Raw genomic sequence first — 144,179 nt, 5'->3', positions numbered from 1 at the left:
ATAGGTATATGTTGATGGACCTATCGTCACTCGGGCTACGCATGCGCAGGGATAAAGTACTCCTCTTGCAAATTCGCGTGGTCTTTGAATCTTGCTTCAACCTAAAATCTTCGTGTCACCGAAGCGTGGCTCACATTTTCAGGCCCTACAGTGCACAGGCGAATGTGCCCCAGCACTTGTCTTTGAATGTTATGCACGAACCCTCAAACGGTCATTGGTGCACTTTCAGTTTGCCCAACGTAATAGTTTCCACACGTTAGCGGTAGTTCACACGCGACCCCCGTGACGCATTCGATATACGTTCTGGCGTGCTTCGTACCAAATCCTCGCTCGTTTTTTCTTTCACTAGCCATTCGAGGACACATTTGACCGAGTTTCTTGGGAGCTGAAAACACGAGAGGCACTTCATGCCTGTTCGCGACCCTCTTGAGGTTATGCGACATTTTGTATACGTAAAGTACGACTTCAGGACTCATGTCGCTCTGTGCCGACTGCGTCACGTTCCGGGTTGTGCGGTTTTTTACTTTCTGTAGCATGGCTCCCGCCACATTCACGAAGACCGTGTCAGGGAATCCCGCTCATCCACGCCCTGTAAGGCCTCCAAATGTGAGCCACGCTTCGGTGACGAGATTCTAGGTAGAAACAAGAATCAAAGAGCACGCGAACTGCGAGAAGCGTACTTTATCAGGAAGAGGGAGCCCCAACACGTCGACTACACGTCGATTGCATTGTGTGATGCCCGAGATACTTCTTTTATATATATAAATTTATGTAAACTGGTTGAATGGCGTGTATCCTGGCGCATGCATAGCCAAGGGGACGATAAGTTTATCAACATATATATATGTATCTGTACTTCTATCGCTGTTTTAGAGCGCAGCTCTTAGGCGCTCGTTTGCGGCTTAAGCGGCGTCGGCGTAACCGCGCGGTACATTATGGGTAAATTTCTCCGCTAAATCTAGCGGAAAAATCTCCCCGCTAAATCTAGCGGAAAATTTCCCCTGCTAAATCTAGCGGAAAAATTTCCCCGCTAAATTTAGCGGAAAAATTTCCACGCTAAATCTAGCGGAAAATTCTAGAGAAAAATTTCCCCGCGAAATCCAGCGGGAAATTTTCCTCACTACATCTAGCGGAAACATTTCCCCGCTAAATCTAGCGGAAAAATTAATCTAGCGGAAAATGTTTTCTGGTGGGCCACCTGACCTGGGGATCACGTGACCCTCGCCGAGGTCATGTGACCCCCCCCCCCCCCCCCCCGAGAACATGAGACCCTTAGTACCCTTCCCTCCTCCTCCTCAAGAGCTGCGCTCTAATTCGGCCTTACAGGGAGTTGTAAACGGCTTTCATTTCTTTTTTAAATACTGTTGTGAGTAGCGCCGTTAATGACTTCTTATTTGCGTTCATCTTTTTAGGGCTTTCAACTGTGGTTGAAAACAGTCATGCGCAACTAGCCCAACACGTACTTTTACAATAAATCCTTCGTTTTTAGTCCCCTTAAATGTGCATACAACCCATGATGCAGGCGGGACATAATAATTGGTACGTCATAAAAAGCATAAGCTCAGTCAGGCAGTTTGTCAGTTACACAGTTGATCTGCCGATTAGTCGATCTAGTCAATCAATCGATCGATAAACGGTTCTCGTTTTCCTCCAGGCAACAAGTTCAGCTGCGACTGCCGCCTCGTGTGGATGCTGCACCTGGAGAACGCCACCAGGAACGACAAGCTCCGGCGCGAGCTGAGGCACGTCAAGTGCGACTTCCAAGCCAGCGGCAACCTGAGCAGCAGCAAGGTGTCCCGACTCAGCGCCAGCCAGCTGGGCTGCCCCGCCCACTACGCCAGGCCAGAGTTCCGCAGCGCCGCCGCCATCGCCCACTCCACCACCCGAAAGGCTTCGGCCCGGCCGCCGCCGCCAGCCACCGGGAAAGGAGACAAGGAAGCCGCGGACGAGTCCGGTAACAGGATTAACGACGGGGCCTCTCCAGATCCCGATATCGATCCCGACGAGAAGAACAAAGCCGGCAACGACGATGATGCGCAGCTGACGAAGAACGACATCGAGGTCGTCTTGAATCAGCGAAAGGGCGCGGATGTGCTGGCGTCATCGTCCAGGGGACAGCAGCAGCAGCACAGGGGCAACGGAGCTGCTTCCGGACGACCGACGGACGCCGGATGGTGCCTGATCAGCCTCCTCTGGTCCTGTATGGCGGCGGCCGCCATGTCGACGTGTAGGTGATCGCGCAGTGCGACGACTGCAGGCGGGGACAGGGTGGTACTGGTCGGTTCTTGCGGTCGGTCCTGGTGCGAAGGACAATGCCACGAGGACTGGTCGTCGGTCTGTGATCATGAACCGCTGAGGCGTGTCGCTCGATTGTGTACTTTATGTTTTTTTCTTTTTTTTTGCAGAAAAATTAAGTGTGCGTCGTGCTTTTATTGTTGAGTGTCGAAAACCCCGATAAATTCCAGGGTTGAGGTGACTTTGTTTCGTTATTAGCTGTTAACCTAGTTCATGTGACGTGATATGGGCAGAGCAAAAGCCTCGTTTTCTTATGTCCGAGTGAAGTTGAGGCGTGCGCCCTTTTCACTGTTCATTCGCTTTTGTTTGATATGACTGTGTCTGTCTTAACTCTACGACTTGAACTTACTACGCTCTCAAAAGCACCATATTGCCTTCTAAGATGCACGGCAGGGACAACAATCATTGACCTTTCTTTAAGCGTATAGCCAATGAGAAGGGTTAATTGTCTAGCACCCAATGGCTGGTGCAGTGTCAGTAGTAAAAATAGGCGTCAGGCCCTTTCGCCACTGAGACTTACCAAGAATCTCAGCATGATACCGATATCCTTCTAATTTGCTATACGAACTAAAGAAATAACAATGATCGATTTTGGGAGTGCAAAGTAGGCCAGTACAGATGCAGAGTATAGGCTGAGAGTATAATTTTAATGACTGCCAAAACTTGTGTTCGTCCTTTTTATGAAGTGTACAAGCAAGGGTATTCTTGAGTGGGTGAGTTTGTTTTGGTTCTAAAGAAACCAAGTTCTCCGAGTGATCGTTATTTGTTTTCTGTTTCAATGCCCACGAGCTAAGGATACCTCAGTTTAGGTTCATTTAAAACATTACATATTTCAGTTGGGCAAGCGAGTTTCCGGAATGAAGTGGAATTATTACTTATTTACTTTGAAAAGCTCTGAATGAGAGATGAGTTAAGATATGTACCGTATTTACTCGCATATTGGTCGATACGTCGTATAGGTCGACCCCCTAACTTCGGGACCCCCGAAAAAAAAAAAAAAGTTGAAAAATATAATACCGGGATTCGCGTATTGGTCGACCCCCCAGTTTTGATGAGGCGATTTTTGAAAAACAGGTCGACCTATACGCGAGTAAATACGGTAGTCTATTTTAAGCGCATGATTCACCTAGGTTCGGTGTGCTATGTACATGTCGCGGTCATCAATGATAGCGGAATACTGAGAAGGTCCCGTGGAATTTAGAACAAAGTTAAGGTAAAGACTGTACAATCTTTTGTTTGTCGCACCTTACCTGGGTTTCTGAACTGAAATCCTGCAACCCTGGGAGTTGGTGAAGTTTCAACATGAGCTCTATCTCTCTTGGACAAGATATTGTGGGGAGGGGGGATGAAAAAACCCAGCAAAATTGAATTGGGTATGTTTATTATGGTGTACGTAATCAACCTAATTAAAAAACACGTGCAAAGGAAAAAAAATTTAAAGTCTAGATGGAAAAAGAATGTCATACAACAAAATTTACAACGAAAAAAAATAAAAACACATTTAGAGCTATATTTACGGCGCAAAATGAATTTATAGTTCGCGCCCACGGGGGAGCACGCGGAAACGAGGCCGTTGTGGTCACGCGAATGGCCACTATGGTCACGTGGTGCTTGCACTTTTTCGGGAGTTTCATAAAGGCTCTAAAAGTTACTTAAAAATCTTCGTTTTAAGTCCAAAAAAAAATGCTAATAAGCAACTTCTAGAGACCAAAGGAAGCCCCTGAAAGAGCGCAAAAACCACGTGATAGACTTCTGCGCCGGTCAGATATTGACGGCAGTGGCGCACAGGAGTGTTCCCTTCCGGCAGCGGCGGCGTGGCGCTCCACGCTTTGCTTGCAGTGGCGGCGGTGCGGCGAGGCGGCGCACAGATCTATAGCACGGGACCAGTGGCGGCTCCGGCATGTGCCAACTACAAATGCGCTTCGCGTCGTAAATATAGCTCTTAAAATAATATTTGTCTGTTGTAAATTCATATTATGGCTGCATTAAAAAAAAAATGTTTTTTTTTCCTTTGCATGTTACCTTTAAACAACCCATACCAAATTAACGTCTCAACATCGGCAAAAGAAAAAAAAACTTAGAGGGACGTTTAAGGTTTAAGGGACTGTGCAGCGCTATTGTGTAGGAAAGTTTCTCAGTTTACACGTGCTTACTGGCACTAGTAGGGCTCAAGAACACTCGAACGCAGCGCCACTGACCAAGAAGCCTCGTTGCGGTGGAATTCCAAGGATAAAAGTGAACCTTTTCCTTCAGGCTCTCTTTCGCAAAACTTTATGACGGAGTTGTGGGGATAATGCCAACAATGCGATCCCCAGGAGTGCGTCATCGAGCTTTGCGATTCCCGCTGCGAAGATCTTTAAATGCTTCTCACACAGTGGAAACAAAGACTGCATAGGCCTTTGATTTTGGCCCGGGACAGTCAATGCCTCGACACGCATTCGTGCAGCTGCTCGTGCCGAATCGCTGGAATTCCGGGGATAGCCGAACCTTAAGGGGTATTCACACGAGGGAGAAATCCCGGGGATTTCTCCCCGGCACGCGAATCCCACGACGAAAACGTTAGGCTTTGCTCTGTGCAAAAGCCTCGCGTTTTCATCTTGTGATGCGCGCGTGCCGGGGAGAAATCCCCGGGATTTCTCCCTCGTGTGAATACCTCTTTAGCAATGCATGAAACTCAGCGCGCGCCCTGTGCACTGCCAGCCCCGACGCGTGGCTATGTTAAAAAACATTGTCGGCATATCCATCTTTCCATAAAAGCGTTTGAGGGTACGTTTATTGCTGTGTTTGCGTTTTATGCGGACACACTTTCTCTCTGGCCGCAATAGACCATTTGATGTATATTACCCAAGCATCAAGGAGAATGCAGGGAATGGTGTTCCACGCGGCAAAGGCGCACGCATTCCCCGTATGTAATATTCGAAGTAAATAACCAAAAAAAAGCGTTGATGAACGCGCGTGCAAAATACACCTTGTTTTAGGTTTTTGCTTTAGAAAAGTTACTACTGCTGAGGCCAGCACGTGCGGCGCGTGAAACACCAATCCCTGCATTATCCTTGATGCTTGGGTAATATAGCAATAGGTCTACAGCGCGCGAGCGCTGGCTGGACTGACGTATACTTTGTTTCAGCTTAGCTTCAGACGCAGCTGATGCTGCAAGCGCGAGCTCCGGGCTTTCAGCTTCCCTATGAAGCACGCGCGCTTGCGGAGTGCAAGCATTGTTCAGGGCCACATGCTCGCGCTTGTAGCTTCGGCCTCGCTGCCACTTAAAGGGGCGGTGCAACGATATTCAATTGGAATGTTTTTCACTTTACACGAGCTTACTGGCACTAGTGGGACTGAACGATACTCGCACGCAACGCCACTGGCCAAGAAACTCCTTTTGTTGCGGTGTAATTTAGAGGACAAACCCGAGTGTTTTCATTAATTCTCTCCTTCGCAAAACCTGATGATGTAGCTGGGCGGTAGCAGTACCGTCCAGTGACGATATTTGAATGCGGCTCATAGATTGGACCCGAGCACGGCGTGGGCACTCGATTTGGTCTCGTGATAATCGATAGCTCGAGAAGCATTCGTATAGTGTCCTGTGTCCAATCGCTGCAATGACGACAACAGTCGAACCATAACAATGTCTGGAACTCAGCGCGTCCCCTGTGCCTTGCCAACCCCAGCGCATGGCTATGATCAACATTGGCGGCATATAATCGGTTCCAGATCACGTGGCCGCTTGTTCTGGCTGCGAGTTGAGGGGGTGAACTCTGCTCGTTTTTCTTTATTTTTTTGTGCGACTTCGATTGCGTGTGGTGAAAAACGAACGGGTATTTCACTGATCATTAACGCCAGGGATCCGTTCTAAGCGGTATTTGCGCGAAGTACAAAAATCATTGCATCGGCCCTTTAAAGTGAAACGGACGGTAATGGCGGCGAGATGTTTTGGTGGCGCTTTCCTACGGTTACCTCTCGTGACGTCATTACTTTGTGAACAACAAGTTTGATGTTGTTTGTAAAGAGCGTGGTGGAAGCTTGAAGTCATAGCACTTTCAAACCAAGACTGCAAACACAGTCAAAATGGAAGTTCTTACATTACTCTTATTTCCATCGATGGGAGATCCATTGCTGACGTCATAGTCAGCGTTCGGCCAATCGTGGAAGGCCGACCACAGCGACGCTTTCGGTCGCTCACGTCGCCAATAGCTAGCACCTGTGAACTGTGATTTTTGTAAACAGTGGAAACGTCTATAATCGGCTCCAGGTCTCGTGGGCGCTTTTTCTGCGTGCGAGTTGAGAAGGTAAACGGTGTTCGCGTTTCTCGGATTTTTTCTGCGACTTCCATTTACTAGAGTAAACAAAACGAAAACCAAAAACAACGTGTGTTTCATAGGTCATAAATGTAAAGGAATAAATCTAAGCTGTATTTATTCAATGTAGGAAAACTGCTGCATCGCCCCTTTAAGAGTGGAAGGCAATAGCGTGATTGGGCCCCGTTCGCCAAGCCTTTTCACCCGCGCTCGTTCCCAAGCCGCAGAGGCGTGCTTGCGCGGTCCAGTTGGTAGCGCCACATGTCACGTGATGTCACACGTGAGTGTTGTGGGTTGTTCGAAATTCCCGCGCGAGGTCATGTGTCGTGACGTCACATATGGCTGCGACGTCATGACCCAATCGACACGCTAAATATAGTGAAAAACATTTCCTCCAAATTTAAAGAAAAAATTTCCCGCCTTTCCCGCCAAACTTAGCGAGACATTTAGCCCTCGTGGCATCACCAGGTGCATGCCGGGATTTTTCGGTCCCACCGACGATGGCGCCGACGCGTGATTTTCTGGGACACGAGCTCCTGAGCACTATCGCGTTAAAGTAAGAAAAAAAAAATGTTGCTACAGCGAGGATAGGCACCAAACTTATAAGAGAGAATTAGCTTTTACAATTTAGAAGGGCTACCTTCGATCTTGTACTAAGGCATAGACATTTCCCGCATGTATTTTGACGTTTTGTTTATAGCTAATTACTGGAGATTAAATACGAGCCATAGAATAAAATACCTAAAACAACGAAAAAACAGATTTTGTCTGCGCGCTGTTACAACTCTGGTGCCATTGAAATAAATTCCTGAGTGTGCTAAATATGTAAGTACGTTTCAATCCCCGAAGCCGGCATAATCTCCAAAGTTCCATCATTCCATTAATCTAAGCATCCACATCTTCGCCAGTGCGTGATTCTATCAGCTGTTTTGTAGTTACACTTTAAAGACTGACGAAAATAGGCTTTTTAAAGGATGCATCGCTTTGATATGGTCTACATAAGAAAACGAAGACGCCGCTAGGTTATGATGATCTTAAAAAATTGCCAACCAAAAGTGCAATAGAGGTCTGACTTGTAGCCATTAAAACCAAGAAAAAATAAACACGGTTGTTGTTAAAACCAATAAGAACTTAAAAATAGTAATCACAGTGCCGCCGACGTTGCACAAAGATGCGTTGCGAAAAAAATACTGCTTTCCTTACCACACGAAAGCGTTGCTTTAATATAGGGGGTAAATACTACCACTTAACGAAAACTTCTCTTGGAACTTGAAAGAAGCAACACGTCGAGGAAAGTGAGGGAGAGGAGGAGACGAAAGCGCGCAGTGACGTCAGAACGGCGAGCTCTGATTGGACCGATTAGTGGGTAGACCTAAAGCTAAGCTGCCTTTGTCTCCATTGCAGTCTCGCCGAACCCGTTAGAACGCCGAACGCGGGCGTCCGGTGTTTGGCTCCATCATTCGAGCACGTTCGACGAGTGCAGTGGAGACAAAGGCAGCTTAGCTTTAGGTTTACCCACTAATCAGACCAATCAGAACTCGGCGTTCTGACGCCGCCGCGCGCTCTTGACTCCTTCTTCCTCTGTTTCTTGGCGCATAGGCTTCCGCTCTTTAAGGGAAGAATGTAAACCTTTTTTCGATGTTCGATGCAAACAAGCGCTCCTTGCTTCTCTTTTCTAGCAAAAGGAGAAATATGAAAAAGCCGGTTTTCTTTATTTCTTACACTCGGCATACAAAAGATGCCTGATTGACGTCCACATCTGAAAATCTTAGAGCTGAGATCGAGCCGAAAAATCCGGTAGGTAAGCATGGGAACAACGCAACTTGAATCGAAAGCTACCCTCGTGAGAAATGGGGAAAGAGGTAGGAGAAAGTCGGGCGAGTTGGTTAATCATCTTATAGAATAAAGCAGCGCAAAAACGAGACCAAAAAAAAAAAAAAACGAAAAACAATGTAGGCAGGGCTGTGTCTGTTCCTAATAAAAAAAACAATACACGCAGCGCTGTTTTGCCTAAAAAGAAAGCGGTAGCTTGACGGTTGTTGATTGAAAGGGTCCATACTATATACACAAGAAAGGGAAAGTTGTGCACTTTGAATGCCAGTAGAACGCGCTAAAAGAGGAGTATTATTAAGGAGCCCGAAAATTCACATTAGGAGACCTGCGCCCGTTCGGACAAGTTCGAAAACCCGAGCCCAAATCAGCCGAGTTCAGTCAATAGCACCTGGGAGACAAGGCTTGCGCATGACGTCATCGTTAGTGGATCCCGCCGCGAGCGGCAAACACGCCGAACCTGGACGAGAGACGCCACAAAGTGTCGGACGCGTCCCTCTTGGCGTCACCGCCTGCTAGCGTTGCACACGTTATGAGACGCTGCACCACGCGCTCGCAGCGATGCTGACGCACTAGTAGTGACGTTTTAGGGGGAGCAAAGGTGTCAGCCTTGTCTCCTATATCCGTTTCCACCTCAAGAAAAAAGCAAGTTTTGCGCATTGTTGATACGCAGCGCGAACTACTTCTTACGATATTTGGTTGTCGGAGGAAAAACCGATGCTTTTGGCATTTGGAACGACGTCTCAATAAGACAACATATATCTATTCTCAAATGTTACCGCATATATCTTAATTGTCTGCATAAAGGGGGAAATCAGTAATGCTCTGCCAGAAGCCCGACTCTTTGTTTACTACGGTCCTTGAGGTGGAAACGGGTATAGGTTGTATTGATTCAGTTCTAATGAGAATGAAGGTGAGTCCTATACTAACTTGGGCCGGGCCGATTTACTGCGAATTCCATCGTGCTCGAGTCCGTCTGGGATCCCGACGACCGGATGTTGCTAAATGTAAGAATTGATGGGAGTGTTACTTCGGGTTAACTATCTATAGCATCTTTAAACATATAAAAACTTTGCAGAAAAGCATGAACTTTTGACGCGTATTCATTCGGCGACTAACGTGCCGCGGATCATTACGTTTCATACAAAACTGGCTCTAACAACGTGCTTGTGTCATACGCCCCAATAAAACACCCTTGCGTATCCAGTTCTTCAGTACACGAGGGCAGCCAGTTTCTAGCTTAGCTAAGATGATAAGGCTAGACCTAGAAATGCGATGACCGCACCGCACAGACATTGATCATCGAAGTGCACTGCCCGTCTTCCTTGCGCAAGTCGAAGCTTTTACGCCTAGTCGTATGTTACGCGATATTATTCTTTCAAGAACTCTGTCTCGGTTTGCATTGCTTCTTTAGCAAAAATAAAACTAGAAATTAAAAGTCGTGTCAAAGTTATCGAACACGGCAGGGTCGTGCCTCAAAAGTCCAGTGCAGTTAACTTTTAGGTAAAACTCGACAACAGCCTTTCAGTGGAATTTAGGATCGATTGCAATACTCCATCTTCATCTCTAAGATCAGCCCAGGCAAAAGAAGGGCAATCGTAATTAGAGAATATTGAAGCTACGAGGGTATGCGCCCAATTTATACGCGCGGTATCGAAGTACATTTGCTGTCATGTAAACTGAAATCAAACTTTGTCGTAATTTTTTGTACGTTTAAATGACTTACGGCACTTTTTCTAAACAGCAATCCCGTGGAGCATATTTACGATTTTAATTTCTGCGCTTCAAACCTCCGCGAGAGCCGTAAACACTACACCCTTATAAGTTCCTGCAAGTGTACTGCACTGCGGTGCAACCGAGACACCAATCATTGGGTTTATTTTTACCGGTTCAGTCAATGAAGAGCGAGATGTTTAATATGCTCCAATTGTAAAGTAATTGCAATAAAAAGGTTATCTTCTCTTTTACATTTAGACGGTTTGACCATTAAAACGCACATTACGCTCGCAGCTCCATTGGGTGAAATGATTAAAACATGACCAGTAATCAGGGATTGGCAGTATTTGAAATACAAGTATTTGAAATACGTATTTCAAATACTTTGTGTATTTTGCATTTGTATTTAATTACAAATTGGGTAATGTATTTGACGTGTGTATTTGAATACTAAAACGTGGGTATTTCAAATACAATTGTAATTAAATACAATTTCGTGGGCGAAAATACATCCCTCAAATTTATTGTCACTGTCCACAGCAGGAAGAAAACTACTTTCTTTACCGAGTGCTGTGTCTCTCAATCAAGCACAAGCGTTTAGTGACTTTGTGATTACGGTGCTAGTCCAGGGCAAGAATAGTGACGAAATCGACGTTCACAGGCAGACTGGCTTAATAAGTGCCTGTGACAACTTGTGATGCTTTCCGGCCTGCTTTACATCCATATTTTTGCCTGGAATATTCTAAATGCGCAGATCGTCCAGATTTTCGTAACTGGTGCGAGTTGCAACAATAAACTATTCTCTAGCTAGTGCTGCGTGTCTTGGTCGTCTCGGTTCTTTGTTGGTCTATACCCAAATGTAATCGACAAGAAAGCTGCTTGAAGCTTTGCACTTTTTTCACCTATTACGTCCAAGCTGATTACATTTTTTTGTGTTTATATTTCTATTACGTTACTAGAGCCCCACACACTAACTCCCGAGTGTGCGATGCAAAATTAAAATGAGATACCCAGAAACCCGTTGCAGGTACCCTGAAGTCGCTGACGCAAATTTTGAGGAATGTATTTGGAAAAGTATTTGGAGGAGACCAAATACATTTGGTTGTATTTGTATCTTGTAATTAAATGCTTTTTTGGAAATGTAATTAGATTTGTAATGAAATACATTTTTGACTAAGTATTTTGTATTTGTATTTCAATACATATTGCCTGTATTTTGCCCATCCCTGCCAGTAATGAATGTTCCAAGTGCACCTCCAGACAGTATACACCCATGGGAACTTTTGAAAGCGTAGCTACTGAATTGATGTAAAACATAATGGTGTAATTCTTCCTGATTTTTTTTTTCTGGAGATATTGTGACATCGAGTTGAGACTCAACGAAAATATTTCAAACGAACATTGCACTTCTCCCTCTAATCACTCGCCGAAAGAAAACGTACTACGGCATCCAGATTTTGGATGGCACACCGCTCCAAGGATCCAAACAAGGTTGTCGCGAAAGAAAACACTCGGAAAGAACGCACTCCCGCAGCACTTGGCACTCTTAGTCAGTGTTGTACACGTTACTAAAAAAAAGTAATCGATTACAATTACTATTATTTTTGGCTAAAAAGTATTCGATTAGATTACTTGATTACTGGGCAGCAAAAGTAATTGGACATTACTTTAAGAAGTAACCGTTACTTTTTTATTACTTTTATGTGTGTAGACCTACATATTTAGCGCTCATAACAATGAACGACTTCCAACCTATATTTTACATTTTCACAAGTATTGAAAAATGAAAACACGGGGTCCCCTTCGCAGTCATTGTACGTTATTGGGATCTCTGGTTCCAAATAAAAGGTATTTGTTTTCTTGCATTATACATTTTCTTGTATTGGCAACCAAGAGGCCCATACTCTCTTTTGCACACACACGCGCTTCTCCAGATATTATTCACATGTGGATGAACTCGCATGTTACACATAAGAGCAGCAGCTGCAAGATTTGAAACGGATCATGCGTAGTATCCATTAGCGGAAGAGATCTCCCCTACCACTTCTCAACTCGAAACCTTGCTTGCCACAAAGACCACGTAGGGGAAATACGTGATCTTAACGTGCATTTGAACTGGCTTTGTTATATTTTGCATCCGCTTTAGATATCCTTGGGTTCTGGTTCTCCTACGGGCTGCGAGTACGTACCATCAGCAGGATTGTTTTTTTTTTTTTCGGACTGTGTGTGCGCGAAGGGCCTGGTTTGAACGAAGGACTTACAAAGCTACATTCTGCTCCCTCAAACTTCACCCTGAATGGCCTTTGTCACGCACTGGTGCTTTCCTGGGGCTTCCCACTCCCAGTCCCAGCTCGAAAAAAAAAACGGACATTCCACAGAAACTTTACATACAAAGGGGTTTACCTCGTTTTCTACACCTCTGCAAAAAATCTTTTTTCTTTCCGTTCGAAAAATAAAGTAAATTTTATTTTTGTCATTTCAGAAAAAAAGGTAAAAATATAGTAAAAACTAGTAACGGTTAGAAGTAATTGTTATTACTTCAAAAAGTAATCAGATTATTCTTGTGGTTACTGCCTAATAAAAATAATCAACTGATTACAAAATTACCCCAAAAAGTAATCGATTGCATGTAATTTGATTACTTGTAATGCGTACGGTACAAGACTGCTCCTATGCCTGTCTAAACTCTGACTACAATTCTAATCGCGTTTAATATCCTGTCCCAGTTGTACAGGTGGGCTTACAACTCCCGAAGATGACGGCGCTTAGAGGCGGTTTATTTTTCCCAGTGCAATTTATCACCATTGCTTTGAGTTTATTTGTGTTCTGTCACCGACCGCTGGAAAAGTGCTGTCCTTCCAGAAAATGGTTCTTTGGACTGTCTTCAGCAGTGTTTTAATCAACACTTTGTTTTGTGAGGGTCATTACTTGAACTCTTACTGAAGACTTTTCAGAGGACTGTATTGTTTGGGCATGCCTTATTGCTCGAGTTGCATTCCTGGCTTAATTAAACCAGAGGAACGGGCTCGCGCCGCTCTGTGTCAATTCTTGTAATTTTCACGAACACATTTCGTGCAAAGGTAGGCGGCTTTCAGACATCCTTTTTTGCACTGTCACACTACTGATTGGTACCAGCGCGGCAATCGAAATAATAAATATTCAAATCTAGGCCCTACTAGCTGAGTGCATCCCCACTTCAAAACCTTTTCAACCAGTCTATTGTTTAAGAACGACTTCTAAATTACGCAAACACAACAATACACAGTTCGAGGCTGAACCAAAGCCCATTCAGCTCTGAGAAGCGCCAGCTCGTAGGGAAAGTCGGAAGAGACTTCACCTTGGGTTGTGTTCCGGGCATCCGCCAGATAGCGAAACCAAAACTTCTCGCCGCGAATGGGCTGTTCCGGAAATGAGCGAAACTGATCAGCTAATCTAGAAACGTTGAGCCGCAAGCGCCTCCTTCTCGCAACGCCGTACCGCGGTGAAATGGGGGGTTTCGAAGCCGGGTAACGGTGCTGTCGGCATAACGCATGCGCAGACGCTTCACGCTAATCTTGTTTTTGTGCACGCGCAGTCCCCACCTGGCTGCGGGCAAACGCAGATTTCGTGTCTGCTTGTACTGTGTAATCCCAACTAAGCGCTCCTGGCTCCCACTACTGGAGGCTTTTGAAGAACCGTTTTTGCACATCCGATAACGGTGCGAGGGGCCCTCCGGTTCCAACTGCGCATGCGCTACCACAGAAAAGCCGCATATGCGTACTTCGTACCGGAGGGCTCATCGTACCGTATCGGATGTGCCAAATCGGTTCCCCAAAACTCTCTACTAACTAGATATAGGTAATGCGTTACTTGTAACGACATCAAGTACAAGTCCGGTCTCGTCATCCAAACCCTCAGTCGTTTTTGCATGTATATTTCCTCACGGCGCGCTCGAAACACCCACCATTGGCCATCGTTTAACCATTTCAGCCAGTGAGGTGGGCAATAGGTATCGTGATCCAGTGGCTATGCGGTTTCAGTGGCAAAAGGAGTGGACGCCACGTTGCCACTGCTACTGCACGACGATTAAACGCGCATACCGTTCGCTAGTCTCATCAGTTTAACTGGCTAAACAAAGACCCGTGATTGATGTTTTGTGCTCACCACGGGGAACTAAACATGCGGGAATGTCGCTGACTGTAAACTCTCAATATATTCTGCATGCCTATTCGCATGCGATGCAGACGGGTCATCAATCAGTGACCTTATTTTACCCAATGTAACCAGTGGAATCGGTTAGACGTTTCAGCGGCCAAAACGCTTCGAGCCCTTTTGGCTGCTGATGATCATCGATTTTTACAAAATTTTTATAATGCAATAAATATCCATCCCTGAGTATGGATACAAAATATTTCATCAAAATGATCATTATCTTTGGAGAAAACAAATTGCGAAGCTCAGGCGTACACCTCGGAATCTCTGACTGCCACTCTACTGGCAACAATGAGCCGGGGCGCTCGTGACGTCAGCTACAGTATCCGAGAGCAGACGACGATCCCTTCCACGATCCCTTCCACCGGTGCACCGCGATTCGTACGCAGCGTCCACTCTTGCCGAGCTGTGCGCTCCGAGATGCGGCCAGATACGCGCGCCGAAATGGTCGAATTTCCGACCGGACGCGACCATCGTGTCTGCAAACACTGTGCGCCCGATCCATCATCGCGCTCGTCTGGAAGGCAGCGCCGGTCCTTACCAAGAGTATGAAAGGGGCGTGTACAGGTTCCGGCCTTTCAGTTAGGTCTCGTGTCTCGCCTAGTTGACCTTTCGACCGTAAGAAAAAAAAAAAAAAGGAAGTAAACTTGTTGACTTTTTTATGATAAAAGCGAAGTTGAAGTCCGTCGATTCTCCTCTAAGTACTTTAAAAAGGCACGCTTCGACGTCTACGCCGAGGACCGGACGCATCTCATGCATTTTTAATTAAAATTGCTCTCCCTCCCCCTACCCTTTTTCCCCAACGTATGGCCATTTGCAGCGGCAAAAATACGTACGAGGGTTTCCAATATTTACGGTTGGTATTTTATTCAAGCAGAAAAAAAGAAAGAAAGAGGAAAAGTGAAAACGGAAAATTAAAAATCCTTTTTCAGTCAACATGCTCATCAAGTTGTTCTAGCGTTGTCATTAATATTGAGTGGGTGCTTGGTATACTATTTTTATCTAGTTTCTCAATTATTTCATGAAAGAGTAATGAGAAAAAGAAAACGTTCTAAATATAGACTACCACTGTCTTTTTGTAGTATTTGATTCAAAAATAAAGTAACATTAAATTAATTCCCCCGGAAATACCCTTCGACGAATTCTCAATTAAGCAAATGCCGGAAGAAAACAAGGGGGCAGGACCTTTTTCGGGTTGTTTTGTTTACTTCATACCGCAAATCGGGAAGGTGCGCACTATGTACAATAAAGTCGCATGGAGTTCATCAAGTACAGTCAGACAATGCATTACGGCTGCACCAATTGAGCGAAACCGTTGCTATCAGAAAACTGACGACACACGAAAAGAAAATCCTTTCCGCTCAAGGACAGTTGCTCCAATTTTCAGCGGAACTCCTAGTCCCAGAAAATTTGTCCGTCCGGCCGTCGTTGCATTTCACGTAAAATGGAGATTGACGACACGTAACCTATACAGCAATTCACTCTACACACTAAATTTGGCGGGGTAATAAACGTGATATGGCATAAAAATCATTTCAGTTTCCCCACTAAATTTAGAAGGAAAAGTGCGCAAAACGACAGTTAATATATTGTAAACGCGTTTAAACGATGCCTCCCTGAAGGGGCCATGAACCGATTTTGAGACTTCTTCCTCCTTAGCTTTCCTCCTCAACTCAAAAGCGAAATAGGAAATCGCGCGGTCATGAAGTGCTTGGGCAACGGTACGATGAGTGCAAGCTTCCCCCGTGCTTTTTAAGCACACCATGGACTTAATCGTTCGCAAGTGATGGGAAGTGCCGTCACGGCACTCAGTGGCCACAACCGCGACTCCAAATGTTCGTCGACGGATTGATTGTTAACGAGCGCATTCCCCCGAGTTAAGCAGTGTTCGCGTGCAATGCGTGAGCTGGGTTGGGCTGACATGCTTTGGGTGCCGCGGATATACCACGGTGAAAAGGCGGAAAGCTTTCGCAAGAAAGGAGGTACGAAATAGTGCTTTGTATTTTTTAACTTTCGTGCCGAAAATCAGCCTTCTTACCCTCTGCTCTCTTCTTTTTGACCCACTAAAATAAACGATATGCGATTAGTAACATTCCACTCTAAAATTATTTAGCTTAGCTCATAATTCATTTCATGAACGATTTAAGTACCGCCTTGTATGCATTTAACGACTTTGGAGATAAAACTAGAATACGAGGCTTTTTAATCCTACGCTATATTTTTTAAACAATACAAAAAACGGGAACGGAGAGAAGGAAACGATCAACACAGAAAAAGCGCTGACTCGCAACTGGGAGCTGATTACTTGAAATATATAAAAATAAAAGAAGAAGCTATAGAAACACATTCTTATATAATGTCACAGACGTCCCGCTTATGCGTAGCTCGTCCAGACTGATAATCCATGTACGGCTCCAAAAACCTCCCTCAAAACTCTGTCTGGACGAGCTATGTATAAGCAAGACGTCGATTACATGTAGAAGTTTTGCGTTCCAAGATGCACTGATGTGGCTGGGTGATGTAGGGACGCATGTCTTATACTGTGTTTTTATAGCTCTTGCCTTATTTTTATCTGTTTCAAATTCCGAGTCAGCGCTAGTCCTGTGTTGATCGTTCGCTCCCCGTTCGTGCTTTTTGCGTTGGGGGATCGTTGGCCGAGTGGGCTAGCGCGCACCAGCTCGGAGCACGTGGAGCGAAAGCTCGCGCTACAGAACCCAGGGATCCTGGGCTCATTCCCCACCGCTGCCCGTTTCGATCTGGATGAGCATCGTACCGGCGTGCGGTCGTGTATCACTACTGCGTGAAGCACGTTAAAGACCCCAGGCTAGCGGTTGTACTGCACTGGCTAAATTGCTCATCTACAGCTGGGAGACTCGTCGCCCCTGTGAGGCAGACCAAGTTCCAGGCTGTATAAACATAAGCACAACCTGAATTTTGCTTTTTGCGCTGTTTAATCCAGATCATGTATAATAAATCCAATCTAGCCCGGGTCTCGACCTCATTAAAATTTATTCCCACGAGTCGCTTTGTATGCGACTTAAACGTTCCTTAAATCTCGTCTGAAACACATTTTAAACGCAACGTTTCATTCTAGATTTACTGAGATACGTCAAAAGACCGCTGCGCCGACTCCGCGTTACATTAAATCAATCCCATTGCAACAGCTACACACAGCACTGTCGCCAAGTTCAGTAGTGCTTCGCTGTCGGAGTCGGGAAGAAAACCGCGCCAACTACGATGCCCAAAGAATTAAAAGAAAAAAGAAAGGCGCATCCAGGCAGCACTTATTTTTTGCGCAATTTTGACGACAGTAACCTGTTTCGGGAATGGTTGACAGGCAGAGTGCAAGTGCATTCCATACCGTAATATATATAGTTAGACGACGAAGCACACAAAGATAAACAAACGCCTGGCGCGCAGAGACATCTGCAAAAAGTGAGCAGTGCTGTGCTACTCCACAGTTCAGAGACAAGAGATATAAACTATTCCCTCTGAATATTTTTAATACATATTAAGCGAGGGCAACATTCTGTCACTCTCTACGTGTTTCTGCGACAAATGTCGCAGTTGTCGCGACAAAAGGCGGATTAAAAAAGAAGACTGCCATATAGGGTGATTGGGTGAACATTTCATACGTACGTGCAGGGTGCAGGATCGGTTTGCTTGTTGTGTTGCTGTTATTTGTGTGTTGTTCTGTTTGTATATGTCACTTCATTGTATCCTATATTCCCGCTTCTTTTTGTATTTAGAACTCGAATGGCGAGGTAAATACCCGCGACGCAGTTCTCTGGTATTTATCGCTGTAATACTTTTCTTGTAATCTGGAAAAGACTGCAACTGTTTTTTTCAACTTCCAGAACAAAAACCCGTTTTTTTTTAATAAAAACTCTGCTTCACATTTGCAAGAACAGAAACTGTTTTTCTACTACGCTAGTCAACAGAAAGTTGGTCATTTCACAGAAAAGACAAGGACCGAAGATATTTAACAAGAAAAATTACGGGATCACAAAGACAGACGAAATCAGATAATTTGTGGCTAGAGCGCTGCCAAGCGTTTTCTGTTTTTGTTTAGAGAGTTATTTTTTACATTGCGACATTTTTAACACTTCGTTGTGGGGGGTATGTGATCGGTTCACATATATGCAGGTAGCCAGAATAACAAACATAATGTAACACGGTTCCTACATTACGACCAAGATCTTGTGTCACATTAACCTACGCTCCCGTTCGCCTACTATACGTGGAAGGCAGCGAGCAAGCCCGTACCGATTTCTTTCTCTCGCGTGTTGCCATACGGATCTTCGGGTTCTTCAAAGGGACACCATAGTCTTATGAAGAATTCCTGCAATAACTAGACGGAAATCTAATTAGAAGAGGGTTTTGGGATGTAAGTAAATAACCAAAAATTAAAACAGATCGAGAGTCGAGGAAAATTGATATCTTCTTTCATCTCATAAGCAGTGTTGAATCAAGGTTTGTGCTGTGTTGAAGGACGTGAAAGGGTGCATGGAGTGCGTGTTTGTGCGTTTTACTGGTACTGCTTCATCGTCTGAAATGGTTTTGAAGTGGTGTTCGTGGACTACTTGAAACGGGAAGCGAGATGCGGCTCTGTTTTGTCACTTGTTGGTAGTGTTGTCTCCGCCAGCAAAAATATGTACAAAATAGCATTACACGTAGTTTGTTAAAGATCATCACTGAGCTTCATTGGAGAGTTTTAGTAGACCGTTCCCCTAACTCCGATATCGACACCCAATATTCTGCCGACGCCTTTGAGCATGCATTGTATGCGTTGACAAGCAAAACGTATTCACACACCAGACAATATGAGACAATATGCAAATATGTCAATGTGACAATGTTAAAAAAAAATAGATAGTTATATTTGTTTTGGAGGATGACAGCGCGTGCGTAAGGTGAAGTAACAAGGTTGTATTACTCTCTGCGTCTTGCTATTTACATATAAATACTAGAGCGTACCGCAACTTGGCCTTCCAGCAAGCATTGCGACTACCGCCTTGGCGACCTGCAATATATGAAAATGGCGTTTTCCATATTGTTTGTTTCAGTAGCCGATTATTGTCGACAGGCTGTTTGCATGACAATAAATTGCCCTCCGTCAATTCACTTGGCGGCTGCATTTTTGTGTGTTTTTCTCATAGAAGTATGAGATAAAATATCAAGATACCAATAATACTCTGGGAACAATTCTGAAACAAGCCCCTGTTTTGGGCCGCGAAGTATCAAAATTGGGCCTAACTTAAGATGTTTCACGAGCGAGAAATATGGCGGTAAAAATGTTTACTTCTTGGACAGTTTTTTTTATGACATCCGCATCCTATCCAAGCACTTAACAGACAGTTCAGTATTCCTTTAGAGGGTCGGGCAACCCGAAAATTTGTTTTGTTACTTATTCGGGCAAAGTGTTTGAATATGAGATGAACACGCCGCCTATGTTACCTTTTATTATTCTTGCTTGTATGTAATGGTAACGTAATTTAAACTAACAGCAGAGGACCAGGGGCACCAAAACATGGGATAGTCTCAAGCGTCGGTACACTTAAAAAAGCCTGGTCGTAAAAGAGCTTTTGGGGGTTCTCGGCTTGTTCAAATTTTGCAACCTAAAAAAGTTATATTAAGCACCCCCTAAAAAGCGTCTTCGTGAAAAGCCTATAGGGGTTCTTTTGAGCTGCTTTTTGGATGCTAAGGTTAATTGTGAAAAACCATTAAACAGTTATTTTAGACGTTTCAAATAAAACAGTTTAAGGACAACAATTCACGAGTTCTTTAAGTATTTTTTTTTAAACAGGTCTTCATGAAGTGTCTTCGAAAAGTTCATATCAGCTCGTTTTTGGATGAATCAATTCACCAATAGAGAGCGCTTACAGGTTCTTTTTTTTTAAAAAGAAACTTTCCATCATAAAGAACCATTGAGCAGTTCTTTTCAGCTCTTTTTCTAATAAGTCAGGTCTTTGTGAGGCAGTTTTTTGTGAGGCCCACTTGAAGAGATTTGAAAAAGGAAACGACGGATAAAAAAGGGGGCTGTACAGAACACGTCTAAGTTAGAGGTGTGTTGTGGGTTACCCCTTCTTTATGTTGTGTCATATCTCAAATCTCTTGCAAAGATGACTAAAAAAATAACTTTTTAGAAAAAAAGCTTCAAAATACCTCTTTCAGAAAGTGCCATCCATGATGATATTTCTATATTATTTAATGCTTCAAAAAGCCAATAAAAAAACCTTAACATATTTAATATCCCAGATACGGCCGAAAACAGGTTTAGAACAATACGGCTTCTCTTCTGGTGCTCTATTTCTTATAAAAACCTGCTGGCTTCGATGCTGCTTCTGGAGCACATTTATGATCGCTGCTTATATCATGATTAATTATAGCAGTACGGGGCAAGATATATAAGGAAAACAACAGGTGCCCTAGAATCTCTAACTTGTCATTGGCCAGAGGTGAAATCAATAGAGAAGAAACAGTTGCTGAGAAGCATAGGGACGTTTATTAGATATTATTAGAATAAAACTGAGAGCAGAATAAAAATGTCTATCTGCCTAAAATATAAACAGTATGGATTTCTGAAATTACCTACTTCAAAGGCTCGAATGAAATATTTTCCAAAGTAAATTTAGCTGAATAATTCTTTTAATTCTACAATTACAAATAATTCGTAATTTTAGAAACCCTCATTCATTGAATCACTTTTTTAATTCTTTAGTGAGATCAACACTCGAAGTTGCTTCTGTCGTATGGAATTCAATATTTAAGACAGAGGCTAGGAGCATAGAAAATGTTCAGAAAAGAGTTGTCCGGATCGTTTATGACAGATACTTTGAGCGGCGCTTTTATTATACGTATGAATATATAATGAAAATGTTTTCACTTTCACTACTGTCTAAAAGGAGGACTGTTCGGGATTTAATTTTTATGCACAAGGTTGCAAATGGCGTAGGGTATTCGCCGCAACTCCTTGCGAAAGTGAACTTTCATATTTCATTCCGAGTAACCAGACACCTTGTTTGTTTTGAAGTTCGCTCGCCATGTAATACCTCACCTATCTCTCGGATTAAGTCATTATATAAGACCGTCGCTCCACCCCACCTTGACATAACTGCATCAATTTCTATGTAAGTGTGTTTAGAGCATGTGTATTTGCTTGCTAATTGCGTTTGTTTGTGTTGCTGCACCAATGAGAAGACCAATGTGATTGTTTTTGGGCACCCAAAAATAAAAATTATTGTTATTATTATTAATATTAATATTATTTCAGAACTGCCCCACTATTTTCGCTGGGTTAGTTTTAAACTTTTCATTATATCACAGATTCAGGTTGCAAAAAGTCCATTTGCTCTTTTAGATAAAATAATGATGGAGCGTTCTTCATTTCACCCCCCCTCACCACCTTATTTCGAAGTGTTTTGCTCAAGTTTCTGCGAATGTCTAAGCAGTGACCTGCCTTTTTCCATACTGTTAATGGGGTGTGTCACAGCAAATCCTACAACGAGAGTAACTAGGACTACAGTGAGTCTGCTACAATGCTTGCACTAAGCTAGGAAGAAAGGTGTACCAATATAAGAAAAAGACTAAACGTCTTCTTAACCTTAGCGTCCAGTTCAGTCGACCATGCAGGAAGGACTAGCGTGCTTGCAAGACACACAGAGCTTCATCTAGTTGTACACAATTTTGTGTTACGGAAAAAAAAAAAGTTACTATAGCCTCCATTTGCAATATAAATGGAAGGATCCCCAATACTGCTGCTTATTGCATTTTTGTCAGAATGTTGTCTCACTAGGCTTTTACAAACTTTGTTCGTGCTACATTTCACTGAGGTTAATGTAGCAGTTCACTCATTCCACAGGGCCTTTGTAAACAGCGGAAAAAATTCTAGAAGCCTAATCTTGGTTGCCATAAATACCTTGCAACTTCCATGGACCTAGTTGGAGCTTCTTTCACAGACATAAACCAAACTTGATGAGCCATACAATCTCAAACATTCTTGAATTTAACAAATGGAATTCCATTTTAAAATTGGGTCAATTGCACTACCCGTCGTCCTTCGGCTATTCAATTAGCTTCTGCAGCTTGACTCACAATTTTATAATAGGCAGCAATTCCTCAACTATTCTATCTGCCAAATTTAGAATTCGCTCCTACAACCTTTTTTCTATCAAAAAACGCAAAACATTGTATATATAACGTATACCCCATAACAAAAATATGTAAATTGTGAGGAGTGTGAAAATGACAGATCAGTGGCATGCACCATCATCGCAGGTCCGGCTACATCAATGACCTGACCGCCAGTAAACCATTTTCCGTTATTTCGTCATTATAACAAACAGATCCACACATCAATAGACAAAATATTGATATACAAGAGAAGCTTGTAATAATCATATTACCAACAAGCTCTGGAATTCCCGGATAAATTCCCAGAAGCAGCAGCAGTGTCCAAAATGTATCGGGGCCTTCGTCAATCGGGATCCACAGTCCCGAATCTTCTGGTCACTGCTCCATTGCTTCTGGGGATCGGGCATTCCACAGTTTCTTGGTATTATTCATACATAATTGAAAGTCAGGAAAACATTGTGTTACTGATGTTATACTGACACTGAAACAATGATCAATCTAAACAATGACCTTTGCTTCGATATAATCACAGGGACTGCATTTCTGTTCTATAAGTAACACTTCTTATAATAATAATAATAATAATAATAATATTTTATTTCCATCACACTCGATGGTGGCGACCAAGGAAAAAAGCTGCATACACAGCTTGACGAGCCCTTGACCGCCTACAGTGCACGGCGACGGAGCACAACAGGGAAAAAAAAAACATACATACACACAGAGGTTGCAACACGCAAAAATTCACCATGGCAGATAAAGCAATATAATCAAATACGAGAACAGTGTTTTAACTAGGTATCATGACCACCCATAATATATAATGAACGGATTTCCCCTATTGACATTTTATTCCAGTCCAAGTTTTTCGATTCGTAAAGATTTAATAAATTAGGAATATTGTGCCTCAGCATTTGAGTGCCATAATTTGTTCTTGGCGTGACCACCCCCCAACATTCAGCGCCACGAGTAGGATAAGTAATAATATTTTTTGAGAGGCGGCCAAGGGTTACTAGAAAGTTTGTGTTCCTAATTAGCTCTATCTTAAGGCTTGTACTGAGCCTGTAAGCATACAAAGTGTGTACATTGATAATGCGGAACTTTTTGAATAGGTCGGATGTATGCGATTGAAATGGGACATCGGCTATGGCTCTTATTGCTTTTTTTGTAACAAATGTATCCTTTCAAGACTCGTTGAAATGGTGGTACCCCAAACTAAATTACAATAATTTAAGTGCGAGTAGAACAAGGAATTATAAACTAGTAACTTGACGTGTATCGGTAAGGTATAACGATGGCGCTTTAACATGCCGACAGTTCTAGACAGTTTTGTAATAAGGTAGTTAACATGTTCATCCCACGACATATTATCCGAAAAAATTGCGCCTAGAATTTTGAAGGAATTTACAATCTCAATCTTGGTTGAGTCTAAACTAAGATCTCTCGTAGTGTTGATTATTTTATTTTTAGGGCGAAAAAGCACTGCTTTTGATTTTTCTGTGTTTATTTGAAGTGAATTATATGTACTCCACAAATTCAACCCCGAGAGCATTCGGTTCGCCTTATCAAATAATAAGTCGGTATTTTCTGCAGAGAAAAATATACTTGTGTCGTCAGCATAATTTACAAATTTCGCTTCTGAATCTATATTGATTATGTCATTTATGTATATATTAAAGAGAAAGGGACCCAATATACTACCTTGTGGTACACCAGAGTGAATAGGCTTGGTAACAGAGGAGATTCCATTGATAGAGACGTATTGCGATCGATGCTCCAGATATGACTTTATTAGCTGCAAGGCATGCCCTCGGAAACCGTAAGTGTCTAATTTTGCTAGAAGTATTGTATGATTAAGGCAGTCAAACGCCTTTGAGAAGTCGACAAACACACCGAGAACCAGTCTTTTTTTTTTTTCGAAGTTTTGGAGAACAAATTCTTTTATAGATAATAAGGCAGCCTCGGTAGACCTATTTTTCATAAATCCAAACTGTGAGGTATTTATTAAGTTATGTTTGTTTGAAAACGTCATTATTCAAGTATAAATGATTTTTTCGAGAGCTTTAGAGAAAACTGGGAGTATTGAAACAGGCCGAGAATTCCCCATTTCGTTTACGCTTCCTTTTTTATGCAATACTAACACCTTAGCTATCTGCATTTTCTTCCGAAATACGCTCGTGGATAAAGAGAGGTTAAAAACATGAGATAACGCCGGCGCTATCAAGTGAACAACGTACTTGACGGGTCTTATCTGAATGCCATCCACGTCACAGCTTCCACTATTGTTTAGTTGTAAAATTATGGAAATTACTTCTGGTTCGACCACCGGCTCTAAAAATATGGAGTCATTGTTTCTTTTGTCGCTAAAAGCAGAAGAATATAGAGTGTCATCATTACTTGCAATATTGATAAAATGCTCGTTAAAGGCATTTGCTAAAGAACATCCGGTAAGTTCAGTACCGTTGAAGAAAATGTTGTCGATAGAGTTTGAGGGTCGTTTACGATTGAGAAGAGAATTTAACTCTTTCCACATGGCGTCCGTACGTCCTTGTGCTGCTTTAAACACATCGAAATAATAGCGCTCTCTGGCGCGCCTTAATTCCTTGGTTAAATCATTGCGGTACTTCTTAAATTGCTTCAGATCATTCTGGTTTCTAGATTTGGCGAACCGACCATACAGAACATTTTTTGTACGAATCTTACCTAGCAAGTCTCGTGTTATCCAAGGCTTCCTTATCTGTTTTGATATTATATAAGACCCCATAAACTGATATTTTCACACTAAAAGTAGTATTGAGCCACACTTATATATTTTTACGGACGGAGAGGCAAAACTTATTGATAATCCGGCATATGTGTATTGTGGCCACGATATATGCACAAATGGGAGCCAATTTGACCGTTAACCCCATCCTCCTCCTCCCCTCCCAATATCACCCCCGCAGCAAATTTGCACAGTGAAGGTTTCATACTTGAAAGGGGGAAACACAGGTATAGGTCGCACTGTTGTATAAAACGTACTGAGGGAAATTTCGGGAAAAAAAGCATGACTTATAGACGACTGCAAGCATGGCCACTGGCGGCCGCCATGTCTCGCTCGTGCTGGCAAGCCCGTGAAACTTCAAGCTTGGCCAAGCTATTCTAACGCGCAAGCTGCACGTTCTTGCACTTATGGGGCACCAGTTGGGGCGTCATGTATGTAATTGTCTATACACTGGAAAATATGGTGCTTAATAGAGAATCATAGGAATCAAAATAATTGTTTGTCTAAAAAATACACAACTGATCTAAATTGTACGTTAATAACAGATCACTGGAGATCAGGGTTGTGACGCTACCTGAATTATTTACAAACGTAACTAAAGCCTATGTTGCTGCGAGCTATCTTCAGGTGCTTTTTGAGATAACTATGAGGTGGAAACGGAAACACTGCACTAGCGGTGGCTCATGCTGGGATCACACAGAATCAGGACAAGTCTCCTCAAATGCCGAAAATTCCGGTTGTAGTCTCACGTGATGAAACACATGTACATTTCCGCGTTGCACAAGAACATTCTGCTAAAATGTACTTACACATAGAGGGTAGGATAGCGCCAGTGCATAAAAATCAAAACTGCTTTGCTTGCCCATTTGCGATCAGGGCAGCCGCGGCCACTGATACCCTGAGCCGCCGATATGTGCACTCCGTTTGGCAGCTGAAACCAACTTGACGCAACCAAAACAAGAAGAGCGACAGGAGGGGCGTTTTTTTACCTTCAAGCTTCGAATCTTTGGAAGAAATCTTCAAAGTTATTTTTCGTCAGTCAATCTGACACGTTTCGAGCATCAAGCGATCGGGCTCCAACGGTTTCAATGATCGAACCGCTTCCCTTTTTTTCCACTTTGAACGTAATTTCTACCAAATATTTCTGCGTTTCCAACTTCAACCCCTTCAAATGCTTCAGCTGGTTCAACTTGAAAGCGTTTCTCGATGACGTCATTCTTTTCTTTTTAGAAGTATTTGATTCTTTAGCCGTAGTTGGTTATAGTTTACAAATAAAAATTAATAACAAAAAAGAAGGCGTAACCATGTTTCTGACAACGATTCCTGGGCGAGTGTTGGGTCGAGTCAAGTCGAGAAACCGGAGTGTGAGTGTTGTCCGCTGTCACGTGGTCACATCTGGCCAACGTCTCCCTGTTTCTCCTCTCGCTTCTCTCTCGGTGATTCGGTTGCTCCGAGCAACCAACCGCGAAGGTTATGAAGAACCTTCTCTAACGAAAAATTTATTCATCGCCGAGTCGCCTTTCTAACGTTCTTAACCGTTCTTAACGAGCTGAAAGAGTTCTCGGGGCGTCGAAGAACCTTTCAAGAACGCATTTATTTTAGAATAAAGTTTTCTTGACAATCCTTGCAACGGCTACACTTTTAAGTTACAACCTTTTGTATTTAGGTGACCATATAAATGTGTTGTTGGTTCAGTTGTTTTGTTCATAGGTACGCCTTGGTTTGATATTTCTACGTCGTAATTCTCTAAAAATCTAGGCAAAATCTCTTATTTCTGCTTTTTTCATCGGTGTGGGCAAAAATGTGTGCAACACGTTACTAGTAACGAGTTACTTCTACCTACTTACTTTTTTGGTGAGGGGTAATGTATTTAGTTACTTTTTAGAAAAGGAAAGAGTAACGTACTTAGTTACTTTTAATGTCAAGTAACGAGTAACGGTATTTCTTTACTTTTTAGGAGTAATGTGTACAACAACATTTAAACAGCCACGTTTTAATTCTAACCTCAGTATGCGTCTATTGCAACAAAGGCAGATGGACAAGCTTAGAAACGGCTAAACATTATGACAGTATAGCAACGTTTATTGCTGAACACGCCTGTGGAACTCTACAGCTGGGAATGTCCTTCACCCAGCGAACACAGTGAGATACGTTGGTTGAACCTTTCTAAAATCGCGTACAGACCGAATGTAAACCCGGAGGTTGCCAACACGGGAACGCACAGATACATTGTCATCTTGAAGCTCCAGAAGCAGAGAGAACAAAAAAGAGAGGGAAGTCCCAGATTCACCAGCTCTTGCTGAAGCACACCACTGCCGTTCCTTCAAACGTGTCAGTAGAACGACTCTTCAGCGTCGCCGGAAATGTATTCTCAAGGATGCCGGGAAATATAACCGATGAAAACTTTGAAAGGCAGCAACTGCTGAAGTGCAACAACTACTGAAAAGAAAACAATAAATTATGAAACAAAAGCAGTTGTGTATATGGCTGTCAAAGTAGTGAGGAAAGTAAATCATTATTTTTCTTCTAACGTAACGCGTCATTCGTAAGAATAGGTAACGAGTAACATATTTAGTTTCTTTGAGCTAGTAACGAGTAACATTATTTGGTTACTTTTTTTTTTTTGGGGGGGGGGGGGGGGGGGCGGGTGACGTGTACATATCTGGGTGTGGAATGTAGGAAACGTTGAACTGGATTCTTCCTCCTTTGTTAACATACGATCGTACAAATTCACAATTAGGTATGGAAAAATCTTGGCTTCTGTTTCAATTCCCTGGCGGACGAACCAAAACACACACCAATCTAAAAAAGAAAAAAAAACGATGTGATAAAATCATCAAAGGGAGCTCATTGCTTAAAAAGTAAAGGTCTACTATGGCAGTAAAAACGAAACTTAAAAAAGTAAAAAGAAAAAGTATCTGCATTTACACAAAAACGTAAAAAAAAACGGTGAAAAAAGGTGAAAACTAATTTATGGCAATGAAAACTCACCAAAAGCGGCTCTGATTAAGTTTGAATAATTGGGCCCGTAATTATCCTTCTCACTCGCCGTTGGCCGGGTGTTCGTAAAAGTGAAAGAGAAAGAAACGAAGCGAAGAAGAAGAAAGCGAGGCGAAATTCATTACGACCGCTACTGCCCAGTGGCCGGCACGCCGAACTGGCGACAGTTGTGAATACTAGCGACGCGTCGCTTGTGCAACACATTTGTTTCCCCACTCGCGCCAAGTAAGTAGAAGAAAGACAGTGGGCAGATGACAACCGTCCACCGTGGCCTAATGGCGCGGCGAGGCTTGTGTTTTTCGGACGAGCGGACGCGGGGTAAGCTAACACGGTAGAACGCAGCTACCAATTAGCGCCCGCGCGAATGCCCCCGCCGCGTCCCACGCACACGCACGAACAAATAAAACAAAACGACACCAGGAGGAGCGCGTGCACTATGCGAATCACCGAAACCCGCGATTACGTGTTCCACAGCACCAGAGCGCTTCGTTTGGCTCGCTGTCCTTTTGATGGTTGTTGGCAACGGAGCTGTTTTGTTTTTATCTGCTATTCTTCGATACATTAAACGACGACGGAACCGCCAACCACGACTACAACGGAAGGAAACGATCGGCGCAGCCGTGCTACTACCAATCCCCTTTGTTGTAGCAAGTAGTCTTTATCACGGTGCGAAAGTCCCCCTTATAAATAAATAAATATATCAGACAGTTTATAGACATCTTATAGACATTTAACGACACTTTCAGCTTGCTATTCAGTCTTGTCGTATCCAGTTTTTAATAGATTTTGTACAGACTTCATTTAAACTGAAGTCTACAAAGAGAATATGATAGAAATGCTAAGGTTTTCTATCGCCTGGTCTCAATAAAGTTTCTGTCACTCTATGCCTATAGAATTACTATACACCGGACTAGATAGAATAATATTGTGCAGTGCGGAGAAGCCACTTCGCACGCAGTTGGAACATCCTTGCGGAGGCTTTTTTCCGACTGTTGAAAATAATTATAGCTTCCTGCAATGTTTTATAGTTGGAGCTACAGTTCACCAAAGCTTAAAAAGAACATTTCGTATAAATCATTAGGAAAAAAAAGGATTACACTGGTCTTCGTTTTGAATATTGGGGAGGCCCTCATTTAAATAATGGCTTTTGAAGCGTAGGAAATATGAGGCGGTGGAGCAGTGAAAATACTGGATGCTAGTGTTATCAGTGCTCCGTGGCGCCTGTATTTGTAGTGTCTGTGTACGGACAAGCAACAAGTCGGACGTGCAGTCGATGGATGTCTAAAAAAAGATGGATAGAAATTACTACTTGTTTTTCGCTAGAAAAACTGGTCAATTATCATAGAAATGACATACAAAGTTGTTAGAATTCCTGTTTTCTATGCAATGTCTATCCAATCTCTCTACACCAGGTTCTATTGAAAGTCCAGACAAAAAGCGACTAAAAAGCTATAAACAGTGGATAGAAAAGTGGATACAATTTTTTTACAATATCTATAGCCTCTACACATTATTCTCTACAAAAATCTTCTAGAGAGTGAATAAATATTTTTGTGAGGGCCGCCACTGGCGCCACCGGTGGCCACTGCTTGACATCAGACATCACGCAAGTCAATGGAAGGAACACAGACAGGTAAGGGTATTGAGTATAGTGCAGAATGCTGGACAGCGAATATTTTGTTATGTATCGGCTATTATACCTGATTTATAATACCTTTTCTATTATACCTGGTATTGTACCTGTTATATTAGACCTGTTAATTGAGGAACTTTATAGAAACATTAATAAAATTAATGTGCCAGAGACATGAAGGCGGTACCGGCTTAACCTTCACTTGAGTTTCAAACAAAGCCTTGCAAGAAATCCGTTGGCATAGAGAGTATCGGAGCTTGACTGTGTTTTCACAACGCAGCTCAAGCACCTGGAGCGAAAGGCCGTGCTGCAGAACCAGCGATGCTAGGTTCAATATACACCCCTGCCTACTCTGATCCGGATAAGAATCGCACCGGTGTGCTTTCGAGCATCACAACTGTGCGATTCTTGTTAAATACGTTAAGACAGTAACCGTACTGCACTGGGTAAATATTTCACTCCTTGCGCGCGCGTCCTTCAACGCATTATTTTAGTTATTTATTTCGAATGTTTTATATGGGGAAGACAAGAGCGCGTGGTCCGTAGAATTAAATTTCCAGCATTCTCCTTGATGCTTGGGTCTAAGCGGAGACACAAGACGCCGATCGGGGGCACTTCACGCTGTCTAAATGGCTTTACTCGGCACAAGCGATTGAAACGATACGAATGTTCCCAGTTGCATTTTGCGCCGTATGGTGAGATAACCATGACTTTTCGGTTGTAGAAATTACTCTATCTGAAGTTAAAAGGAATTAATGCAGGCAAAACTACCAAACCTTGTGATCGCATTGTGATCACCTGTCACTAATCTGCAAAACCAGACTAGCTTGCCTTCATACACAATGTCTTCAATTCAAACAAGCGGTGCAATATGTAGGGCTGGGCGTCGATTAAAACTTTTACCCAGGTTCTGCGCTTTAATCGATTAATTAATCGATTCACCGGTCTCTTGCATTTTCATGTATAATACGTAAAAACTTGTCTTGAATCTTTTTTGAACATGTCACAAGCGGCGCAATATACAATTCTGTTTAGAATAAACGCCGAGAGGTAGTTTAGAACTGTTAAAAAGCCCCCACACTCACAGAATATTACTTCAGCTGCATGAGGCAAAGAGGTTCGTTGATATTCTCCTGCAAAAGCGACTTCCCTTTATTGTTCACAATTGTCTCTGCTCCGCTAAACGGACACTCGAACGGCGTTGAAGTGGAGGACAGACGTGTAACCTTCGGGAATTGTCTGGAGTTACCAATCTAGCCCCTGAAATTTACGTTTGGTGAAATTTTTACTCAAAGTGTGCCTTTTATACAGGTGTACACGACCACCTCTGCGTGGTGAAAGCGATGATTTTCTTTTTACTTTCTTAGAGTTCGTCAAAATTCTGTCAATTAGGCGGTTAAAAAATTAATCGCGATTAAAGCATCAATCAATTAATCGGTAGTTTAATCGATCAATTGCAGAGCCCTAGTAATAACGGATTTGAAAGAGTGGCGGAAATCGACAAAAACGCTTTTGAAATTTGACGTCTGCTGAGTTCAGCTGACTTCAAAACGCCAAACGGTTCCCCGTTGACTCTCGGCAACTCTCGTTGAACCCTACTAAGCTTTTTGCCCAAAAGAGTCGCAAACTCGAAGATAAATTAAAAAAATATATTTTTTTCTTAAAAAAAAATCTTGTTGCCTTGTCGGTTTACATTTTTTAGCACAAAGTGTTGGACAGCATTCCCAAATAAGGCTATAAATGATTTATTCTCGAGGACAACTAACAGATGTAAAGCAAACTGCAGTTTTCCACTTACTTATTGAGCCTCATGCATTTAATTGCTCGCGTCAAGCGATGGCTGCAGGTGGCGCCGCTCGATCGCTGTAAGACTTCAATATTTCGAGACAAGCAAAAGACATGATTAGTGGTTACCGCATTTATAGAGAAAGAGAGCGAGAGCGGATAACTGGAGATTTAGATATGGTATCAGGAAGCTCCGGTGATATTGGTGTGCCCTACCGTGCTCTGTTCTCGCATATTTGGACGACATAAAAGCATTTCCTACGACTTCAGATAAAGATTAAGGTAGCTGACAACGATGATTTGAAGCACCAAGATGGCTGAAATGTTGTAAAGCCCCATTCACACAGGAGCGTTTGCTTACATCTTCTTGCGTTACATTACAAATCAGCAGGACATCCGTGATTTATAATCCGCGTGGGAATATACTCCTTCAATTGGTTTCCACGCTTTATACAAGGCACGTACTTCCCGATGACTCTCGCCGTAAGCCAACAAGCTTCCGAAACACGACGCATCCTGTAAACAAATAGTACTGTGTGAAAGGGCCTTTACTCCGAGGTCTAGCTTATTTCTTCGCTCTAGTCGTGGCAAGTGGTTTCTACGTATTACCGCATGGGCTACATTAGTTTTTTTTTAAAAGAAGAAGCCAAAACCACATTGAAGAAGAAGAAAGAAGCGAGGCTTGTAACTTCCAGCGTACTCCGAACACTGTAAGTTGTTCCAAGGATCATTGTTCCCTGAGCTCCAAGTAAGCAATTACCCGCCAGCCGCGACGAGAGCTACGGTCGTTTGAGTGATGGTCTCGCACGAGTTGCTAGGTGTGTGCACAACCGTGCGCGGCAACGCCCTCCCCGAGGAACGCGTTTCGTTCCCGTCGGCGAGACATGTGCTCGCCTCACGGTCGTTACACACAAAGCTTCCGCCGCCCACATGTTTCACCTCATCTTTACTGCCCGTTCCTCGTTCGGACGACAAGGAAACGCAACAGAGAAAGAATGGCTGCCTCCAAGTGCCAAGATTCGTTCGTGCGGTGTGGAAACTCCGACTTATGACAGAGAGGCTCCCGTCTTTCACGTCGCCGCCGCGATATATCATCTTTTCCGACAGTCGTATAAGGCCCCTTCTCAGTTTCTGCGGTGAGGTTTTCTGCGCGAGGGCAATGGAAAGAAATAGGGTAGGACATTACTGGCGGGGATTAGCCCAGCGGTGTGATTTGAGGACAATTGGTACTAATCAGAAACATGGCTACAAAAAGACATTCCCGCCGGCTTGATTGATAATTTATGTTTGTTTCTTCGGCCGTTTTTTTTAATCGCTACCGAGTCAATAGAAATATTCTATGGTTACTTTTTGCTGGCTGACGTTTTCAGAAGATGGTATGGTCTGGATAGCGCATAGTTCTTCCTCAAAACTGCCTTACACAGAAGATGTTTTAGAGGAAACTTCCTACGGAAGTGAACTTACGATTTAAGAAGCTCCTCCACGTCGACAGCAACACAATGCACCGCAAAATACCGATCATTCGTCTTACTTTATCCTTGTAGCGAACGAAAAGAACAAGCGGTTTTCCTTTCCGCTGGCAACACGGTGTCCATATATCAAAAGGATGCCAACCCCTTCTATTACTGCGACAATATGGTCACCCAAGCATAATATAAATCGCACTAAGTGGTTTTTCAGATGGCCAATTATTAGTGTTCGTCTTATCGCGATGCAGTGAAGCGTGTTCTTCTCAACCCTACTAATTACTAGAATGGCGTAAAGCTCCCTCTGCCTTTTACAGCCCAACAAATATTACCTCGGTTTGCACGCACTCGTGTCAAGGGCCGTGTGACTCCTTTTCCTCATATAACTCTGAAAGCAGATCTGCGAGATCGATGGCAAGAGACGGAGAGCGAGAAAAAAGGAAAGACGGTTACAATCCCCTGTAACGCCGAATTAGAGTGCAGCTCTTGAGGAACACGAGGGAAAGACACGAAGAGGAAGGTATGCCCCTCCTCCTCATTCGTACCCTCCCCTCCTCCTCTCCTGCTCGCCTGCCATTTAGCGGAAACTTTTTCCCACTAAATTTAGCGGGGAAATTTTCCCTCTAAATTTAGCGGGGAATGTTTGCCACTAAAATTAGCGGGGAAATTTTTCCGCTAAACTTAGCGGGAAAATGTTTGCGCTAAATTTGGCAGAGAAATTTTTTCGTTATATTTTGCGGAGAAAATTTTCAGCTGAAGTTTAGCGGGGAATTTTTCCGCTAAATGTAGCGGGGAAGTTTTCCCGCTAGATTTAGCGGGAAAATTTTCCGCTAAGTTTAGCGGGGCAATTTTTCCGCCAAATTTACCGGGGAAATTTACCCATAACGCAACGAGCGGTGACGTCATCCATGACGTCACTGGTGACCTTCGTGACGTCACACGTGACGTCATGTGTGACGTCATCATGGGAAACGTCCCATAATGCACCGCGCGGTTACGCCGACAGCGACTGCGACGGCGACGCCGACGCCGCTCAAGCCGGAAACGGGCGCCTATACTTCGTTTTACCTTAGGTCCGGGCGCGGCCGATGTTATGAAGGGAAGAGCCAATCAAACGGCGCAAAAAATGCAACGTCATCGCGTGCTCTTTTCGCTTGATAGGACAAGCCGGCGGACGAGCGCGCACAGAGAGATGGCGAACAACAGCTGGTCTTCTTAGGTGCAGAGAGCAGGCAATGATGTGTGCCTTTTTCGCTGTTTGATTGGCCGTTCGGATGATAGCATCGGGAGCGCTCGGACCTAAGGTGAAACGAAGTATAAGAGCTGCGCTGTAAAACGTGTGGGTCGCCTGACAATTCCCGATCAGGCCGAGTTCTACTCGCTCCGAGGAAGTGTCACAAGGAGCGCTATGATAGACAAACACTTTATCGATACTTAAGTTGTGCTGCGGGGGCCAAGGCTGCCTTGTGGTCCGGGTCTTCCCTGGGCTCGTTCCGCACCGCCTCTTTCGTTCGTCACGGCCCCTCGAACTCTGTCCACGCGCACCTACCACGAGCGTCCCTTTCTCTTCTTCCTCGCCGCTCACGGGGCCGTCCATCCACGTTCAGCGTGGCTCGTTGTCTCCCACACTCCCCTCCCCTCAAGCCTCAAACTCCGGGGGGGGGGGGGGGGGGGGGGGGGGGGGTCCGGAGCATCCGGAGTCCCTGGACCGAGTCACTGGACTCCAAATCGCCCATCTCCGCCTTGCTGGTGGCGGTGGACGTGCATCCGGTGATTGGTGAACTCCTGGTGGGGGGACTTGATGAGCTCTCGCTCCCGCAACAGGTCCGGGGTCAGGACTGCTGGATGGCCAGGTAGGTGGTCTCGGCAAAGTTGCCCAGCGTTCCCGTCGAGACGCGGGCCGAGGTGTAGCAGACCTCGATGCCCGCCATGTGCAGCAGCTTCTTGGGCACTGGGGCGGACACGATGCTTGTGCCGCGGGGCGCCGGATTAGCCGCATCAGCACGCACCTTGCAGGGTACGGTGTGGCGCTTTCCACTCTTGTTTCCCCAATAGCCGTTACGGACGGGGATGACGCACAGCTAGGCCAGGATGATGGCTTGAAGGATGGCCGTGGCCACCTCTTTGGAGCACTTGGTAGGACTGGCACCTCTTCGGAGCTCTTGGAGCACTGGCCGTTGAAGTCCCCAATGGCCACAAAGGCCTTGAAGCGGGTGCGCTGGCCGGCACGCGTCTGCTTCTGCATCGGCATACTCTTCAGCACCTCGTCCTTCAGCGTGTCCCTGGGACTCTCCGGTCCTCCGCGTCTCCGCCGTCCTGCCTTCGTTGACGTGGTCGACGTCGGGATTGCTCACCCCGTCTCTGCCAACCAGGTTGACCACCCTGACGGTTGGTTCGTCTTGCTCCTTGCTAATCGGGTTGACCACCCTGTTGGTTGGTCTGGCCGTTCCCCCTCCAACCGGGTTGACTACCCTGTCGGCTTGTCTGGCCATTCTCTTGCCGAACGGGTTGGCCACCCGATGCGTTGGGCTGACTGGTCTTCTGCCGGAAGGGTTGATTACCCTGGGAGTTAGCCCGGCTGACTCCGCCGGTATCACGGGAGGTGGAAGGTCGCCCTCCTGGATGGCGCCGCCCATTCTGGTTCCTCCGGGGGGGCATTTCTGGACAGAACAACATCTTGCAAAGATTAGATCAAGTTCTAGGCCGCAGATTATAGCGCCGCGCAGAGCACCTATCGGATCTCTCACCGACGGGTTCGCGCATTGTTCGGCTATCGCGCTTAGGCCGCGTTGCCGGTCGCGCGCGAGAGTCACGCGGAACGGAGGATTCCTCGTTTTGTTCTCGTTCATCGTCATCCCGATCACGAAGATGGTACTTTTTCAGGTCTGTGATGTGGACCGGGCAAGACTCCTCGCTCGCATTTTCCTGAGCGAGCCTGTAGGTAAGACGTGACAGTCGTGCCTTTACCACGTAGGGCCCTTCCCACTTCGGAGCAGGTGAGGCTGCGAATCCGCTCGCTGCATTGTTCAAAGGATGGGTTCTCCTGAGAACCAAGTCCCCCACCTTGTACTCCAGGTGACGATGAGTCTTATCGTACTGGGCCGCCTGTTCGATCCTTGCTGCAACGAGGTTCTCTCTGGCGTCGTACAACGCATTCGAAAGGCGAACTTTCAACTCCGCCGCGTATTTAGAGAGTGGGCGTTCTGTCGAACCTTGGTTATTTCGTAACCCGTTCTCCAGCGGAGACGATAGCTCCTTACCCAAGTTCAGAAGCGCAGGCGTTAACCCAGTCGATCTGTTCACGGTCGTCCGGTTTGCAAAACCCATCTCGAGAATGTGTTCGTCCCAGTCCCTGTGTTTCTCCGTTAGTGTGATCAGCATGCTCTTCAAGTTTCGGTTCACTCTCTCAGTGGTATTAGCCTGAGGATGGTATGGTGTCGTCCTTTTGTGCTTTATGTTTAGCGCCAAGCAGAAGTCAGTGAACACACTGCTTGCGACATCATCGACCCCCGTGTCTCATCAGCATTATCGCTGATGAGACACGTGGGTGTACCGAAGCGCATGAAAGTTTCCAACAACTTCTCCCAGATGCGCTCCGAGACCAGCTTCCTCAGCGGGTGTAACTCCACCCATTTTGAGAAATGATCGGTTATTACCAATAAATACTGGTTCCCACGGGAACTTTTTGGAAGTGGGCCGATGATGTCGCAAGCAACCATCTCCCACGGGTAGTGACTCACTACAGGCTGCATCAGGCCTGGGGGCTTTCCCCCTCGCGGCTTCGCTTTCTGGCAGGCTGGGCAGCTACGGGCGTATCGGAGTGTGTCCTGTCTCATGCCCGGCCAGGTCGCGACGCGACATAACTTTTGAAAAGTCTTGCTGCCGCTGCCATGACCAGCCAAAGCCAAGTCGTGGAAGTATCCGATAAACCGCCTCCGTAGCCTCCTAGGAATCACCACCCTGAACGGAGAGTCGTTCCCCTCCTCGTCGTCGATTGTTGGAACGTAGCGGAGCAATAAGCCGTCTTGACCCAGCAGGTATGAATCAATATGTTTGTTAAATTGACCGCCAGCGTTCCCGGTGTTGCTTGCCATTTCCGCAATTTTCCCCAACACCCGCTGACAAAAACCATCTGCCTTTTGGGCCTCGACAAGCTCTTCCTTGCTCACCACTTCACCCCAAGCCACGATCCTCTGTTCCCTCGTGCGGCCTCCTAACACTGCGACGAGCTCCTGTTGCATCGATCCCTTCCCGCTGTCTCGCTTATGAGCGGCTGCGCGGGAAGCTTGTCTCTCGCAATCCCCTGGTTGCGTCTCCTCCTTCCAACCACTATCATGGGGCGCCCGAGAAAGTGCGTCTGCAACCTTCTTGGTGGAGCCCTTTCGGTACTCGACAGTATAGGTGTTTTGCTGCAAAGTGAGTGCCCACCGAGCTAACCTCCCCGCCGGCTCTTTCAACCTTTGAATCCAGGTGAGAGCAGCGTGGTCTGTCTGAATGGCGAAGGTGGTCCCGTCTAAATACAGGTCGAATTTCTTTAGAGCAAACATGACGGCCAGGCCCTCCTTCTCCGTCACGCTGTAATTGCGTTCTGGCGGTGTAAGGGTTCGGCTCGCGAATGCCACCGGGCGCAGCTGTCCGTCATGTTCTTGCAATAACACCGCACCGACGCCGTAGTCGCTCGCGTCTGTCTGTAGCACGAACGGACGGTTAAGGTCTGGCAGGCACAGGCTGGCCGTGGCTGCTATCGCCTTCGTGAGGGAAGAGAAAGCTACCTCTTGTTCTCGGCCCCAGGCCCATCTCGAGCCTTTGTGGAGCAGCAGGTTCAGTGGCCGTGTGAGTCCAGCGCACCCTGGAATGAACTGCCGATAAAAACCGACCATTCCAAGGAACCTTTGAAGGCTCTTCGCGTCGCGCGGCGGTGGGTAATCAAGAATGGCCCTCAACTTATCCTCGTTCGGCCTCAAGGTACCATCATCTACGACGAAACCCAAAAGGTTGACCCTTGACGCCGCGAGCTGGACCTTCTTTGGATTAATCGTTAACCCCGCTTTCCTCATTCTGCTTAAGATAATCTCAAGGTGTGCTAGGTGCTCCTCGAATGACTTTGAAAATACGACTACATCATCCATGTATGCCATGGCAAAGTTGAACTTCGCGTCCCCCAGCACGATGTCCATAAGCCGTTGGAAACTCGATGACGAGTTAGACAATCCGAACGGAAGGCGGATAAACTCAAACAGACCCCTGTGACAGGTGAACGCCGTCTTCTGGAGAAAGGCCCAAGAGAAGGTGAGAACATCAGAGCCTTGCTGTCGTTGTGGAAGAGCCTCACACCTTCCCAGTGACTGCGGGTTTTGGAAAAATACACGTTTTCGCTGTTGCAAGGTTGGACATGTTTTACAGCACTGTACTTCACGTAAGACAACAGCGGCTGCAGAGGCCAACGACTTTTCTGAAAGAGGGACTGATGAGGACAGCGGTATCGATATCTTTTTTCCGCGACCGCATGAAGAGGACACGATCAACTTGATTGTGCCACTCCAGCGGCTGTTCACGGGGGGGGGGGGGGGGGGGGCGTTGTTGACCTGCTCATGGAACTGGACACCGGCTCCCCGGTCTGTGTCATTCCAAAAACAGTATACGAAGAGAACAAAGCAAGCTGGCCTTGTTGGGAACCCCCCGCGTTAAGTTTGTCATGCCACCTCGGCAAAGTTTCCATCATGGGGAAGTTGAGTTTGAAGGTCCGTTACGAAGGACGTCAAGTGGACACCTAGCTAAAAGTTTTGGGATGCAACGGACCAAGACTAGTTGGCCGCGACGTTATTTGAGGGTTCCGCCTTCTTCCAGCTCAACTGTTGTTTTCGGAGTGCGAAAAAAACGTCAAGACTTGAACGAGGTCTTGTCAGAATACCAAGAACTCTTTCAACCAGGTTTGGGTCTAATCAAAGGACCGGATATGCCCTTGCACGCGAACCCTGGAGCGACACCTAAATTCTGAAGAACCAGGCCTATACCGTATGGTATAGGCCTCGCCTTCAGGCCTTCAGCAGTGAGGTTCCCAATTTCGCCTTCATGGAATAAACACGATGTTGAAGAACTGCGCGTTGTTGTGTGTCCCACCACTCTCACCACGGCCAGGGAGTCGTGCGTCTCTACCAAGGCACGGCCGTTCTTCCTCTTCGGGATCTTGATCCTCACGACGTTGCCGTACAAGCGGAGCAATCTGAAGAGCTTCTCGACGTACATCTCCTCAGATTTGAGGACGTACACGATCAGCAGAGATTCCTGGTGCGGGCCCGCCGCCTGCGCAACAAATAGGCACACGCGGGGCCGTAACTTGCACCGCCGTGTTCCAGTGAACCTCCGTGGTGGGCCTGGGGTCTGTTGGGGGGCGCCCGGTAGCAATCATAGTAGCTGTTGCCGGGGCTGTTGAAGTGATTGTCTCAGGGTCCGCCGTAGTCGTAGCATGTGCGTTCGACGACGTAGCGCGAGCCGGCAGCGGGTCTTCGGCCGTCCCGTAAGCTGCCGTAGCTCTCAAAACCATGGCTCATCAAAGAGGGCAGGAAACCTCCAGCGGCTGCGGTGGTGGTAGCGGTGAATATTGATGAGCCGAAAAGAACCAAAATAACAAAAGCTATGAGTAGCATTCTGAAGGGGCTTCTACGAGAAAGCGTCAGTAACGTTAGGCGCGGCAAAAGACTTGTTGAATTGGCGAGAATATATATACTATCAATGTTTACCGCCAAGAACCACGCGAAAATTTAGTGGGTACCACACGTTTGTCGGCACCTTGTACAGGGGTTGCGATGGTGTCCGAACATCGAGATAAAAATAGTCGGTTGACCTTGTGGGCGGTTCTTTAACGCATTTTCCTCGGGTGGTCACGGCACACGCTCTAGCTTAACGGTTTAATAACCCAATATAATATTTACGAGGCAAGCCTCGCGTCAATGTCCGGGCAGTCGGCGGGCAGCGCGCGAACGTCGTCATGGGTTGGCTTCCCGATGGTCTGGAGGCGCGCAAACGTCTTACATGGGAAGCTGTGGTTCCGGGCAAGTGGCCGCGTTGGTTTCGACGGGCACTGTCATCCAGGGGCTCCGGGAAGGTCACCAGCTTGTGGCGGCAATCAAAGCCCCGCGGCCCAGAAGCCGGGCAGCCGTTCTCGTTCGTCCCCAGCAGCCGAGAGCCCTAACTGTCGTCTCTTCGTCCCATTTGTAGCCTCGTCATCCTCAGGCAACGCCGCTGTGGGCACAAGATTGTCCACCTCGGCCTTGCCCCTTCGATGTTATCGCCACATGGGATCAGCAAAGCACAATGCGGTGGGAAGGACCGCGATGGGTTCTCACAACCTCAAAGCATCTAGCATTGAGGTCTACCTACTATTTTTTTAATCAAAGCCAAAAAGAGCTCACCGTCGTTCTGACGTCACCGCAACTCCTGCGCAAAAAGCAGAAGACTTGCTCTCCACATGGGGATGCGGAAAAGCACTAGTTCTTGCCAAAGCCTTTTGTAACGCGCATCTTTTAAGTCTCCGTCTTCGTCACCAACATCACGAGGAGGCCTCTCAGAATTAAGTCTCACAAGGAGTCCTATCATAATTAGTGTCAGGGGAGCGTTTTAATTTATTCGGGGTCCCGAGGTCAAGCAGCACTTCGACTCTTTACTCAACCGAACTCGAGCATCGATTCAACGAGTTCGCTGGATCGATTTCGTCGTACTTCGTGCATATCCGCTGCATGATCGAGCTCTCTCACGACGCCTCCCTCTGCCCGAATTCCGGCCGACAGATCTCGCTGCCTGCTTCCCATCTAGCGGGGCAAAGCCGCACCTGCTCCCTTCGGTAAGGTGGGAGCCCTCGGAATATGCAATTTCGATCTGCCCTTTCAGCCGCGCAGTTTCCCCACCGCCGACGCCGCCGGCGGTGCTTAAAGGGCCCATGAAACAATTTTTGGCTTGGGATAAATCATTTTATATTGGGATTTTACTAATAGCACATCAATCAGTGGGCCAAAAGAAAAAGGTAGAAAGTCAAAAGCCTGACTTTCAGTGCGAAAATTTGAAAACACAGCGGACTATTTCGTACCTCCTCCCCTTCGTAACCTCTCCGCCTTTTCACTGCGATACATCCGCGGTCCCAAAAGCGCGTCGTCAGGTCCAAACTGACGTCACACGAAGCCGGACCTCATTTAATCCCTTCACCCCTAAGCTGACATTGTGGTGGAAGCTACGCGCTTGCCGGACCTATCAGCCGCCTCCGTTTCATCAATTTACCTCATTCTCTGCAGCCACATTTGCCACGCTCACGTGGCAAAAGTGTGGCTAGCGTCAAGGAGCACGTAGCTTCCACAGCACTGTCAGCTTAGGGGTGAACGGGGTAGGGAAAGAAACTTTTGTCCGAGTTTTGAGCGACGGGCTAATCTTCTAGGGGGACAATGGCTCTCTCCGGGTACACAAACCAGGTTCCGAGCGAGAGGGGCCTCCCTTCTTTTCGTCTTCTTGAACTGTTTGGTGGAATGCGCGATTTATGAGTTGAGGAGGAAAGCGAAACAGGAAAAAGTTGGAAAAGCGTTTCATGACCCTTAAGGAGTCCACCACCTCCAGAGCGGTAATAACAGAGGTGCTCCGAATTATTCACGCCCGGCATTCATTATCCGGGGAGCGAAATCAATCTTTTCTTCCGCCCGCGAGTCCGGGATTCTTACGCGGGCCACTTAGGCGAAATCGATCTGTCCGTCCAGAACTTAAGAGAGGTATGTGTCCCCCCGCTTGGCGTAGAGAAAACGTTCTCGAGCAATTACGATGCACGGATCCAGTAAAAGGAATGACCTGCGTCGTGCGGAGGGCTACCGACGTAATAAAAGTAAATAAAAAAAAAAACGGGGTTAGGGCAACAAGACAAAAATTGCACGTTCTTTAGAAATACAATTTTTTTTTTTTTTGGCTTTGGGCAATATTGTTTGATTCTTCGAGAAGCACAATAAGAAAGTTCACACCTTAGTTTGGCGACAAGACACTCTTAAAAATTTTCCTTCTCCTACTTTCGCTCAGAGCACTGGAGGAGCCATCACGGCGATTTGATAGGAGTACACCTTGTCACACCATGAGGCCGAAATTAAAGCAGAAACCCGAATTTGGCGTTGTGTCGCTGAGCGTGATTTATCAAGTGATTAGGGCACGCTCAATTTTACTTTATTTAATTTAATCTAGTTTTAAATGGAGCGATATGTTAGGGTCCCTCCGCGGATCGCGAATATAAGGTCTCCGGGTGCTTTGCGGAAGAGTAGGCGCACCAACACTTCAGAGAGTTCAAGAATAGCGTAAAGATCATTGCGTTAACACTGCGTGCGATGCACGCAAGCCCTCAGCGGAATGCTGGGGAGCAGGTCAATACAGCGCTGTTAGTACAGCGAAGCGCAAACGCATACTCAAACAATTGCAGCGCCATCTAGGTGTGGGCATGCAAGCTGCTCCAAACAATCTACGGTATCACGTCAAGCTAATCTGAGTCTCGCGCTGTCCCGGGAACGACGAGAGCTACGAGAAGGGAACGCAGAACGCGGCTGCGTACGCACGCAAAAATAGATAGCGAATGTACGAACGTAAAGCTCGCGGTGTTGCGTGCGTATAAGCATGCTCAGTTTGGAACACGATATGCTAACGCAAACGCATAGTTATTGCATTTCTCCGACTCGCAATACTAAATCTCTCTTCTTTTATAGTGTCGGTGCGTAGATACTCCGGCATGTATGATGTTTCGCGATGTACTCGGCACCCGGATTATTTTTCTTTCGGCTAGTCTAGGGAATGAGAAGGACGATCGGCATCATGCTCTGATGGTCGAATTGCCTCAGTGGCAAAATAGAAGTGTGAATAAAAGAAAAAAAAAAAGAAGAAAGACGTGACAGAAGAATGAGACGAAAACGGAAATAAAACACGACGGCTTGGGCGGACGCACTTTACCGGAATGGTAAAAGGATATTACTCTAAAAAAAAAGAAAAAGAAATCTAGTCAAAAAATAACTTTTAGATGTTCTTTGGCTTGTCCATATTTTGTACCCTAAAGAGTTTTTCTTAATCAACTCGTAAAATGGTTCTTTTTGAAAAACTTATAGGGGGCTCTTTTTAGGTCCTTTTAGACGCGAAAGAGTTCTTCATTGCCCAATTGCACTTCTAGTCCGCCAGGGGGCGATAGTGCTTGACGCGAAACTGCCCTTTACGAGCTTAGAGAGGTCTTGGGGCGTCGAAGAACCTTTCAAAAATGGATTTTTTTATGAACTGCAGGTGATTGGTTAGAAAACGACGAAGTCCATGTATTCGGCGGCGAAAGGGAGGGCGATGGGGAATGGACAGCATGGGGATTGGAAGTCGACAATTAGGGCCGTGCCAGCAAGTGCAAAATACAGACGAAAAAAAAAAAAAAGCTCCTCCGTTACAAAATTCGGGAAGGAGAGTATTTAGGGTGAAATAAAAAATTGTCTATAAAAACAAAGAGGAAAGCAACTAGAGATATGATGCCCAAGGGCGGCAAATCAAAATAAAACACCAAAACGTAGAACGCGTCTTTAAGAGTGAAATATTAGTGGCATTAACCGGTAGAGGTAGGGATTAGTATCCGAACGAGAGTTTAGCGTTGAGGCTATAAGGGGATTCTGTTCGGAGATTGAAAATACGATGTTTTTTTTCTCTTTCGCACGGGGAAGGACGGGGGACGGGAACGCTGACCAGATAAAACGACACTACTCGCTCTCCTCACTGGCTGAACTCATCGAGAGAACAAGAATTATTCGTGCTCCGAGTCAGTCGCGGGGCAGCACACACGGAAGGTGATGTTCGTTTGCAGGGCTGTCATAGATAACTTGTGTTGCATAGAGTAAGGCAACGCGTTTCTACGATTCCCCTCCGCTCAGACCCCGGTGACTGATTTCCTCTCGTGGGAGGCGTACACGCCTCGACATCGTTACAGTACATATAGCCAAAAAGAAACGCAACAATTCTGAGCTCTGACATAGTAGTGGACGGTGGGCCTTGGGGGGATAATTGGACGAAGCGGCGAAAACCCATATCCTACGAATGATGGAGTGTTCCTTCCCTATAAACAAGCACAGTGCTGCTTGATATCAAGACCGAACGAGTGACTGACACGTCGACGCAGTGCCGGCTAAATAATTGGAATCGAGGTGCCCGTGCTTTCCCTCTCTCCAACTTTTGGTTAGGGAATGTTCATCTTACAACAAAAACACGCATGACTTATTCTATAGCTATGATTGTGCACTAATGAAATCGGTGGCTGCGTTTTAGACGGTGTTTGTGGTAGTCCGTTTATTTGCACTTGATCCCGGTCTCGCGTTCGTTATTAGGGACTTACTTCACCTGCTTTGTGTTTTTTCACCTTCGTGGTTTATTGGTTTATCTTTCTGAAGAAATGACAGAGAGGATAGCCTGAACGCTTGTACTAACCAGCGACTTCATGCTGGGTTAAAGAAAACAGTGAAAAGACAGGTTCAGCATTGAGAGAGCAACAACATGATTACGATGAGATAGACTCAACTGCCACCTGAAGAAACGCAATTTGCGATTCTTGCCTCGTGATTTGTCTTGCGGCGTCTTTATCGAGTAATGTCAAAACATAATTGGCTCTCAGTGAATATACAAGGTGTTTCACGAAACGCGGGGCCAAATCGGTCCTGCGAAAAGTACGCATCATACATAAAAAAAAAGTGTCGATGTCGTATTGGTTTTTGTTAAAGGGCGCATTTAGGAAACTTCATAGCGCTCGGTATAATTCAGTTCTTAATTACTTTCCAGTAGTTAACCTTTTCCTTAGTAAATTGTAAGTCGTGGTCTCAGTGGCAAATGGGTTGATGTTTTTTTTTTTTCGCCACTGAGCCGGCATGACCACTCAGGCAACGATACTGTTGTCCCTTCTAATTGGCTCAGCTGAACCCTGTCCTTGTACCTTGTGGACAGTTATGTTCAACATCTTATCATATCAGTTAGTCCATCTCATCACCCATGTACTGATGAAACGAAGCCCGATCACTGACTTCTATATCACGTCGGGGGGCAGTGTGCGTGCGAGAACTTCGGCGAATCTGTTGTAACGGCGAACTAAAGCAGCTCCACAAATGCAGAACCAACGCAGCTTTGCAATGAGGAGTATCACGGTAGCGTCGACCGACGGGACGGTCAGCGCCGTGTAATGGAGCACCAAGGCGCTATCGCGAGAGTGAGGGGGTGTGCACGAAGCTGCGCTCACTCTCGCTGATAACGTCTTAGCGCTCCATGACATGCAGACATGTACCCTTTACTTAGAAAATGTAATGAATTACAACTACAAATTACTTCGAAATAAATGTAATGAATTGCCGTGACTAATTCCTCGCGTAAAAAGGTAGTGTATTACTTTACTCGTTTCCTTACAAGTAGGTTCACGTCACTTTGCTCGGATAATTCTCATGGAATAAAGAAACAAAAAAAATGTTTCCATACGTGTAAATCGCAATACGACTTTCAGTATCCTATACAGTGCCACTTTATTGTGGCCGTTCTTAGTAAAAAAAATAAAGGCGATATATTTTATCCAGTTCGACAGCGAAAATATTAAAAATGCAATATAGAAGCTCTACCTCCACTCGGCGAACTTTTCCTTCCGTTGTGCCTTGGTAGTGCTCACGAGACCTCGAAATATCATCAGAGGCAGAAAGCTGATAGTGGATGTTTCGACAGAGCCTTAAAGGAGCTGCGCAACGATATTCAATTGGAATGTTTTTCTCTCTACACGAGCTTACTGGCACAGCTGGGACTCAAGGATACTCACACGCAACGCCATTGGCCAAGAAACTCCTTTGTTGCGGTGTAATTTCAAGGACAAAAGCGATTATTTTCATTCAATCTCTCCTTTGCAAAATTTGATGACGTAACAAGGGGATCGCAGTACACCCAAGCGACGATATTTGAATGCGGTTCATAGATTTGAAGGTAAACATCTTCGACAGACGTCTGTCGAAGGTGGACCCGAGCATTGCGTGGGCACTCGACTTGGGCTCGTGACAATTGCTAGCTCGAGAAGCATTCGGGTTGTGACCCGTGTCCAATCGCTGCAACGACGACAACAGCCGAGCCATAACAATGTCTGGAACTCAGCGCGTGTCCTGCGCCTTGCCAACCCCAGCGCGTGGCTATGATCAACCCTGGCGGCATATAATCGGCTCCAGATCACGTGGCCGCTTGTTCTGGCTGCGAGTTGAGGGGGTGAACGCTGCTCGTTTTTCTTAAATTTTTTTTCTGGGACTTCTATTGCGTGGGGTGAAAAACGAACGCGTGTTTCATAGGTCATTAACGTTAGGGATCCGTTTTAAGCGGTATTTGTGCACAGTACAAAAATTGTTGCATCGCTCCTTTAACTGCGCTGGAGCTCGGGTACATAAAATAATTTTAGATGCCGTACCCTCGTGCCCATGACGTTTCCCCGAACCGGCGGCAATTAAGTCGTCTAACGACGTTTTATTGACAGATCGTTTCGAGCAAGAGATGTCCGCGCGTAGTGCGAAAACACTATGCACAGTCGATAAAAAAAGAGAAAAAAAAAGTACTGCTAGCTTTTTAGGGCTCATGCACTTACCAGCTGCAAACACACAATGCGTACAAAAAAAAAAAAACATAATAAAAAGCCCGCTGCATAGAGGCTGCACAGAAACGAGTTATAACAATAAAAAAAATCAAAACCAACAACAACAAAAAACGAGAAAGTGAGGACGCTAACATGGATTTGAGCGGTGGTGAAGGTGGCTCGTTTTCCGGGAAAACGGTTCCCGAAATGGGAACCGTTTCGGGAACAGTTACCTCAACCCCCGGGGGGGGGGGGGGGGGGGGGGGTTGAGGTAACTGTTCTTAACTCAAAGATTCGGCGTTCTTCTGTGCAAATATTTTGTGCTTGACAAAAAGGCGGCGTTTATTGAGGTATCCTAGAGAAAAGCAGGATACCAGCGTAACCTTAATTCATTTAACATTGGCGCGGCCTTCATACCGTATTTTATTGTCCTCTGATTATACATGTTTGAAAGCTGGAATGTTACGCGGACTACTTACAGGTGCGGACAACATTGAGAGTTTCTTTGTAGACGCTTTGCAGCAGCTGTGCATGGACCCCGCCATAACTGAGCTTTAGTTTTTGTTTCCTCTTATTTCGTTTATTTCACTTCATCATTACCATAGCAGGCCAGGTTATTGCCATATTAGATTCAACTGTGTCCTTTTCTAGAGCATCGGCCTTTGCAGAGGATCGTCAACTACCGTTTCAGTTGCTCGGCATCTCGGTAAGACAAGAGAAGGTCAGCAATGGCGGCTGTAATTTGGCGCGTGTGTAAAGCGTCTATACGATCGTTCATTATGACGAAACCTGTGAATGAAAGAGTATGTTGATGATGATTCATGTACGATACAAGCTTCTTTGTGAGCTAATAAAGTTTGTCAAGGTATGCTGTGCATCATATTTTCTTTTCGACCAAGGGCCTGGTACAGACTACGAACCGGGTGCGGACTGTAGTCCTTAAAATGCGGTACTTGGAATCGCCCCTCTGTCTCCAAGAGGCGAAATCGAGACAAGGGGTGCAGGTCCCGAAGAAAGAAGTTGCCTCGCGGATAGTTCAGTGCGATTTGCGTTCCAGGTCAGCAGAAAACAAAACAGTAGTCCAGCAAGGGCAGGCTCAGTTCGAGGTTTTCGGGATTCCCAGATTTTGATTAAACCGGCTTTGAGGTTATTTTTTTGTGTTTATTGGTATTTATCAAAAACACGGGACTTTACCCATACGCCCTAGTTTATACGGGGTGTTTCTTTTGAAGCTTAATAGATATGTTCAGAAAAACGCCTCGAAAACCACCCTAATGCGGTTGGTGCGGGTGAGTCATACGGCCAGAGGGACATAGTACAGGGGACTGATCGTAATGACCAGTCGGCTACTTAACTAAAATATGTTAGTGCAGAAGTACGGTTTGAGCGGGGTGGGTCGCAAAATTTCGGAAGCGCATTGCATTAATAGCTTGGGAAACCGCTGCATTTCCTCAAACAGAAACCTCATTTTTAGATCGGACTATGGGGCAAAGACAGCTTAGATGATGTTGTGTCGTGTGCGACACGCTCTGGTATTGCGTGACGTTCAGCACGTTCTCTACTTCCTTTTGTGCATAAATTCAGTTACGAGTCAGCCCTTATGTTTCGTGCATGTTCCTTTTCTCTGTCCTCGTCTTCTTGTGCACTGTTGTGTTCACTAAGATAAAATATGTTAATTAAGGTTTTAAATATTGAACACGCCCGCGCGGTTTTTTAGTCTCCTACCATCCGCGTTAGTGGTTTTTGATGGCACTCAGCAAGTTTATAAATGGAGCCACTAATTAAAAATGTATATTAAAAGAAGCGGGTAATTATTCTACTTATTGTGACGATTAGAACCTCATATTATGTCCCCCTGGCCGTATAACCTACCATGCACGAACCGTATAAACGTATCTTCCACGTTTTTTTCGTTTTTTTTTCGAAATTTGTTAAGTTTAAAGAGAAACACCCCCAATAATATTGTTGCAGACAGCTTATAAAACGCAGGAGCTATGCATGAGCATGGTATTTCCGCTCCGCAGCCAATGTAGCGGCTAATCGCGCTTGAATACCCAGCGGTACTTCCTTGCCGGCCGCTGATAAGAGAACACATTGATCGGTGCGGTTTGTGGCCGAGGTCTCTGCAGAGTGGCCCACATTCAAGAGATTGAATTGGTAGGAGCGCTGGCGCTTCAAGAACGAGCTCTTTCTTTCAACTACGCCTTTCCACGATCCTCTTTTAAAGCAATCCGAAGGAAATGTGATAATTCAGTAAAAACGTTCCGCATAATTTTGAATACATTATAGCACCAAACCATCCGGGTAAGGCCGAGGCGGCAGAAAATATTTTGATCTCTGTAGTCCTTGGAGACTAATGAATGAATGTTACCTGTTAATCTTAAAATCTCGACACCGGAGCGAAGGAAGTGTACCATTATGAGTTTTAAGTTATAGTACACCCTTCTCTTCGGTAATCGTGGTCTCTTTAAGATATATCGAGTTTCCGACTAAGCAATTCGATTCCTTTCAATCTTGTTTTCGTGAAAAAATGAAGATTACAATCAATTTTAGTTTTGTGGGGGTTCGTAGTAATTCAGAGGTTTATTTGTTTTCAGTAAACGATAATTAAAGAAGTGGGATGTTTAATTTTTAATTTAGACAAAAATGTATACTGTCCCGGAACTGCTTGATTCCGTGAAATAAATCAGTTCTTGAGCGTAAAATGTAGTACAGGGGAGATGATCACTGGCAGCATATAAGTGCCAGCGAAGACAGCGAAATCACGCCGGCGCAAGCTACCCAAATGACGTTTCATTATATTGTCACGGGTGGTGACCAAAAAGACAGGAAATAAACAGGAAGAAATAAACGTTTAATGTGGCGAACTTGTGCCAAAAATGAAAGAGTACAAAGATAATAACAGAGCGTCGCGGGCGTCGAAGTCGACGCAGAAGCACAGTCGAACGCTGGGGCGAAACTGACTGCAGATCGCCACGCGGAGCCGCTTTTGTACACGCGTTGGCCTCTGGAGCATTCGCGTAGAAGGTTCGACGCGTAGAACATTCTAACCTTGAATCAGCTAGACGGTTCTCGAATTCACCAGAACATCACATTACAGTGTAAACAAAAATGCGTAGCCGCGGCCAGGAATCGAACCCTGGCCCTTCGCGTAGGAAGCAAGCGCGATAACCGTTAGGCTACGGCCGCGCTGCCTACTTGGCGCGCGGCAATATTCTTCCAAAAGAAAAAAGAACGGGATGGGAATTTTTTTTTTTAAGTTAGCGGAAGTTCAGGTGAAAAAAGTGAAAGCCGTTTACAACTCCCTGTAACGCCGAATTAGAGCGCAGCTCTTGAGGAGGAGGAGGGAAGGTTACTGAGGGGCGTGGGGTCACGGGACGTCGAGGGGGGGGGGGGGGGGTTGGACGAGGGGACGAGGGGCGGGGGGTCACGGGACGTCGGGGAGGGGGGGTCCCGTCAGGGGGGGATCACGTGACCCCCCCCCCCCTCCCCGAGGTCACCGAAGGTACCCGAGGCCCTCCCGAAGGAACTCGAGGTCTTCCCGAGGTCCTCCCGTGGTCCTTCCGAAGGAACGCGAGGTCCTCCCGAGGACCTTCCGAGGTCCTTGGGGGGGGGGGGGGGGGGAAGTCTCGCGGTTACGCGGACGCCGCTCAAGCCGGAAACGGGCGCCTAAGAGCTGCGCTCTAGAACACCAGCTGACGTGTCCCGTTTTAATATTGTTAAAAATTTTCCCTATCCTAAACCTGATATTGTAATCAATCTTAAAAACGACGATGACTCATTGGTTCCTAATGACGAATGTGCAGAAAAATTCAATGATGTCTTTTGTTCAGTGTTTACACAAGAGTGCAATGATATGTTTTCTATGGCTCCTCCTGCCTTTCCTACATCCATGGTTGGGATCACGTTTGAACCGGCTGGCGTTGTGAAAATCATCAACACCATTAAGATTCCTTCATCAGCGGATATTGACGAAATAAATGTAAAAGTGTTGAAGAATACTAAAGATATATCTAGCGTAATATTGGCAAAGCTTTTTTCACAGTCACTTTCTACTGGTTCCCTGCCATGCGACCGGAAGGTGGGGAAGATCGTCCCAATCTACAAAAACGGAAACAAGTGCTCCCCTTATAACTACCGTCCCATCTCCCTAACAAGCGTGTCGTGTAAACTAATGGAACATATCATCTACTCCATTATCATTCATTACTTGTTAGAGAGCAACTATATCCATTCCTCCCAACACGGCTTCCGAAAAAGCTTCTCCTGTGAAACTCAACTCGCGTCTTTCGTCCATGACCTGCATGTTAACCTCGACTCTAACATTCAAACTGGCGCCATCTTTCTAGACTTCGCTAAAGCCTTCGATAAGGTGCCTCACAGACGTCTGATATACAAGCTTACTCAACTTAACTTAGATCCCGCGATTTTGAACTGGATCATTAGCTTTCTTACGCATAGACATCAATTTGTTACTGTTAACCAGTCATCATCCTCTATTGCCGAAGTCACCTCAGGTGTTCCCCAGGGATCGGTCCTTGGACCACTTCTATTTCTAATACACATTCACGTCACATATTTGCCTCTTCGCTGACGATTGCGTCATCTACCACCAAGTAACTAACCCTTCGGACCACCAACTCATTCAAGATGACCTCATACGCATTCAAGCATGGTGCGAAGAATGGCAGATGTCTCTTAACGTTCAGAAATACCAGCTCGTGTCATTTGCACGTCGTGTAAACCCCTCCGCGTGTTTTCCTACTCACTTAATAACGTACCTCTGCAGAAAAGCCTTTCTTATAAGTATCTCAGAGTCCACCTCTCATTTGATCTCTCCTGGGCTACTCATATCAGTCACGTTCTCTCCACTGCTAATCGATCTATAGGCTTCTTAAAACGTAAGCTTAAGCTAGCCTGTCCTCATCTAAAGCTGCTTGCTTACTCATCCCTTGTCCGTCCTAAACTGGCGTACGGATCTGCCATCTGAGACCCGCATCAGGCCTATCTCATCAATAACCTCGAATCACTCCAGAATCGTGCAGTACGTTTTATCTACTCAGATTACTCTTCCTTTTTCTCGCGTAACTAATCTTAATATCCGTGCAAACCTTCCTGTCCTTTCTGTCCGTCGTAAACTTGCTAGGCTATCTCTTTTCCACAAATTTTACTACAGCCAGTGCCTCCGGTCATCATACATCATATCTTCAGAACACCGGCTTCGTCGTACGGGACATAAACTCGGCGTAAGACGCCCCAAAGCAAGAACCGTCACCTTCTAGAATTCATATTTTCACGCACTGCCACTGATTGGAACGATCTTCCCGAGAACGTTGTCATAACTCACGACCCGACAGAATTTTAAAAAAACGCTTGCTAGAGTCCCCACTTTCGGTTTGTACGAACCATCTATATCTCTATAGTTTGCCTATTACCTTTGAGTGGTTTTGCTCTTTGTATGCGAGTTGTTTTTGGCGTGTTTTCTACCCCTTGGTTTTACGCTGTGTACCCACCCCTTATGTAATACCCCCAAGGGGTTCTTAAGGTATCTAAATAAATAAATAAATAAATAAATATAGCGTAATATGAATCAGAAAGATTAAGATAACTGGTAACCATGATTTTAAGCCACAATATGGCCAAGTATCGTTACTCTGAAGCGTAGCTTATATAGTGTCACTAGGTACTACAAAAAAGCGAGTTTAGAGCGGGTTATTAACGCTGTGTCGTAGGGAGAACACGACGAAGTGCGAGTAAGTGGACGCCGGCTGTCTTGCTTGTCTTCATTTAATTCGATTTCATGGGCCCCCGTTCGTCCCGGGTACCATTGTAGTCGCAACTAGTTGTTTAATAAACGAAGCAAGATGAGCTCCAGCGGGAGCAGATTTGACGGCACTTGGTGTCCAGGTTTCTGAACGGGCAGCAGAAAGCTCCCAGGACTAGATGGCTAGGTTGGAAATTTACGTGTTCATTTCATAAGGTCACAGAAGTGTCGTTTCGCCGTCTGATTATTGGAGGCAATATACAGTTTACTAAATCCCCAAGCACCCCAGCCCGCACTGGAGGAATCATGGGAACGCTGTTCCTTAAGTTCCCCAGTGATCGGTGATTTCGACGAATGCGATGCTCACTCACGTTTGATTGTAATCTGGAGCTATCCTGAACATGCGTCGTGCAGATTGCACAGACCTGTCATATCATTTGGAAAATTTGTCGTCAATGTCAGCGTTTTTCACACTGGGCATGCAATTCACCTTTCAGCCTGGCTGAGTAGCCGGAATTTCTTACAATATTACCATTCTCGTGATTTTTGTTCTATCAGGAATTGCTAAAAAAATTGAGAATTCACAACAAGAAAAACCAGGATTTAGATCGTAGTCAGTGGGGTTGTTTATACAATTTTTAACGTATTAGGATGATATAAGCGTTCTTGAAGCCGTACGAGAATGATAATAAAGTAAGAGGTTTCTGCATTCGTAACGAGGTTGAAGGGTGAATCGCATGCACAGTATAAACAATGCTGGCATTGACGGGAAATTTTAAAAGTTATATGAGGGGTCCCTGCTATCTAGATGACGCTTATTCAGAGCAGCCCCAGATTACACTCAAAAGTGTGTAAGCATCGAATTGGCCAAAATTGCTGATCACTAGGAAACTGTAGGAACACCGTTCCCAAGATTCCTCGAGTGCGAGCCGGGGCGCTTGGGGGATTTAACAAGTGATGTATTGCTTCCGCCAATCTGACGCCAATACGTCACTCCTGCGACATTTTAAAATGCACATGTTAATGTCCAACCTAGGTGCGCAGGATTATCCTTCTTTGACTACCGTCAGATATGCTCGTTATTAATTCCCGTTTTCTGCATGCTCATATTACCAGACGTCCGTACAAGGCTACTGACTTGAAGGAAGCTTTATTTTCATTCACAGAGCGCAAGGACCTCCTTGGCTTGGGCCCGTACCGAATGCACCAGGTCTAGATGGCAGTGTTGAGGAGTTGCCACTCCGGAGTTGGAATGATTCCGGAATCATTCCGAATTTTCTCGACCCCGGAATGCAATGGGAATGGAATGGCGGCAACGTTGAGGGGAATGGAATGGGAATGGAAGTTGATGCCTTTTGCCCGGAATGGAATGGGAATGGAATGAGCCAAGTTCTTTATATTTATTTATTTATTTATTAATTCACGTTCAGCTATACCAGGGGTGGCCAGGCTGACCCGGCCTAAGAGCCGCACACCAAACCACGAAACTTCTAAGAGCCGGGGGGGGGGGGGGGGGGGCAATTTTAAATTTTGTTTAGAGTCTGATTGTACGTATGAGTGCACAAGACTGTACGGCAGTACAGCCTTGCGCACTCATAAGTAATGAAGTAATACGTAATAAAGTAGCCAAACCGCGAGCCGTACTTTATTCTGCCTGAAATCCCGTCTTTTTTTCCTCGGGAAACGCATAAACGGGGCAGGGGGCAGAGGGGAGGGGGGGGGGGGGGGGGGGGGGGTCCGCTTACGAGGGATCCGCGAGCCGCACTTGGACCAGCGAAGAGCCGCATGCGGCTCGGGAGCCGCGGTTTGGCCACCCCTGAGCTATACCAAGCCAGTCAGCGAGTCAGTTGTTCAGAAATAAAATGAGCGGGAAACTGCGAACCCGCGTAAGGCCGTAACAGACTTATACGCAAAAAAATGCAATAAAAAAAAAAGTCAAAACAAAGAACAAAGGAGGGAAGGGGGGGTGGGGCGGTGGTGGCGCCTTTCATCAGTGAAGTTCAACACAAATCCGAATGCGTCTGCGCCTGTAATATTGCACGGTTTAAGGGTACGTCATCAGCCGACGTGAACGTGACCCGCAGCTCTGGTGATCCGATGCCCAGGAAGGAGGGCCAGGCCGCCAGACGTGGCCTCGCTGTGCGGACCCAGACTTCGTACACCTGCGACTCGTCTCGAGCGCGCTATTTCTCGGAGAGCGCGCACCTGTGCCGGCCATATCAGGTCGCAATCCACGAGGTCTCTGTTTGAATGATGCTAGGCGAAACTTAAGGACTGCCATTTATGCGTTGGAGGCGGAGGGACGGCAGGCAGGACCGTCACAACAGGGATGCTACCGTATCGGTTTTTCAACCCTAACAGAAGATAAGACATGTGCTTCAGGATGATTCAGGTGGTCTACTTTTCTTGAAGATTCAAAATGCAACTGCCTGCATGGTCTTCGACGAGGTCATCTACAACGAAAGCACGTACTGTCCTTTTATACAGCAGCGTGGGCTAAAGTTTCATGTTCAAGGCAACACCTCCAGATACAAGAATACTAGCAATACTAGTTCATCCCACCGTGACGTCAAGTTATCAGTGCTGACAGGGGCGCCCTTATTGGACAGGGAAGTTGTGATGTTTTGATGAAATTTATTGAGAGGTCCAAATCGTTTTGCATCACTGGCCAAACAGACAGGATGGCAGGAAAGGGAGGCTGTGAATCCTTGATGGAACTTTTGTTGAACCCATTGAAGACTCTTCGTCTGGAACCACTACCTTTAAGGCGAAGGCCCAAGCCTGCGGGAAAGTAATTTTTGGACAACAAAAAACTTCCACTTCAAGCCTAAAGCCTCATCTCAGTTGGCGTCTAAAAGAAACTTGAAAAATCTATTGCATTATCAGTATTTATATTTCTGCTCTCCCTAAAATGTATTCTTGTGTCTGTATTTCCAAAGACTTCTTGCCTCTTTTTAAAATGTATTTCTGATACGTATCGCGATGCATTTTTTACAGATATATTTGAGACTTTGAGCAACTATTTTTTTCTATCCCAGTGTTTGTATCTTGAAATACAGTTTTGTATTTCAACACAATGCAGCTGTTAAGTGCCTTTTTACGTTTAGGAATCAGAGGAATGGAATGGAACGATTCAGCCATTCCAGGAGTGGGAATGGGCCCAGTGTCCCCATTCATTGGAGTTGAAAGGAATTGAATTATCGAAAACTCTAATTCCCCGGAATAGAATTGGAATGGAATGGGGGTGCCCATTCTGCAACACTGCTAGATGGCCAACTTCGCCAATGGAGCAGAAAATGCAAGATCAAGACATGCGAGCAGCTTCAGATGAAGCAAAAGGGATGCATCATCATCGATTCATGCTAATAAGAAAACAGGATGAAGCTTTTATGGCGGCCATTACCTTTGCCAGACAGTGAGATCAAGAAGGTCCTTGAGCTGTTTGGCACTGCCAAGGACATCCATATAGAAAGATGGAGATTTTCGTATCTTGATGGAACGGAAAAAGTGACAAGAGTGGTGATGGTAGTTCTGAAGGAACATCTTAATGTAGACAAGGTACCACGTATGCTGACCATTTACGGGGTGAACACGCTAGTGGTTATCCCTGGACGACCTCCTCTCTGCTTACGGTGTAAAGCCATTGGTTCCATTCGCGGACAGTGCATCACCACACGATGCACCAAGTGCTGGCGTTATGGGCATACGAGTGAAGAATGCGTTGTCACGCATGAGTCTAAACTGTAAGAAAGCGCTCCGGCCAAGGCTGACAAACATGAGCATATCATGGACGTGGAAGATATGTACAAGGATTAAAGCAGCACTCTAGACTCCTCTGGCGTTGTAACAACAGAGTTCAAGTTCATTTTTATGCTTCTGAACATCAAAACGTTGAGCTGGTTTTGGAAGAGTACGAAAACGCAAACTCAAAGCAGGACCTTCCTGCAAGCTCATAAGCTGCTGTTGAGGCCGACAAAAGCGAGGACTCAAGAAAGCTGCCTAAATAAACGAGTCTACGGAGAGGGAGGTGAAGGATTGAAGGGCATGCAAAAAATTGATCATTGAACAATTGAACACTAGACGTTTGAAAAGCCTGGAAGTTGGAGAGATGACTTCCTGGTAACAGAGGAGACACATGCAAGCATTTTCTTTTAAGAACAACAAGGTCAGCCTAAATTGAAGGTTTGGGGGAAACGAATTGTAACATGATTGGATACCAACGCCGAACACGACTAGAGTGATCGAGCACTACTTAGATTGACCCATTCGATATTTCCACTTGCAGTGTCCACGAGTTCAATTCATCAATTATTTAAGTATCAATATTTCGTTTTCTAGAGAACAATAACTGCGATATAGTTACGTTACAGGAAACAAAAGTTTGAAAAAAAAAACTCCTAGTTTTCTGTTAACCTTGCACAGAGCTACTCAAATGACGTATTTCACATTCCAGCTATTAACTACTCTACTGAATGCGCTATTATGTATGAAAAATATGTTCATCATCGAATGTGCAGTTTATTCGAAGGCACTAATGCTGCTAGACTTTTGGCCGCTAACCTGCTCATTCATACCTACCGTGGAACATTAATTGCTTTTTATGCTTACAACAAAGTAGTCCAAAGAGTAAACTCGTTCAATCAAGTACGTATCCATGCTGACACTAGGTTCAATGTAATTGTTCTAGGAAAGTTTAACTGTGCATTGCAAATCGAACAAAACGCCGTCAAAAAAAAAAATTGAGGATTGCAGCACAGATGTCCTGCGAGCTATTTTTCAGGATTGTGATTAGTTTGACTCATCGTAAACGGAATGCGCTCAAATACACAAACTTTTAAAAGTCGTCCCATGCACGGCTAGACCGTATATGTAATACGCTCAAATACGCAAACTTTTAAGGGTCGTCCCATGCACGGCTAGATTGTATCTATACTTTGGAGTCAGAAATGCCATGGGCGATATTAAATAGGTACCTGCTTTCTTTTTTCCTGACCACTGTATGGTTAGGGTTAACGTAGGTTATAAAACAATGTCCTGTACAACATGCCAAAATCATGATGAGTCTGTAAGGTAAATGACAGGCTTCTCGACAACGATGACTTAAACAAAACGTGGCTAAATTGCTAAAGAGCTTGGTCAGGCGAAAGATGGACGGTGCCAGAAATGGGAAATATTCAAGCTTTAAGTAAGTGAGATAGCTATCAAAATATAATCAATTGTAAAATATAAGAAAAAAAAAGGACGGCGCTTAAACAAAAACATTTTGTATCTTTGCCGTATCGAGTGCCATCAACCTGGACGATACAAAACTGATATTAAAAACCCGAAAAAACAACTTGAAGATCCTGACGAGACGTTACAAAGGAGCTGCTGTTAGAACACCAACATTAGAAATAATTAAAGCGGAATAAGCTACAGAACGATACCTATACGCTGAAAAAAGTACGCAGAAAGAAGTTAGTGGCGTTGCTAAGACGAAGCGGGAGAGCATTAACTGATAAACAGGATATCCAAGCCGCCTTTGTATCTCATTATGAAGACGTCTTTTCGCAAAGACCAACATCTTCACATCCAATAACGAACGAAATAATAACTGGAGTACCAACCCTTCGAACGAGACGTCGAAATGGCTAAGTAAGCGATAACCTCAATGCTTAAGAGATTAAAACAAATATTCTTGAAATGAAGACCCGAATGACGGACGGGCTGCCAGCCAGTTTCTACTAAAAGTGGAAAAAAGGATTTGTGCCAATTTTTCTTGACGTCTTCAACAAGTTGTACGAATTTTTTTTTGCCCACATTGTTCCAGAACGTTAACACAGTGCTGATCCCGAGATCAAAAGACCCAAGGAAACGTGCAGCACGTTGAATGATATAGATCGATATGTCTCCTGAATTACGACTATAAAATCTTCGCCCGAATACTTGCGACCGAATTCGAAGTGTTATATCCAAGTTTGTGGGTGACCATCAAACTTGCTCTATAAAAGTTAGAAACATTCCAACAACCTGCACATTGTGCGCTCAGTATTAGAGATATGCCCACAAACTAATGAAGCAGCTGCTATATTACATATTGATCTTGCAACGGCCTTCAACCAAGTGGAGACTTATTTTCTTTTCTCTATTTTGAAGCATGTAGAAATTGATAAAAAAATTTAGAAAGGCGTTCGACCTCGTGACAGCAAGATTTCGACAAAATTAATAATTAACGAATTCCTTACAATGCCCATGGAAATACAGCGCTCCGTACGTCAGGGATGTTCGCACTCACCGCTACTTTCGACTTATACTTGGAACCCCTTTGTATATACATCATTAACATCAGCACTGTGCAAAGTTTTCGTCTCTATGGCCCTCAAGCCAAAATCCTCTCTTATGCTGAAGACCAGGCACTTGGTGTTTTCGAATGAGCCAAGCATGAAAAAAGCGATGACGTGTATTTCAGGCTTCTGTGCTACTTCTGGAGCCGCTGTTTACAAGGAAAAAAGCTGTGGCTCGTGGTGGTCGGTGGACAGCACCGACTAGATTTGTGGACATTGCATTGGATACCGCAGCTTTTGGGTGTGCCTTTGAACGCAATGGACAACCCCAAGCAAATGTGGAACAATTTTGGCGCGAGTGTTAAAGCGGCTGCTCGTATGTGAATTATCACGTACTTTTCTATTTTTGGCCGAAGTGGAATATGTAACATTCTTTTCCTGTCGAAACTGACATAACTCCTTCAGGACCTGTATTGTTCAAAGAAGACGGTGAATATATGCAATTAATTTTCGTCATATTTATTTAGAGTTTTTCGTATGAACCAATGAGAAGATGAAATTTATTTCTTTTAATTGAAGATGGCGGTCTTTTTTAGGTTTAGGTCACATTTTCGTGAGGCAGTTAATTGCCAGGTGGAAGTTCTTTAGATTACCGCAACATCCGTCCTTCGAATCAAGGAAAAATATATTTTCGGCAAAATATATAAAATTAGATGTTTATACAAATTACGTACTTGAAATAAAAACACTGCGAGATTTGTTTAAGAGAGTAGCAGACACCCTTGATTTTTTGAGGGTTATAGTTAATCAAACCTTTTTAGAATTATGCTCGAAAAAGACTTTAGTCGAGCAGTTCCTCGTTGTTGATCATCTGCACGCGTTCTCGCGCAAACAAAACCATATAGATGAAGCCACGCGCTCGCGCCCGTAGCTTTGACAACGTTGCACGCTACGTATGAAACAGAATATAGGTAATTCAGCAAGAGGTCTACTAAGCTTGTTGTTCTGACGACGGCGCACCCTCTCGTTTCCCACCCTCCCTCAGTTTTTCGGAGCAAAGCTGAACTAACTCAATCGCCTGCAAACGCGTCCAACGTTAAATTTTCTTCAAATTCCGGATATTTTTTTTTTTTTTTTTTTACAGGAAAATATTTATGCTTTGAAAGTTGATACGGCAGAACTGACCTGCTCAGTGCCCATTCGGTGAAAGTTTAAGCTTTCTTTGTGCAGGCGCCAGTTCTTCCCGCTCCTCTTGCCACCCTACATCATCAAGATGTGCTTGCCACCCCACATAAACAAAGCGCGCCGCAAGTTCCACGTCGTTACTCTGACCGCTTGAGGCAACGGGGGACGGGATTCCCGACGAATCATTGAGCACGGGTTGCCCGCCGTACCGGATCACGACTGCGGCCACATGGGAATGGCGAGCGTATACATGTGCGCGCCGTCGCTGCCGCTTCATCGCACCGCGCGTTGCTCGGCAGTCCGGCGGTGGCCTCCTGACGCTGCTCGGCCGTTCCATTTCTTCCCAGGGAATTGTTTTCCCGATGCTGCGGGGTTTTCGGAAACAACTCGGCCGTTTCTACAGAATGCGGGCTCTGGCGCAACGATAAAGGGTGGGCCGCGACGGCATACGAACTGCGCGGACGGAATCGCCGGGCGAGTAGGAGGAGAAGGAAAGGAATGAAGGAGGAAGAGGGCGTGAGATTAACTCGGCCAGAGGCTGAAGTGTTCGAACCCGTGTTTCGAGTGCTCATGATTGCGAGGCAGGGAGAAAGAGGGAGCAATGGCAATTTTGGAGAGCGCCTGGTAGAAAGAGACACGGTGCATTTTTGAAAAAAAACTCAATATGAACTGTTACTACGTCGATCAGATGGATGTGATTCGCAACTTTCACGACCTATAGGGGGAGCGCTGTCACCTATTAAAATGGCTGCCATCTGGATAATCGTCGTAGAACGGCGGTACGAGGCGGAGTCTGCGACGCGTAAATAATTCTAGTTTTGCGTTACACGAGCAGTATTAGAGCCTTACTTCATTTATTCACGCCAGGAACGTTTAGGCAAGCATCTTCATTGGGAAGCCGATCATCCAGGAGCTAGGGAGCGCGATTCTCACAGCGTGGTACCACCATCACTGAAAGTTGCGAATAGCAATACCCGATAACGATAGAAATCATGACCAAAGGCCTCAGCGGATTATTGTGTATTAATATGGGAGTCATCGGGACGATCTTGCAAAACTTCCTTATATGGTTATTGTTATCGGTGTTACAGGAATGAGCTACTAAACCTCCCTAACAATATACTCTGTTTCAGCTTAGCTTTGCCGACGGCGAAAGCTACGGTCAGCAAGCCAATCAGGGCATCGGATCGGAGCGAGGCACGTGACCTCGAAACGTAGGAGTATAGACGCGTATACAGTGATAAACTATCGCGTGTTCTTTTTGTCGCCATAATTGGCACTCGGGAGCCGTAGCTTACTGCCTTTACCACATTTTTCTGAAACTGAGAATATCACGACGAGCGGAAAGTGGAATCTCGCACATCATATTAAGGCCGTCGAAGGCATACGGTTGTATCTGCTTGGTTTGTGTATTTGTTGAACGCCAAAGAGCTTCGTTTGGGGAATTTAAACGCAAGCACTCGAATTCCGGCATCAAAATCTTCCACAGCTCGGACCATTCTTTCGAAAGGCAATGAGTATGCACCGCATCAGTTTGAGCTAAAAACGCCGGTGATTGGTCGTGCTTAAACCAGTTTAGCTCAGTGAAAACGATGATTGGTATCGTGACCGAATGGCTTCGTGGTGTCAAAGGCGGACGAGGCAGACGCCGCCGTTTTAGTCCCTGAAACCGCATGATTATTGGAGCGCGAAACTGGTGCTTTCATTTGCTGCACTGATAAAAAGAAAACCAGTGACTAGTGTCTCAAGTGCGCCGTCGACACACTACCGAGAGCGCTCCTGCGATCCTTGTTACTGACATACACTCGCTAAAGTTCCCCCTTAATATCGGAAGCGCTCTCGCGGTATCAGGGAAGAAGAAGAAGTGTTCAGAGCAAGAAGCTCGATTTTTCGCTCCTTCTAGAACCAAACGCTTTAGGCCAGTTAATTCAATTTTTCATCTCGAACGGAAACCATTTACCATCAACAATTCTGCTCGGCGACAGCCCGCCGACCGCAAATGGAGGGCCAACCTCTTCTGTGAGTAGCAGAAAGCGTTTGACATCTAATCTGTCTGACAAGATGGACGCCATAATCGACCACATAAATTCCAATGGCCAACAGGAGGATGGACGCCCGCTGCTTCACCCTCCTCAATTGGTTCTTCAAGAAATAAGTGGAACAGTATCAGACGAGAACATCCCATCCAAACGAATCCGTACCGCTGATGTCGAGAGGGACCAAGGCGAGGATAACACCTCATTATATTCATTGCGGGACATAACCGATGAGACCGACAATGACGAACCGTACACAGTCGTGACATACCGAAAAAACCGGGCAACAGGAATTCCCGTAGGCTTCAAGCCGACAACACCAAACCCAAACGTGCTTGCCAACGAGATCATAGCGGTCACACAAGAAAAGATTGTCTCGCACAAAATCAACAAAGAAGGTAATCTCTCCGTAAATGTTTCATCCATGGACTCGGCAAACAAGCTTCTCGCAGTCACCTCTCTCGGAGAGATTCAGGTAACTGCTCATATTCCAGAGGCATATTCCAGGAACTATGGAAAAGTAAAACATGTGCCACTTGAATACAGCAACGATGAGCTTTTGGATTATTTAAAAGACTCTGGAGTCACGTCTGTTCAACCACAAGTGGCCTACCGACGCCAGGACGACGGAGTTGTGGAACAACACCCTTCAACTACAGTCGTACTCACATTTCGGACGGACGGAGCCATGCCTCAGCGCATCTACCTCGGATTCACAAGCCATCCCGTTGAAGAATACTTTGGACAGGCAGTTCAGTGCTTCAACTGCTAAACATATGGACATCTCGCCAGGAACTGTAGAGGAGAGCGTCGTTGCAAGGTGTGTGCAGGACCACACAGCCAGAAGGAGTGTAGCTCCAGAAAAGAACCAAAATGTGCCAACTGCAGCGGCAACCATACATCCACATATTCCGGATGTCCGCGAAAAAAGGCCGCCACTGCTGCAAAACAACGTTCTATCATCAACGGAAGGCAAACAAGGCGCCGAGCTCCGTCACCAAATCCACAAGTTGTTCGCCGCCAAGCACGAGCAGGGCATCCCAACGGAGGAGCACCTACAAAGAAAACTTGCTGTGAGATCCTGAAGCGTCCTCGCAAGGTTCAAAAAGCTTAAAGAAATACACAAGATGACGACTTTCTTCCCTTGGAGGAGCGTCCAGGGCGGTCGACAATGCCAACACCCATACCAGCACCTCGTCGATCTCGGAAAACTCAAGCGCCTCCCGCTAGAACACCAGCAACATTCCCAGTGTAAAACCAGTCACAGCATCCACGAAAACAAAAAGATCTTGCGCAGGTACTCCTACCCATGTTATTTGTGGCGTTAAAGGCTATCATAGAAGAATACCCTGGGGCAAACAACATTCCAGAAGTAGAGGCTCTGCTTACTGTGGAGCGATTGATAATTCCCATTAGCGATCACCGCTATCACAAATAGCGTACGTCAGTAATATGGATGAACATTACAAGAAAGCCTCTATCATACAATGGAACGCAAGAGGTTTGCGATTACGACTTTCTGATTTCAGACAACACGTTTATAAATATAGCTTCCCCATCATTGTAATCTGTGAATCAAACTTACCTAAAGACATTCAATTATCCCGATACGAAAAATTCACATGCACTAATAGTGCAAGTCGTGTGACGATGTTCATTCGAAGAGATCTTACATATACCGCACACGTCGTTTCAACCCACCCGACCAACGAATATGTTAGCGCGACGATTTCAAATGGGAAAATGAAGTTCACAATAATCGCAGCATATATACCACCAAAGTCCTTATTTGACAGGCAGCATTTGGAGTCTATCCTAAATACAATGCCACCACCATTTATTCTAACAGGTGATTTTAATGCGCATCATCCAATATGGGGGAGCATTCGGACAAACCTGCGTGGAAGGCACTTGGCAGAATTAGCCGACGATTACCACTTATCTACCATTAATGACGGAACCCCGACGTTATTCTACGGAACGGAAGGCAGCAGCTGCCTCGACTTAACATTTGTATCGGCAGCAGTAACATCGCAAACAACATGGTTTGCAGACATTGAAACTCGTGGTAGTGACCACGTACCCACATACACAATAATTAATGGGTTCACCAATGTCCGAAAAACAAACTTCCTACGACGAACCAACTGGCATATGTTCGAAGAAGCAATGACGAACGAATGCAAAAATGTGACTGAACTATCTCACTTTGAAAAGGTCATTGTATCCTGTGCAGAAAAAGCAACACGTGATTTTAACGTCCTGTCCACGCAAAAAACAATTGACGCAGAATACGAGCGCCTCCGCGCTATACGTCGGAGGGCAGAACGACGATCCAGGAAAACTAAAGACATCAAAGATCTCCGCGAATTGCGCAGAGTGCAAAAGAAAATCTGTCGTCATTTTAAGAAGCTAGCTCGACATTGCTGGAGGACGCTCTGGGAAAATATAGATCCCAGAAAGCCATTATGTAAAATATGGAAGACCTCACGAGGTCTCAAATCTTCTCATTCGCAACTGCACCCATTTCGCTCTCTGGCGCTTTCAAGAAATTGTTGAGAGAAAGAGGTGGCAAGCCAGTACTGCATTTTGTTGACAACATACACAACCCTTTCGAGCCAATCTCCATCTCGCATCACAGTCGAACCAGTACTTCGTGAAGAAGCTATGAATGACCTTTTCACAATGAGCGAACTCGATGCTGCACTGTCTTCAGTGAAACCTCACACCTCTCCGGGACCTGACGGCATACAGCACGGTTATTTGATACATATGGGGAAGGACGCGCGAAAGCTTCTTTTGAATATATTCAACTGTTCATGGATTAATGAAAATGTTCCTCGCTCGTGGAAAGAGGTAAGGATTGTGCCACTTCTCAAACCGGGCAAATCGCCACTTCAATTAACTTCGTATCGTCCTGTCGCGCTCGCGAGTTGCATTGGAAAAATGATGGAAACAAATGAATTTCCGCCATCTCGATTGGTATCTTGAACAGCAAGCGATATATCCAGAAATCATGCAGGGCTTCCGTCGAGGAAGGAGCTCCATCGATGGAGTCCTTGACCTTGTAACTTACATACAACAGGAGCGAGCACATCGTAAATTCACAATAGCGGCTTTCTTAGATATCAAAGGAGCATTCGATAATGTCACTCGCGAAGCAATATTTCAGGCTCTCAGCGAAATGGGGATTGGGGGACACTTATATAGGTGGATAAGAAGCTACCTCACAGGAAGATCAATTTGTATGTCTACAAAAGAAGGAAATACGCCTTCATATCCGGTGACCCGTGGTGTCCCTCAGGGGGCGTCCTCAGTCCTATATTATTTAACATCGCTCTCATTCGTCTCGCCAAAATACTGCCCCCAACCATCCAGGCATCTTTCTACGCCGATGATATCTGTATATGGGCTTCTGGATCTACACGAGTTCAAGCAAAGGCAAGGGTTCAGTCTGCACTAACAAAAATGACAACTTATCTTAATACCCGTGGACTCAAAATTTCCATTGACAATTCAGCAGCTATTGCTTTCACCCGCCGAAGAATGGACAAATACCCACTTAAGATAGGCAAACGAACAATACCGTACGTTAAATGCCACAGATTTCTTGGAGTAACCATCGATAGGGGTCTGACCTGGTCACCTCATATTTTGGACTTGCGCAAAAAGCTTGCCAGTTTTAGTGTTCTTGCCCGCTTCATCGGTGGAACCACGTGGGGCGCGACAGTAAGATCCCTATTGCAGATTTACGTGGCTTTATTTGTCGGCTTACTTCGATATAGCGCTCCCATTTTACATGGCACGTGTCAAACCAACATCAAAGCTCTCAGAGCAGTTCAAGCACGTGGCCTCCGTGGCTGTTTGGGCCTACCAGCTTGTGCCTCGACTCTGGGCAGTTGCCGAGGCACGCGCCACACCTGTAGAGGTACTAATGATGCAGGAAACATTGAGAGTTCATCTGAGACATACTACTAATCATAGTCATCACTTACTGACTGATCTTACTTTTAAGCGACCTCACTCAGAATATTCGATGGCACTATCAAAAATGGAGCAATACATCCCTGATGATATAAACTCGTTTAATCTTCCAACTATACCTCCATGGAGACTCCCTCTCCCCGTTGTGGAACTTGGCATTCAAGGCATCAAGAAGAAATCAAATACACCATTGCTAGTGCTTAAACAACTCACTTTATCCACCATTGCCTGTTTACACGCGTCAAAAACTCACATATATACGGACGGATCATGTGTCAAAAATAGTTCTACCGCAAGCATTGTGATTCCATCGTATGCCACAACAAGAAAATTCAAGCTTAGCCACAAGACATCTTCAACAGCGGCTGAACTTGTAGGCCTTCATCAAGCCCTTCGATTTATATTGACAAAGCCACCTCAGGCATGGACGGTGTTTACAGATTCTAAGCCTGCACTCCAAAGCATCTGCACATATCTGCGACGAAGTAAAAATGGACAAATTAATTTCAAACTTTTATGCCATCTTCAGAACTGCATTGATAGGAGACACTCTGTCGAGTTCCAGTGGATTCCTGGACACTGCAAGATACCTGGAAATGAAGCTGCGGATGGTGCTGCGACTTCCGCCCATACCTTATTCCCCAACGTCGAAATACCCTACTCCAGAAGCGACGTCACTTCATTGATAAATCTCCACGCCCGAAATGCAACACAAAGTCTCTGGAAGATCTCTGCACACCATTACCCTCCTCTATATCTACTGGATCTTGACCTAACATACCGTGTGTCACGTAATTTACCCAAGCGAACGGAAGCTGTTATACACCGATTACGTCTGGGCGTTTCCTACACACAGGAATTTCTGCACCGAATCGGAAAAACACACACTCCGAACTGTCCAGGATGTGATTGTGTGGAAACTATATCTCATTTATTATGTGAATGTGCACTTTACGATGCAGAAAGAGAACACCTGAAGAGGATTCTTTCACATCTAGACGACCGGCCATTTACTACGTCCAAAATACTAGGGACCTGGGACTCACCACTTAAAGAGGAGAAGGCCGCAAACGCCCTTCTGCGATTTTTATCAGCAACTCGCCTCGAGTTCTGTTTGTAAAAACTTATCTAGTGTTCATTATTTGTTGTCGTATAGAGGGCTATCCATTTTATAATTCCTGCAAGTGTACACGTGAGCAACTGGACTTCGCGCTGGCGCGTACAAAAACTCGAGTGTTTTGGGTGAACATTGGTGACAATCCAGCACGCACTTTCAGTCTCTTAGTTTTAGTGTCATATTGGAAACTGCGGCATTTTCTTAATTATTGATTCTGCCCTCACAGTGTTAACGTGAGTGCTAGTGTGTTACCTTTATCCTCCTCTACTTTTCCTTTCCTCCTTCTTTTATCCCCTCATCCCCTTCCCCAACTCAGAGTAGCCAACCGAGGCAGGCCGCCTTGGTTAACCTCTCTGTTTTCTCCTCCTGCCCTTACCTTCTCGCGATATCAGGGGAAGATACAAAAATAAACATGGGGCAATAAATGGTTGCGCTAGCCTTCCCATATCGGCTTAAATCAAGTGGCGAATACCAATCACTCCTAACGACCTTTCCCTTCGCAGCAACAGAAGAACCGAGCGTAGCGACGATTAGCGGGACAGTGTTTACCTGTCCGAGGAACCACCGAATCAACCAACCGCGCAAGTACGGTTCCTCAGCAAGACTGCTCAGAACAGTTTCCAGTCCGCCGCCGCTCGGCTCTCGTACATTGTCGATACGTGCCGCAACTCTCGACTCCCGCTCCCTGTGCACAGTCGACACTCGGAGACAAGCTCGGGAGCCGGGCACACTCTAAGAAGAAGGAACCGCAACCCCTGTCTAGAAAAGTCCTATAAATTAACACATGGAATGCAGTATTCAAGAAGCGATCGTTTCCATTTCCTTAGAAGACATCAAACAGTCGCTTCGGGAAGTGAATAACATATTGTTAATTTATTGACATCACCCTCCCTCTACGTTTATCATGCAATACGCAGAGTATCGGTATATAATAACAGTACCAAGAGACATAGGACACATTGGTTAACTGGTGCGCGCAGAAAGTCGTCAGCTGACGCAGATGTAGAGTGTTGAGATACGAACCGAGACGTTATAGGTTCGTTTCTCGTAGGGGGACAAGAGTATATTGGTTAAAGTTGGAGGAAGTGTTTGTGTGTGTTGGTTTCCGCTTTGATGGTAAGGAGGGGGGTTTTGCTGTCATGCCTTACCATGGAGTATGCTCGGATGTATTGAGAGATGGACGGACGAAAGCAAAAAAAACTTTGGGAGGTGAGGGGTTTATAAAACACTCTGTGCTTAAAACAAAATTCAGCGTGTTTATTTTTTCCTAGTACACTTCTGGGTTCAGTCCGCCCCCTGCCCGTTTCAATCTGGATGAGCATCGTACCGGCGTGAGATCATGTATCACTACTGCGTGGTGCACGTTAGGGACCCCAGGCTAGCGGTTGTACTGCACAGGCTGAATTGCTCATCTAGTTTTTGAACGGGTTATGTATTCCCGGATTCTTTTTTATTTTCGGCATAAGTTTGTAGAGTGTCAGCACGGTTTTTTGAAGGGACGTTCGGTTGAAACAAATCTTTGCTCTTTTTTAAATTACTCTTCCCCTGTTGTTACAAACAGAGGACAAGTTGATTGTACCTTTTTTGACATGTCTAAAGCCTTCGATAAAGTAAACCATGACTTGTTGTTACACGAATTATCGTCATATGGTTGTTGTTCAGAGCTATGTAACTGGTTCCGTAGTTATTTATCATCTCGACGGAACACAGTTCGTGTAGATAACAGTCATTCCGACCACTTCTTTTCCACATCTGGTGTCCCGCAAGGCTCCATCCTTGGCCCGTTGTTGTTTTTCATATTCATCAACGACTTGCCGTAATATGTTGATAACGCTCAAATTTTGTTGTTTGCCGGTGACATCAAGCTTTTTATGAATATTCTCTCTTCTATCGACTGCAACGCTCTACAGCATGATGTTTCACAGATTGCTATTTGGTGTACAGCGAATAACTTATCTCTGAATCCTTTGAAAACAAAATTCGTATCTTTCTCAAGGCGTCACACCATATTAGACTGCGATTATGTTTTAGAGGGGATGCCTACCAAACGTCTTTCTGTTATAAAAGACCTTGGCGTATACCTTGATAATGTTCTAACGTTTACTGCCAATTTCTCACTTGTAGTTGGCAGTGCAACAAGAATGCTTGGTGTTATATCTCGTAATACGAAGCACTTTAATAACCCGGCTTCATTGGTTCGGTTATTTTGTGCCCTAGTCAGGTCTAGACTTGAATTTGCTTCAGTAGCTTGGAATGCGTTAAATAAAACTCAGGCATTGAACATTGAAAATGTACAGAAGAGGTTAATACGCATTGTGTATGATCGATACTCTCATCGTCGCTTCGATTTTGATTATGAATTTCTTCTTAAAAAACTTTCGTTGACAAACTTGTCCGATAGAAGAGCGGAAAGTGACTTAGTCTGTTTTCATAAGTTAGTAAACGGTGTATATGATTGTGGGCTCGCTTTTAAGTGATGTTAATTTACATGTTCCCTCCCGGCCCACTAGAAATCATTGTACTTTTTACATGAATACTGTCTGTGATCTCTCGCCTTTATCACGCTGCCAACTGCTTTTTAACCGCATCAACAATGCTGAAGTGGATATATTTAGCGACTCTCGGGTGTTCGCGATGAAAATGAAAGTGCTTGTTGCCAATTTGTAACGTTCGTGTATTTTTGCCATATCTCTCTTATTTTAATTCCTCATTTATTATGTGTACCAAAGAAAAGACCTGTTGGTTGTTTTGGGGCACTTGAAAATAAATATTTATTATTATTATTATTATAGAGCGAGTGAGTCGTCGCAACTTTGAAACGGCTGACCACCAACAGGCTGTATATATATCCACACAACCCCCATTATTATTTCTAGTGCACCGAAAACTGCACTCCGCGGTGGAACAATAAACATGCCACTTACCTTAATTATTGGTATTTTGCACATATCGTGTTTCCGAGTAAAAATTTTTTATGCCGTACACAGTATTTGCTGCACGCGTCGTGCCGATTATTGTGATTGCCATGCGGCGCGCTGTGGGAGAAAATGGGCGCAGAGACAGCTGTATCTGTTTAGAATCCGTTGCTCGAATTACTTATCTACAAGTGCAGAATCTCAAGAGCTCCGACATGCGTGTACTTCCCGCAGTGCATTCGGAGCATCACTTTAAACCGTTCAGTCATTAACGACTAGAGGTATCTCAGTGGAAAAATGGCGTTCACTTTTTTTTTTTGCCACTGTCTTAATATAGACCGACCTCACTAGCCAGTTTCAATATTGCGCTTATCCTGCATTCCACAGGAGGAACTGTAATATTTCTGCATGTGGAATAACCACTGATGTCTATTGTAGTAGGCTGGATCGCGGATCGAGGCTTGTTTCGCTGGGGTCGAGTGGCACCACCGGCGGCCATTGCTCGACACCAGCAAATGCATTGAACCGCACAAAAAAAAGAACATATCCCTGGTCCAATTAAATGCGCCACGCGTATATTGTCAGAACTAGGCCGAAGGTTTGGCGCGAGTCGCGATATCAGATGTGCGCACCATCTATGAAAATGGCGGTTGCTAATATCAGAACTATCTCGAGCTCATGGTAAAAAGAGAATGCGTGAAAAATTAGAAAACACATACAGATCCGAAGTGGGCCAGGGCTGCCCGATAGATAGCCGCCAGAGTATTATCTCAAGAATTCGCAAGCGGTTTCAACGCAGTTGGTCACACCTAAACACAAAAGCCTGAACCTTTATAGAACCTTTAGAAAATCGCCATCTGCGCGCAGCAATCTTTGTCTGCTAGGCTATGGAAGGCCTTCTGAGCCGGCGCTGTTGCTCTGTTGTGCAAAATATCTGACGCTGAGCATGCGGCCACCGCTCAGTGACTCAGCATTTTCCACCCTGAGTGATGACTCATGAGCTCCGGAAATATATATACGCTAGACGTGCTCAAGAGATCACAATACGTCCCGCCGCGTGCTCTGGCAGAAAGCAGACTCGCAGTCATTTCCCTTTTTCCGTTTTCCAGAGATAAATTTATCATGAAGACAGTGCGCGATAAGACATACACGATACTAAAATAAAGTAACTAAATACTCGGACTCGTTACTCACTCAATAAAAGAGCAAGTGCGTTACTCCTTTCTTCAATTTAAAAGGAACGCGTTAAATAAGCCTGAAATGAGCGCGTTATTTTGTCCTTATGCTGAATGTGTAGTTATAGCGCGTCAACTGCTTCCAATATTTGCCGTCGTCACACGAATCCTCGCTTTTTAACCCGTTCATTATGGCATAACTATGGCTAATATAAGATGTCTCGTGCATATTTGGAACGGTCTATCTAGTGCTTTCTCGTCGTTCATATTAAAGGCGCGAGCCGGACTGAGAACTAGGTTGGGTGTTGTACACCTCCAGAAGTAACAAAACGCCGTTACCCGTTACTTGATAAAAAAAGTGACGAAAATGCTCGTTCCTCGTCTTAACGTGTAACTAGGGTTTACTTCGTTACCGAAAAAATTACGCAAGCTTGAACGTGTTGACAGAGTGAGCGATCACGTAACGTGTTCAGCACAGGCTACCACGCCGAAGAACCCTCTGAAAAAAAATAACGTCATGTGACTTGAGGTCACATGACGTGGACACGTCAATTTTCCCGCTAAATGCATGTAGCAGGAAAATTGACGTCTTAGGACTTCAGTTCACATGATGTGGTCACGCGACATCACCTACCCGCTAAATTTAACGGGTATCACGTAATTTCAGGCCACGTGACGTCGTGTGACACGCCCAGAATGTCGCTCCTTCGCGACACTAGTTTATGACGCTCATTCTCGTGGAAAATGATCCAAAAACACATTCTGCGTTAAAAGTAACTAGGTACAAGTAAGCCGTTAGGTACAAGTCTTTGCGCGATGCTGGAGCGTGGTCGACGAACTGCTCCTGCCGCTCCGTTGGCGAGTCGCTGAGATCGGGACACCTCGGAGCGCGCCGGCGGAACCTGAGCAATCGGCGCCGCGGCAGAGCGGACGGCAACCACTCGGAGGGTCCGCGAGGGGGTGCCCCGCTGCGCCGCGCTTCCGCGGAAGCCAGGTCCGGGCTCAGTCGCTCTTCGAACCGCGGCGGGGAAAGGTCGGTCTCCGCCGCCGCCCCGCACAGGAGGATACGCTTTCGCCGCGTGTCGGGATGACGCCTCCTTGTGCCGCCAGATCGATTGATCACAGAAAGCGTCGTCGAGGGTAAGTCCTGCAACCGAGCATTTCATTAGGTGGCTGGCACTCGACCCAGAGAGCAAACAGACACAAGAAAAGTGTCGCGCGCTTACCTTTCTGCGTAGCTCTGAAGTCTAAATCTGCCCTCAGTCTGCTAGAACCGCGTACAAAAGTCAGTCTGTAGTCACTGTCTGAGGCATTCCTTGTATGACTTTCCATTGGTCGTTCAAAAGCTCTCTGTAGGCTCTTCCTCGAACAGCGTGTGTTCTGCATCATGTACGAGCACTGGGATAGCGACTCGAAACTTCCAGCGCGTCTACTTTCCCACAAGGCACTAGGGAGAGCGAGTCGCTGTAATACATGGACGGAATTGGCAGAGTGGTGATGCTAAAAATATGTTTAGACCTAAAAAACAACAAAAATGGCCTGCTTGGTGATGTTTGGCTCGATTACGTCTTGTCCATGCAGGGTCGCAGTTCAATCTGTCTTTCTGGGAGTCAGCCACGTCATTCGCCGCGCTCCCTCTGCAGATTGCAGGCCCTCCCAAATGCTTTGCGGGGAAGTACACGTGCCAGATGAGATGATTCTTGTGTCCGCTTTACACTCTAAAGAAAGTCTGTGCGTCTACTTTCACGCACACCACTCGGAGAGCCAATCAGCGCAACCTACGGAGGCAGCTCAGCGAATGACGATGCCGAAACATATGTTTAGACAAACAAAAACGCAGTCTGAGTTGCGACATTAAGCAATGCAAAACGTCACGCTTGCATTGCTTAGTGTCACAATTCAGTCTTCGTTTTTTTGTCTAAGCATATGTTTGGGCATCGTCATTCGCTGAGCTGCCTCCGTAAGTTGCGCTGATTGGCTCTCCGAGTGCTGTGCGTGAAAGTAGGCGCACAGACTTTTTTAGAGTGTATACGTGAGGTCCTTACGGCGCTATCTCTTATCAGTCTCTACGTGTAAGCTGTATCGCGATGCAATCGGAACTTTGAATATTGATATCTCTTTAGTCGGTTTGAACAATGTGAACGAGTATTGGCGTCCAGTTTCGGTGGTCAAAGCGGGCGAACGCCTTCCCGCCACTGAGAGTGCGTGCGTAATTTTGATACCGTTTTCTCTTCTGATTGGCTAAACTGATTGGGCGAATAATTGGTGCTCCGAGTGTATCACGAAGCAGTGTTCACACGTAAAATTTGGTGACTGGTTCAGGTAAGGTAGGTCTGCAACATCATGTTGTTTGACGGTCACGTGCAAGAGCCTCGTCCATTTTCTGTTATTTTTTGTTTATAGCTAAGAAGTACCGCGTAAAAGCGAGTGGGTTCGCGATAAAAGAAATAAAGCGTTGTAAGAAATGGAAAATCTATGATAAAAATGAAAGAGCGAGCACAATGATGCCTTGCAAGCACAGCTGCTTGAGTGTCCCCTATTTGTATATGTGTATTTTAATCTACAGTGTACGATCTACGCGAGTTCAGTTACTTTCTTCTTCTTCCAAGCGTGCAGCTGTTCATTGACCTCGCATTGCTTTGACGTTATCATTTATTTTGCTGTCGAAAAAACCTCTGTGCGTCTGTTTTTCCACAGAGCATTCCGACAAAAGTTCCTATACATTCTCCTCGCTTTTTGCGCCGTCAGTGCGACGGTGCATGGCCGGGTTCCTAGAATCAGAGTTTTAGCCAAGACTGTGTGAAAGAGAGCTCTGCCAAAGCTACCGCACGACCGGAGTGGCACGCGACGTAGCAATCTCGCCCAGAGTGTAGGAAGCAAACGGCGCACAGCAACCGAATGGACACAAAGACTGCATTTGCACCCTCTTTAGGTGCTTCGTAATGCGTGTTGTTTCTTCTTACTTGTAAAAGAAAACATCAAGGCTGTTCAATTTCGCGGGACGATCTCTGCCATCTATGGAGAAAGCTGAGCGAATGACGAAGGCGGGACGAAATAATTTGACTTAGAAATGCAAAGCACGCTCTGACACTGAGGATGACATGATTTTTTGAAAACTCATGAAAAGCGTCACTGCAGAGACTTCATTTTTTGGTTGAAAAGTTAACTTTTGGCCCTGTGATTTTCTGAGCTCCTACAGTGGATCTCAGCTATTAGCTTTACGAGTTCTTTGATTGAAGTGAACGTACGAGATATTATTTACTGGTTTGCCTGTTTAGTGGTTAATTTGTTTTACTCGTTGAATACGATGTCTGGGGCGCATCTGGCAGTGGACAGTTCTTGTGCTTTCTCGTTTAGTTCCAGGTGAAAGCTTTTTTTTTTGGTCGACCAGGCTCTGCTCGCGTAGGTTTGAATTCTATCCCTGGCAATCAATCTTACATCGGAAGCTCGGAAGCATTTCAATCAGAGCGATGAATTAGAGAAGGAGTTACGTCAATGGCTTTAAACTAACAACGCAATACACACCAGAGGGAATGACAATAACCAGATATAATGGCACAGGCGCAGGGGCGCCAGCCTAATAAAGTCAGTCGCAAACGTACTCATAAGGACATAAACGCACGCACACCATAGAACAAGGTGATCAAACCGTCATACCAGTATAACACACTCTGACGTTTCTTTATATATTTTTCATTTATCGACATCATACCTTATGCAACATCCTGTTTATGATAAACTCCGGTAATGAGCGATAGATACAAGTTTCACGACGGATACATATCTTCGTTTTCATATTAAGCAATTTCAGTTTGTCACTTTTGCTATGCTGCGTTTTTCAGAAGCAACCGGGCTAGACAACACTTTGTAAACACGACAATATATATATATATATATATATCACTGTGTCGAACCGAAAAAAATACGGGTTCGGTTACGGTTCAGGTTCAGGTAAATTTATTTTGTTCCGGTTCACTTCCGGTTTGATTAATTCGATCCGCGAACCGGTTCGCGAACCGGTTCGGAAATTATAAATGACAAATTGCAACATCAAAATAAATTACAAATAAAACATCTGAAATCAGCACATACGGAACGGGATACATCGTAGTGTAGGCTCAGGGATTTCTACTAGGAATGGTTTTTTTATGTGCACTCAAAGGTTACCTCACCGACGTTTACGCATTCGTACTTCATCTAATTGGGTCCGACGCAGTAGCTGTAAAACCCGCGACCTCCTTACAAACCCACTTACAAGTAGAACTCGCTAACTATCCCGCCACCTCGGCGTGTAAGCAATTGAAGGAACAGTGGGGAGAAAATACAGCTTTCTTTATTTGAACTAGCCTCCGGTAACTCAAATTAGACCCTTAAAGAAGTTTTCATTAAACACGATACGGAATATGAAAAACACTTCACCGAACGCAACGCCAGAAGGACGTAATAGGATAAATATTACAATAGAAGAGTTCGCTGTCGCACAAATATGTTAGCGTCTAAGTGCCTATACGAAACCGGATGCATTATTATCAAACTCCACAGCCTTTTCTTTTCTCATTCCGATGGAAGCAAGCTTCAAGAACTCGCGCGTTCTAGAAACGTGTTATGAAATGAGCACACAGCAGCACTTAGGATTTACGAGATTGTAGGAAAATAAAATCCCGTGACGCGATTTTTTTTTTGTTTTTTGCACAGCCTTCTAATTCCCTTTCTTCCGTGCATGCCGCGACCAGCGCAATACTGGTTCGTATGTCAAGATTCATGGATGCAGCGTTTGTCAAGATTCATGTATGCAGCGTTTATATTCCTAAGACTGAGTGGAGAAGAAAAATATGTAAGCGAGGTGTGTGTCAGTTGACGGCACTTAAAAAACAAATGGCATTGATAGCACATTCATTGTCAACAGCGCGTGGCCGAACCGTTTTGACATGAGCCGGTAACCGTTATTTTTTTTCCGGTTCAGTTCCGGTTCCGGTTCATCGCGATAACAATATAACGGCTTGGGTTCGGGTTCAGTTCCGGAAAAAATACCGGTTCGGTTCCGGTTTTCGGTTCGGTTCAGTTCCGGTTCGACACCCTGATATATATATATATATATATATATATATCGTTCTATCAATTTGTTCTATCACTTTAGCACTCTACACATTTTATTCTAGTTTATTTCTTTATTCGTCTCCCCTTTTCCCGGCACCAATTAGCAAGCCAGCAGAATGCCGCACGGTTGATCTCTTTATTTCTTTCCCCAGTGATATTGTCTCTAGAATAACTGACAGCGGCAGTTTACAAACGGCATGTTGCTGAATGGGTCGGCGACCGCTGCCTCTCGATCGACTCTTGACCGCTCTTCCTCACCGATGCTGCAATGTCCTACAAATCGCGGTGTAAAGGAAATGGTGGAGCTGGCCTTGCCATATAGATCATTTCAATGCCCGCTTTCTGAGAACTACCATCTTTGTATACTTGGCTGCGGTGTGTAAAAGTAAGAAATCACGTTCGGGCAACCTCGGTGCGGTCAAAGTAGTAGTTTACTGCATGTACTGCGTGTAATTTGCAACGCGGCGTTCAAACTAAAATTTAAAAAAAAAATGAAAATATGAAAATAATTTGTTTAGATTCACATTTATTATTTTCCGGGTATCATACACGGTGAGTGGATGAGAAATACAAAAAATATAGGTCTCTGCCAGCGGCATTTGCGAAAGCGGAGCACTCGGTGTTGAGAAGCAACCGATTTTGAACAGATGGTTTGTGGTATAGCCTCTGGCCTGAGCTCAATAACTCACAGAGGCAAAACCAGAGGGACGATTTTTCAATTTCGCATCGTGCTTAAGATTGAAAGTACAGCGCACTTTGCAAAACCTGCAATATTGTGTGCCTTTTTTTTTTTTTCGCGTGTTACGTTTTTCTGCTGCCCTCCTTTGACCTCATCCACTGGTTTCAAGTTTAACGAGGCCCTCACCATGCCTGTCAATCCCCCCTCCTCCACAAAATACCATATCCTAAAGCCCCTCTATCCTGGCAAAAGTAGCACCATTCATTGTCGTGGAAATGCTTGAGACACGTGCCGCGCGCCACTTCTGGGAAGAACATGGCGTCTGAAATCTAGCCATAGCCTCCTCTATGCTCACAAAGCCTGGCAGTTCGATGACGGAGCCATAGAGTGCCCGCTCGCATACCGTTAGTGAATACCATTACCCCTTGCGCACTCGAGAAGTAACTAGTATGTGTCTCGTTACTGCGACTCAAAAAGAGCGCATTACATCAGCTTGAGAGTGACTAAATATTTTCTCGTTACTTTGAATCTGTCGATTTTATGAAGTAATAGAAGCCTGCAATATTCGTCGTCGCTAATAACACCTCGCTTCTTACAGCATCCAATCAGGGATAACAGTGACCATACTGACATACCTTGTGCGCATCTTTTCATGGTCCATTTAGCGTTGTCTTGTCGAGAAAATGAAAGGCACAGGCCAGGGTGCAAAGCAGGTTGAGAACTTGGGGTGTACATGTTCCCCTCCAGACATAACTAAACATCGCTAGTCCTTACTCTATCAAAAAGTCACAAGAATGCATTAATCCTTCCTTCCCTTAGAAAGGAAGGAGGGCGTTACCGTGTTACTAAACCGTAACCACATACAAAAAAGGCGTTACTCGTAACGCGTCACGTACAAGTAAACGCGGACAAGCGGAGGCGTTCTTGCCGTAGTTGCTGGTTTGGTTATATGGAGTCATTTGTTATAATTGGGGTTGTGCGGTTATCTATACAACGTGTAGTTGGTTAGCCATTTCAAAGTTGCGACAAGTCACTCACTTTAGATGATAAAATTTAGCCAGTGCAATACAATCGCTAGCCTGGGGTCTTTAACGTGCATCACGCAGTAGTGATACACGACCGCACGCCGGTACGATGCTCATCCAGAACGAAACGAGCCGGGGTGGGAATGGGACCCAGGATCGCTGGGTTCTGCAGCGCGAGCTTTCGCTCCACGTGCTCCGAGCTGGCGTGCGCTAGCCCACTTGACCACCGACCCCCCGAGTCATTTGTTATTAACACTGCGTCCAGTTTAAAACTATACTCTGTTTCACCTTGTGTTGTACCGCAGGAAAGGCTGTAAGCGCGAGCTCCTTGCTCTGGGGCAGATCTCGGCGGCACAAGCTCTCGTGCAGTAAGGGCAGCTGTCAACGCTACGAGCTCGCGCTTCCAGCCTTCGCTGCGGTACAACATAAGGTGAAACGGAGTATAGTATATGTCCGTTTGAAACTGAACCCCAAGCCATATCGCTCGTGCATGTGACCGTCCCCCTAACTTTTCCTTAAGGCCGACCTACATAGGACGTGCTCTAGACATATTTATACGTGCGTCTTAGCGGACACAATCGCGGCATTTGCAAACGCTTTTTCGCAGACGCGAAGGGGGGAAAGTCGTTAGCCGCTTTTCGTCGGCGCCTCCTAACCGTTTGGTACATGCAGCAGGACTCGCGCTTCTAAATAAGAGGTTAAATCAAATTATAAAACAAGTTAAGGAGTTGATCGGCTGCTATATTATCGCGTCCCGCAAAGGGACAGAAATAACTAAAAGGTAATCAGCAACGAAAGCCTAATTTGCTGACGCCTGTCTAAAAAATGTACATTGCAGTTGTTGAGTGGCCAATGAGTTCCAGCAGGAGGACGATGAGAATCCGTGCTCAAAACCCTTGAAGGGGGGGGGGGGGGGGGGCATCCTTCTTCAACTAAATTATTTACATATTTACATAGGTATTTACAGGTCAAACTAAAACGGAGTCGCTTAGAGCGATGTCGGGGGCTGGAATCCTGGAAACCGATACCTGTTTACCCGCGCTGTTGCTTAGATCACGGGAAAAACATGTACACGTCATTTTCAATGTGGCGACGTACCGCGGGCTTGACGATGTAATGGCGGAGCACGACGGAAGAGCGTTGCAATGGACTAAGGGCCGCTACTTCGGAACTGTCATTCGTGATACCGGTTAATCGACCTTCAATCGCTGAACATCGGGTTGAAGGGATCCAAGTGCGAAACAATCGTACTACAAAGGGTTCACGCAAGTTCGTCGTCGTCGTCGTCTGCTTCAAAAACAAGAGAACCGGAGGAAAAAAACAAAAAAAAAACGCGGTCGGGTGGAGTTGGATGACTTTGACGAACCGCGATCTGCTCGTCGCGGTCCATCGTTCCTCCAGAAGGTTTTACCAAACAAGATTCGAGGAGCGGCCTCGGTGCGCGACGTGTCACCTGTGCGCGTCAGAGTACGGCGCTCGCACCGTCTGGTAGGCTTAACGAGAGCAGCGTAAAGGCAAGACCGGCGAGAAGTGCGTGACTCTGATGGGCGGACGATGGACCACGACGAGAGGACAAGCCAGCGAAAGTGTGGGGCGTTGCCGAGAGCGAGATGGGGCTTTGCAGAGTGAACGGCTGCTGAAACCAAATGCTACGAATTTCGTTCAACGGCGCTCCCCTGTTAGATTACGTCCTGAACTTCGCCGCAAAGTGAAGCTAGAAGCGGTTCTCTTAGATTTCCGAAAGCCACCGAGCTGCTCAAACAAATAATTTCAGCCCTTTGTGACAACAGTGAGTGGGGTGGATCGAAGTGAAGTTTCGTTCGCTTCAAATTTGACGACTTCGACAATCATGCCAGGTGTGCCCCTGCCAAGTCAAATTGAGTTGATCCAACGTTGGTCACGATATATATTAAAAAAAAAAACCAGCGAAACTCAACTGCATGGTTCAATGTTGGTTTCGATGCATACCAAGAACAACCCCCCGCCGTTTTATGATTTTGTGTGTCTGTGAACGATCCACGAAATATTTTACACGGTCACTCAGAAAGTAATCACTGTCGAAATTCGTAAGTATATTTTTTTTTAATTCAAAAGACATTTCTCAAGCAGAATAAAGCTACGCATGTCTTTAGAACGCTGCTTTACACAGGCATGAAGGTACCGGAGTGTAAAGAAAAAACAAAACAGAATTTCTTGCATTTATTTTTGCACGACCAAATAAAACGCAGCAGGCGCAGTCAGGTGCCGCGATCCTTAACCGAACCACGGTGGAACCTGGTGCCATTCAGTTCGTAGACGCAGCCATGTACTGTTCAATGGTCACGTGTTGTTCATATTTGCAAGAGGGACTGGTGAGGAGGATGACAAAGAGGCGAGCGACATGGGAGGATGGCTTGGCTAAGCTACGTGGCTGACGTCACTCCCTCCCCGTGACTGGCGCAGCATGGGCGACGTGGTGTTTGCAAAGTTCTGTGTTACGTAAAGTTACGTGGTTTTAGCTCGGCAATTCTTTCCTGATCCTACCGAAGTCGAACCGGGTTACCATGCAGCTGAAGGAGTGCATAGGGAAAACATTCTTTGCTCGCAATGTGCGTGAACGCTGCGATCTGACGAACCCTAAGCCTTACTCTTCGCGCAGTTCGTTACTGGCGGACGGATGAAGTTCAAGTAATCGCTGAAATTGTCGCCCTGCACTAGACAATAGTATGTTATAAATTTCTTCTCACAATAGCGTTGATTAAAGGTGCTGTTTCCATGGGACGATTGATAGACGGAGGCAGCGTGATCGATACGCACTTGTACTCGCTTCCGTATACCCAGGGCTGGCAGTATCGCGATGGTATCTTAGAGTTACTTTCTAATATCTGTATCTCTGCATCGAGATACATTCGAAAAAGGTATCTGTATCTCAGTAGTAAAATACATTTAAGATGTATCGCTTGTATAGCGATTCTATGCCATACTTTGGTATCTCGTTACATTTGTTGTCATTTGTAAGAAAACTTTAAAATGTAAAAACATCAGTTTGGTGCAAGTTGCTTCGTAATTTATAATATGAGCCCACCTCATAGCATAATTCATCTCAATGATTAACATAAAGGAGAAAAGCTGTGGTTTAAAAAAGATTGCGGGCAAGAATAACAAAATCAGCTCCACTCACAAAGCCCTCCACTTTTTCCAATTTTGCGGAGAACACCTTAAAGGCGTTGAGTGAAGAGAAAGCACAGCCCTGTTGTACAATCTCCCTACACAATGGATTACTCAGAAGCTTATAATACATTAGTTTGAGATGCACCCTGACGTCAAAACCGGGTTCACTTCGCACAGACGTCTTTTTCAAGCGTGGTACATGCTCTTTACCTTTATGCAACTACTGTAGGCTTATTTTTCACGGGCTCAGTATCTCTCGATTTAGGTCAAACCTGAAGTTCTAGAATTTCTTGAAGGTTCTATTTTTCTCGACGCTTTGGGATGTCTGTACAGATTCCAATGTGTGTAGATTTTAACGGAATTATGAGCGGGCCTATTTTTCGCGAAATGAAGGTGATTCGCAAAATTCGCAAAAATTAGGCCCGCGCGAAAATAAAGTTGTTTACAGTATGTGGTTCAACGGGGATGACATGTTTTCTTTAGCGGCATTAATGATAAATAAAGAGTTCGAGGTAAGGGGAACGGCATACAATTATACAAAAAAGGAGCACAAGCATAAATTACCATTCATATTCGCCTCGAGCTACACCCTCCCGAGATAGCACCGTTAGGGAACAAATGTATTTATATAAGTATCAGTATCTGTATTCCGGAATACCTTTTCGTTGGTTTTGCAGAAGTATCTCAGGGATATCCCGTTACATTAAAGGCAAATGTATCCCAGTATTTGCATTTTGGGTCATCAAATACATGTATCTCAGTTTTTCTATTCCCGAATACTTTTTGGAGTATCTGTGCCCAGCCCTTCGTATACCCCGCAGAAAGGCGCGGTTGACCATGCAGCTGCGGCTTGGTTTAATTTGAAATAAAATGTTTGTAAACGTTTTAATTTTCAATATAGTTTTTAGGAGCCTAGTTCCACAGGAAGCACTCAAATCAAGGAGAGTATGCAAGATATCCTCCTGTCAGCGTGTAATAAATACACTGTGATACGAAACACACAACTCAAATTGGTCCGAGCAGGTAGTTTTTCGCGCACGCTATACTATTGTGTATATAGCCAGCAACGCTATAATAAAAGTGGAAATTAATAAACAAATGTAAACGCCACAGCCATGTCTGAGTTCACACATCTTCAATACTTTGAATAACTACAATAAGGCATCTAAAATTTAGTTTCCATTCATTTCTAAATAATTACCAGGGTAAACAAACTTAAACAAAATGTCTTGCACTAAAGCGCGTAAGAATACAATGGCATTCTCCCGAATTACTCCAGCACACAATACCTGTACGGGCAATGGAGATTAAAGTAGTTGATGGGCAACGAGAAGAAAGCTATTGATTTTGAAGGGTATAACAAATATGTTCAAATAGTTAATAGCAGGTGTTTCAAGGAAGGACTGTATTTCCCAAACACACGTTGGGAAAATAAAATTTAAATGTGCGAAGTGTGTTGCAATACACTCGGATAAAGGAGATTTGAAGGCACACCAGCCGCCGCAAAGGACGAATGGCATCGCTCCAGCACCGTTTTCAGCGCAAGTTGCGGAGCCACTTTCCCCCCCAAAAAAAATTATGTAAAATAAAATTAGGTGTTCTGTGGGGAAGCAGAAGCAGAGGAAGGTTTTGAAATTTCAAGTTCTTGCTGCAACGCTGCAATCAATTTTGCGCGCGTCAATCTGGAAACGTTTATCTGGGAAAAACAATTTTTGTGTTTACGCTGCATCTTCTTTCCTAAATTTACGTCTACAAAGAGTTATACGCAAATGAAAATTAGAAATATAAGAAGAAAGAATAGCCCGAAATACAATCATTGCGCTTAATTGCCGACCTAATAACAGAATAGGTTTGCCAAATACGTGCGGGCCAGCTTTGTGGTAGGATTTTCATGTAGCCGGATTACACACGCTTGAGTAAAACGTGCTTTAATTATTAGTGGGACCAAAATAACCAAGTATTGGTGAAAAAAGTGCAACCTGTGGAGTACTTTATTAATCACTGTTTTTTTTTTTATTTATCAATATAAATTTTCATATGATGTGCTATTTTCCAGCATTATTGTCAGAATTTAAGCGCAGACGCAAGGCGGCATCGGGTGATTGGGGATGCTCAGTGCAAAAGTGATAGCCTAAATAGACATTGACTTCAGGCTGCTGTCAAAATAACTTGTGCATAAGACGTAGCACAACACAAATGTCCGAAAATAGACTCAGGGTGACAATGAAGTGTCCACTGCCACACTGAGGATGATAAGCGATATGACATGGCTTGAAAGATATACGTTAGGAATAATATTTAGGATCTGTAAAATGCAGAATTATATTTAAACAACCGCTCCGAAAATATTTCATACGAGTAGCTTATTGTGCCTTCTATTGTTTGCCAAAAAAAAAAAAACATATATTTGAAACTATTATTTTGCTCCACTATACATATGGTTGCATGGTTTTATCGTTCAATAGCGTGCGAGGTAGCGAATAAATATTGTAAACATTTAAACCAGGAGCTGTTTCCCACGTGTAATAAACGGCCACAGTTTCCACGCCATATTCCTTGGGAACAGCTGCCAGTTCACAAAATATTCAGGCGCGCGCAAGTCCCCCCCCCCCCCCCCTTTATTTCCCCTTCCCGCAGCATGGCCTCCAAGAAACCACTACGATGCAAAGATGCGAGATCGTTCGGCTGTACCATCGCAACCACCGGTCGCTGAAGAAGCTTGGAAGCATGATTCTCTTTATTCTCTTTTTGAATTAGTTACATGGCTGATCGTACACGTAAAGTAATTCTTAGCGTTACATGAGAAAACAATGCATAAAACAAACAGCAGTAATATGGTCAGATGCAAGCTCTTCGGTCTCCAGTTCTTATCTTGGTTCCTACCAAATTAATGCATTCATTCATTCATTTTTAAAACCGTTAAAGAGGTTCATGGGAATAAAAGGTGTTAAAATACCAAACCAACCCTTCTCGCTATTATAGATTTTTCCCTCGTCCTAATAGTTCCCGTTTTAATCGTTGATCTTGTCTCGTTTTTGTTTAGTATTACCTTATTTTTCTTGTTGTTTAGTTGTTTCTGGCTGTCTTATTGCTTTTTGTTATCATATTGTATTATGTTGTTTCATTGCTCCTGTTCATTTTTGCTTGCTCCTCTCTTATCTTTTAATTTCGTGTAATATTTTCTTGTTTTATTATGGCGTTTGCTGGTTGTTTTATATCTGTGTTGTCTTATATTGATAATGAAAATAATGCCAAGGCGCAAGCGAGCTTGACAAGAATAGTAATAATAATCCAAGCAGAAAGGGAACAAAGCGGACTCTCTGACAGACAAAAACAGGGGTTTGCTGGATGTGCCCAATACAAAATAGTAAACAGAAGCTTTGCCTCTATGTGTCTAAAGGCGGCTATCAAGAAGTCCTGCACCGAAGAAAGTTTCGAGAAGCAGGTAGCGCGGCTGGAGAGAGCAGGTTTCCCTCAGGGCACTCGGGTTCAGGTGGCAGAAAGCCTGGCCAAGAAAATTAAATGGACACAGAAGCAACCCCGCTTCAGAAATACTGCGAGGCCGGTTTTAATTATGTACGCGCACACCATCACGCTAAATCTTAAGAAAGTGGCAGCTCGGTACGATGTACACGTGGTTTTCACTGCACCCAATAAGCTGTCGCGGTTGTTCCGTGCGATCAATAATCCCAGAAATTCTATAAACCTTTGGTAAAAAATATCGCCTTCTGCCCGCTGCCGTTTTGCTCTGCCGGGCTTTGGAACGCCTTCTGAGCATGCGCTGTTGCTCACTGTGCGGTATATCAGACGCTGCGCATGCATTGACAGTTCAGTGACTCAGCATCTTTCACCCGGGTGATAAGTGACGCAAAGGTTTAGCCAGACACCGCTCGAAATACAAATAGAGCACCACGGGAGTGGTGTATAAAATACCCTCGTCGCGCGCGCGGATCTTCTCATATCGGCCAGACAGGCAAGTACTTCGATGATTGTGCGCACGGGCATGCCGCGGCCACGCAAGCAACCTCGCCGGCACAACTTGCCACTGCAGTCGTTGCCCATGTGCCCCGTCATATAGCGACCGCAGAGTTTTGTCTAGGCATCCAGATACGCTTTCTCGACATCTGCATGAAGCTTTAAAAATTAAAGCAAAGGATGATAAGTGGATAACTGGCACGTAACTAGCTTTATCGGCAAACGAGTATTATTTTTTGTTACCTTGTTTACACCGGAATCAGCAGGGACTGTCTGTTTGGCCACGGCTATATATGAGTAGCTTTTTTAGAAATAAACGTTAACTGCGAGTGCGACCCGTTTCACCTATATTATTCTCCTGTTGTTTTTAGTGCTTATCTACGTGATTATGAGCTGGCCTAAATTGGAACTTTATTTGAATGTTATAATTGTTTTTCATTCCATTGTGTGCAATTCTTCAGATACTTGACTCGTAAATAAAACGGGTACTATGCGGTCTAACTTAACCCAGTAGTCTGGTTAACAATTGAAAATTTGGCGCTCTCGTGCGAACAAAGCGCTGAACATCATGCGCACGTATGATCCGAGTTCGAAAAAGAATAGCCGATACAAAACGCTTCGCATACTCAAAGAAACGGCGCCGTCGACATGCGCCAATCCAAAACGTGGTTTGGGCTCGGCGAAAGAGCTGTTTCTACGACCCAAAGTTTTTGTGTACGCCATTCTAAAAATCGGTGTTATTGTAAGCAGTTTTCGTGTTGGCGATTTAGCAATTTTAGCACTTTCTGAGCTTTTTTATTTGACTTTGGGATATTTTTTTGTTCTCGGTGACTTCCGGCAGATGAAATTTGTTAAAATGAATCTCACTCGTTTATATATTATGTCTCGGTGAATTCAACTATACTTCGTTTCACCTTCGGTCCGAGCGCGACCGATGTTATGAGCCGAAGGGCCAATCAAACAGCGAAACAGGTACAACGTCATGGTGTGCTCTCTGCACTTGATAGGACCAGCCGATATTCGCCGTCTCTCTGTACGTGCTCCTCCGCCGGCTAGTCCTATCAGGCACAGAGAGCACGCCATTGCGCTGCGCTTTTTGCGCTGTTTGATTGGCCCTTCGGCTCATAATATCGGCCGCGCTCGGACCGAAGCTGAAACTAAGTATAGCCGTTAGTGGGACTATCTTGGCATTTACGCATGATTAAGCGAACGACATTGGATGAATGTGAATTCGGATACATGCAAAACACATTTGGCGAACCCCAACTCGCGGCAATTTCAAAGAATGGTCGCTCTCTGTATTACGGCTGGGACGTGGGGTTATGTGACGTGACGTCCGCTGCTTCTCATGGCAGAAACGATATCTTCGTCACTACGTTCGCTGCATAAAATGAGAGCTCGAGTGATGCGGTTGTTTCATTTTATAGGCGAAGACATCACGGAATTCATGCGCGCTGCCAACTCATGGCATCTTTCGACTCTTCGGAGATCATTGTCGCTGACCGCGTGACGTTAGTTTTTCCCATTAAACACGCAAAAAAATAGAAGAAGAAAAGAAGCGAAGTCGCGTTTGTCGTTCCCTGCTCTCAGTGACTCGACGAAAAGTCAGTTCTTCAGTTATTTTCTATTTTTGCAATACTCCGTTTTAGACTAAGTCCGACCACACCCTACGCTACGATCCAATGAGGTCAATCAAGCAAACGCCAAAACTGCATCGTCACACTTCGCTATCCGTATCTGAACCAATCGCGCACAAAAAAAAAACGCAGAATTTCGGCGCAATCACTGCACGTGATTGGTTTATTCAATGGTAAAAAAAATGAAAGCCGTTTACAAATCCCTGTAACGCCGAATTGGAGCGCAGCTCTTGAGGAGAAGTAGGGAAGGGTACTGAGGGGGGTCAGGTCACCTGCGGGTAGTCACGTGACCCCGGGGGGTCACGTGATCTCGGGGGAGGGGGGTCACGTGACCTCGGGGGGGGGGGGCGGTCACGTGATCTGGGGGGGTCACGTGACCTCGGGGGTGGTGGTCACGTGACCTCGGGGGGGGGGGGTCACGTGACCCCCCCCCCCCCCCCCCGGGTTACGCCAACGCCGACTGCGAGGCCGACGGCGAGGCCGACGCCGACGCCGACGCCGCTCAGGCTGGAAACAAACCCCTAAGAGCTGCGCTCTAAAAAAAAAAATAGCGATGGCTGCCGTGTCTATGGGCTTCTGGCGCCGCTTGATTGACTCCATCGGGTCGTAGCGTGGGCTGCTGTCGGACGTGAAACGGAGAATAGAAACATTCCAGGATGTATGCATGTTTCCGAGTAAAATCGTATGCGGAGAGCAAGTCGTCTGTTTCTTGCGCAGGAGTTGCGGTAACGTCAGAACAACGCGGAGCACTGATTGGCTTTAGTTGGAAGGTTAGTGGGTAGACCTCAATGCTGAATGCCTCGAGGCCTGCCCGCTATTTTTTTTTTAAGCAGCCATTAAGAGCTCCCCGTTCTCTCATCATCGCAACCACTGCTCAAGAAGCAGACGAACTTTCGCTCGGCATAGGGACATGCTGGGCGTGGAAATGCTGCGTCATTAGATTATAATAAGGCCGAAAAAACGAACCACAAAAAAAGAAATGTGAAGATAATAAGCCACGTCCCGCGTTGCTTCGAGGGTAAATGACCGTATACGTGGTTCACCCGAAAAAATGTTCCCGGGAAGGGCGGCAATGATATGTGGACGCATAAAATACATGCGTGTTACTCGAAACACAATCTAAAAACAGCTGCCTGTTTTCCCGCCAAAAAAAAGAGCCAATTGCTGCGATATACGAGAAGGGCACGGCAGCACTTGTCGAACGGCGTTTGTGCAGCTTTTTAGAGAGCACCTCTTAGGCGGCCGTGTCCAGCTTGAGCGGCGACGCCGTCGGCGTAACCGCGCGTTGCATTATGGGACGTTTCCCATAATGACGTCACACGTGAAGTCACGTGTGACGGCACGAAGACAAACTTGCTAAATTTTTCGCGCAATTATCCGCCGAATTTAGCGGTACAAATTCTACCCTCGTGACGTCCCACGTGACGTCATGTGTGTCGTCACGTGACGACACACATGACCTCCCCTCCGTGTTCTTTCTCTTCCCCCTCAAGAGCTGCGCTCTAATTCGGCATTACAGAGAATTATAATCGTAAAGGTATTTCATATTTTCGCGAATTTGACTGAAAATAAGCATTATTATCATTGTAAGGCCGCTGGAGGCCATCAGACACGTTCAGCCGTCAAATGCTCTTTGTACCTTCACACTGCGTTACGTTCGACATGTTCGCGTGTTCTTCTATGCTATTCGCCGAGCTCCATCGGCTGATCGCGGTAGCTCCACAGCCGATATGATTCCGGCCGTTGCATAAAAGATCGCCGAAGAATAATCATGGAGCAAGAAACGTGAACGTATACTTTTATGAACCTGCTAGTGACCATAGGTCGAAATGCTCGCAGTTTGACGAAGACGTACTGGGGAAAAGACGCGAGTGAGATTTTTGCTGCACGCCAGGAGACCCCCAGGTGAACCTTCGCAAATTCTCCGCCCATCGTTGGTTTACATTACTTTATACTTGCTTTATCGTATTCCTAAACTTTATGACGGATTACATAATATAGGGTGGAGGGAACAGCGGTTCGAATCGAATAGCACCGCCCGCGTCTTTCAGAGCATTCACTGTGCTGACAAACCGATGACATTTCATTGCAGTGATAAAGAAAAGAATGACGCGATTCGAGTCGAACCGTTATTGGCCCACTCCCATTAAATACAAAATATTTGAAAGCAGAAAGAAAACTGGGAGTTTTGATTCGCGTAAGAACCATTAGTCGGGTTTTGTCGGGAATGTTCGATGGCGTGAGGCGGCTCCATCGAACACCGGAGGGTGACAGAACGCCAGTGCGGTGGGCGATCTAATCGGACGTCGTTCTGGCAGGCGATTACTCACCCTGAACAATTAAGGGCCTGCACACCCTCTCTCGCAAAAAAGAAACATAAAAAAACATCAACAACCACAACACCTGTGAAAATAACTTAATCGCAAAGCGGGTGGGGTGTTCTAACAAAGGTTTATATAGTCCCTAAGAGCTTCAGGGTTATTGACACAGGAGAGAAAGTTCTCCATTTGCTCCCCGGGATGCCCATCACGTGGTAACAACGTCACACCTTTGCGCGGAGCTGCGCTGACGTAAACATCTCAGGAGAATGGGGTAGCTTTTGTTTGGGCTGTACAAACGCCTTGGCTTGGGATCCCTTCGTAATTGCCGGTATTCTGTTCGCGTGTCTAGCAACTTTACAGGTCTTGCTCATGGTATACCGGCGGTGGCCTCGGGATCGCCTAACTTGTTGCGGCTGCTGCTGCTGCACTGTAAAAAAAAAAGGAGCAATAATGTAGCAACCGCGCGTTTTCCTCCGTTCACTGACGCGCCCCCAAGCGGACATGGGAAGAGGGAGGAACGACACGTTTTTTTCCTCCAGGCAGACGGGAAGATAGTTTCGCCCTGCCGCCTCATCTTCTTTCGGTTTCTTTTTCGAGCACATCGCGCGCATTGTTTAATAAACGTTGATGAGTTGGTTGAGCATTACCTTCAAATTCCCCATTTCTGGGTTTTAATGACAAAAAGGCGTTCATCGCTTATGCCACTGAAACTGCCTCAGCACTGAATAACGTTACTGACAGCCCGTTTTGATAACGGAAAAAATCGCAGGTAACCCAATGATTGGCGGGCCAGATGCATCAGACGAAACACACACCGTCTGGTGAGGGATTGCCGAACAGTACATGCTTTATCTGTCAACAGCAATGTTGGACAAGATACTCGACAAGCATATTCAAGATAAGTCACTAAATACCTCCTTCATAAAGTATTTAGAGTACTACTCAGGTTACGCTCCTTGCAAAGCCTCTTGAGTAGGGTCCAAATACTTATAAATGTAATTCACCCAGGTAGCACACCATGTCGGCCGATACTGGGATTACGTCGGCCAGTACCGGGAGCTGTACGGCGGATCCCGGCCAGGGACGCCGGTAAGAAACCGATCCCGGCCGATATCGGGGACTCGTTGTCTAAACTGGCCAGCGCCAGCCGGAAAGTTCCCGATACCGGCCGACATCGTTTTCTTGCTGTGGTCACCGGCCAGTCTAGCCGTGGAGTTTCCGGTGACTGGCCGATATCGTTTTCTTGCTGTAGTCGCTGGCCAGTCTAGCCATGGAGTTTCCGGTGACTGGCCGACATCGTTTTCTTGCTGTAGTCACCGGCCAGTCTAGCCATGGAGTTTCCGGTGACTGGCCGATATCGTTTTCTTGCTGTAGTCGCTGGCCAGTCTAGCCATGGAGTTTCCGGTGACTGGCCGACATCGTTTTCTTGCTGTAGTCAGCGGCCAGTCTAGCCATGGAGTTTCCGGCGACTGGCCGATATCGTTTTCTTTCTGTAATCACCGGCCAGTTCAGCCACGGAGTTTTCGGTGACTGACCGACAACATTTTCTCCCTGCTTTCACATGCCATTCGAGCCATGCAAGTTTTGATATGTAACCGACATGGCTTTTTCGCTGATATAGAAACTATATGATGGTTACAAATAACCATTATGTTGGACATATGTCTTCAATATGCTAAAAGATGACACCTAATATTATCCTTGGCCTAGTATTAACGCCGCGTCATTCTTAAACCAGTTAACAAAGGCTTATTTCAGTTTTGTTAAAAAAGACGGTATCAAACATGGCTGTGGAATGAAAATTTAATTTGGTTTACATCTATTAATTTTTTAGAGAGCAGCTCTTAGACGCCCGTTTCCGGCTTGAGCGGCATCGCCGTCGCAGTCGCCGTCGCAGTCGCCGTCGCAGTCGCCGTCGGCGTAACCGCGGGTTGCATTATGGGAAACGTCCCATAATGCAACGCGCGGGTCTTACTTGTGACCCGCGCATTGCATTATGGGACGTTTCCCATAATGACGGCGTGTGTGACGTCATGAGTTTCCCGCGCGTTGCATTATGGGAAGCGTCCCATGATGCAACGCGCGGTCGGCGACGGCGACGCCAACATCGCCGTCGGCGTAACCGCGCGTTGCGTTATGGAAAACGTCCCATAATGCAACGCACCGTCTCATTTGTGACCCGCGCATTGCATTATGGGAAGCGTCTCATGATGCAACGCGCGGGTCGGCGACGCCAACGTCGCCGTCGGCGTAACCACGCGCTGAGTTATGGGAAACGTCCTATAATGCAATGTGCAGTCTCATTCGTGACCCGCGCATTGCATTATGGGACATTTCCTATAATGACGTCACAATTGACGTCACGTGTGACGTCACAAGGGTCCCGCACGTTGCATTATGGAAAAAGTCCAATGATACAACGCGCGGGTCACTCGTGACCCGCGCGTTGCATCGAGGCGGCGAAACTTGCTTTCGATGAGTTGGGCATTTTTACTGCCGCACTGCGCTTCCGTAAAAATTTCCACATGTTCTCAACGGCAAGTCTCAGGGCTTACACAGGGGTTTAAAGAGCTTCTTCGACGAATGAGTACGAACGAGTAGAAAACGTGTCTTCAGCATGTTGCCACCAGCCTCCGCAACGCTCCAAAAACGCGATTTTTCAACATGCAAAATCGCCGATCGGTGGCTTCACTCTCGCGCTGCAGCTGCAGCGACCAAGCGGGGATGCGCGATCCAGCCCTTTGCCCAGGCAGATGCCGAGCGCTCCGCGCAAGCGGTCGTTGAGCGGTCGGCCTCAGTAAGCGATCCACCCAGTTGCACGCGCTGCCACCGCTTTCATAGCGTCTGCCCTCGCTTTTTAACAGTTTCGGTTCAAAAATGTTGATTGTTACTACTTGATTAACGGTGACCCCGACGTTAAGACATAATTTATTTTTCCCTACAGTTATATAAACCCGATGAATCAATGTATTGTACTTTTGAATGTATTGTACATTTGTGAAAAGTCAGATAATCGAAAACTCAAGCGGCGCATTCGGTCACGGCGTGATAGCATGAAAGGAAACTGCTCAATCGAAACCGAAACTGAGTGGCCAACTAGTTCCCAGAGGGCACTCCGTCGAAACGTCGCGTATTTCTTCCTGCCCCCGTTTTTTTTTTTTTTTTTTTTTTTTTTTTTAGAGTAGCACAGTAGCACAATTATATATTTGCGAATTCGTGTTTAGACTAGAAAACACCTCATCCAGCATCGAGCCAGCTGTTGATAGACTTTGCTAGAAAGCCGATCCAGCATCCAATCCAAAGTCGGACAAGGTGAGCAAACACAAATGGCGAGCGGGACGTTGGCGTGGTTCGCGGCATGGTTCAGGTACGGTGGCTCCAGGGTTGAAAAATTGTATGTGACCGTGGTGGCGAGTGAAAGCGCTGCATGTAAATCTATGCGGGGCAGAAGTCGCTCGAAGTTACCGCCTGTGCTTTGATTTTGATGTTCGTGTTCTGTCGGTTTCGTCGTATGTAGGCCTAGTGAACCAACTTCCGCTCAACAACGCTTGCTGGTGGTTGACTCGACGGTGTTGACGGCCCTTCGCCGTATCCCGACGATCGTTTCGTCGGCATGTCCCGCAAGACGGAGTAGCCGTCAAGGAAGAGAAATTACGAGCAGCAGGAAAGGGATGCGGCCGCGTATTATTTCGTAGTGGCGAGCGGCGGCACTTTTCTGTTTACGTTCGCGCGCGTTTTTGCATCGGCTTCTGCCCGTTCGTAGTGTAGATGCCCTTTGCCTTTCGTCGCATCGCGCTGTTTCCACGCTTCGAGCGCACCTTCGGGGCTCCCGGCCGAGTATGGACGAATGGCGCGCCGCTAGCCCGGCGAGACGGTGACCGGTCGGCGGCGGCCTCCGTGTGTTGTTGTAAGCGTTGAAGTGAAATTAAGGGGGGGGGGGGGGGGGGGGGCTAGAGTCAATCGTGTACGCGCGCTACGCGCATTTGTCACTGACTTGGGTTAGGGCGAGGGGAGAAGATAGAAGTAGGAGTCGGGCGTCAGGAGCGTCGTCTCACCGTCCCGCTAGCTCGTCATCCCATCGTCGCGCTTAATCCGTGAGTGAGTGTGTGTGTGTGGGGGGGGGGGGGGGGGGGGGGGTTAGCACTGGTGGCTGGCACCGCGCGGTGTCCGGTGATCAAGGCGGTCTCCGGGGGCGACCGCGCCGTGTTGGTGGAGGCATGCTAGCTCGCCGAGACGCTGCTGGCGGGGCATCGGTTTGTGCCGTCCGCGAGACGCTTGTCCGTTATTTTATTTATCCTTGCATCAGGTTTTAGATTATGGCGGTAACCTTGCATTGTTTGCCATACTTCGCAAAGTCGTAACAATTTTTCTACAGGCGACTCCTAGAGCCGCTCGTCAAATTTTGCGGCACGCAATACAACTTTTTTTTTTTTTCGACACAACATTTTTTTTGCTATATAACTTAGCGGTATATCGAAACTTTCTGCTCGTAGCGCAATCGCACCAATGCTGAAAAATTCCGCACGTACTGGCTAACTGTCATCTTCGTAAGCTCGGCTCGTTTTTCCGAGTTCACATCAAACAAAACTAAGTTCCTTCTATGAAAATACAGTGTACCGTTAAATACCGGGCAAGCGTGCACTCAAACTTTGGAAATAATCGCAAAAAAATGGGGGATGGGTGCTTGTCCGGTCGTCAATTTTACATATAAATGTACTGTGCGTATTTCCTCACATCTCACAAATTTGGTAATGGGCGCTTAATGTGGAATGGGCGGATGCACGGTATTCTACGGTATGTCCAGGCAGTTAGCGGCATCCTACGCCTTGGTAAGCACAACCGCGCGTTGTGAAGTCCACCACCGGCATGGCACAGGGCCCCGTCCTTACCTAGCGTGCCGTCATATGCAAGGAATGTATACTCCGTTCGCCCCTAAGCTGAGACTAGAATCTCCGCCTTCAGTGCGAGCTCGCTGGCTTCTGCAGTGCTTTGGTTGCGCGTGCCTGCGTGATCGCACTTGTGTTAGCAAGGGCAGAAAGCTTGCGTTGAAGGCGGAGCTTCTAGTCTCAGCTTAAAAATGAACGGAGTATAGTCGAAACGCCATTGCCATTGCTTGAAAAACTGTATGTAAATAAGCTATTTGCACGAAACCTCGGTATCATGAAACCGTTGCAAGTAAAAAGCTACAAAGCATGGTGTAAACAGACCTTTACGCGAAATGAGCACCGTTTTTCTCGTTTACTGCTACTTTTATTACTTGGCGTATACCGGAATGCGACGCCGTCGTGTTTCATTGTGGCCGTGCATGGGGATATAGCCATGGAGTTATTATAATATATGCTAAAGGTTGCGAAGACCTGACAGTGTGAAGTAACTTGAATGAACATCATGTCTGACCACGCCTTTTATTCTAGTGAGGAGGAGTACTGTTCATCGAAGAGAATGACGAAATAACGGTGGCGTCCGTCCCTCTGTTGTGGTTCGACGTGAGTATGAAACAACGGCGGGTGGCCAAGCAAAATGCCTGGGGCGGACATCTTGTCTCGTGTGCGACCGGGCCAAGCACCAGACCCTGACTGGCCTTCGTTCAGAGCATCAAGTTTGCAGAAATGCAGTAAGTATTATTTTGTACTGTTCCATTTCATCTAAAGTCCTGATAATGTGCTAATACACGTTTTTGATCTGCCCTCCGTTAGCATGCTTGACCAGATTAGCTTGCGTGCAGTTGCTCAATTTAGTTAGCTCCATAATCTTCGTAGTGACACATGCACAATTACAGTAGTGACCGAGTCCTTCAATACGCTACTGGTCACAAAACTTTCTCGTAATGCTGTGGGAAAGCATTGCATGCTGCCAAGAACGACCGTGGTGCTGTCCTACTCTGGAGAGGTTTTAGACGGACAGCTTAGATGCTTGTTTTTAGGTGCAGCAAGTTCGCTTCGGCGCCGTGCTGTGCAGCTTCTGTTTGTACCTTGAATGGTACAATGGCCCGATTTTGGTGTTTTGTGAGATTGAGATCTCGTCAGGCGTGTACTGAGGGAGCTGACCTTTCTTTAACAGACAGGTCGCCTGCTAACGTGAGTAAATAGGGAGGGTTTGTCTGCCCTAGAGTGTCATTTGCTGCGGGAAACAAGACGCCGTTGCGTCGTCTGCTACCAGAACCGAAGAAAGGTGGATCATCTGTTACACACTGTATGCTGCAAGTGAAACGATAGAAAACAAAGTTGTATTGGGAACTTCTGCTATTTAACAAGGGGCGCAATTGATGACCTGTGCTTTACTTGGAAGTGCCAATTCATTCTAAAGCGTCATATGCCTAGGTGCGAGGTATCATGTGACCACAGAGCAGCCGCTTGCAGCCAATTTCGTTTTCTATACCAGGGCAAGTGTTCTTAATGGGATTCTCTCCATTCTTAGACGGTTGATAGTTAAAAAAAGAGGCCGTCCTGAAAGCCCAGAAAATGGCAGTTCCAACAAGGGTACAGGCACCAAGCTAGGCCTAATAGGCACGGACCTATATATCAGATTTTTAAACTGGTGCTTATCGCAGCCAAGTGCAGCGCGTCTCGCGTGCGTCGCCGACGAATCAGTATTTTTATTTCCTTTGATTGTCAAAAAACATCATAAAACTTTGTGGGAGCATTCATTTTGACCATACAAGCCAAAACTGTGAAGTTCTGAAAATTGGGGCCGTGTCTTCTTTTCAGAAAGTTTATTTGATTAACACATTTTTTTAATTAAATTTATGAATATTGCATACATATTATAACGTCTCTTAAATTTTTACAAAAATTTGAAACACTCACTGTGTCTGGCAACTGTTCCAAAGCTACCCAAACCATCCGAAACACCTGAAGGTTCAAGCGTTCTTCTGAAACTTCCCGAAACCCAAGTTTCTGAAAAAGTTTCTTCGCATCATCAGTGCATAATGTTGATCAGCAAAATGGATAATGCTTTCTTATGCCTTGGTTACCTTGCAGCCTTCGACGCTCAGCTGCTTAGGCCGTGATAGACCTGCACATCCAGAATGGGCACCTACAGCAGCAGAACAGGGAACTGCAAGTCTGTTGGGCAGGTGCTCGGGCACGTGGTGTCTTTCAATCACCAGGGAGAGCAGGCGAGGCCCGGGGAACAGGCGACGCCCCAGGAACTGGCCAGGCCTGAACCACCCGAGCTGTTCCTGATGCCTCTCCGCAACATGGAACAGCTTAGTGCTGCAGAAGCGCAGGTTAAGAACTTCACCAACAGGACACTGCCGGTATTTATGTGTCCTCTTTTTCACAATATTGACGGGTATAAGGCTGCGATTCTTACTTTGTGGTTTAACTTGGGCCTTTTACCGTATTATTTCAAATGGATGCCCACCCAAACTATGTTTTAAGCACAGTCGGTGGCAAATTAAAAATGAGTAAGTTGCGCTACCTTCATTACGGGCCTTCTGTTATTTATAACAGCAGAGTGCATGCACAGCCAATGCACAATGGAAGGCTATTTATTGTAAGGGGTACCCTTAAACTGAACCCTGCAATAGAATTGTATCAAGGTGACGCAACGCCAGTTGCACGTTTTGCAAGTCAGCTTTAGTAGCCTGCGTAAAGTTTTTGCAATTGTTAAACAGCATTTCATAGAGGCTACTGAAGGGAGAAATGATAGACGGTGGCCACCAAAAATTAAATATTTGTGCATCATTACATTTTTTAACAGTTCTTTCCACCCGAAGGTCGTGTAGACAAGAGGCCTTCATGTGCATCCTCATTGAATGGCATTTTTCAACTGCCGCTTCTTGAAATATTTTTAAGTAAAACATTTCACAAAGGGGGAAGTAAAATCGCCCAACACATTTGCCTTTGGGTGCTTACAATATGTCGGCCTGCAAATAATCATAAATCATGCTGATTTGCTACGACACTTCTGCCCGTTTTATCCTTAGAAGTTAAATTCCGCACCTGCAACAACTCTCGCCGTATGTGTTGCGGAGCACGCACAAACCTGCCTGCGTGCTTTTTGTGTTTAATGCTTGCTTGACAGAAGGATCGAGATGCTGTAGTATATATTGGGCTTCTTTTGGTTTTGTTCCTGTTCTCACTTGAGGCTATAGTCAAGAGATGTAAATATTTAGGGCGATAAATTCATTTGTGCTTTCGGCATCTGCTACAGAAGTAAAGGTACATGCTTGAAAATAACTTTTAGCCTGGTCTAAAGTCGCTTTTGAGTGTGCCCACCATATGCGTATGCCCAAACAAATTTGTAAGGGGTTGCCAGATAAATCTTAATTAACTCCATCTTTACTTTATATTAGTAGTGCATTTCCAAAATGAGATGTTAACCAGTCCTAACCGAAGGTCACCCTATGAGAGGAAATCAAAATTTCCAAGGTGAAAGAGTAACTGTCATTGCATCTGCCACTTTATTCAGGGGGTGTGAGTGCATGCGCAGCTGTGTCTCCAGGCATAGCATACGGTAGTCGCACAAGCGATTATTACACGAGGCGAGCTTGAGCTGAGTAAGTTGGTTCATTGGCCTACAGGGCCACCATTGAGTCAGCACTAAACAAAAATATGGAAAGGTAACTACTCATACTGTGCTGCTGTTGCCATTTTTTGCAACTATGATGACGGTTTTGGTCAATTCCTGCCTTTTTATGCCTTTTTCAATTCCAGTCTTCGTAAAGTTGTAAAATAGGTGATAAATTTGCAGGGTGACTAGCCGGCAGCTAGACTAAGCTTTAACAAAGTCAAGATGTGCAGGGTCTTGAATGCACTGTTTTGAGAACCACATACATTATTAAAATTACCGAGTGGACGCTGATGGGCAAAGAGGATCCATCAAAACGTTTGCACAATTTGAACGTTGCAACGAATTTGACTGACTAATGAGATTTAGCGGAGTATGGAGGGAAATATTTTAATCTTTCTGGTTTCGTCTAAGACAGGTAGAGTTGCCATATATTCTAATATTTTTTATTCTCTCTCTAGTAAATATTGTAACCTTTTGATGCATGTATAGTGTGGCTTGCTGCATTTACCTGGGCATTCACATTCTCTTACTTGAGACATGTTCATACCATTGTATCTGCATATAAATAACTTCATTGACATATTGAGAACACATTTTGTCTTTCTAGGAGGAGCAGCTCGTGTCTCTAGGAGACAGCGAGAACCTGCAGAAGGTGGTGCGAGAGGTGGTGGGACGCCTGTTCTCAAAGCAAGTCCAGGAGCAGTTCTCCGGCCCTTCTGGGCTACCAAGGAAAGTCAAGGTTCAAGGACGCCATGATGTGTAAGGTGGTCATCGGTAATGCATATTCTTTACTAGCTATTAAATTGATGGTATCTCTATTGGAGCTCAATAGACAAGCACAATCTTTGAAATATGTTGACAATTAAAGGGAAACTGAAACACTTCTTGACAAAAAAACGAGTTATAGGTGACTTCTGGCATATTTTTGTCCTGTGAATCTGAATATCGCTTTCGTTTTCCCCGAAGGTGTAACTAGACGCGAGAAAACACGAAAAGCCTCAGAGCAGTCGTGACGTCGTACTAGGATCTTTGGGGCGCCAAGCACGTGTCGCTCGTGTGGGCGGCGCGTGCAATTGCAAGCTTGCCAGTTGTATTTTTCCACAGACGCCAGTTGTGGCGTCCATTTCTGACCTTTTTACAAATTCAAGAGTTCACGTGCATAGGTTTGACAGGAGCTGAAGATGAGCGAGAGCAGAAATTCCGAAAACTCCCAGCATGACGTCACGCCCCGGGAAGGAGGGGCTTCAGCTGTACTTTAGAAATTAATTTCTGCAGCCTCCATGCACCAGATTGAAAAAATAAACTCGATATTCGTGATCCTGGAGGTTATATCAAGATGATTTTGGTGTTCTTCCTCAAATACAGAACAGCTTCAGTTTCCCGTTAAGTCTTGCGATATGCAAAATTTAAGTCGTCAATTCCTGTCGTCTTTTTTTTTTAATTCGATTTTAATTTTTTATTATGAATATCTCCTGTGTTAGCATTCTCGGAACCTTCATACTGAAAAGCAGCGTTTTGAAGGAACTGTGAAAAAAGGTTTTTGTTGGTCTTGTCTTGTTATCCTGTTAGTTTCCAGGTTGAAAATCTAATGACGACCATTTAGAGGCCTTGGCCTGTAGAGTGTCAGTTGGGGAAGTTTTGCTATTTTTTTAGCCACTCGTCTCTGCGCCCCACCCCTTCTCGCCCCCCGCCCCGTCTCGCCCCCCATTTCACATTAATAGGATGTTGCGTGAAATAGCCATATGCCTCCATAGAATCTGCACCTTAGCGTGGTAGCCAAACCCACAATCTCCACCTCTGTGGTGCTCTCTTTCTGTCACCTTTGAATTGCAGGCTAGGTGAGGGACCTATATTTACACAAAGGAAACGCTCACAAACTGCAGTGTGTGAACAGCACCTTGTGTGTAGCTAATATGCAAGATATTGGCTTCCCCTATCCCTCAACTAATCTGTGTAATCTGACAATTCTCTTTACAGGTGCCATACAAAGTTGCACTCGTGCAGCGTGGACGCGGTGCAGAAGTGGCTGACGGGCAGGGAGGCGGGCAAGGGCAATCCAGTTAAAAAGACGGACACTCCACTGGTGGTTCCAACCGCCTTTGACGATGAGGGACACTCTGGCTGAGGAGCTAGCTGCTATGGATGCACGAGTCACAATAAAGAATGTCACGGTAAAAAAAATTTTGTATGTTCCCTTCTTGTACTACCCACAATATGCATGTGGGCGACAGATGAATGGGACATGTCGTCTCAACGAGTATACAATAATTGCCATGAGTATACTGTATACATGGAGAAAGTCAATTGTTCACCCAGAATTGTTTCTTAAAATTGCACAAATACTAAACCGGCTTTTTTCAATTCAAGTCCGAAAAACATGTTAAAAACGGTCAGCACCTATAAAAGATATGAAAACCAATAAAATAGTTCGGACTGAGAAATTTAGTATTTCCACATTTAAGTCAATTTGATGTACTGAGAAGTTAGCTGTTCAAAAATGCAGTAGGATGTCATTCCTGGGCTTTAAAGCCTGACACAGCTAGCATTCTGCTGGTTCTATGCTGGGTACACTGAATGACTCATACGCTGGTGCTCATCCGCGATTTCTCAGGCACTGACCCGCAATTACGCTGGCACTGATCTGATTTTACGCTGGGACTAATCCGCAATTGGACTGGCTCTGACCCGGAAACACGCTGGCACACTGATGGTTTCCTACCGTACCACCGGTTCCATGCCGGGGATCTGTGTCGGGAGCTCGCTGGGAACATTCCGTATTCCCGGCATCCCGGTTTCCCAATAAGTTCCCGGTACCGGCCGGATTCCGGCATTGGGCCCGGCCGATGTTGTCCCTTGGGGCGTTTCCGGTACTGGCCGGTATCGATATCCCGGCAGGCCAATACCGCCCCATCCCCAACCCGGCGTGTTGTGCTACTTGGGCAATTACGGACGAAGTCACTTTCACATTGCGTAATTTGTTTCGACTTCGAAATCTTTATTTTCAAGCAACAAATTCAAACGAAACAAAATTACAGTGAACTTATATGCAGCCTGAGTAGAGGAGTATTGTGATCACTGGTGCATCTTGCAAGATTATATTTTTCAGACAAATGAGTAAAAATAGCTCGTTCTTCCAGTCCCATCACTAAAAATCAAAGATTCCGTCGGTTCTTTTTTTTTTTAATTCACACATTAGTAGTACCGTTTCACTAGGCGCCGTAGTCACTATATGCGGAGTGCACGTTAAAAAAAATTATGTAGGCAAAATATGGAATTGTATAGCACGGAGGGATCAGGTACAGTAGGCATGGCACTTGCCGTGCCTTCTTCAAGTAGGGCACGCCAAACGCCGTATTCAGATGTGACTAAACTCCAAAAAGAAAGGTAGAAGGGGACACAAAGAAGCACTGCTGTCTTTGTCGCGGTTGTCGACTTCTTCATTCTTTTCACCATACCATGCTTAGGAGTCCGTTCAGAAAGGCGTATACCTTTGAGAGGACTATGCATTTTGAGAGCTCATCTTGCTCGTAGCTATTTTCTACCTTGGTTTTATAATCTCTTTCCCTGTGAAAGGGTCGCGCAATCATGGTTCGCCCACAGACAGTTCCCAAAAGTAATTGACAAAAAAAAAGTTCAGTCTTTTCCTGGTGTCCCTCCTCATTTCCTTCCATATATTTTGTTCATGGGATGTTGAGTCTGCATATTTTTTCCTGGCTTGTTTCATGTTCAATTTTCGGTCATTTCCGCTTCCAGTTTGCAATCGGTTCGACTCTGCGCTCGGGTATTCCCGTGCAATATTCCCGCATAACATATGTTTTCTAAATATAAAAAAATGCATTTGATATAATGAGCACAATATACTGAGAAATGTAATTAAGAAAGGGTAGCAAATACTCTCAATCAAATGTATTTGCAAGATGCCAAATTACTTCCAAACGTAATTGAAAAATAGTCCCTTGAGTAGAATATTGTAGATAGGCACAAGTCTGGTCAACAGTTAATAATATTGAAATCCACTTACCATTTAAAGTATCCCATTAAAACTCCCTGCACCGCTACACTGCGAGAAAAATAAAATGAAAGAAAGTAGTTATAGTGGCCATCGATAGCTGTCAGAACTTTATATGCTTCACAATTATTTTTTTACAATGTTAGAAGTGTTTTTGCAAATTACTCGAGAACAAATCTGCATGAACTATGCAGGAAGCGTGGTAAACAAAATGGCTGATCAATAAAAGTTTTAAACAAAAAAGAGTTTTTGGTATGAGTCTAACCATACTGTGACAATGTGAAACGTGCCATATCCCTGACTCTAGGGGAAAGTTTCTGAAGATATATACTAAACTTGTGGAACTTCTGCTACCAAATGGTCCTGGTAGTAGGAACCGGAGAGTTATTATAGCAGCGGCGGCGATATCTGATAGGAGACGTCAAGCCCAATAGCGCGGTTCCAGATCTCCGTGGCGATACGTTGCCGGTTCGACCAAACTTCGTCGTGCCAGCGATCGCTTTAGTGTATCTCATATATACAGCATGTAAACTAACGTTTCTACGAAAATAATTTCTGGAGAAGGGAAACAAGGGGGACAAAGGAGAGACACAAATCTCCAAACACAGCTAGGCGACTGGTGCGTGATCGAAAAAATCTGCGGGGTCCTGGTATCGAACCATGGACCTCTCGATTTCTAGTGGAGTGCTCTACTAACTGAGCAAAAAGTTAGATGTCAGTAGAGCAAACGGGTTTTATCAGGTGCCACGAGTATGATACCAACAAGGGTGAAAGGCTCGCATTTTAGGGATATGATTATATTGAAATCATATGCAAGAGTGCAAGCGAGCTGGACAAGTATAACGCAAATATTCCCTGGAGAAGGGAAAGAACAGGGACAGAGGACAAACACAAATCTCCGAACACAGCAAGGTGACTGGTGCGCCACCGAAAAAAATTCCGCCTGGTCCGGTTATCGCATTCGGGACTTCTCCATTTCTAGTGGAGCGCTCCACCTTGCAATTAAATGCAAAGGTGCAAGCGAGCTGGACAAGAATAACGAAAATAATCCCTGGATAAGGGGAACAAGAGGGACAAAGGACACACACAGATCTCCAAACACAGCTAGATGACTGGTGCGCGACCAAAAAAAATCTGCCTGGTCCGGGTCCCGGGTATCAAACCCGGGACCTCTCTATTTCTATTCGTATGCTGTACCAACTGAGCTAACCAGGAGTTAGACGTCAGCAGACAAAACAGATTTTATCAGCTGCCACCAGTCTAACACCAACAATGGTGAAAGGCTTGCATTTTAAGGTTATTATTATAATGCAATTGAATGCAAAGGTGCAAGCGAGCTGGACAAGAAAGACGGAAATAATCTCTGAAGAAGGGTAACAAGGGGGACAAATGAAAAACGCAAATATTCGAACACAGCTAGATGACTGGTGCGAGACCGAAAAGATCCGCCTGGTGCTGGTATCGAACCAGGGACCTCTTGTCCATCTCTCTTGCACCTTTCCATTTAATTGCATTTTACTACTGGGGGATAGCGCGACCCCCCCGCTACGTCATCAAATATTGCGTACGAGATATAGAAAGAAAACGCTCACTTTGCTCCTTGAAATTACATTGCAACAAAGAGGTAACTTGGACAATGGCGTTGCGTGCGCGTATACCTAGATTCCACTGGTGCCAATAAAGTCGTGTAAAGTAAAAAAAAAAACATATCAAATGGATATCATTGCGCCACCCCTTTAAGAGTAAAGGAGTATAGCGTGGTTTCAAATGCAGACCTGCACAAAACCTTCCGCGCAAAGGGTTTGTATATTGTCGCCAAGAAACCGAAAAAATGTAGCTCATGTTTTTGTTGGGTTGTTGCGCGGGTTCGTCGTTTCATTCTTCCAAATGGAAGCGCAAGATTATGGTCTTCATTAAAAAAGGATGCTTGTTGACGCTGGGATACTCCAGGGAAAATTTAATCTTCCAGCAAAAGTTAAGGAATGCTCCGGGATCAAAGTGAAAGAAAACGCGACATTTTAGCCCCATTCCAAAAAACATGTGTCTCTCCAGGTTTCTCGTCGGAAGGAAAACTCTCAATAATGCACGACGGCTCTGCGTCGAGCGCATTTTATAGTGCTTGTTTAAGTGTGCCAGGGTTTAAGGGCGGAGGGCGAGGGAAAGATTCGAAGTTTTTTCGGGCTGTTTAATGTCCTGCTTTTAGCTCTTGCTATGGAACTGAAAGATGTAGGCCCACGAAGAAGCGCCGGTGAGGAACATCGATGTAACGAACCATTTAATGTGTTCCCATCTCTAAAACATGTGAAGATAAACTTGTTGCGTTCTGGGAAGCCGGGGAACTGCCGAAACGACGCTGATGCTACTAAATGTAGATTCATTCATATTTTTAGTTACAGGGATTTTCAGCCACACATTTTAGTGTTCGTGGCGCACGATCTTTCCACGAATCAACAGCCGCCGGTGTGCGCGAAGACAAGCAACGAAATTCACATCATAGTCCTCCATTCACGCTTACGACGAATGTGAAATGTATGGGCGCCGTGGAAACGAAGAATAACGACAGGCTTTTCATCTCCACCGTGGGGTCTGGTGTAAAAGATAGATGATTAATTAGCGTGACAAGTACGTAACATTCACTTGTGGAGATGAAAAGCCTGTCTTTATTCTCCTTCTCCCCGGAGCCCACACATTTCAGTCACCTTAAACCTGAATGGAGGACTATGACGTAAATATCGTTGCGTCTGCACGCGCACTCCGGCGGCTCGTGGTTTGTGGAAAGATCGTGCACCCCTTTATATGGCCACTAATACCCGTGCCACACGGGCAACTCGAATACCATTTACAACGAATGACATTTGAACGATCGGCCAATCAGCGCGCGACACTCCGGGCGTGGCGCATTCCACGCGCGGCATATCGCGAGCCGATTCATCGATCACACGAATGCTATTCGTTGTAAATGGCATTTGAGTTGCCCGCGTGGCATGGGTAAAAAATGTTTGGTTCAGTATGCCTTTGAGCTAGATCAAGGCAAAACGATAAAAACTCCGCGGAATCATTTCTCCTTCCATATCTCTCTCTTTCACCTTCCCCTCCCTCCCCTTCTTTCAGTCACTCGTTATTCTCCCGAGGAGGTCAAGTCGTCGGGAAGCCAGTGTGCTTTAAAATGGCGAGTGATGTATTTCTTGGAGATACGCAATGTGGGCAGTGCTGCATACGACTGCTCATATGCTCACGCTCATATATACTGTCTCGAACTATGATCTGCAGTGTTTTGTTGGCTTCCTGGTCTGACATAAAATCACTTTTACGTTCGCGGGCCAGCTCATTTCTATACGAATTTTCATGTCAAATAAAATGATTGCGATGAATTGCTGTCGATAGGGTTGTTAACGTGTACAATTGATCGGTGATTTTAGGAAACTAAGCTGCGCGACAGTGTTAACTCGAACACGACATCGACGTCTTCTTTTTGCTTGCTACTTAGTAAGAGAATTGACTAACATGAAACTGCAGGGCTTACCTTAAGGGTCCGAATGATCCCTTTTTACCACAATACCAGGTTTGACGAGAGCCTTTCAATTTTGAAACAAAAACGGAAAACAAAATGGCGACAGCTTGCCCGTGCCAACAGTGTCGCACTTTCTACAGGGTGATTCAAGGAGACGCTAGGCTCTTCAAATCGACCGCAAAATTCGGCTTCTTCACCTATCGCGCTACGACTTTGTGCAGCGTTGCCCACAGATAGTGCTTTTTTTGTGATAATTGCGAAGAGCGAACTTACCTGAGGAAAAAGTAAAGAAAGAAAAAGCCTTAGCTCCTATGGAAACCCAGCGACACCACCGGTCTTCGAACAACACGGCGCCGTTTCACACGGGAGACAAGAGATGGCGCAACGAACGCCGCCAACGAACGAGCATACGGCGCCGAGAGCCGACGTTTTTAGCAGACAATCTATTCGACTCAAAAGCGCCGCGCATTCCGGAGGCGGCGACAGTCGCAGAAACAAAAACAGGCGCGGTAACAACAAGGAACTGCAGTTCCTTGTCTGCTAAAGACGCCGGCTCTCACCGTCGTATACTCGTTCGTTGGCGGCAGTTGAAGTCTCGACCGCTTGCGCCATCTCTTGTCTCCCGTGCGAAAAGGTGCCGTGCTGTTTGAAGACCGGTGGCGTCGCTGCGTTTCCATAGGAGCTAAGTCTTTTTCTTTCTTTACTTTTTCCTCAGGTAGGTTCGCTCTTTGCAAATTTCACAAAAAAAAAAAATGCACCATCTGTGGGCAACGCTGCACAGAGTCGTGGCGCGATAGTTTAAGAAACCGAATTTTGCGGTAGATTTAAAGAGCCTGGCGTCTCCTTGAATCACCCTGTACATCGGTACAATCCATGGCCGTGTTAGAACAGTCATCACTCGGAGCACCCGAGAACACAATATGCCGCAACGGACGTGGAACACTCTATGAAATGCTTCAACGTCTAATTCCCACTTTTCTGCACTGCACTTCTGGAGCCAAAAGTACGATTTGCGAAGGCAGCTTGGCGATGAACGAGGCCGGAAACATGTTCAGAACTTGTATAATACCATTGACGCTCCATATATTGACGTTTTTAACCCATTTTTTATCGCGCTCAGGTCTTTCCTTAATACGCTGTAGAATTTATTGTTCCCCTTTATGCTATATGAATATTACGCATCATTAGAAAGCGAAAGCGGTTCATAAGCACAAGAAAAAAAAAGATTGAATTGATAAATGAATGTTTGAAACTACCAATAAAGTCTTTGATGCGACATTCAGCCTGACGTTTCACATGCTGACGCGATGCTCAGTATCATCCCTCGTTGTAAAGCCTCAGCCTTATCTTTTTATTTTTTATTCTTCTTTCAGCTTCATCATTCGCCAAGTTTTTTCCGGAGATCGCAGTCGATAAAAAGTTTCAGGGAATCGTTTCTGCACATCCGATACGCTACGGTGGGCCTTCCGGTACGAACTGCTCATATGGAAGTATTCTGTGGTAGCGCATCCGCAGTTCGTATCGGAGGGACCATCGTACCGTGTCGGATGTACAAAAACGGTTCCCTAAAACACTCAATTGGCTCTCCAAGCGCTACGCAGAAAGGTAAACAAACAAGACATTTTTTCAGATGGTTAGCTGTTTTCAGTCAGTTCAGTCAATGTGAAAGACGGTGGGTAATCTACACCAATGATAACGTTAAAAAAAAAATCACAACACCGGCGTTTTTTTTTAATTTTCCCAAAGTTACTAACATTTTAAGGTACGCAGGGCGTGTAAGTTCTGAGATTTTTATTATCGGTCCGCAACGAACACTATTGCGGCATTCGGCAATAAGAACACCGAAGTACTTATCACGAAACCGGTGAAGATAACGAGTCAACCTTGCTTTTCTTTAAGCTAGTCCAATCAGGGACAGCTTGAGAAACGCCTAGAGGGACTTAATATGTTCACGCGCTTTGATGGTTATAGCCTGAACCTGACTGCACTCGGGACGATAAGAAGATGCCCACGACTCACCACGCCTTGCGATTCTTCAGCTTTCAGTGACTATACAGCGACTATTCGCGGCGACAAGTTTGGGTATCGCCACCTGGTGGAATTTTTCCACAACCCAGAGTGAGGATACTTCAACTTCCTCTGCTGGTGCAAGCAGGTGCAATGCTGTACTTCTACGCGGTATAAAAATTAAAACATAGCCGCGTGGGTAGCACGTTGCACTACCCATAGTGAGGAAAGCAGAAGCGTCCCTCGCGAGCTTCTCACCGCGAATGAAGCTGGGTTTGCACTTCTCATACACTGTACAAGAGACAGTCTGCAAACACGAGTCGCCGCAGTATTCGTGGTTCGAATGCCGCGTGCCCAAGTTTCCTTATTGAACTGATTGGCATGCTGCATTCAAAGCACAGATCTCGCGGTGAGTCGCGTTCGAATCTGCATGCAGTCTGTATTTCTTACGAGGTATAAGCAGTGTGACCCCGGCTGAAGAATGATTGACGAGCAATAAATGTTGCCACTTGGACTAGAGTGTCAAACAGGCCCTCACCATCGCGTTGCAATTCCTTCAAATCAAAGGTGACAGGATGCTCACGAATACTTGAAAGGCTAAAGCATCTAGGACTGGGACGGAAGCAGGACTTCTTTCATTGAGCAACAACAAATAAATGGCACAAAATATAACCCCCCCTCCCCTCCCAAAGGTTCCAACATTTTCAAAAAAGGAAAGGAGAAAATTGTTTTAAAACAAAAAATAGTTTACTATAAATAAAAAAAGTTTAAAATGCGTTGGCGTCACGATGAGCTATAAGTTATCTAGTTATCTCTGGTGCAAGGAATTCAACTTCTATCATTGTCGGTGATAATGAAGGTGCAGAAATAATGTTGACAGTCCCAAGGTGAAATGGCTATACATCTAACAGTTTAAAAAGCACTAGGCTCACGACGAGGTGCCAGTAATATTGTCATGTATTAATATGTTCAATATGTATAATGCCCCCTGGGCCTTCAAGGAATAATAAATGATGATATCTGCTGTTAAGAATCCGACCTCTGTCTTTGTTACGGATAATGAAGGTAAAGAAATATTATTGAGAGTCTCTATGGTCAATGATTTAATGATTTCATTCCCAAATCTGTTAGTGTGCCCGCCCAGTATTCTGGTATCAGAGAAATAAAGAGTACAGTCACCGCACGCGCGTGCGGCTGTGAACGACGATTGGGTTAAAAGGCTCATCTGAAGCCTTTGATGCTTCCAAGTTGTGTTCTCTGAGTCGATGGTTGACGCATCTCCCAGTTTGTCCGATGTACTGACTGCTGCAGGCTAGTGGAATTGAATAGACCTTTCTCTCTTCGCACTCCACGAACTTTGTGGCATGTTTTACATTGCACCCTCTGGGAGTGTTTGTAGTTGTCCCCGAGGTTCATTTCTTTATCCTGCAGAAACTAGCAGACGGAAAGTCCGTTGGAAAGAAACGTCATTCTCGACAGCCCTTGGGAGTAGTTCTGCCGAAAGTAGCGAGGTGGTGACTGGTATTGCTAGAAAGGGCGAATAATCGGTACACAAGCTACTGACACCGATCTAAGAGATGAAGAAGCGGATGAGCGGTACGTCAATTTTCACGCGAGAGGTTGCTTTGTCCCTCCCAAGCTTGGTGGCTCGATCCGGCGCGGGTGGCGCAGGCTTTCCCCCTTGCATAGATTTTTTTTCGCATAACCTCATTACAGCGCAACTGACTCATCCTCGACCCATAAATCTTTCGGAGAGGACCACATCCTAAAAATAGCGAGGCGCACGGCTCGACCGTTTTCGTCCAGGCGCTTCAAACCCGCTGACAAAGGGGAGACAAATTGTGGTTTCGGGATAATTCCGGTCACATGCGCTAAGCGCTACATATCGCAGTCTGTAGCGCAATTCGACGTCCTTCACTGGCTTAAAGATAAAAAAAAGTATCACCGCTGCCGCCCCACTTCCCTTTAACGGTTGGAGAGCGATGACGCACGCATCCCTCCCCAACCGTCCCTCTTGCAGAATGTCAACCCCGAAGAATAGACATCATTTATTTATTTTGACAGCGTTTACTGTATTTATATTTTTTTCACAATTTTTGCGACTTGGTGTTTCGGTTTTTGTACTTTATGTGAATTTTTCTTCTAGAGGTGGTTTCTTTAAAAATGTTATCGTTTATTTATTTACGAAAAAAAAAAACACACACGTTAAGAACGAGAAAAGGAGATAATCAAAATCATTTTTGAAAGGAATAAATATAGTATCTTTTTGTTTATAAGAAAATATACTCAGGTCACGCCTTTCAGTAAGAATGGTGCAATAAAAAAAAAAGTTGGAAATTTGCAGCCGATGCGAAAAAAAATTGGCGTGAGCCGTTTTTTCTTTTATAATTCGCGCAACTTGATGTGTAGTTGGGTAATTGAAAGTACTTGCCTTTGTCAATTCCGCTCAAGTTATTAGGATGAAACTTTCACGAGACGCTTCATTTGGAGTTTATAAAATGTGTATTTAAGAAAATCCAGATATGGTAGCCCATGAACTCGCACCTTGCACTCTTCATTGCCTCTGGGGTGTTACAAGTAGTTGTTCCCAAAATATTTATGGAGGAAGCTCTGAGAATGCGAATGCCGGAAATACGTTTTGACTCATATGCCAAGTCCACATACGCCGCGAAACTGAGTCACGAACTCCTGGAAGTTCGTAGGATCACGTGCCCTGTGTTACGTAGATTAATTAAGATTTCGGCCAATACATTTTTCTGACTTTGTCATTTGCCGCCTTTCCTCTCTAGGTTAGATTGTTTTCCTCTCTGAGATCTCTGCGGGTAGAAATTCTTTGAAAACCTTTCATATACCATATTACAGCACCCTTCAGAGCGGCCGGTGTTATTTGCTAAACTATATTCAGATCTGTTTTAGCTATGGAAGTTTCAACTGCTGCTTCACTGCGTGAACATAACACCCTTTATGTATAACCAGATAAATGTTTTTAGTAAAGCTTATTGGCATGAAGAGTAAAGTAACATTTGCACTCTTCCAATGAATCCTCGCTGTGTCCTTCACTCCAATCCTTGCTCCGTAGTTACCATTTTATGTGGAAATGACTCGCTAATTGCAAATTATAAGGGGCTGCCTAATTTGTTCGAGATTTTAGGAAAAGTGGGTCGTCGGAAAGGACAGAACACGAATAATTTAGTACGAAACCTTAACCTTAATAACAGGGTTTTAGTAAGGATGGAACAAGCGAACAGTCTCTTGATAAATCCTCTGAGCACCAATTAGGTTAATACCTTTCGCCAGCCTGCAACCACAAAAGCCGCAAGTTCCGAAAAGAACACCGGTATGTTACACAAACCGAACGGTGACTCAAGCATGATATCTCCTCATGAAAGTGAACCTTTCTACGACATAGAGTTGACAGTAGGCGGAGTGAGGTTGCAATCACCGTGATTATTTTCGGACGAGACCATGCACAGCCAACATAACACTCCGGAGGCGCCAGAATGTCGCTGCAGTTTCCCCATCTAATTAGGCAAGACGGTGGAAATATAGGCCATAAAACACGTCGGTTGTTGCCTTGGACTTTCAAATTAGCTTTCACATTCGATGCAGTTGGCCATCACACTGATTGCGGTCTTTTTCTGGAAGAAACTCCGAAGATGGCTGTCCTCTTGGTACTATAGCTGAACAGTTGCAATGTTTCTGACTCTCCGGGAATGCCAAGTAGAGACATCAAGGGAAAATAGGGTTCGAGTGGACGGTTTTCGGACCAAGTGCCGCCCGGCAAACATTTAAGCCGCTGAGACTACACTCGTGCTAAAACATGGATTCTTTGCAACCCGCACCATGTTTTGGTGAAAAAGATGCAGGGTGTGAGCGTACCTCTAAAAACGAATTTTAATCCCAAGCCAGCCCCATTAACTCTGCATGTGATTGCACCTGTATTTCATAGTCCTCTTCTTTATTGGTGGACATTTGCATAGTTCCTCCATAGATGTGAGCCGTTAACTTGCCACGTGATGTCGAGGGACGAACCCTCTCAGAGGCCTCTGCATGTATATCGTACCGCGATGCACACGAAGCACAAATATATCTCTAATCTTCTCCACCATTAAAAACGGCTATCCGTATTACACTCCAGTGGCTGGCCTCGGTGGCAAAATGAGAGGAGGTTCTTTTGTAACTCCGAGCTGAATGACCACAGGAGTGCCGTGGTGCGCCCGCAGTTACCACTGTCTAAAATGTTTAAAAAGAAACATTGACGACTGGTGTTTTGGATGCATCGTGGGTCAGTTTGCACTCAGGTTGGTCTAAGGGCTCATTCACACTGGAAGCGGATCCGCGTTCGCAAAGCGGTTGCGAACGCGGTTGTATAAGGATTCAGTACAATTGCACGCGCATTTGATGACATCAAATGCGCGTGCAAATGCACTGGATCTTTATACAACCGCGTTCGCAACCGCTTCGCGAACGCGGATCCGCTTCCAGTGTGAATGGGGGGTAAGAGTGTCGAAGAGAGTAGGGATATTTTCAACGTGTGTACGTATGATACGAACCCCCCAGTTTGTCACGCCAATTCCTCGCAAATCCTGAGACGACGCAACCCCGGTTCGCTTTTACAGGTTTCCGGCACTCCTCCTTCTGGGTCTGCTCGCGCAGACGCATACGATGACGGAAGCCACAGAAGAGCTGATTCCCAGTGTGTGTGAGCCCTCAGACCAGCCAATGTCCTGTCGCTGCGACGAAGTGCGGGACTCCGGCGTGGAGGGCGGCACGGAAGTGACGTGTTTCGTAGTCAGGACGTTGTCGGCTGACCACGCCGTCTTCAAGTCCCTTGAAAGGCAACCGTCAGTCATGGCGGTCACCTTCACCGCGTTCGGAGAGAAGTCCAAGCTGGACTTCGTGCCCAGTGCGTTCCTGCGTCGGAAACCGCTTCTCGAGCGCCTCAAATTCTCGCAGGCCGAGCTGGGCTCTCTGAAGAGTCACTCTTTCTACAACCTCTCCAAGCTCGCCGTCCTTTCTCTCGATTCCAACGGGATCACGCAGCTCCAGAAGGATTCTATCGCCCACTTACCACGGCTGAGGAAACTCGAACTGGGAGACAACAAACTCGAGCGTTTAACGACGCGCTCCTTCACGCACCTTCCCCTGCTGACCTACCTGTTCCTCGAGCGGAACCAGATCGAGGTCATCGAGGACTTCGCCTTCGCGGGGCTCTCGAAGCTGAAAGAGCTCGACCTAAGTGACAACGCGATGACTAACTTGACCGAGCGCACGTTCGAGGGCCTTTCCCAAGTGAAGCGTCTGGACTTGTTCAGGAACAAGCTGCGGCGGTTAGACGCCCGGGTCTTCGGCGCCATGCCCCTCCTGTCCGAACTCGACCTCAAGTACAACGAGATCTCCGAGGTGGATCCCGTGGCCTTTGACAGACTCGCGCACCTGACGGTCCTGTACCTCTCCCACAACCGGCTGCGTGTCTTGTCTGCAAACATGTTCGTCGGGGCGCCCAATCTGGTGACCGTGGACATTTCGCAGAACAGGCTGCTCACGCTTACCTGGAGGACGGTCGAGGACTTAAGGAAGATCGGCGCAGAGTCCTTCGACATGAGCCTCACTGGTGAGCCCCTTTCAATGAGACGTGAATATATGTTTTCTTTAGGTGGAACCATAAAAAATAAGGCAACTACGTTTAGTTTTCTGGATGTAAATAATATATCTTGAATTACGGCGCTTATGCATACCTGTAATGTCAAATGAGCAAAACCTGTTCATTCATAAATACAAAAAAGTAACGCTAGAGTAACTTACGTTATTTTTTAACAGTAAAGGTAAGACGTTCGTTTTATTTTGCGGTAACATAGGTTGGTAACGCGTTCCTTTTATTGCAAGGAGCGAGTAACGTCTTTCGTTACTTTTATTCGGTAACGCCTACAACACTGCACATGACCTACGCACCGTCAGTTCCGTCGCTAAATTTAGCGAGGAAACTGATAAAGATATAGGTTCTTTTTCACTCCTCGAAACGTCTGTTCAACGCATTTAAAACAAATTTACGCGATCGCTGCTAAAATGCTGCATTTCAATCATTATCTTACTTATGAAATAAAAGTCACTGCCATTTCTTTTTACTATCTTAGTTTTTTGTTTGAAGTTGCACGTATATGAATATATGATTCAATTTCTAAGGCTAAACACAGGAACTTGCTACGGAAAGCCAGGCCTCGCATCGCACGAGGCTCTGAATACAATGACCCAGCGGATCATTGTATTCATGAGCCTCTGTCTTGCTCCAAGCCGGTCAAACGACTCTCCGGGGTTCACTCAATGAGCCCGAACGATTTCAAGTGAGGCATGGCGGCGTTCTTTCGGGGCCTGATAGGTCCGATCTTGCGGGTCCCTCCCCGAAATCTCTCGGGTCTTTCAAGCAAACTCGGAAGCCGTCGTCGGCGTCCTCCCACCGGCCTCCCTCGGGGAGAGCTCCCGTGACGGAGTAGTCGAACAGCGGTGCCCGACTTTCCTCCTCGCGGAGCGGAATTTCTTCCGTATTCTGTGTTGCCGATAGAGTATAGCAGCTTGTTATTGCTACGCGCTACTGCCCGCAAAAACAAAAGGTGACATTATTCCGCGTGTCATTGTTCAACCCGGAGATTTGTCATTTCAGTTTGCAGGGGCCTGTGCCGCGGTAGTTGTTATAGAAACCCGTGAAATTAGGAAAAACCTCATTAGTTCTCTGTAATCATGAGTACATCCGCCTTGTTATGGCGTGGTAATTCGCGTCTCGTGAACATGGACTTCAATAGTCTGGAGAGCCAGTTATGCGGGAAAAACTGAGGGAGAGGAGATCATGCGAGCGCGCGGTGGCCCGGAAAGCTGAGCTCTGGTTGGAATGATTAGTGAGTACATGTAAAGATGGCTGCCTTTGTCTCTGCTCACACTTCGAACACATTCAAAGATTGAGCAGATACAAAGGCTTTGTGTCTACCCCCTAATCATTTAACCACAGCTCCGCGCTCTCGCGGCTCCGCGTGCTATAATAATTTCCACTTCCTCATTTTCTCTCCGTACATTGGCGTATTGCTCGGGAACAAACTGGGAAAATGCATGGATTTTTTGTCTTATTATTAAGGGCGACTCATATTATGAATGATGTTTTGCGAACGGAGGTAGTCGAGACCGGCTATAACGAAGTAAGTAATAACGAAATAGCGGATATAGCGAAGTTTCCCATTCCTGTTGACTTCGTTATAACCGCTCTCGACAACCACAGTAATGAAACATGACTCGAGGGGCGAACGCTTAGCCAGCGTGTTTCAATCACAGGAACAGAACGAAGCATGTTACAGCTCCCCACGGGAGTCTGGCTCGCTGACGCTACATCGTCATGTGCCTCGTTCCGGCGCTCTAATTGGCTCGCTAAGGCAGTAGCTTTGGCCATTTGTCTTATTATGAAAGAAAGTATTGAACGTATTGAACTATGAAGGGTGATTAATCCCTGCCGGTTCTCCGAGGCGCTTGTTGTAAATAAGCAACAGGCCACGACTGAGAGGCCACTCTTGGCATCTCCCTGCAGACAGGCATTTTGCTCAATGATAGCGCAGAGATTAGCATGCAACAGTGCAGTAGAGCACGTTTGCAATCGCTAATTCAGAATTCTTACGTGCGTAATGAGCGTGAGTCACACTATAACCACGTATAAAGCCGTGCCTTTTATCATTCGATTATCATGAATATTGACGCTCGAAACTGTTCCGTCACCACAATAATGCAACTGCACCCACATACATTTTTTTCAGCTGCAGGTAACCAGGTTGAATTCTTTTAATACAAAACTTCTACCGAAGACAACTCTGATTTTGCCTTAAAATGTGAAGCACGTGTGACGGTCGAACAGTGTTGGCCGGCTGCCAAATACCTGCGCCGCGATCTTCGCCGGCGCACGACGCAACTGCGGTGAAAATTACACAGGAGGACACTTAAGAGTGCTTACGTGTAGGAATGCGAAGGCATTGTAGTCCCGCGCGGTCGCATTACAGTCCACCAGAGAAAGCACACAACGAGCACAGATGAAGTCCAAAGCGCACCTTTTGCAGACGGCGCTCCGGCGGCGATATCACGCACCCCCACTGCGCACGCGAGGCGCTTCGCCCTCTTCCCGGCTTCTGTGACGAGGCATCTGCGTGGCTGTGTTTTTTATTGTGTTTTATTTCTGATGCGCGTCCGCTTTATCTTCAGTGGCACGTGCTTGATGACGTATTTTTATGTCCATCTTTCGGGCACAAGGCCGACGTCACCTTTTCGTGTAATGGGGCATATAAGGCTTTCGCCTTAAAGAAAGGGAACAGAGGCAGAGTGGACTGAAAGATGCTTCGAGAAGACTTCGCCAGCCGCGAAAGCTTCGAAAACAACAAGTGAACGGTTCAAAACGAGGACGTGGCGACCCCTGACACAGTGTGGGAGCCTGAAACTGGAGTATGTGTTATCTGCGTTCCTTGTAAAACGCAGTTCTGCATGTGCTATGACGGCATGATCGATACATTGAAATATAACGGCAGTATTTATTTCACAGATGACCAGGGTCACAATCTCTCCAGAAATATCGGCTCTGTGACGACACAAAATCCAGAATAATGAAGTGAAGACGCTCGCGCTACCCTTTGGGAGACATCACCAATCGCGAGGGACGTGTGCCTCGGCGACCGAGACAATAACTGGAGTGACTATAACCGACGTACTAACCCCTGTAAGTGGCCTCAATCGTAGATACCCGTACGCTCTAAAACAAGTTTGTGCGTATACTTTCACGCACAACACTCGGAGAGCCAATCGCCGCAACTTACGGAGGCAGCTCAGCGAATGACAATGCCGAAACATACGTTTAGACCAAAAAACGCAGTCTGAGTTTTGACATTAAGCGATGCAAAACGTCACGCTTGCATTGCTTAATGTCTTTAGATCACTGTGCTTGGTCTAAACCACAGTGATCTAAAGATATGTTTCGGCATTGTCATTCGCTGAGCTGCCTCCGTAAGTTGCGGTGATTGGCTCTCCGAGTGTTGTGTGGGAAAGCAGACTCACGGGCTTTTTTTAGAGTGTAGGCGAGAAACAAAAAGAAAGAGGGGCGCCGAATATTATCAGTGCTGATTATTTACGTCACGACCGTTGTGGTCTATCTTTTGCTTGGACGGTTCCGCCTCGCTCTTCCTTGCCGTCGTGGGTTTCGTCTCGCAGGTCTTGTTTATCGAGACGGACGTACTCAGGAGCTCGTGCACGTATGCCGCCTCGCGATGACCTGGTAACACCAATCACAGTTCTTCCTTTTCAGGGCCCATCGATTATATATCTGTTTTCTTTTCTTTATTTGTGTGTGTTTGTGTGCGAGGGAAAAAAGGGGGGGGGGAATGCTTATTTTTATCTAATTTGATCTTGTTGCAATTTTTTTGTCATTTGTTGTATTGTTGGTTTATCTGTGTATTGCTGACTTCTGCTATAGCCCCAATGAAATAGACAGGTCTAGATAAAAAAAAAATATATACATAGAAATCCTTTCTTTTCTTCAGCTAACGCTCGGACCTATTTCTTAATATAATATGATGTATAAGCGCTGCTCAGGTATTGTCAGCTGCCTATCATCTGCCATGAGCAACAGCTTCGACGGTGCGATACACAGCTGGTGAACGCTCCCGTCAGCACGCGCTTAGCGCGAGGTCAGCGCTAGGCTTGTGGCGCTTCGCTGCATGTGTGAACAGGCCTTTATTGTTCGAGTCGCCAAGGAGCACAATTACGTTTGCCGCCGTGCGCCACCAGAGTCGCGCAATGGGCGCACCACAAGAGCTCGGGTCCTTTGCTTCAGAGCTTCGGAAAACAAGCAAACATGCGGTTATTCCAGCACCACGTCAACTAAACAATCGGCCGCTGCTTTCTTTTTTTTAAATATTAACACGCCGAATACGCTGTATCCCCGGCAGCACCGAGTCCACCAGCTGTGGTTGTAAAACGAGAAGCGGAGTAAAAAAAAAGCAAAAAAGAGTAAGCAAAGACAGAAGGACTCCATGCCTGCAAACTAATGGACATCACCGTTGACTACAATAAAGTGGACTTCAATATCGCTTTTTTTGACGAAAACTTGACCTACGCAACCTAAGCACCTCGGCAAACCAAATACTACAATTATCGTTGCCTTTTCTATAGTAAAAATACAACCAAGCATTGCAACACGCCGTTTTGCGGGAGTGATTGAATTGTGTTTAAGGCAATCTCTACCGTAGCTGACCGTATATGACTTAATTTCTTTTTTTTAGGCATTAACAATTGACCAAGCGCGCAGAAAATCCATCTGAAGTTCGAAAAGGCCGTTGATTTGTGCATAAAAAATATTACGGCATTGGATATCATTTATCATTTAAATAACGCCCGAAATACAAATATTTTGGTGTAACTATATCGTGCTACTTTCGCTGCTCTTAGTACATTCCAAACTGCTATTCATCACCATTTCCCAAATTACGCATGCGTCGTCAAAAACTCAAGAAAGGCATCACGGAGAGTATCCCATCAAATTTTAAGCGTAATGATCCTTGATGCGGTCGAAGTTGGAATCTGCTAAAATGCGAAATAAAAAAAAAAATTCGAAACTTAATAAGGTAAAGCAAATTGAGCTATTTATGGAAAGTGTAAGACGCTAAATTTTACATCATCATAATTGGCAGCAAAGAAACTAAACCATTCCGAGCAGCGTAGAAAGATTAAAATATTAAACTTTTTCGCTCTATTTTTATAATATGCTGCCCATAGATTTTGTTCATATGTGATTATCTTCTAGAAAATCCGGAAATCTATCACTATTCTGTAGTGTCAATATTCGCTCGAACTAACATTTTCAAATAATCTTACTATCCTCGCACATGCGCCCCAAGAAGAGAGATTAATTGGCAAAACCTTTGTCAGACTATAATAATGAAAACACTTTCAATCAGTCGACCCCCGCCCCCCTCCCCAATATCTAAATAAATGAGTGATTTCAAAAAAGCCCTCTAAACTTTCAGAATTCCTTTATCTTGTGCAGTGTGTCGAACCGAAAAAAATACGGGTTCGGTTACGGTTCAGGTTCAGGTAAATTTATTTTGTTCCGGTTCAGTTCCGGTTTGATTAATTCGATCCGCGAACCGGTTCGCGAACCGGTTCGGGGCGCTGAACCGGTTCGCGAACCGGTTCGGAAATTATAAATGACAAATTGCAACATCAAAATAAATTACAAATAAAACATCTGAAATCAGCACATACGAAACGGGATACATCGTAGTGTAAGGCTCAGGGATTTCTACCAGGAATGGTTTCTTTATGTGCACTCAAAGGTTACCTCACCGACGTTTACGCATTCGGACTTCATCTAATTGGGTCCGACGCAGTAGCTGTAAAATCCGCGACCTCCTTACAAACCCACTTACAAGTAGAACTCGCTAACTATCCCGCCACCTCGGCGTGTAAGCAATTGAAGGAACAGTGGGGAGAAAATACAGCTTTCTTTATTTGAACTAGCCTTCGGTAACTCAAATTAGACCCTTAAAGAAGTTTTAATTAAACAAGATACGGAATATGAAAAACACTTCAGCGAACGCAACGCCAGAAAGACGTAATAGGATAAATATTAAAATAGAAGAGTTCGCTGTCCGTGCAAGCCGCGACCAGCGCAATACTGGTTCCTATGTCAAGATTCATGGATGCAGCGTTTGTCAAGATTCATGGATGCAGCGTTTATATTCCTAAGACTGAGTGGAGAAAAAAAATATGTAAGCGAGGTGTGTGTCAGTTGACGGCACTTAAAAAACAAATGGCATTGATAGCACATTCATTGTCAACAGCTCGTGGCCGAACCGTTTTGACATGAGCCGGTAACCGTTATTTTTTTTCCGGTTCAGTTCCGGTTCGGGTTCATCGCGATAACAATATAATGGTTCGGGTTCGGGTTCAGTTCGGGAAAAAATACCGGTTCGGTTCCGGTTTTCGGTTCGGTTCGGTTCCGGTTCGACACCCTGAACTTGTGTTTTATATACTCCTTTTGCGATTCAGATGTTACAATATAAATGGTTGACTGATGATTGCTTATGCTGGCAATGTAATTATGCAGTTATTTCGTTCGTGTTGCTTTTAGTGGGCCTTTTTATTTGAGTGGAAAATAGTTGTAGAAATGTGTTTTTTGTTTTACATTTTGGAGAGACTTACAGTTGCCTGATTTTGAACTTCACACCTCCTGGTGAATACTCCAAAGACCCGCCGTACGTTCAAAATGCACATAAGTATGGAAAAACAAAATATGCTACAGTATATTTAGTACATTCTTACTGTCCTTTATGTTGTAGTGATCTTCAGCGCGCTTCGGCCCAAGTTTTGGATACTTAGGGCATTGTAAGCTTTATAAAATCCGGTTGAATATTTTAATAGGTAAAAAAAGCTAACCGGGGAAAAAAAAAGTCTGGTAAGTACAGTCGCGGACGATACGAAAATGTCCAGACAAGTGCCTGGCTCCGAAGATTTATCGAACGAAAAATGGCTGATTTATTATCGAAGCTGTTGTTTACACGAGCGGCATTTATAACAGATTTTCAATTTCTGTATAAGTTCTCCCCACTTGGTTGGCAAACCACAACCATGCCAATACCGATAGTAGGTGCGCTCCGTGAAATAAAACAGAAACTGCTTGTTGTCATTTCTCTTGCGAACTTCCGAAACTAACTTTCTAACTTCCAAAAATGATCGTCCACCATGCTGGATCTCTAGATTTAGCCACGCTTAATTTCATCATTAGTTACGAAAGGCCGTTACCTTCGGCGAAATGAGCATCGATGCAGCGACAATTGGTCAAACGTAGAGTGACGACAAAACAGTCGCTGGAGCTACGTAATGGTTCAGATACCTTCTGATAGATAGCGCGGCAGGCGGTGTAAGCCACATTCTCGCCGGGTCTTTTAATATCATTCTCAATTGTATACCTCTCGCAAGTTGCTGAAACAAATATGCGAGTAGAAAAATATGCTCCTGGATGTTGTTATTTTATTCCAAAGTTATTTTCTAAACATTCCGCAAATCAACAAAAAAACACACAACCTCGTCTTTATCTTTTGCACAAGTGACTCGTTGTTTTCTGTAAGTCATTCACACGATGAAGGGAAGCCAACTATCCGGAAAACCTGCAAATATCGAGAGACAAGTGAGGAACACAGGTGGGCAATATGAAGTTTTAGCAGTTTTTCCGATATCGTCAATAGCAATACCCCATACACCCTCGACGCCTTTGCGCGTGCAGCGTGTCGTCATAGGGTACCGTTGTCGCATTTATCGAAATGATTTACTAATGATTTACACACCGGCCGGCATTATCCTGAGTTTTCCTGGACGTTAAAAGCACATTTTTGATTTTTCTACACAGTAAGCTCAAAATATAGAGAAAAAAAATGATACACGTTGTGTTTGGGAGACACTGACTTTGGGCATATTTGATAGAGTGTTGGATTACTTTTTTTTTTACCCAGCCATAGCGTAACTTGATAAACCTCGAGCCAAACGGCATTGCCTTCCAAATAATAAACATCGAGGGAAGCTCTCATAGGTTTTTGGTTTCTGGAAAGTTGTTCCCCACTACGATGATCAGTGACATCTGTCACAGGAAAAGTTCGATGGAGCAGACGTTGGCAAATGTTGTAAACAAGGCACATAAAAAAACTTAATTAGAAATAAAGGCTGCAACAGTCTCTCCTTTACTCCTACTTTTTTTCTTTGGGGTGGGGGGGGGGGGGGGTTGTAGGTGGTTTATGAAAGCGCACTCGGTGCGTTTGTATAAGCCGAGAGTGTCGAGCACCGCTGGTTTGAAAATACCCGAAGCGCTGCATCTCGCTTCATTTTGCAGCGGAAGCAGCTCTATACGGTTCGAGAACAATGGGCGTGTTCTCGTTCCTCCGAGTCGAGATGTTTTTTAAGCTGAATGCACACAGACAAAAGCGCGTGCAAGCGCGACTTTAAACAGCCGTGGTTCCTGCATGTACGCCCCTATTGTGCATTCGAAATTTTGTACGGGGTGGGGTAAGCAGCTACGAGTTGTTCACGCTGCTTTGGCCAGCTGGTCGCCGAACCTCGCTCCTTCCAAAGAAGTTACTTGAATGCAAGGTCTGTATGAATGAAAGCAAACGTCGTGCGACGTAGAGAGCGACATGGGAAAACTATTTTGTTTCTGCTTCTATTAACTTTTGCGGCGAATTCAAGCTTTAAGATTCTGTGAACCTCGGTGGTGAAAGAGTTGTGCTAACTTCCGGAATGTTGGGCGGCGTGTTTCTTTCCCCAACGGAGAGTCAGCGCAGATCATTCGTTAAATTACTACTAAATCGCCAAGTTACAAACGCGTTTAGTGTTTTGTACGTGTCTGGGTGTTAACGTCTGCGAACTATAGCGCTTCACGCAAAACGAGTGAACTCAAGAAGGGACTTCCATTACACTATTTTTCTTCTTCGTTTAGTGGTCCCTCGAAGTGCAGAGTGCGTAGATTTCCGGCGTCCACTCTCCCAAGTTTCTGCGTGAGTGCTGGCTACTATGCTCTTGGGACGCCAGTATATGTTTATCGAGTAACGAGCCCCGTCTGAAGTGTTGTCTGCGAACTGCAAACGAAGGACAGCCCAAGTTCCATCCACCCGTAAATAACATTGGTATATTTTGCCGATGTATCAGTTTTTATCACGTTTTATGCTGCATACTACCGATGCTCATAAATAAATGTCAAAAATATACGCGAAGATGGGTGCTGACTGTGTTAGTTTTGCGGGAAACTACTCTCCGGAAATGGCGACCGCGGAAGCGAGGGAGAGCAGAGAGGGTGTACGCATGCGCAGAGGCTCACTGGGGAAAAGTCAATTATTGGGATATGTTTTGGGTCAACTTCACCAGTAATTATTGGCAAAAACAAAATGGGGTCCATACTTGTTATTGAAGCAGAAGCAGGATTGTCATTGGACCGGCACAGAGCGGTCCTCTTGTTGACTGAGTGACCAAATGAACACTTGAAAGGCTTTCCAAGTGCACAGCAGTGCAGGATTCCTGTAGATAATTCTGAGAGAGTGTGTTGCGCTTCGTACGAAATTTATTTTGACAGACATTAGACCGGACTCAAAAATTAAAAAAGAAAATGTCCTACTTAAAAAAAAAAAAAGGTACGGAGAAAAAATTAAACGCACTGTTCTCGCCGCAGGTGGGTAAACCTTTCTCGAGCCACAAAAACAGTACTAACGAGATAAAGATCCGACTCTAGACGAGATAATAACAAGTGAAAGAAAAAGAGAGTAGTCGAATCATGGGAAAAACCCCGTACTGTTTCCTTTTTCGACAACACCCGCAAGGAGTTCGGTCACGGTAGCAGCATTTTTAGATGCCCTTGTCCCGGGTTGGAAGCGAATCCGCAAAATACTATTTTCTCGGACGCCGTGCTCCACGCAGAAACGTGGTCGGAATGTGGATAGTGCAGCCGAAATGAAAAAAGGACTTGTGTCGAGATGCCACTTTGGACAACCACTAAACACTCTCGAAAGTGACCCTTGTCGCCTCCCTTTGTTCTCGCGTCTCCTGGTGCACTTTCCTGCCATGGATGGTGAAAAATCATCCGTACTATTTCTTACATAAAAATAAAAATAAGCCCTGGTACAGTCCTATGAAACATGTTGGCTCGCGTCTACTCTTAAAGGCGCACCTTTTTAAGAGGAACTTAAGTTTAATATATACCGCTCAGAATTAATTCTTGGTGCTCATATATTACGGAATACGGGGTGTCCCAAACATTTACAAGGTTGTTTTCTCCGAAAAAGTGAACTACGAATCACCGAACGCTATTTTCCGCCCAAATGTGACTCAAGTGGTCCAAACGACACACCAGAGTTTCAAACTGACCGTGAACTTACAGAAACGTAATGAGTGATTTTTTTTCAAATTTTCTATGGGAAAATGGCAGCCGACGGAGCTTTCGAATACGTGGAGCTGAATGACGCCAGTTAGCAAAAGAGGGAAAAACGGGGCCTATTTTTGTATACAAATTTTCGGGAAATCACATATTGCTTTTCAATGATATAACAGTTAGTCCTTTAACTTCGGGATCTGGCTAGAACCGCTCCCGCTACACTCCGGGCGGGAATGAGCTTTCGGCAAAGCGTACTTTATTTGTTCGGTGAATAAAAACCCATAACTCTTTTATACCCTTTACGATTTTTTTTTCTCCACGAAATGGCAATCATAAAGAAAAGGGAGGAACGAGCAGCGTTTGCCCTTTTAGCTTGCAAACAGAAGGGACCACGTGATCTGGCGCCTACTCCGCCAAGGTTGATCATAGCCACTCAATGGGATTGGAAGAGGACGGGCAACGGTGCCGAAATCGCTACATAGTTAAAGTTCGGCTATTTACGTCACCGCAGCGATTGGACGCCAGTCTCTACACATATGTTTACCGAGGCTTTGATTGCGAGGGACACACGTCGAGTGTTCACGCAATGCAGCTGTCCCATCAGAGTCGCTTTCTATGATAGCCGCCGGGTGGTGCACGGAAACATTCGATGTCAAAAGCCCCGTGTCATATGCCCCTCGGCTAACGCCCCGGCCTTTTTGCCCCACTTTAAAAAGCCCCAGTTTCAGAAGCCCATGACCGGAATCCCCCGTGTCAGGTGGCCGGGTCCTCAGCGCGAGGGCGGAGCATTCTGCTTTTAACTAAGAAACAGCAGGTGTGCACGCGAGGTTGTGCAGCGGAGTCATGCCGTATCCGGGAATCAAGTAAGAAAGAATTGGATAAAAGTTCCCGTTCTTCGGGCGTACTCAATACACATTCACGTCCTGTGACGTTACAAGGGAGAACCGGGAGAAAATATCAGTCACTGGCAAAACATTTAAAGTTACAATTTCTATAAATAAGTCTTGTACAAAAGCACTCGTTGTCTCTCAAGCACACGGGGATTCACAGTTCCAACGGGTCTGTCGAAATTGTTAACCCGCAGCCCATGGCGCCGTACTTTTTAGATATACAGCACCAAACGCCACTTCCCATTTTTACGTTGTCTTAAAAATATTTTTATCCATCTAGGTAGATGAAGTCTATAACTCTACGTCTGAGTATACTTCTATGACAGCAGGGTGCATCGCTTCATTTTGCTGTTTCTCGCATTTAAAAAGCCTTTGTAGACCCTCAAAGGATTAGGTAAATACATAGAGCAATGCTTTTTGTAGCGCGAAGAGGATGGGAAGGGGAAAATAAGGGACGGGGCTTTTGGCACTTGGGGAATACAGGACGGGGTAAATGAACGCGGGATTTTCGAAACGTAGGGATAATGGTGCGGGGCTTTTGCGACGGGGATTCTGCACGCGGGGCAATCGTGCTACACCCCCCCCCCCCCTACCCCCCGATGGTGCACTTCCAGAGATTATACGTCTACTCTCGATACCCACGACTACCGTAATATAGCGAAAGTTAAACCACCCTTATTTTTAACGTGATATTTTTTTAAGCACAAAAAGACAGTTTTTTTTAGTAATGGTAGTACCCTGGTAAAATGGTGACCTCGGCCGAAATTGGGTTAGTTAGCTACGGCGGGAGATAAGTGAAAATTAATGACTGGAAGGGCAGCTGTCCATGCTCCATTGCCCCTCAATGTGAAAACAATTTTGTAAGGTCAGAGAGTATAAAAATATTAAATTGCACTTTTTTTGTCCTCGCTCACCGAAAGTTAGCGCGCTCCTGATTTTCACAGGATTTGCGCTCACTTTTATTTGGGCTACCTCTCGGGATGTTGCTGGAGGTTAGCAAAATGCGCGAAGAAGAAAAGAAATATATCGTTAAGTGGCATTACGTGTTAGTATACTTGAACAAGCACTGTAGTGCCCGTAAGCTCGAATAAATTCAGAAACATTCCAATTCTATGTTATTACACTGCTCTGGCGATAAAGTGAATATGTAGCGTATCAGTTTATTCAACAAAATCAGCTTCTGCAGCTATTCGCACAGTTCAGTATCAAAGGGACAGCTATTAGAGAGAGGCTTTAAGAGCGCAACCTCAAACACATGACTTGAGTATGCGCCGCATTGGGTTGTGGATTGCTCCCACCCGTGATAGTTAAGTCACTCGAGAGACTGAAAATAGAGGAACCCAACATTTTTGCTGCAAGTAGAGTTTTCACGAGATACATCTAGAATCTTGTTGGTTTCTAGCTTTAAGTGCCTTTTTCTACGGGCCTTATTGGAGAAAGCGCTCAAATACGTGTTGCCATTTCTGCTTTCCTCTGTGACCTATTGAGCCGGATTGACGACTTCAACTTACTGCGATCTAGAGCGACGTAAGTTCCCCGATCTATGCAAGACGCTGTTGTCAACAACGGGAGTTCGCAAATGACCTCTAAGATATATAGCTCGAGTTTCGTCGGCGACGCAAAGTTTGAGAAGTGCTGGTCTAGATTCAAAAGGGGCGGGAATGGCTTACTGCTGTCAGTGGGCGCTCCAACCGAGCTCCTCCTCCCTTTCGTTGCCGGCCAGGGGCGCCGCAGCTCGGAGCACGTGGAGCGAAAGAACGCGCTGCAGAAACCAGGGATCCGGGGTTCAGTCCCCCCCCCCCCCCCCCCCCCTGCCAGATTCGATCTGGATGAACATTGTCGTGCGGTTTTGAGCCACAACTGCTTGATGCACGTTAAAACCCCGAGCTAGCTTTGGTACTGCACTGGCTCATCTACAGCGAAACCAGTGTCGCCGTACCTCAAAGAAAGTCAAACCTCATGATGTCTAAACATGTTCGGTAAATTCTGTTTGATTTGTTCCCGGTAACCTCAGCGTGCGCTGGAGTACACCTTTAGCATAATTAGGAGTCTGAGCCCTTCGAGGGCTTGAGTGGCAGGTCGGGCATCCATCACTCTTTCGGGTGTTTCTTGTAGATGTTATAATTTTTGCAGCCCACTGCGAGAGTCGGTGAGCACAGTCACCGGTTGCGGTGAAAATATTTAATGGCGCGCCGTGCTCAAGCGACTGAGGTATCTGCACTCGAGGAACAAATTCCTTTATTGACAATACGAAAAGACTAACCTGCTGGTTCTCTTTTCAAGCTGGGAAAACACGAACGAAAACAAAATCTTTAGTCATTTGAATAGCAAGTGCTCAAAGTAGCATACAAAAGCAAAATTTATGAATTTCACGGGTAAAATAAGGGTCACATAAAAAATGATCCGGATAATAATATTTATAACTATTTTCCCTTAAATGCGCAATTTATTATCTTTCTGTGCATCCACAATAAACAAGAAGGACGGAAAAGATACAGGTTGCTGCATTGCTTTCTACTTCATGATTCTTGCTAGATATACTAAGGACCGAGAGCCTTAGTTATAATACCGATTATATATAGATGTGAGGAGCCTACTCCGCATCTTCAACCGATAACCATATTTTGGCGAAGTGGTGGTGGTTCTCTCTGATTGGTTCTAAGTCACCTCCGGAAAGACTTCTTGATGTGGGCAACAGGGTCTGGTGAGGTGTGATATGATATTGTCGGTGCAGTTCTCGCGGTTCACATGACTGGAGACATGAATCGATTTCGTAGTGTCACAATGCACCTGTTGTCGTGCTAAGAGTTGAAACAATGGCAAGAGCAAATGGTGCGTCCTAGACAATGCAAAAAAAGTTTCATTGCACAAATTCTTACCTTTCGAGGCACCAAAATTTCCGTGAAGATTTACTTTATTTGTTCAAATTTTCTTTTACCTACCCTCCCAATTTTTATATTCTAGTTTTGATGTTACTCTCTCAGATTGGATATCTTTTTTTTCAATTTATGCCATTTTTTTTACCATGACTATACACAAAAAGCTCATAATTTGCCAAAACATTGGCGCTGTACTTAAATGGATTAGAAAAGAATAATGACGCAAAAATGAGAAGGTGAGGGGGGTTTACAAACCGCGAGTAGAAACTTTCATCAGGAGCTAAAATTGCAGTTCCTGTATAAAACTAATTGATGTCTACATTCCAGAAGTGTCAATGCCTTTCACCAAATCCGCCCGTATAGTCAGCTAATAATAAAACGCCCTAATTCTAATATTTTAGTTTATTTATCTTATTTTTAAATACGTTTTTCCGGGTGAGAACAGTCGTTCTATTTTGGTAACCAGTACAGATGACTTGGACAGAATGTCTGAATTGGGGGATATAAGAAAATTAATTCGTACTGCGTGTAATTGGGTTAAAAATGGGGAACGTTAAAACAAATACCTAAGAATTGACTCTCATTGGCAGCTTCAGAAATGGAAAACGTCCTGTTAGACGACGAATATTTTTAGTACTAAGGCAACTCAATTCTGTAGTATTGTAATATATAAAACTATATGGGTTCCACCTCATGGCCGGGGCTTCTGTACATCAAATTATGAACCGAAAGCATTCGTAAATTACTATCGCTATGCATTCTTTCGATTCGCGAACAATCTGAAATATAGAAAGAAAAAACATGCATGTCCAAAGTCGGTGTTTTCTAGCACACTTAACTTCCACACAAAGAGTCGTCATATATTTTCAAAAAGAATGGAGGTATACCGTGTTTCAAACTACTACTCATAATGTTTTTCGCGGTAAACGTTTTTTTTTCGCTCTATATATGCTTATGATTGGTGCTTCCTAGCATGAATGTCGCCTTTTTTCTCCCTTTTTACTCTTTCATATTCGCTTGAGTGCTCTCGTTTGTACGTTACACTTTTGATGTCCGATCGCTGCACTTCAGTCCTCCGTTCAGGAATTTCTGAATGCGCTGGTTTTACTTGTATATTTTGAAACCGTTAATACTTTGATACATTTATGTAATTGTAATTTACGGCGCTTACCGAAACGCTACTGCGGAAAGGCAGTTTACCAACAAGTAATTAAGGCACGTGAGCAGTTTAGCCATTCATAGAAAGCTGCAAAACGTCAAAAGTGGAGTCAAAAATCAAGTTCACTATGCGACAAAAAACAGCAACAAAATAAACGCAAAGTAAGCAACCAAATCAAAAGAAATAAGAAGCAAGGCAGACGAGTTAGAAAACAAGCTTAAATTTTGAGAATATTGAGCACATTTCTTCAATAAAACAAGCCAAATAAGCTTTCTCATTCTTAAAATTTTGAAAATGTCTGTTATGCACTTCTTGTTTAAAGCATTTGAGGAGTCACATAACGTAGAAGTTGACGTGTATCATTTCTAATATTTCACTCTCCAGAGGCAAATTACGTTTAGAACACTTTGATGTTGAATGGTATGTAGTATTTGAGATCAGTTCACGTAAGGCTAATAGGAAAGTACGAACAAAACACATAAGTATTAGAGAAAGGGTCTCAAACACGCAGGCCGCAGCTTGCTAAGTCGCGGCCCGCAATCATCCCGCAGCTGCGACCCCCGTTCCCTTCGCTTAAGCGCTACACGTCTCATCGTTTCATGTCGTCCACTCATTTCCACTCGAAACGTAGCTCTGCTCTTACGACGTGTTAGCATCTTCTACACTATTCTGTTATATCTTTTTAATTGAATATTGTTTGGTCCTAACTTTTGCTTCTCGGCTCTTCCTGGTGGTCGTCACCTGTACTAGAATCCCCCTCTAGGCTACAAACACGATCCTTTTGCTCATGACGCACCTGGAATTCATGAACTCTTGCTTAGCAGCAACAACTGCCAAACATAAAGCACCAACCGCACGCTTGTAACCGAGAGAAATTTCAATTACAGTAGAAGTATTGCCTGATTCCCAAGTGAGTTGAACGACAGGGAAGCGGCAGTGTGCTTGCATCGATCAATCATGATATGTACAGGCCCACGGTAGATGATCAAAGCAAAATATATCAACGGCAAAAAGGATGATTTACAATAACCAACGAGCAGGAGCTGCCCCCTACTCTAAAAAACGAAGACGTTTGGAGTGTCGTTCAGAGACTTAGCTCCTTTGCAACGTGAAACACAATTGCTTTTTTAAAAGTTTTAAAAATATTTTTTTTTTTAAGTTGGCTTTGGAGTTTTTTTTTTGTAGACTATCTGGCGCCCACACTTTAATGAGTTTGAGACCCCTGCATTAGAGTCTTTCAGGGCTAGAGAAAAGTGCTCTTCCTTTGAAACCGAAGGCAATTTGCGAGTTGCATATTTGATTTCAACTCGTCAACTTTAGAGGTTCCAACGCAACTTGCTTTTCAAGTTGAGTTGGAACCTCTAAAGAGCGACGAAGAAGTTTTTTTTTTTTTGCCCGCTCTGGCTAACTCAACTTCAGAATATACAATTTTCTTACATAGAACGCGCGGGAAAGGAATTACTTTGTTGTTCGTTTACACGGGGAGTCTCTTGCTTTTCAATATATATGTTAGCGATGTTCAAATTACTTTTTTTTATTTTTTTATCAAGTTTTGTTTTTCACTTTGCCCGGACAAGGAGACGATTCCCTGACTGGGACGAATGATGCGTCTAGTAGCGCTTGCCGGGGGCTGAGATCAGAGCTTGCCGTAAGCCCCAGAGAACGCTACGGAGAAAAATAAAAACCGATAAAAGTAATAGCTGCTTTGGAACATAACGCACGACACTGTGGCTTCACATGGCACTGTAAGGTCACGCGACACCATGACGGCAAATGACACTGTGATGTCACATGACGTTACATGTGACGTCCAGTGACGCGGTCTGACGTCACGTCAAGTGGTCGCTCACGTGACGTAACGTGACGCTATGCCATGACGACATAGAGGACCTATAAATGCTATGCATTTAGAATGCCTCTGGGATATGCAATTATTTGTTTTTTCATCTTAGTTGCTGTCGAAAGTTTGCCTTATTTCAAGCTTGATTTTAGTACAGTCATTTTGGGGATATTTTGCATGTAACTATACACAAATAAAAAAGCGGAAAAGAAACAAAGCCGAGTGACTGCCTGTCCCGACTGCTCTCTTGTCTTTGTCTTTTTTCAGCTATTTTATTTGTACCAATTTTTTTAAAGTTTCTAGAGCCGTCTGCGATATTTTATGTGACAATGCACCATTTTTACTTATTCCTAACTAATACTGCGTCCCGTTTCTTCTGCGTATCGAGGCTTCCTTCGTTGTTGGTTGCGGATGTAGTGGGTGTTTCACTTCGTACATTGAAGGACCATTGTAATACTTCCATTACTATACGGCGAACAACACGTTCAGGAGAACACTATTACTTTCGTCGTTTTTGAAGCTCGCTTTCACTTTTTTTTAATTATCGCTTTTTGTCCAGTTTCCAGGTCACCCTTCAACATTACCTTGAGTTTCCTTTTGTTTCTTTTCCGGTGGAGTTTGGAGGAAGAGAAGCATCTGGAAAAATTACGACCCTGAGTCGGAAGAGACTATTTGGACGGCGACCCTTACGCCTTCGAGCTGGCCGATTATTCTTCCCTAATAAGAAGTGATGTTTCGCGCTTAGTGGACGGAGACGTGGCTTCTTCCGCCATTTTTATTTTTTGGTTTTGCCCTTTTATTTTAGCGAACATCACCGGAGGGGCTAAAAGTAAGCTTACAAGTTACAACCAGGTCCCCCCCCCCCCCCTTTCTTATTTTTCCAAGGGAAAACCGGGAACAAGACGAATGGGGGATTCTTGAGCCATTCCTCACACCCGCGAGCGACGAGAGAACGAGCATGCAAAAGAGGACTGGAAGAAAAACAAAAACGAGTAACGCAAACGAACCATGGGGTTTCGACACGGACGCCTCACCGTCGCCATATTCTTTACGGTAGGAGGGAAGCAGAAGAGTTGTCCCAGTTTGACGGTGCAAGCTGCATCCATCATCGCCGCTTCCCACGCCTGGCGGAGACTTGGAATTCGGAATTCGGTGACAGAGGCGCCTGTCTGTCCCGCCTGAGGGATGATGGTCCTCAGTCGGCCCGCGTCAATACTACGTCACGGAGACGCAAAATCGAGACAGGGTGTAGAAAAAATCTCCCAACTTTTTTTTTTGTTTCTGCTGCTGACATGTTTTATTTGTTAAGAATATCCAACCATGTTGTCGGGGGGATTGCCGAATGTCTCGACCAAGATGAGAATGCCGAATCGAAGGGCTCAGCATTTTTTTCTTCATGGAACACACGGTTTCAGGGGGAATAGTTAAACCTCACGTAAACAACAGAAAGTGCAAAGGAAGATGTAAACGGAGGGGGCGTCCCACAAAAACACAAACACACAAAACTGTCTTTTTTTCAGGTTCTTGTTTGTTTCTTTTTGCTTTTCCCCTTTTCTATTTTCTCCAATTATGCGCACTCTTAATTGGCGCTTAACTGGCTCCTTGCCATTAGAGCTTAATGAAGTGCCTCACACGCAGATTTGCACGATGATATTATTCAGCATGTTTATCGCAAAGCTTAACGCTCAAAAACGCGTAGTAACAATAATCTTGTACCGCATCCTAGACCCAAAATGAAGACATGATGGTGCAGTCGTTTCTGAGACGCACAGAATTGCAACCTGTCGTTGAAAGCTTGACTGGGTTGCGACACGCATCTCTTCTAGGCACACTTGATAAAGTGTTTCTCCATTCCTCTTTTTCATTTGCTTAATTGTTGCGTCTTCTTGAACGGCGCGTGAGCCAGCGTGACATTCTATACGGAGCGCAAGTTCGTCTGCTTCCTTTGCGGGGGTTGTGGTGACGTCAGAACGCCGAGCTCCGATTGGCTCTGATTGAAGGATAGTGGGTATAGCTCAATGCAGCTTGCTTTCAGGTCTACCCACTATCCTTCAATCAGAGCCAATCGGAGCTCGGCGTCTTTGTGACGTCACCGCAACTCCTGCGTAAGGAGCAGACGACTTGCTCTCCGCATTACCCTCTCCCTCGTTCTCTCCTCTCTTTCCTTTCTTCTTAGGCCTCTCAAGGCTTCGCCCTACTTTTGCTTGTGCCACCTCCTCAATATCATCCTCTCCTCCGAATCCCAAAGCCGATATAAACTAAGCCAGCGATTAAACCTCAAATGCCGATTCGAATGATTCCCACTCTGCCAGAAGTAATGGCTAGGCTGTCTCTGCAACTCAAGCTATTTCGATGAGTGGGGCACAGCGGGCCATTTTAATTTAATTAAAAAACGAACATCTAATTCTATTTCGTTTCCGTGGATTTCAATGCTTCACATTGGACTATTTCAGCGTTACTGTCGCCTTTGGACCCTACCCGTGCTTTTTGAACTACAAAAAATCCCCCCCAAAATTACACTTTTTTGTTTTTGTTTATTTTTTTAAAATATATTACGCATTGCCATACGCTCATTTTTCGCCCAAATGTAGCGTTAACGGTTCGAACACACAGCCAAAGTTTCAGAAATAAACGTGATCTTAATAAAAATGACGCGATTTTTTGAAATTTTCAACTAGAATATGGCGGCCAGTTTTTGAAAACGCGGAAAAAACGTGCCCCATTTTGGATTGAAATTTTTAGCAGCGCGTAATTGTTGATTGAGATAACGGTGAGTTTTTAAACTTGCATCTTGTTTAGACAGGCTAGTGCTACTTTTGGGCGGTAGTGAGCCACTGAATGAACTTTCTTTGTATTATACTATCGTCCCTATGCTCGTAACGTTATATTGGCTAGGAAGAGAGTTACCCAAGTATTTTATTATACAAGTTTACTCGTCATTTTTATGCGTCGAGAAAATCAGGCAGACGAGCTCATGGGAATTATTAGTGGGTAGACTTATATCTAGCTGCCTTTGTGTCCGCTGCACTCGTCGGACGTGTTCGAATGCGAACGCCTGACGCCGGCGTTCTCTAACACGTTCGACGAGTGCAGTGGAGGCGAAGGCAGCTAGCTTTAGGTCTACCCACTAATCCTTCCAATCAGAGCTCAACGCATTAACGTCTCCGCGCGTCTCCTCCTCTCCCTCACTTTGTCGACGCCTTCGTTTTGAAGTACCTGGTTTTTAAACTAGATCTATTGTTCTTCATCCCATGAAATAAACAAGAATGCTTCAGAACACGCGCTGTTCTTCGCTTACGTTTATGAGAAAACTACGTATCTAGTATCAAATAACCTTTTACACGGGCATGGGTAGTAGATTTATCGTCATCGTCCTCGTGTGTCGAGAGCTATTTATGGCAGTGGTTTTCAAATGGGGGTCCGCGGACCTTTTGGGGTCCGCAAAAGCGTTGTAGGGTTCCGCGCAGCCCTGATTCATTAGTCAAGCCCGCCAATAAAAGTTGAATTTTTCTAGATTGAAAAGAAACTTTCCAACTTTCGAGTGGGTTTTCTTGTGTGTACGTTAATGATAGAAGTCTAGCACTTATATTGATTTAATTAATCATTGTCATATTTAATCTATACCGTTCCCACCCCTCACTACGAACGGGGTCCCCCACCATCTTCGGCGATCCACATGGGGTCCGCGAAAGATCAATGGTTGAGAACCAGTGATTTATGGAGTCAATTCCGTATCTCTGCTGTCTCCTTGAATCTGGTATATTAACATGTGCACAGAAACCGCCGCAGCGAACGGATCCAACACACTGGATTTTCTTCCTTTTTTTATCGTGCGCATAAGTGCACAAGGATATCCAGCCGGTTGTGTCCATGTCGAAGGGAACTTCTTCGAAATAAAAGGTATTATTTATGTAAAATAATCACTAATCTCCTTGTTTCCTTCAATTGGCACGTTCGTGTCGCTTCGGTAAAACTGTAGAAGGATTGAGTCTCTTTTTTTTAGAATATTTTCTCGAGTGAACTTATTAATTTCGTTAGACAAGCAGACATCGTGTGCCGACAAGGGAGTACAATGAAGGCTTGTGAGCCCTTGGCGGCGCATGTCGGGTACAGCTGTGGGTGACGAGCAAGCGGTAACGATGCATGACGGCGTTAAAAGTGTGCCATCGCGCTCGGTCCAATTCACACGTCACTGAGGAGTTTTAAGAGATCATTTTTGCGCTCCGATAACGATACTCAATAAAGAATACAACGCTTGCTCAAAGACAACGGGAAAGTATCGAATACAGTATTTCGGGATTTTCGTTACGGTCTAATATTACTCCCTTTTATCTCGCGTCTGAGTCTCATTGCTATGATGTCGACTGCCTGGTTGTTCAAAATGCCAGATTGGGGGAGGGGGGGGGGGGAGCGATCATTGGAGTATGGGGCAGATCATAGCGCAACGTTCATAGATCGTAAGGCGTCGCTTAGAAAGGGAGTGCAGGTTTAAGGAAGACAGATCTGGCATATTCTTGCCGTAGCAACTTAATGTCGCCATGCTCTTACTTTTATTCTTCGTATTGTAATGTTGTGTGGAGAAAAAAAAGAATAGCCTGCAAAGATCTTTCTTACATGAAGGAGTCGCTTCCCCATGTGGAGACCGGAGGCGATAAAAAAGAAGGGATCGGAAATTGAGTAGTTGTACATTTTATGCGAACGAAGATTTAGGGCCGAACTCAGAGGGCGAATATGCCGCGGAGACGCGAGTGAATTTCGCCCAGCGGCGTTCGCTCTGACGGCGCATTCGCACTGGCTGTTGAGATGCGTTTACGAAGCGGTTGCGGATGCGGTTCACGAGCAACGCCGTACAGACACACCGAGATACGGCTTGTGGTTTCTCGGACATCACTCGTGACCTTTTGAGACTTGCGTTTGGCTACTTTGACAATCCATAATACAGTTTAAAGCAGGATCAGAAGCCAAACTTTTGCTATTTTGCATTGGAAGGCTTTTTATCAGGATGTTCACTCGCAGCATGAGTTCAAGCTGTGAAAAAATAGACGTGGACCCGTAAAACGTACCTGCGACTCTCTCGACTTCACACACAAGCAAAGTCCACCCAGGCGCACATTAGTGACTCAGAAGAGGATGCCCCCGACCCTATCTTCAGTGTGGACCCTTCCTGCATGAATAGCTGACCCTGGTTTCGGGACAGAGGGCCAGCTTTCGCCCCGTGTTGTTCCTTCTTATCATTTTGGGAGTAGCGAGCGTCTCTGGCGGACCGTGGTGCGGGGGAATGTGTCCGATACTAGCCGGTCGTGGCTTCGCTGGCGGCAGACTCTGCTCTCGTCACTTACACGTCGATCGAGTCTGCTGTTTATTGAACGTTAAGCTCAAATAAATGCCGTTCGGATTAGCTGTGCATCGTCACGTACTTACACTTTATTTCTTGAATAGAATCCCCTTATTTCTTTGGGTACTCGAAACGTGACAAGTTGAGCTAGCTCAGGTACCCTGCCAGCTCCGCTGCAGTGTGTTGGATACGCAGTTGGGCTCACGGCATCTCTATCGGCCTTCGTGGTGGTCATGCACGGTGTCGAAAGATTTCAATAGTTCACGCGACTGTCTTAGTGGGTGTCATTTCGGTCTGTTGTTCTATACGGACAAAGACTGACAAGGCGGCGCAGAGACGAACTTTGGCATCCCGAATAATAAACAAGCCAGCTTACCCGAAACAAACTACCGGAGCCAAGCCCGTTAAGATTACGAGTAAATTAATTTCGCGAGAGATTCAAGTGACAGACGTGGACATCAAGTTTCTTTGTTGATTTATCTGCTGCAACGCTAGGACTACAGCGACAGATGCCATCTTGTTTCGAAAGCCACCGACGCCACGTCAGCGTCGCGTTGCGATTGGTTACCGCTTCGCAGTTCGCGAAAGCGGTTGGGAGAAATTGGTTTCGAAGCGGTTGGTAAAAACGCGCCGCAACCGCTCAATATCAGCCGCTTTGCGGTTCAAAACGCGCAGATCCGCCTTGCGGTCGCGGATCTGCTTCCAGTGTGAACGCGCCATGAGCGCGGCACAAGAACAGTGGCTCAGTTGCGCCGCGCGGATAGCGAATGTGTCATCGGGCGAAGTTCGTCGGTCGTTCGGCGCATATTCACTCCATCGAGTCCAGCCTTTAGGGCTACTGACCAAAAAAACCAGGGTTTTAAAGTACCTAGGTAGACGTAACTGGGAATAGCTGTTTAGGTACTTATGTTGTACCTCAGGTACAAACCTAGGTGTCTTCATTTCTCGGTATCTGTATATGTATCTTAAGTGCATTTTCCAGTAACTTGTAACTAAGTGAAGTTACTTTTTACAGGTACTTTTCTATTCACTTTTTCAAAATGGTAGAAATTGTAAATTTTGAAGTAATAACACACTACCATGTGCCGTGATAAACGTTGAGTTGGATACGACCTGGGAGGTAGACTTGATCGAACGACGTTTTAGCGAACGATTTTCTATCAAACAACACTTTAGCGAACTCGGTGTTCATTTGAGCGAATGGTGGATGAGCGATGCCCTTCTAGTGACACCAATTTGTCGAATAGCTTCGGAACTCCTTTTAGGGAAAATAGCGATCTTCGTTCATCTCAAACCGAAATCGACTTCATTGCATGTTTGAAGCTCCTCTGACAGCTTTGCAAGTGAGGAGATAACTTGAAAGTTGTGCGCAGTGTCTGTTGCCTGTATGTCCTGGTGGCGGCTCTCTTTTGCCATGAGTACAATATAGAATATAATTGAAAATAAGGTATAATTACAATCGTAAAGCAATGTAACGTCGCGTATATAATATAATTTCCACTCTATAAATTGGACTCAAATTTTGCAGCTATTAAAACTGACTTTGTTAAACTGACATTGCAGTTATTAAAACTAACTTGGACTCGGAAGAAAAGTAAGAAACTTACTTTTCTTCCGACTGACGACAGAAAAAAAAATAAAGAAGCTTGAAGTTTTTTGTTTGTCGTCGCGAAGTTTAGGTGCATATGCACTCGACTCATGCCTTTCTTCATGCGGCCGACGTCTTCTGGGCCCGTCGACGTCAGCACCGGTGCTGAAGAAAAGAACGTCAACAAGCGAGTTTCGGCGGTTTCGGCGTGACATGGTAAACAGTGGAAGCTGTGGCCTTGGCGAACCAATTGGAGGGGGGGGGATAAGGCACGTGAGGACTCAACTCCGATCTGGACATCGCACTGACGCCTATCAAGCTCATTTATCAAACTCGTTTTTGTTTGTATTCCTATATAAAAAGCTTTACTTCCAGTATATTCTGACAAATTTGGGGAAAGTAAATAAAGTAACTTTGAAACAACTGTGCCTGTACCTGGGTGCATTTCTGAGCGAATACCTAGGTACGAACTTAGGTATTTTTTCGTATGAGTAACTGTAACTGTATCTTAGATACACTTTTGAAGTAACTTTTACAACCCTGTTTAGGACTGCTGGGTTTGCGTCTGTTCTAGGTGTCTCTCTTCCTCGGCGTTGGTCGAGCAACCACTCTTGCTAGTAGACCAGGGGCTCTAAGCTGCACTCTCGAACCGCCGCAATAAGCTACAGCTAGGCTTGACCTTCGCGTTGGCCAATCGCAGCGCGGCGCTGGTCATTCGCAGCTGTTAGGAATCTCGCCAACTTTCTCGCCGAGTGTTCAATTTAGAGCTCCAGTAGTGCTCGACACTCGCTGTTGCCGATTCCGCTAAGTGATTTGAAACACGGAAGATTTCATCACCTATTGATGACCGCTTTTTTTTCGCAAACAGCCTGCTCACTTGTCGAATTACCTGACTATAATCCAGACCCTTCTCTGTCCCTTCTCTTCCCAGGCAACAAGTTCAGCTGCGACTGCCGCCTCGCCTGGGTCTTGCACCTGGAAAATGCCACCAGGAGCGACAAGTTCCGGCGCGAGCTGCGACACGTCAAGTGCGACTTCGAAGCCCAGGGCAACCTGAGCAGCAGCAAGGTGTCCCGACTCAGTGCCAGTCAACTGGGCTGCTCCGAGGACTACGCGAAACCCAGCTTCGGCACGGCATCGCGCGGCAAGGTTCCCCCGCGTCGTCCACCTGTCGAAGACAAGGGACGGCGCGGCGACGACGACGAGGGAAACAAGATCGTCGACAAAGGCGCCGTTTCGAACGTTCCTGACACGGCGACCAAAAATGAACGCGACCGGGACGCGCAGTCGATGGACAACGACGTGGAAGTGGTGCTCAGCCAGCAGAGGGCGCTGCGCAAACACACTTCAAATTCTCGGAAGAGCAACGGGAGTGCGGCTCGGGTGGCGTTTGCTCTTCACACACTCCAATTTTTGGGACTGGTTGCGTTCTCCACGACACTGTCTGCGTGTAGGTGATCTATGAAGTAGCTGGTTTGTGGTCTTTTCGTTAAAAAAAAAAAGTGATTTGTGTTTGACGAGGGAGAGATCTGAGTGATAAGGAGATCGGATTAGCTGGAAGGTGGCGATCTCAGTTTTCTGCGATTAGCGAATGGATGACGGATTGCCTTTTGTGCCACACGATTTTACTATCCCAGCCTCCAGTCAAGCAAGCCGGATCAAATGTCCGATATACGGAGCTGTACAGTGAGGGTATCGCGCTAATTTACAGTTTTGCGTCGAAGTTGTTGGTCACAGTGGCGTGGCCAGGAATTTTTTACGGGGGCGGCTGAGGTGCCTGAGGATGTCCATGACTCGGGGTGCAGAGAGGGGGAGGGAACGTCAAAATGCACGTGTATATTATACAGTCGGCTGGATGTAGGGGGGGCGGCTGAAACCCCAAAAGCCTCCCCCCCTCCCCTAGCTCCCTCCCCTCCCCCTTCCCCGGCTATGAGCCTGGGTGGTCACGTAGAGTAGCTCAATCATGAGCTGGTCGACCGAGTTTGCAATATAAAATAGTTGACTGCTCGTTTTGTGCAACAGTGGTGCGGCGGCGAATTATCATTAAACGTTGAGGCCTTCCCGCAAAAGATATTTTAATGGCAGGCTGGTACATGCACCTCAGGGCTAAAATAATACCGAAATTGGCGGTGCTTCGGCGCTGAGGCAAGGTCTGCGCTGTGTCTATCCACCAACACAGCGTTTACAAACAAGGCCGTGTCTGACCACATCGGGCATGGAAACTGAGCCTGCGCAGAAACCACATTCACCTGAGGCGAAGAATCTACGCATGCGCAGTACCAACAGCAGTGTTACCGCAGTGACGTGACGTCAGAAAGGGGAGTTGGTCTACAGCGCTGAGTTAGAGCTGTGGTTATCGCGCCGAATTGGCACTGGGTCGTATGTCTGAACACGCCTTAAGTCAAAGCTGCTTATCATCAGGCTTAGCAGTAAAAAAGAAAATAACTATTTCGCGCGGTAAGACGCAACCGTAAGTCATAGTCGCCCTAAAATTAAATTTGGCAACAGACATAGAAAAAGACCACATCCCGGAAATGCAGCAGTCGTATTAGCTATGACACAAAGTTTTTGTGACCCATTTGCTTTATCACGCGTAGGGTTTCAATTGGGCATTCATTGTGGCGTAGTTAAAGTGTGGGTGCGTACTGTGCGTGGAGCAGTGAGATCTGACGTACGGAGTGCGGCACATTTAACGCGATCACCCGAATCCCGTCTTTCCTGCGCTTTTACTGCCTTTTAGGAGGTTTGATACAAAAAACATCATATTAAACTCTCTTCAGGGCCTCAATTTTCGGTGGCGAAATTCGTTCATTGCTATAGTGTATGAGTAAGATACGAGAAGTCAGGAATATTGTGCTCGTCCTCACCGTGCCGCACATTGTATATTTCCCCTTGTATATAGTGCCCTCTGTTACTTCACGTTCAGGGAAATCTATAAGGGACAGATTCATGACCACGTCCAGTCAGGGTATGAGAGTCAACCATCTCATTTGTACCGTACCTCTGGAAGGGCCCATCCTTCAAAGCGCTTGTTTCTCCACCACCTTTCTGATAAAATATGAGGCTCTATTTCTACACTAATATGCCTCGTCTGAGCGCTGGAGGAACATTTTCGCGGCATCGATCGTAAAAGTTTCGAGTGTGTTCTAAAGCCTCTCATTTGGGCCCTAACTCATACGAGTAAGAGGGGTGCAAATACCCGGCCAAGAGGAATGTCTGAAGGATATAGCATCAAACATCAAACATCAAAACGTTTCTAAAGTTAAAAAACACAAAAAACCTCGGAAACCTTTCAGTGGCTGTGAACATTGAGCTAGTAATTATCTTACCGCAACGTCGTTTCCCAGTTTGCGTAATCGTGGCTGTTCCGTTGGAAGTTCCTCCCCCCAACTTCCACTACCTTCGTTCTTTGTATGTCTTTAAAGCTTTAGTTTATCAAAAAAACGACGTAAAATTAACTGTCAGTGTCGGGTATACATGGCCCATCTTAACTCCTCGGCAGATAAGAAACCATGACACTTTTTAGTAAAAAAAACCAAAGCATCGTCAAAAATGGTAAGCGTATCTAGTGCTAATTACACGATTCTTGTTCTTAGGGCGACTCTATAAAACTCTTTCCACCTATTTTTTTTTTTTTTTTGTGCTATCGAACCTTTGCTTGACAGCGTTACCCGAGTCATCGAACTGCAGATATGGTACTCCTGATTTCGCCTTTATTTTGTGGTAAGTTTCCTTTACGAAGAAACAAAATTCGTAAATTTCCCGTTAATAGATGCGCAAAGAAATACATGTGATAAAATTTAGGACTGCCAATCTGTCTAAACGATAATACAAAGGACCTGAGCTGACTAATTTTGCTTTGAATTGGGACTGTATTTAAGAAATGTGCGCATGTTTCAGTGTTTTCTGTGTGGCCCTTGGCATGGTGTTCTAGAGCCACGTACTCTTGCGAGCTTCGTCGAGCGGTACCAGTCGCTGTCACTAAGTGTACTTCTTGCACCTGAACAACTATTACGAGGGAGCTTCAGCTGATTGTTTTTGCACTTTGATAAGAAATATCCGATACTGCTCCAACGCTGTCACGCATTCGCGAGAAGATGACTCACTTCGGGCAAGAATACTGTCCGGTGGTGCCTGTCTGGAAATCTGGAATATCTGAAGTCTACCGATTGCCTTAATGTGGCTGATTGCAGTTTTTATTCGACTGCCTTGAATGTGTGCTCGAGGAATTATCCTAAACGACTCTCTTTTGAGTAATATTTTATGACACGATGAACTACCGTATACTCTTCTCAAGCGATATAATTACCGCTCTATGTTGTAACTGGTTTTCATTTGTCATTTAATTATTATAGCAGTGTGAGGTACATGACCAAGCAGGGTGTCAGCAAAGTAGCCAACACGTTTACCCGCTAAATACGTGTTTTAAATATTTCCGAGAAATTTAACATATATTTAGCTGATACCCCCGCAATAGTGCAAAAAACGAGACCGCTCAAGCTCCCAATTCTTGAGGAGAGGACTGCGGCCGGCCCTTGCCGATGTCTTGGCAATTCTTGACATTCTGTACAAATGAGGCACCGTTCCGGAACAATATTCACCGTGCACAACACATCTAGAGTATTTTGCTGTCTTCGTTCAAAGCATTCTATTTTGAAGACCATAATATTGAAGCGCATATGTATGATACTCTACTACCCTCACACCAGTCTGTAAAGCATACTCCAGTTTGGTTTCCATGCAGAGCACGATAAAACCAATGTCTATAGCATCTACCTTTTCCAAAGCACTCGTTCACAAAATGACTGAAACCTACGGAGCGAGCTTAACGAATGATGAGTCTAAAATACGAAAGGAATCGACCTACATGTGTAGTCTGCGCTGTGAACGGGAGCATACGGTGAGTACCGTGAAAAGGGAGGCGCAGTGTCGCTGTGAAATTTTATCTCGTAATACATTGTTATGACTCTAGGTTGTTTTTATTTACCTGCATCTCCTGCACCAGCTGCACTTGGTGCATACAACCTTATCCGATTTACGAGTGCAGCCAATCTAAAAACACAACCTGAAGTATACATTTCCTTGCACTTTTCTGCACCACTGCTGGCTAATGCAGGCCAATCGAATGAGCCCTGTGTCGTGTATTTATATAGTAGAGTTCAATTACACAATTCGTGGCCCAAGGTTTCAGAACTAATGCTACGGACTAGTAAATTTAGGCAATCACGTCTTAACTAATTTACGGAGTTCCATGCCTGTGTCAAGATTTTCAATTTACTTTGGCCTGAAAAGTAGCAGGATATATGGTTTCCAAAACACCCGTTTTATACCTTGGATAAATGTATTTGTCCTCGCTGGAAAAAAATTCTGTAGACTCCTGAATAGGCCACGTTTAAAAATAACAAACTAACTATAAAAATTTCGAACCACGTTCGATCGAGCACATGGTCAATTGCACTGCACAGTATACAGCAAACGATTGGGTATTTGTTTTCGTGTAATCGAGTCCGACTATTTGCTTAAATCAGTACATTGTTACAGGCCTCTCGACTGGGCCAGATGCGCGCGTGATTGGCCGTATGAAAGGGTCACGTAATGCAAAATGCTGCTTTTCATTGTGTCACCCCATAGTCGCCTACAAAGGTGGTGGTGTAGCCACCCGATGATATGTTCCGACTATACATTTGCTAGATTACGTTTTGTATATAATGTCCTGCAGATTCCCTATTTTTATGATTCCGACAAACTGATAATTCTACCCCCCCCCCCCCCCCCGCCTCAATAATTCCTCCGCCATTGCGACTGAATTCGAAATAAAATATATGAAAACCTAACCCTTCTTATCCCAAGATTCAATTCTTTCACACTAAGCCGTTCATGCGGCGAAACCCTATTTTTTATATATATATATTTAAGGTATCACGAACCAGCGAACTGTTCCCATGCATTCGTAGCGTCGTGTGCTTCAGATTCTGATTGGAGGCCTTCCGTTTCTGTTTCAAAGCGCAGCCACGAAATGTAGCTCACGGATCCGCACAATGACTGTGTTGTTGTTGTGGTTTGTTTCGCGCTCCGATACATCCAGTGCGTAGGCGGATGGTCTAGATTTATTCCTTTTTGACCAAGCATGCGGGAATGGAAATCGCCGAACTCTAACCGAAGCCGAGCGCACGCAGTGAACAACGCCAAGCTAGGCACCTGGACCAATATTGGCGGTACAGTACCGGCGACAGAGGACGTGATGACTTGTTCTCGGGCTAACTGTTTCAGAAAAGACTCTGAACATTTCTGAGACAGTTAACTCGCAGAGCGAAAAGTCCCACGATGGGACCTTAAACTCGAAACTCGGCTCCCAGACACGTCCAATTTACGTCACTAAAAAATCGTTCTTGGAGTTTAGCGTGGTCAACATACCTCAAAATATCCTGCCTGTGGATAGGGGACATGATCGAAAGAAGCTTGTTCGGACAGTCTTAGTCAAAACGAATATATTTTTTTCTCGGGGGATAAACAAATCCGTGTTTCTATTTAGTGGTAATAGGGCGTTCACGGACATCTTCGTTTCCTGAAAACATCGCCCATGATGGGAGTTTAACATGATAAGGGGACAAAAATCTACGCATATGGCCAATTCGTTCTCCAGTATTTTGTCCATAGTGCTGGGAATTCATATTAGCGGGCTCCATATTAACAAAACACAACTCGGCCAAAATTTCAAAAAAATATAAAGTCAATGTGTCTTTGATATATTTGCAAGCAGAGGCAAAGAAATAAGACAAAAATTAGCGTTGTCACGTGAGTACCCGAATCCAGGAGCACGCGACTCATTAAAGAGGCCTTTTTCTGCTGCCTCCCCGTCGTGAGTAACGACCACTCGACAGAAGCCCCATCGTCCCGTCGGAGCGTGGCCCCAGGCTAATGCGACCTGTCGGCGGCACAGAATGCCGAGACGGTGTTCAAGTCCAAGCTGCTTCCTGTCTGGCGGCCGCTTCTTCGGCGACTGCGGTTAATGAATCGCGGGGGTCAGCCACTCAAGCATCGATCCGAGGACGCCTTTTCTAACGTAGCACATCTCTCTCTCCTTCTGTCCGGAGCTTCCATCTTGCGCGTGGCTCAGCTCGTCGTTCTTGTTGATTAATTCCCGCCGAATCTGGCGAGTGTTGATCGATACCGTTCGCTCGTTACTCAAAAATAAAAAGTACAGCTCCAGCGAGTATTGAGTTCTGGATCGTCTATCGTTGTTTTTTAACCTATATATTTTTTTTAAAGAGAAAGGGGTTTGGCTCGACGCTAAGCAAAAGCGGTAAGATGTACCTGATCACACAGACGATAGTATATTTGGTAAAATTTATATGACCGAAACAAATGCGAAAAAAAGGAAACGAAACTTTGAATAATGATGCAAGAACGATGTATCGAGACCCTTTAGACTTTGTGTCGTTTTTACCTGCAGTCTCAGGGTTGATGTCATGTTCATGC

At 45.3% G+C, this 144,179-nt stretch overlaps 1 protein-coding gene and 2 pseudogenes across 1 annotated transcript; 2 read left to right on the top strand and 1 right to left on the bottom strand.

The window, feature by feature from the left end:
- Positions 1–34,821: 34,821 nt before the first annotated feature.
- On the bottom strand, positions 34,822–35,744 carry LOC115327649 (annotated as a pseudogene).
- Positions 35,745–65,448: 29,704 nt separating this feature from the next.
- LOC120840417 lies at positions 65,449–67,069 on the top strand (annotated as a pseudogene).
- A 5,171-nt stretch (positions 67,070–72,240) lies between these two features.
- Positions 72,241–138,493, top strand: LOC115330148 (insulin-like growth factor-binding protein complex acid labile subunit). The gene is made up of 3 exons (XM_040210940.3): positions 72,241–72,296; positions 111,704–112,698; positions 137,632–138,493. The coding sequence occupies exons 1-3, from the start codon at positions 72,244–72,246 to the stop codon at positions 138,156–138,158; spliced, it is 1,575 nt and encodes a 524-aa protein (XP_040066874.1). The 5' UTR covers positions 72,241–72,243; the 3' UTR covers positions 138,159–138,493.
- Positions 138,494–144,179: the final 5,686 nt, after the last annotated feature.

Source organism: Ixodes scapularis, unplaced genomic scaffold (assembly GCF_016920785.2).
Source record: "Ixodes scapularis isolate PalLabHiFi unplaced genomic scaffold, ASM1692078v2 ptg000376l_1__unscaffolded, whole genome shotgun sequence".
Taxonomy (NCBI): Eukaryota; Metazoa; Arthropoda; class Arachnida; order Ixodida; family Ixodidae; genus Ixodes; species Ixodes scapularis.
Note: the sequence above shows the minus strand (reverse complement) of the source record. Positions and strands in the feature narration are given on the sequence as shown.

What these genes read in the sequence shown, in the direction of transcription:
- LOC115330148 (XM_040210940.3), top strand. Translation starts at nt 72,244, where the DNA reads ATGACGCCTCCTTGTGCCGCCAGATCGATTGATCACAGAAAGCGTCGT. An exon ending in CACAGAAAGCGTCGTCGAGG is followed by an intron (nt 72,297 to 111,703) that starts GTAAGTCCTGCA and finishes TCGCTTTTACAG; the next exon opens with GTTTCCGGCACTCCTCCTTC. An exon ending in CTTCGACATGAGCCTCACTG is followed by an intron (nt 112,699 to 137,631) that starts GTGAGCCCCTTT and finishes TTCTCTTCCCAG; the next exon opens with GCAACAAGTTCAGCTGCGAC.